Here is a 144,179-nt window from a genome sequence, read left to right on the forward strand (position 1 = left end):
GGAGAGTGGGGACTTCACCCAGAAGTCTTCCACATGTTTATAAAACTCGACAAGTATTGCGCCAGGTCAAGGGACCCTCAGGCAATAGCTGTAGACGCTCTGGTAACACAGTGGGTGTACCAGTCAGTGTATGTGTTCCCTCCTCTGCCTCTCATACCCAAGGTACTGAGAATTATAAGATGGAGAGGAGTAAGCACTATATTCGTGGCTCCGGATTGGCCAAGAAGGACTTGGTAACCGGAACTTCAAGAGATGCTCACGGAGGATCCGTGGCCTCTACCTCTAAGAAGGGACCTGCTCCAGCAAGGACCCTGTCTGTTCCAAGACTTACCGCGGCTGCGTTTGACGGCATGGCGGTTGAACGCCGGATCCTGAAGGAGAAAGGCATTCCGGATGAAGTCATTCCTATCCTGATCAAAGCCAGGAAAGATATAACCGCAAAACATTATCACCGCATTTGGCGAAAATGTGGTGCGAGGCCAGTAAGGCCCCGACGGAGGAATTTTCAACTAGGTCGATTCCTACATTTCCTGCAAACAGGAGTGTCTATGGGCCTGAAATGGGGGTCCATTAAGGTTCAAATTTCGGCCCTGTCAATTTTCTTCCAAAAAGAACTAGCTTCAGTCCCTGAAGTTCAGACGTTTGTGAAAGGGGTACTGTATATACAGCCTCCTTTTTGTGCCTCCAGTGGCACCTTGGGATCTAAATGTAGTTTTTGGGTTCCAAAAGTCACATTGGTTTGAACCACTTAAATATGTGGAGTTAAAATATCTCACATGGAAAGTGGTCATGCTGTTGGCCCTGGCCTGGGCCAGCTGCGTGTCAGAATTGGCGGCTTTATCCTGTAAAAGCCCTCATCTGATTTTCCATTCGGACAGGGCGGAATTGAGGACTTGTCCTCAGTTTCTCCCTAAGGTGGTTTTCAGCGTTTCACCTGAATCAACCTATTGTGGTGCCTGCGGCTACTAGGGACTTGGAGGACTCCAAGTTGCTAGACGTTGTCAGGGCCCTGGAAATATAGGTTTCCAGGACGGCTGGAGTCAGAAAATCTGACTCGTTGTTTATTCTGTATGCACCCAACAAGCTGGGTGCTCCTGCTTCTAAGCAGACTATTGCTCGTTGGATTTGTAGTACAATTCAGCTTGCACATTCTGTGGCAGGCCTGCCACAGCCAAAATCTGTAAAAGCCCATTCCACAAGGAAGGTGGGCTCATCTTGGGCGGCTGCCCGAGGGGTCTCGGCTTTACAACTTTGCCGAGCAGCTACTTGGTCAGGAGCAAATACGTTTGTAAAATTCTACAAATTTGATACCCTGGCTGAGGAGGACCTGGAGTTCTCTCAATTGGTGCTGCAGAGTCATCCGCACTCTCCCGCCCGTTTGGGAGCTTTGGTATAATCCCCATGGTCCTTACGGAGTCCCCAGCATCCACTAGGACGTCAGAGAAAATAAGAATTTACTTACCGATAATTCTATTTCTCGTAGTCCGTAGTGGATGCTGGGCGCCCATCCCAAGTGCGGATTGTCTGCAATACTGGTACATAGTTATTGTTACCAAAAAATCGGGTTATTGCTGTAGTGAGCCATCTTTTCTAGAGGCTCCTCTGTTATCATGCTGTTAACTGGGTTTAGATCACAAGTTATATGGTGTGATTGGTGTGGCTGGTATGAGTCTTACCCGGGATTCAAAATCCTTCCTTATTGTGTACGCTCGTCCGGGCACAGTATCCTAACTGAGGCTTGGAGGAGGGTCATAGGGGGAGGAGCCAGTGCACACCAGGTAGTTCTAAAGCTTTACTTTTGTGCCCAGTCTCCTGTGGAGCTGCTATTCCCCATGGTCCTTACGGAGTCCCCAGCATCCACTACGGACTACGAGAAATAGAATTATCGGTAAGTAAATTCTTATTTTTTTTAATCTTAAACTGAGTGCTTTTTATTTATTTATTTTTATTTATTTTTTCCAATGAAAAAGTAGTACTCACAGTGTCCATCAAAGCCACAGGAGCTAGGGGGCATATAACCAGGGATTTACAGTGGGGATTGAAAGTTTGGGCACCCCAGGCAAAAATTCATTTTAATGTGCAAAAAGAAGCCAAGGAAAGATGGAAAAATCTCCACAAGGCATCAAATTACAGATTAGACATTCTTATAACATGTCAAAAAAAGTTTGATTTCATTTCCATCATTTACACTTTCAAAAGTACAGAAAACAAAAAATGGCATCTGCAAAAGTTTGGGCACCCTGCAGAGTTAATACCTTGTACTGCCCCCTTTGGCAAGTATCACAGCTTGTAAACGCTTTTTGTAGCCAGCCAAGAGTCTTTCAATTCTTGTTTGAGGTATCTTCGCCCATTCTTCCTTACAAAAGTCTTCCAGTTCTTTGAGATTCCTGGGCTGTCTGTGACGCACTGCTCTTTTAAGGTCTATCCATAGATTTTCAATTATGTTGAGGTCAGGAGATTGTGAAGGCCATGGCAAAACCTTCAGTTTACGCCTCTTGATGTAATCCACCGTGAATTTTGAGGTGTGTTTAGGATCATTATCCATTTGTAGAAGCCAGCCTCTCTTTAACATCAGCTTTTTCACAGATGGCATCAAGTTAGCGTCCAAAATTTGCTGGAATCTTATTGAATCCATTTTTCCTTCTACTCGTGAAATGTTCCCTGTGCCACTGGCTGCAATACAACCCCAAAGCATGATTGATCCACCCCCATGCTTAGCAGTTGGACAGAGGTTCTTTTCATAAAATTCTGTGCCCTTCCTTCTCCAAACGTACCTTTGCTCATTCCGGCCAAAAAGTTTGATTTTAACCTCATCGGTCCACAGAGCTTTATTCCAAAATGCATCAGGCTTGTCTATATGTTCATTTGCAAACTTCAAACGCTGATTTTTGTGGTGAGGACGTAGAAGAGGTTTTCTTCTGATGACTCTTCCATGAAAACCATATTTGTACAAGTATCTCTTTTTAGTGAAATAGTGCACCACAACTCCAGTGTCTGCCAGATCTTCCTGGAGGGATTGTGCAGTCAAACGTGGATTTTGACTTGCTTTTCTCACAATCCTGCGAGCTGTTCTGTCTGATATTTTTCTTGGTCTTCCAGATCTTGCTTTAACTTCCACTGTTCCTGATGACTGCCATTTCTTAATTTCATTCCGAACAGAGGATATTGGCATCTGATAACGCTTTGCTATCTTCTTATAGCCTTCTCCTGCTTTGTGAGCGTCAACTATTCTCAGTTTCAGTGTTCTACACAACTGCTTAGAGGAACCCATGGTGCTGATTGTTGGAGCAAGGTCAGATGAGTCTGGGCTTTTAAAACCTTTGAGATTGACATCACCTGGTCTTTCCAGACGATGATTGAGAACAATCCATGACACTGCTGTTATGATTCCAGCACTCTGGTCCGAGGAGATCTTATGGCAAGGACCGGAGCACTGGAACGGAATGCTGGGGAAGGGAGCAGGACAGGAAAATAGCCCCTGGCGCCCTAACTCTGTTGTCTCACCCGTGTTATCAGAAATCCCCTGCGAGACTATGGTTTCTTGAGCCCTTGGCAGCCGCGTTTGAAGGGCGGATTATGTCTGCCCAACTTCGATGCCCCCCGGTCTTAATGAGAGACAAAGGGAAACCCGAGACAGGGTGATAACAAGAGGCCCTCTAACTAAACAACCAGGCCAGGGGCTAAGCAAACTCAAAACTATAATATGTGCGGAGAAACCGCCAGGGAAAAGGACAACCAAAATATCCACTTGTCCAATTCTCCTACCCGGCACCGCCGAGTACCAGAGAGGACTTGTGGAAGCGGAACCCTCCGCAAATGCTCCAAACACAAAATATAAAAGGAAAAGCGGCTGAGCCGCAACACACGGCAGAGCCGCAACTCACGAACACCACTGGATATAAAACGGTGATCAGTCAGGACTCCAGGGAACCAAATGACCTCTTGGGATGAGATGACAACTCCCGAATACCGGACTTCTGAGGACTGGAATGACCGGATACAGCAGGACTGGAAACAGACTCTCAGCAAACAAAGGCAGCATGCAGGAAGCTATTACCGGCGTCTGTGAGAAGCCCTGGGAGTGTATTTAACAAGGAGTCCTCCAATCAGCTGCTAAAGGCTGATTAGAATAAATGCCGTGCAGCTGCCTTGCTGCACGGCCAGAGAGCAGGTGAATATCTTAATTTCCTAAAGCCTAGCAACGGGGAACACGGTCCGCCAGTGGCGTCCCCGTTGCTAGGGTCCGTGCGGCTCAGCGCGCCCGGCGTCTAGCGTTGCTAGGGAGCCGGCGGCTGTACGCGCACGGCATCTCTAGTTGCTAGGCGCCGGGCCGCGCAGACAAGCGGACCCCGGCGCCTAACAGTACCCCCCCCCTTGAGGAGGGGTCAAGGAACCCCTAAAGCCAGGTTTCTGAGGAAATTCCCGAAAAAATGCCCTCTTGAGCCTCGGGGCATGAAGATCCTTATCCAGGACCCAAGACCTTTCCTCCGGACCATAGCCTTTCCAGTGAACTAGAAAATACAGCCGACCCCAGGACAATTTGGAATCGAGAACCTTCTCTACCAAGAACTCCTGTTGTCCCTGTACATCCACTGGAGATCTACCCTGAGAGATCTTCTGAGGAAATCTACTGGAAGAAACGTATTGTTTCAACAGGGAACAATGAAACGTATTTCCAATCCTGAGAGATCTTGGTAAACGTAACCGAAAGGCAACTGGGTTGACTCTTTTAATAATAAGAAATGGCCCAATAAATTTGGGTCCCAGTCTAGCCGAGGATTGTCGAAGCCTGATGTTGCGAGTCGACAACCACACCCTATCTCCCACCTTAAAAGTGCAAGGACGTCGGAGCCTGTCAGAAAATTTCTTCTCTCGAAAGGCCGCTTTTCTGAGAGCAAGGTGCACCTTTTTCCAAATGGCTCTGAGATGGGAGGTTAAGGTTAGCGAGGAGACTGAGGAATGATGAAAAAAAGATTAGCTCTGGGGTGAAAACCAAAAACTGAAAAGAATGGAGACTCTTTAGTGGAGGAATGACAAGAATTATTGTAAGCAAATTCAGCCAACGGAAGAAACTCGGACCAATCATTCTGGAGTTTGGCTGAATACAAGCGCAAATATTGTTTCAATGATTGGTTAACTCGTTCGGTTTGCCCGTTGGATTGTGGGTGCTAACCGGATGTTAACGACAATTTCATCTTCAATGAGGCACAAAAACATTTCCAGAATTGTGCGATGAATTGTGGACCCCGATCAGAAACAATATCAGTAGGCAACCCGTGAAGCCTGAATACATGGCGGAGAAACAAAACTGCCAACCCTTGGGCAGTAGGCAATCGGGGAAGAGCAATAAAATGAGCCATTTTACTAAAACGGTCCACTACCACCCATATGACTCGGAATCCGGCTGAAAGGGGAAGGTCAACCACAGAATCCATGGAAATATGAGACCACGGCCTGAGAGGAACATTTAAGGGCATAAGTTGCCCGATGGGCAAGGAACGGGGAACCTTATGCTGTGTACAAACCTGACATGAATAAACAAATTCCTTGACGTCTTTAGAAAGACCAGGCCACCATACTGAGCGAGAGACTAACTCCAATGTCTTAGAGACTCCTGGATGCCCTGAAACTTTGTTATCATGGAATTCCGTTAAAACAGTGGCTCTCAAAAACTCAGGGACGTAAAGACGACCAGCAGGAGTAATTCTAGGAGCTTGGTGTTGAAGCTGTTTTAACTGGGTAAATAAATCTTGTGTGAGGCCCGCCCAGATGACCGAAGATGGAAGTATGGGGGTAACAGGATTGTTATTGTGAACCGGAAGAAAGCTACGTGACAGGGCATCAGCCTTAGTATTCTTGGAACCAGGCCTGAAAGTGATTATAAATTTGAAACGCGTAAAAAATAATGCCCAACGTGCCTGCCGGGCATTAAGCCGCTTAGCCGATTCAATGTATTGCAGGTTCTTATGGTCAGTCAATACCGAAATAGTATGTTTTGCTCCCTCCAGCCAATGCCTCCACTCCACGAAAGCCCACTTTACCGCCAGTAACTCCCGATTACCAACGTCATAGTTGGATTCAGCGGAGGAGAATTTCCTGGACATAAAGGCACAAGGATGTAACTCCAGAGACTCCGAATCCTTTTGAGAAAGGATAGCCCCCACTCCAACCTCCGAGGCATCAACCTCCACCACAAAGGGCAATTCCGGATTAGGATGTCTGAGGACTGGAGCCGAGACAAAGGCTTGTTTCAAGGCCCGGAAGGACAACTCAGCTTCACGCGACCAGTTGGTAGGATCCGCTCCTTTCTTTGTCAGAGCTACAATGGGAGCAACCAGGTCAGAAAAAGAATGAATGAACCTCCTATAATAATTCGCAAACCCTAAAAAGCGCTGAATTGCTTTTAAATTGGTGGGTTGCGCCCAACTAAGGATGGCCTGGAGTTTCTTTGGTTCCATGGAAAATCCCTGAGGGGAAATTATGTACCCTAAAAAAGATACTTCCGTGACATGAAACTCACACTTCTCCAGCTTGGCATATAAATGATTCTCGCGTAACTTTTGAAGAACCAGACGCACGTGGGTAACATGTTGTTCCATTGATTCAGAAAAAATCAGGATGTCGTCTAAGTAAACGACCACGAATTTCCCTAGGAAGTCACGGAGCACATCGTTAATGAGGTCTTGAAAAACTGCCGGAGCATTGGACAGGCCGAACGGCATCACCAGGTATTCGTAGTGACCCGACTGAGTACTGAAGGCCGTTTTCCACTCATCTCCAGATTTAATTCGGATGAGGTTGTACGCTCCTCTAAGGTCAATTTTAGAAAAAATCACAGCAGAACGTAACTGATCAAAGAGTACAGAAATCAACGGCAAAGGATAGGTGTTTTTAACTGAGATCTTATTCAGGGCTCTAAAATCAATGCAAGGTCTAAGCGAGCCATCCTTTTTCTCCACAAAGAAGAAGCCTGCACTTAAAGGAGATTTTGATGGTCTAATAAATCCTTTCTCAAGGCTCTCCTTTACATAATCATTCATAGCCGCAGTTTCTGGCCCGGATAATGCATATAATCTTCCCTTTGGCAATGCGGCACCAGGAATTAACTCAATAGCACAATCATAAGGCCGATGGGGAGGCAGAATGTCCGCATTGCCTTTGGAGAAAACATCAGCAAACTCCTGGTATTCCACCGGAATGGGTTCTGGAATGATAGCTGCTACTCTGACTGGAAACGTGATACATTCCTTATCACAAAAAGTACCCCATTGTGAAATCTCCCCCGACCGCCAATCAATGGTGGGATTATGAAAGGCCAGCCAAGGGTGACCCAGAACAACTGGAACTGCTGGGCAATGTGTAAGAAAGAACTCGATTTTCTCGGAATGTAGAGCTCCTACTGTAAGTAGTACAGGGGGTGTATGGAGAGAAATAATCCCATTAGACAGCGGACTCCCATCTAAGCCATGCATGGTGACACACCTACCCAAAGGTAACTGAGGAATGCCTAAGGCCTTAGCCCAAGTTAAATCCATAAAGTTTCCTGCAGCTCCACTGTCAACAAAAGCCGACACCGAAGAACTGAGGCTGCCAAAGGAAACTTTAACTGGGACTAAAAGGGAGTTATTCGAGGAGATAAGCTGCAGACCTTGGTGAACCCCCTCACAATTCACCTGGTCAAAGCGTTTCCCGACTTGTTCGGACAATTACGAGCAAAATGTCCCTTACCCCCACAGTACAGACAAAGACCAGAATTTTGCCTTTTGGCTCTTTCTTCAGGAGACAGCCGGGAGAGACCCATCTGCATGGGCTCCTCTACGTCTTCAGGAATGGAATATACACACGGACTTGACCTTACAGGTGCTCCTTTTTCAGCCCTCCGCTCTCTGAGACGACGATCAATCTTAATAGAAAGCTCCATGAGTTTATCGAGAGTCTCAGGAGCGGGGTACTGAAGGAGACTGTCTTTTATAGACTCTGATAAGCCGAGGTGAAACTGACTGCGCAGGGCTGGGTCATTCCAGCCACAGTCGTTCGACCAACGGCGAAACTCCGTACAATAAACCTCCGCAGGATTTCTACCCTGTCTGAGAGCGCGCAACTGACTTCTCTATCAGGGTCATCATACAAGAGCCCTAAAGACTCAAAAAAAGCGTCAACTGACAACAATGCCGGATCCTCTGCTCTTAAACCAAATGCCCAGGTCTGAGGATCCCCCAGGAGCAAAGAAATAATAATCCCGACCCGCTGAGATTCAGTACCCGAGGAAGTCGGTCTTAAACGAAAATAAAGCTTACAGGATTCTTTAAAATTAAAAAACTCTTTTCTATCACCAGAAAAACGGTCAGGCAAATGCATCTTTGGTTCAGGGACTACCCTTGGGGAAGCTCGCAAAAGATCTTCCTGCGACTTCACCCGAAGAGAAAGATCCTGAACCATCTGAGTAAGTTCTTGAATCTGGCTGACTAAGAGCTGACCAGGATTTGGCCCTAAACCTGTTGGATTCATGAGGCCGATAAACTCTCACAAAACTGAATGAGAAAAAATTAAACCCCGTTTAATTTTAAGTTTTGGTATGGCCGGTAATAATGTTATGATTCCAGCACTCTGGTCCGAGGAGATCTTATGGCAAGGACCGGAGCACTGGAACGGAATGCTGGTGAAGGGAGCAGGACAGGAAAATAGCCCCTGGCGCCCTAACTCTGTTGTCTCACCCGTGTTGTCAGAAATCCCCTGCGAGACTATGGTTTCTTGAGCCCTTGGCAGCCGCGTTTGAAGGGCGGATTATGTCTGCCCAACTTCGATGCCCCCCGGTCTTAATGAGAGACAAAGGGAAACCCGAGACAGGGTGATAACAAGAGGCCCTCTAACTAAACAACCAGGCCAGGGGCTAAGCAAACTCAAAACTATAATATGTGCGGAGAAACTGTCAGGGAAAAGGACAACCAAAATATCCACTTGTCCAATTCTCCTACCCGGCACCGCTGAGTACCAGAGAGGACTTGTGGAAGCGGAACCCTCCGCAAATGCTCCAAACACAAAATATAAAAGGAAAAGCGGCTGAGCCGCAACACACGGCAGAGCCGCAACTCACGAACACCACTGGATATAAAACGGTGATCAGTCAGGACTCCAGGGAACCAAACGACCTCTTGGGATGAGATGACAACTCCCGAATACCGGACTTCTGAGGACTGGAATGACCGGATACAGCAGGACTGGAAACAGACTCTCAGCAAACAAAGGCAGCATGCAGGAAGCTATTACCGGCGTCTGTGAGAAGCCCTGGGAGTGTATTTAACAAGGAGTCCTCCAATCAGCTGCTAAAGGCTGATTAGAATAAATGCCGTGCAGCTGCCTTGCTGCACGGCCAGAGAGCAGGTGAATATCTTAATTTCCTAAAGCCTAGCAACGGGGAACGCGGTCCGCCAGTGGCGTCCCCGTTGCTAGGGTCCGTGCGGCTCAGCGCGCCCGGCGTCTAGCGTTGCTAGGAAGCCGGCGGCTGTACGCGCACGGCGTCTCTAGTTGCTAGGCGCCGGGCCGCGCAGACAAGCGGACCCCAGGGCCTAACAACTGCCAGGTCTCAGCTGTCCAAAGGGAGCAGTACAAGGTATTAACTCTGCAGGGTGCCCAAACTTTTGCAGACGCCATTTTTTGTTTTCTGTTCTTTTGAAAGTGTAAATGATGGAAATAAAATCAAACTTTTTTTTGACATGTTATAAGAATGTCTAATCTGTAATTTGATGCCTTTTGGAGATTTTTCCATCTTTCCTTGGCTTCTTTTTGCACATTAAAATAAATTTTTGCCTGGGGTGCCCAAACTTTCAATCCCCACTGTACCTGCTCCTGCCGGATCCCATACTTAGTCAATTTAAAATAAGGAACGTACTCACAAGTCTTGTTAACAGCAAGAGAATATTTATCAAACTTCACATCAGCAATAAGTACACGGTCAACGTTTCGGTCCCAAAATAGACTTTATCAATACCTGCTGTGCAGCAGTCAGGATCACAATTGACTGATTTCTGCCCAACTGGTCTCGAAAAAGTTCCATTTTGGGACCAAAACATTGACCGTGCACTTATTGCTGTTGTGAAGTTTTAATAAATATTCTCTTGCTATTAACAAGACTGGTGAGTATGTTCCTTATTCTAAATTGACTGTATATACAGCACCTCCATTATTGTATATCATGATTTCACATTTGGATTCCTATGCCCACAGACGTGTAGGATTGCTGCTGGAAAAGACAGAAAATCTGATAGCAGTCAAAAGCTACTTGACTTTAAGCTACGGTTTTAGAATCTCACAAATAGGGAATCCAGCTAAAATTGTTAGGCTGTGGAAACCAATTAAGACTACTTTAAATATGTTTCCAGTCAAATAATTTACCTTACTCATGATCTCATTTATTGAGTCACCATTTAAGAAGGAAAACCATTTAAAATTATTTTGGTCGGTACAATAAGAAAACTATTTTTGTCCAAATAATAAACACACCCCTGAAGAAGTCGCTGTAAGACAAAACGTGTTGGGTGAAACAAACATATTTTCATGTTTTTTCTCATACGTCCTAGAGGATGCTGGGGACTCCAAAAGGACCATGGGGTATAGACGGGATTCGCAGGAGACATGGGCACACTATAAGACTTTGAATGGGTGTGAACTGGCTCCTCCCTCTATGCCCCTCCTCCAGACCTCCGTTAGATTCTGTGCCCAGAGAGACTGGACACACACTAGGGGAGCTCTCCTGAGTTTCTCTGAAAAGACTTTATGTTAGGTTTATTATTTTCAGGGAGACCTGCTAGCTACAGGCTCCCTGCTTCGTGGGAGTGAGTGGAGAGAAGCAGACCTACTTCTTCTGAGTTCAAGGGCACTGCTTATTAGGCTACTGGACACCATTAGCTCCAGAGGGTTCGATCACCTGGTGCGCCTAGCTGCTTGTTCCCGGAGCCGCGCCGTCAACCCCCTCACAGAGCCAGAAGAAAGAAGCCGGGTGAGTAAAGGAAGAACAGAAGACTTCAGTGACGGCAGAAGACTTCAGAGTCTGAGGTACCGCGCAGCGGTCACGCTGCGCGCCATTGCTCCCACACACTAGCGGCACTACAAGGGTGCAGGGAGCAAGGGAGGCGCCCTGGGCAGCAATATACCTCATATGTATAGCCTGGCAAAGTGGTATACAGTGCATAGGCACTGTATACAGACCCCCGCCAGTATAATAATGTAAATAAATAGTGGGACTGAAGCGCGCCGATAAGGGGGCATGGCTTAGCCCTCAACACTGTATCCAACGCCATTTTCTCCTCAGATGCTGGCCCCGCCAAAACACTGTTGCACAGCTCACTGTGTAAAACGGGGGGGGGGGCACAGTTGTTTAGTGCAAAAATAAAGCACTATATATATATATATATATATATATATATAAAATGAGCGTGTGGTAGATGTGTTGGTTAACGTTTTATGTGTTTTCCCTGTCAGATACTGGGATCTACCCATTAGAGTCAGTGTAATGTCGGTGGGTGTTTAGTACACGTGTGTCGGCATGTGTGAGTGCTCTACCACAAACGGCTATGGGAATCCCTCTGTCAGCACCGCCGACTCCTGATGGTACTTGATTCATGAGATTAAGTGTTAGCATGTCAGTAGTTGTAAGCTTTTCCAAAGAAAAAACTATATGGGAGACACAGACGTATGTGGGTGACCCTGTCGGCACCAAACTAATATGACTGGGTATAAAATGTTTATGATAATGTGATGCAATTTGAGAGAAAAAGGCTATACCTGTATATACTGTATATGTATGGTACGGTTGCATTGATCTGTAGCTCGAGCACAGATGTGGTACGTGGGGGCGTAATATCAAAATTATGTATATATTTCCCTCAGACCCCTCAGGGTCGCAAAATATGTTATTTTGCCCAGTTACTACTCCCTGTTGTCGACATGACTACTAGGTCTTATGTCGACCATAATGTTTCCTGATTAGATCCACAACATCGGCATTAAGTACATGTTCATACACATTAAGAACGCATTAATATCACTAGGGACCCTGCTGTTCCTGACATATATATATATATATATATATATATATGAGATATGTATATATGTGTATTTAAATGTGTATATTTATACAAAAAATTTATAATGAATGCTGAAGTAAACTTTTCCTTCTCATGGGCTGGTCGCCCTGTTCGATAACTCTAGATCAGCCGTGACAAGATGGTTTCAAATCATCACAAGGATTCCGAGTGTTTATTCTTTTCCCGCCATGGATAGAATATAGTGAGAGTCAACCCCTGTTCTGCACGGGGCCCTGTCATAAAGGATCGTTTACAGGAAGCTAAGTGATATTTTCATTATATGCTTTGATTATACTTGCATTGCATGCGCAGGGGGGAGTGATTGTATTCAGGAATGGTCGGTTACTTGGTCATCCGATATAATTACCCTGAGGAGAGATGTGTTACTCCTTGTGTTGGGTCATGTCTAGAACATTGCAACATACTACCGTGCGACTACAAGGCATGGGACTCTTGGGTGCGCGGGCCACTTCCATGGCGGTCTCGGCTAGGAGGGCGTTGTGGATTCACCAAAGAGATGTAAATGCTGAATCCGAAAAGAAGTGGAGTCTCTTCCCCATGAAGGGAAGCCTGGTTGGTGATGGCCTTGTTAATATGCTCTCGGCAGGTGCCACGGGTAAGTTTACCTTTCTTGCCCTATGTTCCCTCACAACGGTTGGTGACGCATTGTTGTAGGATGCAGTCATTTCGACCGAATAGATAAGGATTCCCCTTTCTTTGCAGGTAAAGGAAGGTGAAAAAAGGTAAGAGGTCAGCTGCCTTTTCAGGTTCACAGGTGCAGAAATCATCAATTCTTTCTGCCACGTCCATAGTGGGACGTCGGGTCTGTCTTGCGGGGGCCCACACAGGTGGGACCTCGTCTAAGACACTTCAGTCAGTCCTGGAAAGGACATGGACCAGTGAGTTGAAGATAGAGTCCCTAGGGGGACATACGGGAGTGCCAGACGTTCCCCTCAATTATTTTTTCAAATCAACCTTACCGATCCTCCTCATGACAGGGAGGTAGTATGTGACGCAATACAAGAGTTGTGTCTGGATCAGATCATTGTCCTGTTGTTCCGGTCATAAAAGAAGAAGCTGTTGTTCAAGCTTTTTCGTGCTTCCGAGGCCGGACGACTCGGTCAGATAAATCCCAATTTCTCTAACGTCCTAGTGGATGCTGGGGACTCCGAAAGGACCATGGGGAATAGCGGCTCCGCAGGAGACTGGGCACAAAAGTAAAACGCTTTAGGACTACCTGGTGTGCACTGGCTCCTCCCCCTATGACCCTCCTCCAAGCCTCAGTTAGATTTTTGTGCCCGAACGAGACGAGTGCAGGCTAAGGGGCTATCCTGAGCTGCTTAGTGTAAAAGTTTAAAGTAGGTTTTTTATTTTCAGTGAGACCTGCTGGCAACAGGCTCACTGCACCGAGGGACTAAGGGGAGAAGAAGCGAACTCACCTGCGTGCAGAGTGGATTGGGCTTCTTAGGCTACTGGACATTAGCTCCAGAGGGACGATCACAGGCCCAGCCATGGATGGGTCCCAGAGCCGCGCCGCCGGCCCCCTTACAGAGCCAGAAGACTGAAGAGGTCCGGAAAATCGGCAGCAGAAGACGTCCTGTCTTCAATAAGGTAGCGCACAGCACTGCAGCTGTGCGCCATTGCTCTCAGCACACTTCACACTCCGGTCACTGAGGGTGCAGGGCGCTGGGGGGAAGCGCCCTGAGACGCAATAAAAACACCTTTTTTGGCAAAAAATACATCACATATAGCTCCTGGGCTATATGGATGCATTTAACCCCTGCCAATTTTTACATAAAAAAGCGGGAGAAAGGCAGCCGAAAAGGGGCGGAGCCTATCTCCTCAGCACACTGGCGCCATTTTTTCCTCACAGCTCCGTTGGAGGAAGGCTCCCTGACTCTCCCCTGCAGTCCTGCACTACAGAAACAGGGTAAAACAAGAGAGGGGGGGCACTAAATTGGCATATTAATATATACAGCAGCTACAGTATATTAGGGAAAAACACTTATATAAGGTTATCCCTGTATATATATAGCGCTCTGGTGTGTGCTGGCAAACTCTCCCTCTGTCTCCCCAAAGGGCTAGTGGGGTCCTGTCCTCTATCAGAGCATTCCCTGTGTGTGTGCTGTGTGTCGGTACGTTGTGTCGACATGTATGAGGAGGAAAATGGTGTGGAGGCGGAGCAATTGCCTGTGTTAGTGATGTCACCCCCTAGGGAGTCGACACCTGACTGGATGGTCTTATGGAAAGAATTACGTGATAGTGTCAGCACTTTACAAAATACTGTTGACGACATGAGACAGCCGGCAAATCAGTTAATACCTGTACAGGCGTCTCAAACACCGTCAGGGGCTCTAAAGCGCCCGTTACCTCAGGTCGATACAGACACAGACACGGACACTGACTCCAGTGTCGACGGTGAGGAAACAAACGTATTTTCCAGTAGGGCCACACGTTACATGATCACGGCAATGAAGGAGGTTTTGAACATTTCTGATACTGCAAGTACCACAAAAAAGGGTATTATGTGGGGTGTGAAAAAACTACCCGTAGTTTTTCCCGAATCAGATGAATTAAATGAGGTGTGTGATGAAGCGTGGGTTTCCCCCGATAAAAAACTGCTAATTTCTAAAAAGTTATTGGCATTATACCCTTTCCCGCCAGAGGTTAGGGCGCGTTGGGAAACACCCCCTAGGGTAGATAAGGCGCTCACACGCTTATCAAAACAAGTGGCGTTACCGTCTCCTGATACGGCCGCCCTCAAGGAACCAGCTGATAGGAAGCTGGAAAATATCCTTAAAAGTATATACACACATACTGGTATTATACTGCGACCAGCAATCGCCTCAGCCTGGATGTGCAGTGCTGGGGTGGCTTGGTCGGATTCCCTGACTGAAAATATTGATACCCTGGACAGGGACAATATATTATTGACTATAGAGCATTTAAAGGATGCATTTCTATATATGCGAGATGCACAGAGGGATATTTGCACTCTGGCATCAAGAGTAAGTGCGATGTCCATTTCTGCCAGAAGAGGATTATGGACGCGACAGTGGTCAGGGGATGCGGATTCCAAACGGCATATGGAAGTATTGCCGTATAAAGGGGAGGAGTTATTTGGGGTCGGTCTATCGGACCTGGTGGCCACGGCAACGGCTGGGAAATCCACCTTTTTACCCCAAGTCACCTCGCAGCAGAAAAAGGTACCGTCTTTTCAGGCTCAGTCCTTTCGTCCCCATAAGGGCAAGCGGGCAAAAGGCCACTCATATCTGCCCCGGGGCAGAGGAAGGGGAAAAAGACTGCAGCAGACAGCCTCTTCCCATGAACAGAAGCCCTCCCCCGCTTCTGCCAAGTCCTCAGCATGACGCTGGGGCCTTACAAGCGGACTCAGGCACGGTGGGGGCCCGTCTCAAGAATTTCAGCGCGCAGTGGGCTCACTCGCAAGTGGACCCCTGGATCCTGCAGGTAGTATCTCAGGGGTACAAATTGGAATTCGAGACGTCTCCCCCTCGCCGGTACCTGAAGTCTGCTTTACCAACGTCTCCCCCCGACAGGGAGGCGGTATTGGAAGCCATTCACAAGCTGTATTCCCAGCAGGTGATAATCAAGGTACCCCTCCTACAACAGGGAAAGGGGTATTATTCCACGCTGTTTGTGGTACCGAAGCCGGACGGCTCGGTGAGACCCATTTTAAATCTGAAATCCTTGAACACTTACATAAAAAGGTTCAAGTTCAAGATGGAGTCACTCAGAGCAGTGATAGCGAACCTGGAAGAAGGGGACTATATGGTGTCGTTGGACATCAAAGATGCTTACCTCCATGTCCCAATTTGCCCTTCTCACCAAGGGTACCTCAGGTTTGTGGTACAGAACTGTCACTATCAGTTTCAGACGCTGCCGTTTGGATTGTCCACGGCACCCCGGGTCTTTACCAAGGTAATGGCCGAAATGATGATTCTTCTTCGAAGAAAAGGCGTCTTAATTATCCCTTACTTGGACGATCTCCTGATAAGGGCAAGGTCCAGAGAACAGTTAGAGGTCGGAGTAGCACTATCTCAAGTAGTACTACGACAGCACGGATGGATTCTAAATATTCCAAAATCGCAGCTGATTCCGACGACACGTCTGCTGTTCCTAGGGATGATTCTGGACACAGTACAGAAAAAGGTGTTTCTCCCGGAAGAGAAAGCCAGGGAGTTATCCGACCTAGTCAGGAACCTCCTAAGACCAGGCCAAGTGTCAGTACATCAATGCACAAGGGTCCTGGGAAAGATGGTGGCTTCTTACGAAGCGATTCCATTCGGCAGATTCCACGCAAGAACCTTTCAGTGGGATCTGCTGGACAAATGGTCCGGATCGCATCTTCAAATGCATCAGCGGATAACCCTGTCTCCAAGGACAAGGGTGTCTCTCCTGTGGTGGTTACAGAGGGCTCATCTCCTAGAGGGCCGCAGATTCGGCATTCAGGATTGGGTCCTGGTGACCACGGATGCCAGCCTGAGAGGCTGGGGAGCAGTCACACAGGGAAGAAATTTCCAGGGCTTGTGGTCAAGCATGGAAACGTCACTTCACATAAATATCCTGGAACTAAGGGCCATTTACAATGCCCTAAGTCAGGCAAGACCTCTGCTTCAGGGTCAGCCGGTGTTGATCCAGTCGGACAACATCACGGCAGTCGCCCACGTAAACAGACAGGGCGGCACAAGAAGCAGGAGGGCAATGATGGAAGTGGCAAGGATTCTTCGCTGGGCGGAAAATCATGTGATAGCACTGTCAGCAGTGTTCATTCCGGGAGTGGACAACTGGGAAGCAGACTTCCTCAGCAGACACGATCTTCACCCGGGGGAGTGGGGACTTCACCCAGAAGTCTTCCACATGATTGTGAACCGTTGGGAAAAACCAAAGGTGGACATGATGGCGTCCCGCCTCAACAAAAAACTGGACAGATATTGCGCCAGGTCAAGGGACCCTCAGGCAATAGCTGTGGACGCTCTGGTAACACCGTGGGTGTACCAGTCAGTGTATGTGTTCCCTCCTCTTCCTCTCATACCAAAAGTACTGAGAATCATAAGAAGGAGAGGAGTAAAGACTATACTCGTGGCTCCGGATTGGCCAAGAAGGACTTGCTACCCGGAAATTCAAGAGATGCTCACGGAAGACCCGTGGCCTCTACCTCTAAGAAAGGACCTGCTCCAGCAGGGACCATGTCTGTTCCAAGACTTACCGCGGCTGCGTTTGACGGCATGGCGGTTGAACGCCGGATCCTGAAGGAAAAAGGCATTCCGGATGAAGTCATCCCTACCCTGATCAAAGCCAGGAAGGATGTAACCGTACAACATTATCACCGTATTTGGCGTAAATATGTTGCGTGGTGCGAGGCCAGGAAGGCCCCTACGGAGGAATTTCAACTGGGTCGATTCCTGCATTTCCTGCAAACAGGACTGTCTATGGGCCTCAAATTAGGGTCCATTAAGGTTCAAATTTCGGCCCTGTCAATATTCTTCCAAAAAGAACTAGCTTCTGTTCCTGAAGTTCAGACGTTTGTCAAGGGAGTACTGCATATACAGCCTCCTTTTGTGCCTCCAGTGGCACCTTGGGATCTAAATGTAGTTTTGGGATTCCTAAAATCACATTGGTTTGAACCACTCACCACTGTGGACTTAAAATATCTCACATGGAAAGTGGTAATGCTGTTAGCCCTGGCTTCAGCCAGGCGTGTCTCAGAATTGGCGGCTTTATCCTATAAAAGCCCTTACCTAATTTTTCATACGGACAGGGCAGAATTGAGGACTCGTCCTCAATTTCTCCCTAAGGTGGTTTCAGCATTTCACTTAAACCAGCCTATTGTGGTGCTTGCGGCTACTAGGGACTTGGAGGATTCCAAGTTACTGGACGTAGTCAGGGCCCTGAAAATATATGTTTCCAGGACAGCTGGAGTCAGAAAATCTGATTCGCTGTTTATCCTGTATGCACCCAACAAGCTGGGTGCTCCTGCTTCTAAGCAGACGATTGCTCGTTGGATTTGTAGTACAATTCAGCTTGCACATTCTGTGGCAGGCCTGCCACAGCCAAAATCTGTAAAAGCCCATTCCACACGGAAAGTGGGCTCATCTTGGGCGGCTGCCCGAGGGGTCTCGGCTTTACAACTTTGCCGAGCAGCTACTTGGTCAGGGGCAAACACGTTTGCTAAATTCTACAAATTTGATACCCTGGCTGAGGAGGACCTGGAGTTCTCTCATTCGGTGCTGCAGAGTCATCCGCACTCTCCCGCCCGTTTGGGAGCTTTGGTATAATCCCCATGGTCCTTTCGGACTCCCCAGCATCCACTAGGACGTTAGAGAAAATAAGAATTTACTTACCGATATTTCTATTTCTCATAGTCCGTAGTGGATGCTGGGCGCCCATCCCAAGTGCGGATTGTCTGCATTACTTGTACATAGTTATTGTTACAAAAATCGGGTTATTGTTGTTGTGAGCCATCTTTTCAGAGGCTGCTTCTGTTATCATGCTGTTAACTGGGTTCAGATCACAAGTTGTACGGTGTGATTGGTGTGGCTGGTATGAGTCTTACCCGGGATTCAAAATCCTTCCTTATTGTGTACGCTCGTCCGGGCACAGTATCCTAACTGAGGCTTGGAGGAGGGTCATAGGGGGAGGAGCCAGTGCACACCAGGTTGTCCTAAAGCTTTTTACTTTTGTGCCCAGTCTCCTGCGGAGCCGCTATTCCCCATGGTCCTTTCGGAGTCCCCAGCATCCACTACGGACTATGAGAAATAGAATTATCGGTAAGTAAATTCTTATTTTTTCCTACTTAAACTTCATGAGGAATTCTCTCATGGCAGGGTTCTCCACTCTGAAAGTGGAGTAAGGAGGTCTAATTACGGTTTCTTCCCTTTAGGCTTACCTGAGGTTTGCGATTCAGGATTGTTGTTACCATTTCACCAGGGTGATGGCGGTATGATGGTTTTACTTCGTTAGTAAGGAGTCATATTTATTCTGTACTGGATCGCTCTCCGAATTATGGAGAGATCGAGAAGCCAAATGGTGCGAAACGTTGTTTTCTCCTTGACAGTTCTTCAACAACAGGACTTGCCAGAATCCCTGTTGGTCCCAACGACGCGGTGATCGGCTTGGGCAATATTATTAGAAGCAGTACTGAGAAGAGTTTATTTGCTTCCCAAAAAAAAAAAAAAAAAAAAGGGGAAGCTCTGAGAATTCAGAGTCTGGCAGGCCTGCAATGGTGTCTATCCATTGATACAGTCAGTTGCTGAAAAAAGATGGTTGGGGCCTACGAGGCCATTCAGTGGGCAGGTTCCAGGCCTGAGTGTTTAGCGGGACCTGTTGGACAAGTGGTCTGGTTCCCACCTGGGATAATCATGGTTTCAAGACCAGTATGTTGCTCATGTGGTAGCGGCGCAATTCTCACTGAGGACAAGTGTCATGTTAGGATACTTGTCGCCCCATTAACGGTCTAGAGTTAAGGGCCATTTATAACGATTTTCTATAGACAAGAACAGGAGAAGAAATGGCAGAAGCCAGAAAGATTTTCCGCTGGGCGACGAAAACATTTACGCGCTCTATCAGCAATGTTCATTCCAAGAGTGGACAACTGGGAAGCAGACTTCCTCGGTGGCCACGTTCTCCGTTCAGGAGGATTGAGTCTTCTTCAAGCGGTTTTTCACAGAAGTGATAAGTCTTTGGAGAATTCCGGAAATAAACAAGATGACATCTCGCCTTGACAAGAAATTTCAGAAATTTTGTTATGGGTCGGCGGTCCCCTCAAGCATTAGCGTGGACACCCTAGTGACACCATGGGTGTTTCGGTCAGTCTATGTGTTCCCTCCACTTCCACTCTTTCCAAAAATGTTAAAAGAGTATAAGAGGAAGAAGAGTTCAGATGATCCTCCTTGTTCCAGACTGGTCAAGGAGGGCTGGTATCCGGATCTTCAGCAAATTACTCATACGAGATCCCTGTCCTCTTCCTCTGCGAGAGGATCTGTTATGGCAGGGGCCGTGTGGGTTCCTAGACTTAACGCGGTTTCCATTGACGACTTGGAGATTGAACGTCGGATTCCAGCCCGGAAGGGTATTTCCAGTGAGGTCTTCCCTACTCTTTTTCAGTCAGGAAAGAAGTAACGTCAAAACATTACCACCATATTGAGGAAAAAAAATTTGTGTCTTGGTGTGAATCCAAGTAGGTTCCTATGGAAGAATTCCAGTTGGATCGTTTTCTCCCTTCTTTTTTTACAAGATCGTGTGGAGGCGATCTTTGGTTGGGAACGATTAAAGTCAGTTTTCAGCATTATCGGTTGTATTCCAAGAAACAATTGGCCTCTTTTCCAGAGTTGATACTTTCGTAAAAGGAGTCTAACGCATCCATCCTCCCTTTGTGCCTCTGTGACACTATGGGATCTTTACGTGGTGTTGCAGTTCCTGCATTTTCTTTGGTTGAACTTTTCAGTTTGGTTAAGTTGAAATTCCTCACTTGGAAAGTGGTCATGCGTTTGACCTTAGCATCTGCAAGGCGGGTGTCTGAGTTGGCGGTTTGGTCTCAAAAGAGCCCTGTTTAATCTTCCATGAAGACAGAGCGGAGTTGAGAACTCGGCAACAGTTTCTGCCAAAAGTGGTTTCATTGTTTTCACATGAACCAACCTATTGTGGTGCCGGTGGCTACTGACGCCTGGGTGACATCGGAGTATCTCGATGTGGTCGGAATTTTGAAAATTTGTGTTGCCAGATTGGCTCGGATCAGGAAAACGGAGGATCTGTTATCCTATATGCTCCCAACAAGATTGGGGTTCCTGCTTCCAAGCAGACTATTGCACGCTGGATCTGAATTACAATTAAGCTTGCTTGTTTTACGGCTGGTTTGCCGTTACCGAAATCAGTGAAGGCCCATTCTACCACGAAGGTGGGCTCATCCCGGGCGGCTACCCGAGGGGTCTCGGTTTATAGCCTTGCAGAGCAGTTGCTTCGTCGGGTTCAAACAATTTAGCAAATATTCTACAAGTTTGATACCCTGGCTGTGGAGGCCCTCTTGTTTGGGCAATCGGTGCTGCAGAGTCACCCGCACTCTCCCGCCCATTCTAGAGCTTTGGTATAGACCCCATGGTCCTTTTGGAGTCCCCAGCATCCTCTAGGACGTATGAGAAAATAGTATTTTAATACCTACCGGTAAATCCTTTTCTCTTAGTCCATAGAGGATGCTGGGCGCCCGTCCCAGTGCGTACTGTATCTGCAGTTATTGGTTATGGTTACACGTGTTTCCTTTCAGTCAGTCTGTTGCTGACGTTATTCATGCCATGGCATGCGATATGCTATTATTGGTCGTGTTTACACACAGGTTGTGTTACAATTTCGGTCAGCATATTGCTGTATATTTTTTCATGCCGTTGGCTGGTGTTCTATTGAATGCCACGTTCTGCGGCATGTTTGAGGTGTGAGCTGGTATGACGCTCACCGTGTTTAAACAGTAAATTCTTTCCTCTAAATGTCCGTCTCCCTGGGCACAGTTCTATAACTGAGGTCTGGAGGAGGGGCATAGAGGGAGGAGCCAGTTCACATCCATTCCAAGTCTTATAGTGTGCCCATGTCTCCTGCGGATCCCGTCTATACCCCATGGTCCTTTTGGAGTCCCCAGCATCCTCTAACGATTAATTGAAAAGCATTTACCGGTAGGTATTAAAATCCTATTATTGTATGAACAAACATATTTTTATTTAGTAATCAATATTGTTTTGTAAAAAGACGATTACAGAAACGTATTTTTGATTATGTCATTTATATTTTACTAAAAAGATGCGTTTTTAACATTTGGATGTATATATATATATATATATATATATATATATATATATATATATATATATATGGCACTGATAAGGTAATCCTCAGTTTATATAAAAAAAAATAATTATATAATCCTTCAAATAAGAGCGCTCCACAAGGATATTTCTTTGTATCTATCTCTATACGACCCTTATCGGCAAGGGGTCTTTTCCTTTGTGGAAACTGCCTAAAGAGAACGGTATTTAACATGAAATTGGCTTCAAGGCTATTTAACCTTATAACCTAATAAAAGTGCATTAAGGAACATTTTATTATTTTAAATATATATATATATATATATATTTATACAAATATATGTGCAGGACAAGGCAAGCCGCGTGAGACGTGACCCGTGAGCGGGTGTCAGCGGGATGAGATTGCCTGGGTATTGTTTATAAAAACCATATGGTAGCCAGCCCACAGTGTCATTTTATTTGGAACGAGTCTTTCTTATTGAAAGCATGTTTGTTGAATAAAACGTTTATGCACTATGATGCACGCCCTTTCCTTTTGTCTCTAAACAGGAATCAATTTCTTGTGGATCCCGGAATTATATAGAAAGGGAAGCTGCGGTCCCTTATATTATACAGACACTAATGCAAAGACGTCACCAGGGTTTTACTGGTGTATAGCTGGACAGTGACTGCAGTGGTATAACAGCACCCCCATTATTGTAATTTGTGTAAGTATACATATATATATATATATTCTCTTACATCCTAGTGGATACTGGGTATCCATTTTGTACCATGGGGTATAGACGGGTCCACTAGGAGCCATGGGCACTATAGAAGTTTGATTGTGTGTGCTGGCTTCTCCCTCTATGAACCTTCTACCAGACTCAGTTTAGAAAATGTGCCCTGAGGAGCCGGTCACGTCTCTGGAAGCTACTGAAGAGTTTTCTACATTTATTTTTAAAGTTTGGTATTTTCAGGCAGGACCGGATGGCACCAGCCTGCCTGCTTTCGTGGACTTAGGAGAGGGAACGGCCCAACTCCACTAAGGGTTAATGGGTTCCCCGCTGACAGGACGCTAGCTAATGAAGGAACTATTCGCAAGCCCCACCACGATGAGCGTACATTCCCGCAGCAAGCCGCCACCCCTAACAGAGCCAGAAGAATGAAAAGTGGTGAGTACTAAGCCGGCATCCCGGTTAGCGGGTCGCCGGCCATTATGGTGAAATGAGGGTACTGAGACGCACGGCTTCTACATGGGGCCGACTGAGTCTCCTGACTAAGGTGGTCATTCCGAGTTGTTCGCTCGCTGCCGATTTTCGCAGTGCAGTGATTAAGTAAAAAAAACTGCAAAAATGCGCATGGTACGCAGCGCGCATGCACTATGTACTTTCACACAAAACTTTGTAGATTTACACAAGCTCGAGCGACATTTTTTCATCGCTCGAGTGATCGTAGTGTGATTGACGGGAAGTGGGTGTTTCTGGGCGGAAACTGGCCGTTTTCAGGGAGTGAAACCGCAGGCGTGCCAGGTAAAAACGCAGGAGTGGCTGGCCGAACGCAGGGCATGTTTGTGACGTCAAATCAGGAACTAAACGGATTGAGGTGATCGCAATCTAGGAGTAGGTCTGGAGCTACTCAGAAACTGCAGGGAATTATTTAGTAGCAGTTCTGCTAATCTTTCGTTCGCTATTCTGCTAAGCTAAGATACACTCCCAGAGGGCGGCGGCCTAGCATTAGCAATGCTGCTAAAAGCAGCTAGCGAGCGAACAACTCGGAATGACCACCTAAGTTCACTGTAGTGTACATAGTACCCAGACTGGCACTACTGCCATAAAAGGGGAATGTCTCCATTTTATGCACAGACACATAAGTCAGTATAAAGACGAGCGGGAAGACCGCGCGCCATTGGCACACTATCAGTGGATCCAGCAGCTCACAAGCGCCATTTTCCCTACTGCAGCTGACACAAGCGCTAACTGACAGGGACGCGCAGCTCCTCCGGAAAGCCTCCAGTTTACCTCAGCAGTACCAGGGGGTTATACAGGGGGTGCAGTTTACTAGTGTACTAAGTCCCTAATCTAGGTACTTAGCCTGCGACCCGGCTAAGCTTGGCATTAGCGATAAGGGCGCCGTGTGCTGGTTCCATACTCTCTCTGTGACTCTCTGGAAGGGCTCTTTGTGGGTGCTTTATACCTTTTCCTGTGTGTGTGCTGTCACTACTGCAGTATGTCAGGCAAAGAGTGTGTTTCATGTAAGGCACAGTGTTCGTCTTCTCCAGGGGGTTCATTAGTGTGTACTCAGTGTAGTATCCCTTCCCAGACTAGTGGGGCAGAACCAGCATGGCTGGACTCCATTAGGGGTATGTTTTCCACCATTTCTACAAAACTATCTCGTAATGAGAAAGAGATGCAATACTTGGGGCAGTCTATGGGTGAGTTTATAAAAAAGGACTCAGTACCCAGAGCAGTGTCTCAGTCCTCTACCATTTGTCCGCAAAAACGTACTTTGGCCCATACTGTATACTGCATTCTGACTCTGATAATGAAGGGTCAGAAATGGAGGAAGGTGAGGTGGACACAGAGGTAGGGGAGGGTACTCTCTCGCAGGGTGTAGAGTAGGGGTGGGCAACATGCGGCCCGCGGGCCGGATGCGGCCCGCGAACCGATTCTGCCTGGCCCGCTGTCCCATACCACTGTGCAATGACAAGCGGCCCGGCTGAGCCGCTTGTCATTGCGCTACGAAGCTCCGAGATGCGGCGCCGCTGAGGAAATACCCGGTCTGCTGACCGGGATTTCCTCTGTGACATCAGGCGCTGGGCGGCATAGGGGGCGGAGCCACGGCAAGAGAGTGCAGAGGGCAGCGGGTAGCAGCAGCGGCTCTGCGCAGCGCAGCGGGCAGCGGATCTGGCAGAGAAGGCGGTGGATAATCTGGGCAGCAGATCTTCCACAGTGAAATAAAAACATCAAAGGTAAAGCTGCTATATGGGTCCGGGGGTGGGGGTGGGGGGGGGGGGGGGGGTGTTCAGGGAAAGGGGGGTAGAGAGACTGCTGTACAGGTTCAGGGGAGGGGGTGAAGGGGGGTAGTGACTGCTATATGGGTTCAGGGGTGGGGGAAGGGGGGTAGAGACTACTATATGGGTTTAAGGGAGAGGGGAGGTTTGAGACTGCTATGTGGGTTCAGGGAAGCGGGTGGGGGGAGCTAGTAACCAGCTGTGAATACGATTGATAACAGCATTACACAGGATGCTGTTTGTTTGTTTGTTTGTTTTCAGCAGTTTTTTATTTTTATTTTTTTATTACTGGATGTGTTTTTTAAGCCCAGTACCCGCGGGCCGATTTGGGAGAGATGTGTGCTGAGCGAACCGCTCAGCACACATCTCTCCTGCCGCTCAGCACAGCGCAATCTGTGCTGAGCGTGCGGGGGGAGACGGGGGGGGGCGCTCACTTCACCCAGCGGGTGAAGTGAGCGACCCGCTAGATTGGCCTGCATGCAGGCCAATCTAGCAGCAGCGATAGCGATGTGCGGGGCCGCGCATCGCTATCGCTGAGGGGGCTACACACGGAGCGATCATGCCGATATTCTAAGCAATCTAGTCAGATTGCTTAGAATATCGCTCCGTGAGTACCCCCCTTTAGACATTTGTATTTTGCCTGTAAAAAACTACGTATGCGGTGTAATGTATATTGTGGTGTGTGTGTTTTTATAGATATATATATATATATATAATACTATGTTTTTATGGTTATAGTTATATATATATATATATATATGGAAAGTTGGTGGTGGTAAATGGCGCTAGACCCTTCTTAGGATGACTGTTCAACTCGAATGGACGACTTAAAGCACAGATAAGCTGTTTTTAATTTATTATATGGTACGGGCAATGTTTTTACTGTCGGACTAGTTCCAAATAAATGTGTATTGTTTGTGTAAAAGGTATTACACTATTGGTCCTTTTTACTCTTTTTCCTGACCAAATGAGTAACAAGATAAAGGAAGATTAACAGGAGATCACTGAGATCACTGATGACGCCGTTCAAATTGTGACTTCACGCTATTCTGAAGGTGGTTGGAATTCCACCACACACGGTACAGTTCCACTCTACAGGGTGATATCAAGGGTGATGGTCACACTATATATATAATATTACACTAGGAGGCGCCTATTCTCACCTTTTGTTTTCCATATATATATATATATATATTTGCAATTGTCGGATCGGCACTCTACTAGCGATGGATATGTTGCTCAGGTGCCATCTGGAGGAATTAATGCAGGTAGCAAACTGTGTAACAAACAGCGGCACTCAGAGACTGACACAGCGTGAATAAAGTGCTGGTGCTTTTAATTCATGGCTGGTAACTCCAACGTTTCGGGGCACGCAAGCCCCTTTTTCAAGGTGAGCCAAATACAAAGTGTGAAAACAGTGCAAAACATTTACCTTTATGGTGAGGAGGACCCACGTGTGGGAAGGTGTGCAGCGTCCTGGGGAGCCTGGAGCTTCCGCCCTGGATGTGGTGACGTGTCAATGCCCCGGTCACGTGACCTCCAGCGTGTCCCGGGCCGTCACGTTGCCTTGGCAACCAGACGCTCCTTGGTTGCCATGGATGCCTACGGCAAGTGCGGGTGCTGGGGTTGCGGAGGAAGCGTGACTTCAGGCTGAGGGTGATTGAGAGTGAAATGACAATTACATAAGATAGGAAGAAACTGTTACAGTGTGCTGTCGTAACATACAGCATACCAAAAACAGACATGATAAACTGGATTAAAAGATCACCTGGTAGTCTAGCACTAGCAATCTCATAATGGATCAAAGAGTCATTAATGATAAACACCTAAATTATACAATACTATACCAGTGAGAGAAATACATATTAAGCGGCACGCATAAGTCATAAAGTGTGAGGGCTGATGGGTCTGGTACATGATCAGAAATGTCAACAATACAACCGTCCCCATAGTCAAATGGTGGAGACAAGTGCTAATAGATATTACTCAGAAGACACTCCATTGGATTCTGTCGTTAAGACCTTTCGGCCTCACAGTGTCCAATCTATACATCCACGTTGCTTCCCGTCTAAGTAGGGTGGCTGCTCTGTCTCCGCCTCTTGGATTAATGGGGATATGGTCAATAATTTGGAACTGTAAATCTTTCAACGTATGTTGCTTCTCGACATAGTGTCTGGCCACGGGTTGTTCCGATTTCTTGGATAAAAGTGCTGCTTTTAATGCGGACCTGTGCAGGGCAAATCGCTCCCTGGCATTGCGTATGGTCTTGCCTACGTACTGCTGTTTACATGGACACGTAATTAGGTAGACTACATGAGTTGTAGTACAGGTGAGTACGTGCTTGATACTGTAGGAAGTCCCTGTGGAGGTGGATTTGAACCTTGTGCCAGTGATCATAGTTTTACAGGTTTCACAGCCTAAGCATTTATAGCAGCCTGATGTTTTAGTTAGAAAATTAGTGGTAGGCGTGGAATCAAATCCTGTGATGTCTGGATGTACCACAAAATCTTTAATGCTTCTGCCTCTTCTGTAGCACATCATGGGTCTTTTCCTCCTTAGCCCAGTTAGGTTCTTATCGGTGGAAACTATGGGCCACAGTGCATTAAGGGCCCGTGGAATTACAGCACTGGATGTATTATACTGACCAAATGAGTAACAAGATAAAGGAAGATTAACAGGAGATCACTGAGATCACTGATGACGCCGTTCAAATTGTGACTTCACGCTATTCTGAAGGTGGTTGGAATTCCACCACACACGGTACAGTTCCACTCTACAGGGTGATATCAAGGGTGATGGTCACACTATATATATAATATTACACTAGGAGGCGCCTATTCTCACCTTTTGTTTTCCATATATATATATATATATATATATATATATATATAAAACTATGGGCCTAATTCAGACCTGATCGCTAGGGTGTGATTTTTGCACTGCTACGATCAGGTAGTCGCCGCCTACAGGGGGAGGGGGTAATCGCTGTGCAGGGGAGCGATCGCATGTGCAGGAGAGCTGCAGAAACAGAAGTTTGTGCAGTCTCTGCACAGCCCAGGACTTACTCTTCCAGTGCGATGATCGGGGCCGGAGCTGACGTCAGAAACCCTCCCTCCAAACGCCTGGTCCCTCCTGCATTTTTCCGTGCACTCCTCTAAACCGGTCAGTTGCCACCCACAAACGGCCTCTTCCTGTCAATCACCTTGCGATCACCTGTGCGATCGCTTTGTTCGCACCATCCCATCACTGCCTGACGCTCCCCAGCGCGGCGGACCGATGTGCCTGCGCACTGCAATGCATGCGCAGTTCAGACCCAATCACCCGCTGTGCGAAAATACACAGCAGCGACCGGGTCTGAATTGGGCCCTATAACGGGTCTTATTTTGCAGCAACTGCTGACTAAGGGGCTGATTCAGACCTGATCACTGTGCTGCAAATTTTGCTGTCCTGCGTTCGGGTAGTCGCCGCCCCCAGGAGGAGTGTAAATTCACCCGTGCAAGTGTACGATCGTATGTGTACGCAGAGCTGCAAAAATCTACTTTGTGCAGTCTCTGCGCAGCCCAGGACTTACTCCTACAAATATTTGTTATTCATATTAGTCCCCACCCTTGTGTGTGGCCCTCGAACATTCACTGGAAGTGTTAAGCGGCCCTCCAGCTGAAATAATTGCCCACCCCTGGTGTAGAGGCTCTCATAGATGCTATCAGAAAAGTCCTAAATATCCCTGATAAGGTGACAGAGTGTGAGGAATCTTACTTTAATATTAAGAAAAAATCCTCAGACACTTTTCCTGTGTCAAAGGAACTAAATACCCTGTTTGAAGAACTGTGGGTTAATCCAGATAAGAAATTTCAAATTCCTAGGAGGTTGTAATCATCTTTTTCTTTTCCTCCTGAGGACAGGAAAAAATGGGCAAAAAATTGTACTACCTGTGCCTGGTGGAGCCTCCATAAAAGATGTGGCTGATCGCAAGATTGAGACTACACTCAAATCTTTTTATACTGCTGCCGGGGTGGCCCAGAGACCCACTATAACTTGTAGAAGATTACAAGAGCCATTGCTAAATGGTCAGGTAATTTAATTGAGGGGTTAGACACCTTACCTCAAGAGGAAATTATTTAGCTCCTGCAATATATACAAGACTCTGTGAACTTTATGGTGGAAGCCATAAAAGAAATAGGTTTACTTAATGCACGCACTACAGCTATGGCGGTGTTGGCATGCAGAGGATTATGGCTTCATCAGTGGACTGCTGATGCGGAGTGGAAGGCCTACCTTTCACAGGAGAGGCCTTATTTGGAGATGAACTCAACAAATGGCTCTCGCGAGCTACTGCAGGTTGTCACAACTGAGGGCTGGCACTGGTGGTGGGAAGCCTCAGTTGCAGGGGCTGACGGATAACTGAACTTAGGAGGTGAGATGAAACTCCTAGACATGCAGAGCAGCTGCAGCACCAAAGCCCGAAGGCGTGACCACGACAACTGGAAATAACTTTTAAGACTTTTATTAAACTTATACCACTGTGGTTATTTGTAAAAGGTATAAGACAGTTCTTGAGAGTAAAAGCATATAATATATAAAAATATATCACAAGGAAGCGCATGTATATATATTGTGTTTGATTAAAAATTATTATGTTTTTTATTTAATTATCAATTTTCTTAATAATGCACAGCATAATATATAAAACTTTAAAACACACCAAATACTGCAGTACAAAAGTCCAGTAAACTGTGACGTTATTTGTACCGTTATTTGTATTTATGTAACTCCCCGGTGAAGGACTGGTTGATTTGTAATCAATTACGTCCTTCACCGGGGAGTTACATAATTAGCACTATGTGTGCTTAAAGAATATCCTTATTGGAGCTCCAGCGGTATACGGTTACTTGGACGGTAATACAAATAACGTCACAGTTTACTGGACTTTTGTACTGCAGTATTTGGTGTGTTTTAAAGTTTTATATATTATGCTGTGCATTATTAAGAAAATTGATAATTAAATAAAAAACATAATAATTTTTAATCAACTTGTGATATATTTTTATATATTATATGCTTTTAGTGTTTATTTTTGAGTACGGTAGAATACTCTATTGGGAGCTGCAAATATTATATAAAATTGGTACCAATCTGAGGAAAGTTAGTTCTAGTGCGCTTGATTTCTACACAGGTTTGACAGTTGAAACCATTAGTGGCTAGACAGTCAAAACTGTGTGGTTCTGTTTTAGTTCTTGAGAGTCTCAGAGTGTTGCCGGATGAGACCGGTGCCCAAGGAACTTAGCTGGGAGTGCTTGTTGATGCTGGGAATCGCAGATGTAGCACTGAGATGATATATGTTGATATGAATTGTTTTAGTAACAAAGTCCTGATAGGAAATATAAACCAGGCACCGCTGGAAGCTGCTGGTGGGAGCTGGTAACAGAACGGAGTGCAAAGGCAGGGAAGTCAGGCTGTACCGCAAGGTGTTAAACTGGTGCTGGTCTCTGGAGAACTGAAGACTGGAACATTCACAGCAGAGGAGAGACTGGAATCACCGGAATGACAAACGAAGCACTGACAGCTTCCTGGTTGCTGGGACAGGATATTTATACCTGCTGGGAAGCAGGCATTGGTTGACAATTACCCCAGGCTCCAGCAGCACAGCAGATTGGTGGAAAGAGTAACATGTGATTACATCCAACATGGCTGTGCCCATGACAGAGTTTGAAGGGGAAAAGAACCATGTGCTAAACTACAATGGTGGCGAAGGCCGCGGTAACAGAAGGCTCCACACTCTTACACACACAGCGGCATAGGGATGGCGGCGGCAGCCGCAATGCAGAGAGAACGTCACCTTCAGCTCCAATGCCGTAAGATCGTGCGCGCGGCGGCGCTGGCCGCGGCGGGACTGAGAACACCATACTGATAGTAAGTGACATCACTGAGAAGGCCGCTAAGCCAGCGCTGTGGAATAACAAACAAGGTAATGTAACCAATACACCACCTAGCAAGCTCAACCCCCGGCCCTGGAACGCTGAGCCAATCTCAGGAGGCACGTAACTGGCAGAAAATTGTGTCTAGTTACCCAGATTGTGACACAGGTAAGTCCACATACCTACCTTCTGCAGCTCCGCCTGCTAGTAAGGCCTACTCAGGACCTAATCTACAGTCCTTTCGGACTGCCAAGTTTAACGGCAAGGCCAGAGGTTCTTCTACCGCCGCCACAGGTGCTAGAGGTAAACCACGCAAACCAGCGACTGCTGGTTCACAGGAACAGGGCTCAGGCTCTGCTTCCTCAAAACCTTCCATGACGGTGGACCGCAATGTCTGGAAGACATGAGGGTGGGAGCTTGGCTAAAATTCTTCAGTCACACCTGGACAGGATAGTGCCAGGATCCCTGGGTCACAGACCTTATATCCCAGGGCTACAGACTGGAGTTCCAGGAGCTCCCACCTCACAGATTCTTCAAATCAGGCTTACCAGTTTCACAAGAGGCGAGAGTAAACTTACACGACGCCATTCAAAAACTGTTACAGACCCAGGTCATTATTCCAGTTCCACCTCATCTACACAACAGGGGTTACTATTCCAGCTTGTTTCTAGTACCAAAGCCGGATGGTTCGGTAAGACCGATTCTGAACCTCAAGTCATTGAACCCGTATTTACGAGTGTTCAAATTCAAGATGGAGTCGTTGAGAGCGGTAATCTCAGATGTGGAGGAGGGGGAATTCAGGGGGAAGTCAGCGGTTGACCGAAAGTAACCTCACCGCTGACCGCAAAGTTCCCACCATTGGCTACAATGGAGCGCATAGGCGCTACATTGTATCTGTGCCGTGTGCTGCCTGACAGACACTACAGGAGCACACAGCCAATCAGGAGAGTGCCACGACGTGGCGCTCCCTGATTGGCTGAAGGGACCCTCTTTGACAGGAGTCAGGGGGGGTCCTGGCAGTCGGGGAAAGGGGTACCATGTGTAAACATGGGACCCCTTTCAGTGCGTGGTCGGGTTTCCGTTTTTTTATTTTGCCAAGTACGTGGATTATACAAAGGTCTGATTCTACACTGGATTATGTGAGTATAATTTTTTTCACAGGTACCCCAAGGATTCTACATGGAGAAGAGGACCGAGCCTCGTGGGAACATAGGTAAGTATGTGTGTATGGAGGAGTGCATGTATGTAATAAACTTATACTTTTACGGTGTGTGTGTCCTGTTTTTTGGGGGGTATTTTTTTAGTAGTAGTACTACAGGTACCAGCGGGCCCGGTTTTCCACCGCATGCTGGTACTTGTGGTTCTCCAAGTACCAGCTTGCGGGGGAGGCTTGCTGGGACTTGTAGTACTGCTACTAAAAACAATATTCAAATTTTTTTCAAAAGGCTATCAGCCCCCCATCCGCCGCCCTTGGATGGGGGGGACAGCCTCGGGCTTCACCCCTGGCCCTTGGGTGGCTGGAGGGGGGGACCCCTTGATTTAAGGGGTTCCCACTCCTCCAGGGTACCCCGGCCAGGGGTGACTAGTTTGGTATGTAATGCCAGGGCCGCAGGGACCAGTATAAAAGTGTCCCCCGGCTGTGGCATTATGTACCTGGCTAGTGGAGCCCGGTGCTGGTTTCAAAAATACGGGGGACCCCTACGCTTTTTGTCCCCCGTATTTTTGTAACCAGGACCAGGCGCAGAGCCTGGTGCTGGTTGATTAAATATGGGGGAACCCCTGTCATTTTCCCCCCCATATTTTTTCAACCAGGACCGGCTCAAAGAGCCCGAGGCTGGTTATGCTTAGGAGGGGGGACCCCACGCAATTTTTTTTCCAGTTTTTACACTAAACAGACCCTTTCCAATAGATAACCATGCACAGATCTCACTGATCCGTGCATGGTTATCCAAACTCGACTGGAAAAAGCAGGTCTATTTTTTTGCTGCTTTTTTTAACAAATCGAAAAAAAACAGACCCGCACTTGAGCACTCAGAAACTAACACCCAAATACGAATGAATAGTGAATGCCGTATTGTATGAAATAACAGCCGTGTTTGACCGATGGTCTATTCATTCGTATTTCGGAACTTTGCAAATCAAACCATTACGAATAGTCCAAACACTGCCGAGATTGGTGCTTAGTGAATTCCCGGATTGGGACTTAGAAAAAAAAACACAAATCGGACAAACTCGAATTCTTAGTAAATATTGGCCTATGTGTTAAGTATAGAACCTTTGGCAACTAAAATACGGGTAATCCAGACATTAAAGGCATCCCAGTTGCGAAGTCAGAATATAAATTATCGCGGCTGTTGACCCTATCCTCTCCTTTGACCTCTTTTTCTAATTGGGAGGCTGAAATAGCCTTATATGGCAAGTACTCTGGGTACAGGATCAACAGGACTAAATCAGAAGCGATGGCGTTCCACTTTGCTCCCTCCGATCTGACTCTTTTAGAATTCAAATCACAAAAGAATATGATCACATGTATAGCGCCAATTATGTTCCTCTCTTACAATCCATTCAATCTGACCTAGCTGTATCTTATGGACAGTATCCGAATGATAGATAGACAGTGTCTAGTTAGACAGTCAATAGATAGACATCATGGGTGATATGTAATAGGATGCGATTTAAAGTAAGATTCCGAAATCGCCCCCTATCACATGTTTTGAAATCGTTCATTTTTTGACAAAAACGCAAATGTAATAGGATGCGAATTTGGGACTGTAACATGCGATGTCATGTGATTTGACACGATTTTATGACCCGGTAATGTGCGCTTTTCTGACCAACCAGAATGCAATTTCCAACACCACCATTACACACAAGCAAAGAACCCCTCCTATTGGCCGAGCTAAGTCCCCTGGAATCTGCAACACACACCCCATATAAAGGGCTCCGGCGCCATTTTGCTCTTTATTAGGCTAGGAGGAGTGTAAGATGGAGAGGAGAGTGACCAAGAGAGGCTGAGAGAGCAGCATAGAGAGAGGCAGCATGGTGGCAAGGAGGGAAGTGGCTGGGAGGAGTCAGGAGGAGCAGGCTCAGCAGGAGGAGGCTTGTGATGGAAGCAGGAAAACACACAGAGGAGGAGGATTTTGAGAGGGAGCAGGAGGAAGAGCTGGAAGAGCCTCTCCTTAGTGACGTCGACTGGCAGGAGGAGGAGGGTGATGGGGGCCAGTTTGAGGAGGAGGAGGAGGCCGCAGAGAAGGGTGAGAAAGGCCCTATGCCATGTGCGTTTCTCCTATGAGAAAACTATGCGCTAGTCAGGGCAATGGTGCCAGTTTTTAATCGGCTTCTGGGGAAGGATAACCACCGCACTAATATGGTGCGTAAGTGCAAAATGTGGGAGGACATTACAGACGCAGTTAATGCGGTTAGCAATTTCAAGCGAAAAGTGGTGAACGTTAAAAAAAAAGATTTAACGACATAAAAAGACTGCTCAAAACGAAGATGGCTGCAGAGAGAAAGGAGACCAGACGTGCAGGGGGAGGTACCAGTGCATCCATACAGTTTACAGCCTACGAGGAACAACTTAAGCAAATAATACCGCCAGAGATACTTCCCGGGCTACACGTAGCTGATGCAACATTGCGGGTGGCAATGTGTGCATCGTTATATTGGTGCTGTGAAGGGCCTTGTGGATTACGCAGAGGTGTCATGAGACACGGTAGACACCCATACCCTGATTACCCTGCAAAACATAAGTTATTATTTATTTATTAACAGTTTCTTATATAGCGCAGCAAATTTCGTTTCGCTTTACAATTTGAAATAACAATAACAAACTGGGTGATAACAGTCATAGAGGTAGGAAGGCCCTGCTCGCAAGCTTACAATCTATAGGAAGTTGTGGTTGTGAATGAATAATTACAGTTGTTTTCAGGTATTTGTTACACACTAAGGTATAGTTAATTACCAGACCCTAACAGTCAGTTATTACTACACATAAGCACAATCATTAGAGGAATGTAAGTTGACTTTAGGGAACAAATAAGTGTATTACTGACCAAATAAGCACACCATTATGGGTCAGGGTCATGCTGCATTGTTAGGCAGTAAAACAGTACTTTTAAAAGGACATATTAGGAAACACATGAAAAGATAACTTGAATGTACCTACCAAGTAGCCATCCCTCAGGCATGGTGTGCTGCTGGAAGCGTTCCCAAAGGGATGAGTGATGCAGGATATAGGCATCATGGCAAGACCCTGGGTAACCTGCAACCACACTGAGAATGGTTAGCGTCACACACCACCTGCACATTGAGGGAGTGATGCCCATGTCTATTGACAAAGACATACCCCCTCACGTGTGGTGCTCGAATCCCAATGTGGGTGCAGTCTATGGCCCCCAGCACATTAGGGAATGCTGAGAGCCGATAGAATGCCACCTTCAGATCCTGCCACTCGGACTCAGAACTTGGGAATGGGATATATGTGCGCCACAGCTTCTTCAAGGCATATAACACTGAGTTAAATGCCTTGAGAAAGTGGCTTGTGTAACCCCCAGCGACCAAGGGCAAAAAAGTGAAGGCCACACATTAATTTTTGCAGCTCAGACACTGCATAGTTGGCAGAGCCATATGGCTCCAAATCATGTCTCACCTGCTCATATAAGCTCAAGAGGTTTGTGCAGTTCAGCCGAAACATCATCACCTCTTGATCTAAGAAGGTGTCCAGGTACACCCTCGCACGGTACCTACATGAAGCACAAAGTGGTCTGGGGACCTGAATCTGGTGCGCAGCCTGCGCCCTCTTCCTGCGCAGCTCCTCCACTAGGCCTTCCTATTTTTGAAAGATATTACCATGCCACTCAGCTGACTCATATCATGTCCTGGCATGTGGATATGGGTGATAAGAAGTGGGTAAATTTAGAAAGCGTTTTGATTGTTGATCATCGAGTGGGATTTCTTCCCTGGCTTCCCCCTCTTTTGAGACCAGCCTCAGTCTATGCAGTTCCTTGTGTTAGAGCAACTCTGAGGGTTTGGGATACCCTAAACAAACGGTTGGCCTTAGGTCCATAGGTTGGCCTTAGGTCCATAAAATTGTAGTACTTCGTGCCGCATTGTAATTTAATGTAATTCCAGTAATTATATGTACTACTCTCTCTTTCTCTGACGTCCTAGTGGATGCTGGGAACTCCGTAAGGACCATGGGGATTAGCGGCTCCGCAGGAGACTGGGCACAAAAGTAAAGCTTTAGGACTACCTGGTGTGCACTGGCTCCTCCCCCTATGACCCTCCTCCAAGCCTCAGTTAGATTTTTGTGCCCGAACGAGAAGGGTGCTCTCCTGAGCTGCTTAGTGAAAAGTTTAGTTTTAGGTTTTTTATTTTTTAGTGAGACCTGCTGGCAACAGGCTCACTGCATCGAGGGACTAAGGGGAGAAGAAGCGAACTCACCTGCGTACAGAGTGGATTGGGCTTCTTAGGCTACTGGACACCATTAGCTCCAGAGGGATCGAACACAGGCCCAGCCATGGAGTCCGGTCCCAGAGCCGCGCCGCCGGCCCCCTTACAGAGCCAGAAGCAAGAAGAGGTCCGGAAAATCGGCGGCAGAAGACATCCTGTCTTCACCAAGGTAGCGCACAGCACTGCAGCTGTGCGCCATTGCTCCTCAGCACACTTCACACTTCGGTCACTGAGGGTGCAGGGCGCTAGGGGGGGGTGCCCTGAGCAGCAATAAAAACACCTTGGCTGGCGAAAATACATCACATATAGCCCCCAGGGCTATATGGATGAATTTTAACCCCTGCCAGATTACACTGAAAAACGGGAGAAAAGGCCGCCGAGAAGGGGGCGGAGCCTATCTCCTCAGCACACTGGCGCCATTTTCCCTCACAGCTCCGTTGGAGGGAAGCTCCCTGGCTCTCCCCTGCAGTCACTACACTACAGAAAGGGTTAAAAAAGAGAGGGGGGCACTAATTAGGCGCAGTATAAACAATACAGCAGCTATAAGGGGAAAAACACTTATATAAGGTTATCCCTGTATATATATAGCGCCCTGGTGTGTGCTGGCAAACTCTCCCTCTGTCTCCCCAAAGGGCTAGTGGGGTCCTGTCCTCTATCAGAGCATTCCCTGTGTGTGTGCTGTGTGTCGGTACGTTTGTGTCGACATGTATGAGGAGGAAAATGATGTGGAGGCGGAGCAAATTGCCTGTAATAGGGATGTCACCCCCTAGGGGGTCGACACCTGAGTGGATGAACTGTTGGAAGGAATTACATGACAGTGTCAGCTCTTTACAAAAGACAGTGATTGACATGAGACAGCCGGCTACTCAGCTTGTGCCTGTCCAGACGTCTCATAGGCCGTCAGGGGCTCTAAAGCGCCCGTTACCTCAGATGGCAAATACAGACGCCGACACGGATACTGACTCCAGTGTCGACGGTGAAGAGACAAATATGACTTCCAGTAGGGCCACACGTTACATGATTGAGGCAATGAAAAATGTTTTACACATTTCTGATAATACGAGTACCACCAATAGGGGTATTATGTTCGGTGAGGAAAAACTACCTGTAGTTTTCCTGAATCTGAGAAATTAAATGAGGTGTGTGATGAAGCGTGGGTTTCCCCCGATAAAAAAACTGATAATTTCTAAACAGTTATTGGCATTATATCCTTTCCCGCCAGAGGTTAGGGTGCGTTGGGAAACACCCCCTAGGGTGGATAAAGCGCTCACACGCTTGTCAAAACAGGGGCTCTACCCTCACCTGAGATGGCCGCCCTTAAGGATCCTGCTGATAGAAAGCAGGAGGGTATCCTAAAATGTATTTACACAACATACTGGTGTTATACTGCGACCAGCAATCGCCTCAGCCTGGATGTGCAGTGCTGGGTTGGCGTGGTCGGATTCCCTGACTGAAAATATTGATACCCTAGATAGGGACAGTATATTATTGCCTATAGAGCATTTAAAAGATGCATTTCTATATATGTGTGATGCACAGCGGGATATTTGTCGACTGGCATCAAGAGTAAGTGCGCTGTCCATTTCTGCCAGAAGAGGGTTATGGACACGACAGTGGTCAGGTGATGCGGATTCCAAATGGCATATGGAAGTATTGCCTTATAAAGGGGAGGAGTTATTTGGGGTCGGTCTTTCAGACCTGGTGGCCACGGCAACAGCTGGGAAATCCACGTTTTTACCCCAGGTCGCCTCTCAACATAAGAAGACGCCGTATTATCAGGCGCAGTCCTTTCGTTCCCATAAGGGCAAGTGGGCAAAAGGTTCCTCATTTCTGCCCCGTGACAGAGGGAGAGGAAAAAGGCTGCAGAAATCAGCCAGTTCCCAAGAACAGAAGCCCTCTCCCGCCTCTGCCAAGCCCTCAGCATGACGCTGGGGCTTTACAAGCAGACAGGGAGGCAGTTTTGGAAGCCATTCACAAGCTGTATTCCCAGCAGGTGATAATCAAGGTACCCCTCCTGCAACAGGGAAAGGGGTATTATTCCACACTGTTGTGGTACCGAAGCCGGACGGCTCGGTGAGACCGATTTTAAATCTAAAATCTTTGAACACTTACATACAGAGGTTCAAATTCAAGAGAAGGGGACTACATGGTGTCTCTGGACATCAAGGATGCTTACCTTCATGTCCCAATTTACCCTTCTCACCAAGGGTACCTCAGGTTTGTGGTACAGAACTGTCACTATCAGTTTCAGACGCTGCCGTTGGATGGTCCACGGCACCCCGGGTCTTTACCAAGGTAATGGCCGAAATGATGATACTCCTTCGAAGGAAGGGAGTTTTAGTTATCCCTTACTTGGACGATCTCCTGATAAGGGTAAGATCCAGGGAACAGTTGGAGGTCGGTGTAGCACTATCTCAGGTAGTGTTGCAACAGCACGGTTGGATTCTCAATATTCCAAAATCGCAGCTGGTTCCGACGACTCGTTTTCTGTTCCTAGGGATGATTCTGGACACAGTCCAGAAAAAGGTGTTTCTCCCGGAGGAGAAAGCCAGGGAGTTATCCGAGCTAGTCAGGAACCTCCTAAAACCGAGCCAAGTCTCAGTGCATCAATGCACAAGGGTTCTGGGAAAAATGGTGGCTTCCTACAAAGCAAGCCCATTCGGCAGATTCCACGCAAGAACTTTCCAGTGGGACCTGCTGGACAAATGGTCGGGGTTGCATCTTCAGATGCATCAGCGGATAACCCGGTCACCAAGGACAAGGGTGTCCCTCCTGTGGTGGTTGCAGAGTGCTCATCTTCTAGAGGGCCGCAGATTCGGCATTCAGGACTGGGTCCTGGTGACCACGGATGCCAGCCTGCGAGGCTGGGGAGCAGTCACACAGGGAAGAAATTTCCAGGGCTTATGGTCAAGCCTGGAGACATCACTTCACATAAATATCCTGGTGCTAAGAGCCATTTACAATGCTCTAAGCTTAGCAAGACCTCTGCTTCAAGGTCAGCCGGGTTGATCCAGTCGGACAACATCACGGCAGTCACCCACGTAAACAGACAGGGTGGCACAAGAAGCAGTCAATGGCAGAAGCTGCAAGGATTCTTCGCTGGGCAGAAAATCATGTGATAGCACTGTCAGCAGTATTCATTCCGGGAGTGGACAACTGGGAAGCAGACTTCCTCAGCAGACACGACTTCCACCCGGGAGAATGGGGACTTCACCCAGAAGTCTTCCACATGATTATAAACCGTTGGGTAAAACCAAAGGTGGACATGATGGCGTCCCGCCTCAACAAAAAACTCGACAGGTATTGAGCCAGGTCAAGGGACCCTCAGGCAATAGCTGTAGACGCTCTGGTAACACCGTGGGTGTACCAGTCAGTGTATGTTTTCCCTCCTCTGCCTCTCATACCCAAGGTACTGAGAATTATAAGATGGAGAGGAGTAAGCACTATATTCGTGGCTCCGGATTGGCCAAGAAGGACTTGGTACCCGGAACTTCAAGAGAGGCTCATGGAGGATCCGTGGCCTCTACCTCTAAGAAGGGACCTGCTCCAGCAAGGACCCTGTCTGTTCCAAGACTTACCGCGGCTGCATTTGACGGCATGGCGGTTGAACGCCGGATCCTGAAGGAAAAAGGCATTCCGGATGAAGTCATCCCTATCCTGATCAAAGCCAGGAAGGATGTAACCGCAAAACATTATCACCGCATTTGGCGAAAATATGTTGCGTGGTGCGAGGCCGGTAAGGCCCGACGGAGGAATTTCAACTGGGTCGATTCCTACATTTCCTGCAAACAGGAGTGTCTATGGGCCTGAAATTGGGGTCCATTAAGGTTAAAATTTCGGCCCTGTCAATTTTCTTCCAGAAAGAACTAGCTTCAGTCCCTGAAGTGCAGACGTTTGTAAAAGGGGTACTGCATATACAGCCTCCTTTTGTGCCTCCAGTGGCACCTTGGGATCTCAATGTAGTTTTTGGGTTCCAAAAGTCACATTGGTTTGAACCACTTAAAGATGTTGGCCCTGGCCTGGGCCAGGCGCGTGTCAGAATGGGCGGCTTTATTCTGTAAAAGCCCTTATCTGATTTTCCATACGGACAGGGCGGAATTGAGGACTCGTCCTCGGTTTCTCCCTAAGGTGGTTTCAGCGTTTCACCTGAACCAACCTATTGTGGTGCCTGCGGCTACTAGGGACTTGGAGGACTCCAAGTTGCTAGACGTTGTCAGGGCCCTGAAAATATATGTTTCCAGGACGGCTGGAGTCAGAAAATCTGACTCGCTGTTTATCCTTTATGCACCCAACAAGCTGGGTGCTCCTGCTTCTAAGCAGACTATTGCTCGTTGGATTTGTAGTACAATTCAGCTTGCACATTCTGTGGCAGGCCTGCCACAGCCAAAATCTGTAAAAGCCCATTCCACACGGAAAGTGGGCTCATCTTGGGCGGCTGCCCGAGGGGTCTCGGCTTTACAACTTTGCCGAGCAGCTACTTGGTCAGGGGCACACGTTTTGCTAAATTCTACAAATTTGATACCCTGGCTGAGGAGGACCTGGAGTTCTCTCATTCGGTGCTGCAGAGTCATCCGCACTCTCCCGCCCGTTTGGGAGCTTTGGTATAACCCCCATGGTCCTTACTGAGTTCCCAGCATCCACTAGGACGTCAGAGAAAATAAGAATTTACTTACCGATAATTCTATTTCTCGTAGTCCGTAGTGGATGCTGGGAACTCCGTAAGGACCATGGGGAATAGCGGGCTCCGAAGGAGGCTGGGCACTCTAGAAAGATTTATGACTACCTGGTGTGCACTGGCTCCTCCCACTATGACCCTCCTCCAAGCCTCAGTTAGGACACCGTGCCCGGACGAGCAGACATAATAAGGAAGGATTTTGAATCCCGGGTAAGACTCTTACCAGCCACACCAATCACACCGTACAACTCGTGATACTATATCCAGTCCCATCCCAAGTGCGGATTGTCTGCAATACTTGTACATAGTTATTGTTAACTAAATCGGGTTATTGTTGTAGTGAGCCATCTTTTCTAGAGGCTCCTCTGTTATCATACTGTTAACTGGGTTTAGATCACAAGTTATATGGTGTGATTGGTGTGGCTGGTATGAGTCTTACCCGGGATTCAAAATCCTTCCTTATTGTGTACGCTCGTCCGGGCACAGTATCCTAACTGAGGCTTGGAGGAGGGTCATAGGGGGAGGAGCCAGTGCACACCAGGTAGTCCTAAAGCTTTACTTTTGTGCCCAGTCTCCCGCGGAGCCGCTAATCCCCATGGTCCTTACGGAGTTCCCAGCATCCACTACGGACTACGAGAAATAGAATTATCGGTAAGTAAATTCTTATTTTTTAAGATGCCTACTTGTGGTTAGTATGGCTATATGTTTTCACATGTTGTTGGACTTTTTGTAACAACTGTTTTTACGGTATGCACCTGTCTTTTCAATACCTACTACCTTTATATAAAAAAAAGGGTCAAAGTCTCACAGTCTGGCCTACCTCCCTGCTCGCTGCCACAGCTCAACAGATGCACTGTTAGAGTTTGGTGGTCTTTCCTGTCTACCATGGGTGCAGACACTGGCCTCTCCCCCCCCCCCCCCCCCCCCCCATCCCCCCCAATGGCCAAGCACACAGTAGTCTCTGACTGTAGTCACTATAACTGGAGGATTGTTCATTATAACTGGAGGACCGTTAAAATATGAATTGTGCTGTAGTAAAATACTCAGGCAAACAAAGAAACTAAACATTAAAATAATCAAATATTTTACAACTGTTAGATATCATTTGCATTTTAGTTTAAATAAATGAATCAGTAGATTTAAGGGGAACATGTGTGGAAGCCAGTTATTTCCACTAAACTTATATATACAGTTCTGTTATTTATTTCTAAATTGCTGAAGGCACTGGCTCCACACAGTGTGTACTGATAATAAGGTGATCAGTTCAAAATGCCAAATGCGCATGCTACAGTAACTGTTACCTAAGAAAAGCAAACACTCAAGTCATATCGCAGCTATCAAAAAATTAAGAGAAAGAGTTCCAAAATGCTAATAATTATTTTGACATATCTAAATAAACAATATTTTAAAAAACATATTCAGGTCATTATGATAATGAACAGATTTATTAAAAATAACAAGAGCATCTCACTCCTACGCAACATTCTGAGGCCAACCATTGCCAGCACAGGGAGGTTAAATGCTGTCATGACAGTAATGATAAACATTTCACATAAACGTTTCAGTGTGTTACCTGCTATGGATTAAAGGAACAATTAAAAAAATGCTTTCTATGATGGCCCACGTTCATTCTATTTAGAGCTGTGTTTTTGTTTTGTTGTTTTTTTTGTATTGTCAGGTCGATGCACTCATATTTCCAATATTAAAAGCCCAATTTATCAAGCCTTGGGGAGTGATAAATTACACTGTGATAAAGTACCAAACAAACAGCTGTCATTTTTCAAATACGGACTGTAACATGGCAGGTAGGAGCTGGTTGGCTGGTACTTTATCACCGTGCAATTTATCATTCTCCAAGGCTTGATAAATTGGGTTTTAACTATTTTCTACATTTTGCTTTATGTACTGTGCTATACAATGGCAACTGGGATGCATATTGCATTCTAAAACATACAATGGGCAAACTTTGGCCAAACTGGTGGTCTAGCGGTGACTTCCCTGTTACGGCGGGTCTAGTGCCTCCAGTGACGTCTTCCAGGCAGTATGAATCCAGGTCAGCTGATAATGACTTCTGTTGGTGAATGTGCCTAACCCCAACCCTCCCTCTAGTGCTTAACCCCAACCCTCCCTCTAGTGCCTAACCCTAACCCTCCCTCTAGTGCCTAACCCTAACCTCCCCTCCCGCATCTTAACTCTAACCTCCCCTCCAGCAGCCTAAGCCTAATCCTCCACTGCAGGTGTTGACATTACACATGCTGACATTGTAAACAAGTCGAAATTCTACACATGTTGACATGTTCAATATCGACATTTTTACAGTGGTTACACCATAACTGTAAACATTATGGGTAGAATTCAATTGTTTGAAAAGTCAGTTGGGAGTCTGTTTTTTCCTATATAATTGACAGGAAAAAACGAACACCCAACTGACTTTTCAAACAATTGAATATCCCACTATGAGTGTAAACGTTGAAATTTTGACTACATGCACATTAGTAGTCAATGGCATCTCTTAATAGAATCTTGTGATGCCTGGAGATGTTACAGTTGTTTGAAATTGTCTCATGACTAAATAATAGTAATTTTCATAAGTTTCTCTGACGTCCTAGTGGATGCTGGGAACTCCGTAAGGACCATGGGGAATAGCGGCTCCGCAGGAGACTGGGCACAAAAGTAAAGCTTTAGGACTACCTGGTGTGCACTGGCTCCTCCCCCTATGACCCTCCTCCAAGCCTCAGTTAGATTTTTGTGCCCGAACGAGAAGGGTGCACACTAGGGGCTCTCCTGAGCTGCTTAGTGAAAAGTTTAGTTTTAGGTTTTTTATTTTCAGTGAGACCTGCTGGCAACAGGCTCACTGCATCGAGGGACTAAGGGGAGAAGAAGCGAACTCACCTGCGTGCAGAGTGGATTGGGCTTCTTAGGCTACTGGACACCATTAGCTCCAGAGGGATCGAACACAGGCCCAGCCATGGAGTTCGGTCCCAGAGCCGCGCCGCCGGCCCCCTTACAGAGCCAGAAGCAAGAAGAGGTCCGGAAAATCGGCGGCAGAAGACATCCTGTCTTCACCAAGGTAGCGCACAGCACTGCAGCTGTGCGCCATTGCTCCTCAGCACACTTCACACTCCGGTCACTGAGGGTGCAGGGCGCTAGGGGGGGGCGCCCTGAGCAGCAATAAAAACACCTTGGCTGGCGAAAATACATCACATATAGCCCCCAGGGCTATATGGATGAATTTTAACCCCTGCCAGATTACACTGAAAAACGGGAGAAAAGGCCGCCGAGAAGGGGGCGGAGCCTATCTCCTCAGCACACTGGCGCCATTTTCCCTCACAGCTCTGTTGGAGGGAAGCTCCCTGGCTCTCCCCTGCAGTCACTACACTACAGAAAGGGTTAAAAAAGAGAGGGGGGCACTAATTAGGCGCAGTATAAACAATACAGCAGCTATAAGGGGAAAAACACTTATATAAGGTTATCCCTGTATATATATAGCGCTCTGGTGTGTGCTGGCAAACTCTCCCTCTGTCTCCCCAAAGGGCTAGTGGGGTCCTGTCCTCTATCAGAGCATTCCCTGTGTGTGTGCTGTGTGTCGGTACGTTTGTGTCGACATGTATGAGGAGGAAAATGATGTGGAGGCGGAGCAAATTGCCTGTAATAGGGATGTCACCCCCTAGGGGGTCGACACCTGAGTGGAAAACTGTTGGAAGGAATTACATGACAGTGTCAGCTCTTTACAAAAGACAGTGATTGACATGAGACAGCCGGCTACTCAGCTTGTGCCTGTCCAGACGTCTCATAGGCCGTCAGGGGCTCTAAAGCACCCGTTACCTCAGATGGCAAATACAGACGCCGGCACGGATACTGACTCCAGTGTCGACGGTGAAGAGACAAATATGACTTCCAGTAGGGCCACACGTTACATGATTGAGGCAATGAAAAATGTTTTACACATTTCTGATAATACGAGTACCACCAATAGGGGTATTATGTTCGGTGAGGAAAAACTACCTGTAGTTTTCCTGAATCTGAGAAATTAAATGAGGTGTGTGATGAAGCGTGGGTTTCCCCCGATAAAAAAACTGATAATTTCTAAACAGTTATTGGCATTATATCCTTTCCCGCCAGAGGTTAGGGTGCGTTGGGAAACACCCCCTAGGGTGGATAAAGCGCTCACACGCTTGTCAAAACAGGGGCTCTACCCTCTCCTGAGATGGCCGCCCTTAAGGATCCTGCTGATAGAAAGCAGGAGGGTATCCTAAAATGTATTTACACAACATACTGGTGTTATACTGCGACCAGCAATCGCCTCAGCCTGGATGTGCAGTGCTGGGTTGGCGTGGTCGGATTCCCTGACTGAAAATATTGCTACCCTAGATAGGGACAGTATATTATTGCCTATAGAGCATTTAAAAGATGCATTTCTATATATGTGTGATGCACAGCAGGATATTTGCCGACTGGCATCAAGAGTAAGTGCGCTGTCCATTTCTGCCAGAAGAGGGTTATGGACACGACAGTGGTCAGGTGATGCGGATTCCAAATGGCATATGGAAGTATTGCCTTATAAAGGGGAGGAGTTATTTGGGGTCGGTCTTTCAGACCTGGTGGCCACGGCAACAGCTGGGAAATCCACGTTTTTACCCCAGGTCGCCTCTCAACATAAGAAGACGCCGTATTATCAGGCGCAGTCCTTTCGTTCCCATAAGGGCAAGTGGGCAAAAGGTTCCTCATTTCTGCCCCGTGACAGAGGGAGAGGAAAAAGGCTGCAGAAATCAGCCAGTTCCCAGGAACAGAAGCCCTCTCCCGCCTCTGCCAAGCCCTCAGCATGACACTGGGGCTTTACAAGCAGACAGGGAGGCAGTTTTGGGAGCCATTCACAAGCTGTATTCCCAGCAGGTGATAATCAAGGTACCCCTCCTGCAACAGGGAAAGGGGTATTATTCCACACTGTTGTGGTACCGAAGCCGGACGGCTCGGTGAGACCGATTTTAAATCTAAAATCTTTGAACACTTACATACAGAGGTTCAAATTCAAGAGAAGGGGACTACATGGTGTCTCTGGACATCAAGGATGCTTACCTTCATGTCCCAATTTACCCTTCTCACCAAGGGTACCTCAGGTTTGTGGTACAGAACTGTCACTATCAGTTTCAGACGCTGCCGTTGGATGGTCCACGGCACCCCGGGTCTTTACCAAGGTAATGGCCGAAATGATGATACTCCTTCGAAGGAAGGGAGTTTTAGTTATCCCTTACTTGGACGATCTCCTGATAAGGGTAAGATCCAGGGAACAGTTGGAGGTCGGTGTAGCACTATCTCAGGTAGTGTTGCGACAGCACGGTTGGATTCTCAATATTCCAAAATCGCAGCTGGTTCCGACGACTCGTCTTCTGTTCCTAGGGATGATTCTGGACACAGTCCAGAAAAAGGTGTTTCTCCCGGAGGAGAAAGCCAGGGAGTTATCCGAGCTAGTCAGGAACCTCCTAAAACCGAGCCAAGTCTCAGTGCATCAATGCACAAGGGTTCTGGGAAAAATGGTGGCTTCCTACGAAGCAAGCCCATTCGGCAGATTCCACGCAAGAACTTTCCAGTGGGACCTGCTGGACAAATGGTCGGGGTTGCATCTTCAGATGCATCAGCGGATAACCCGGTCACCAAGGACAAGGGTGTCCCTCCTGTGGTGGTTGCAGAGTGCTCATCTTCTAGAGGGCCGCAGATTCGGCATTCAGGACTGGGTCCTGGTGACCACGGATGCCAGCCTGCGAGGCTGGGGAGCAGTCACACAGGGAAGAAATTTCCAGGGCTTATGGTCAAGCCTGGAGACATCACTTCACATAAATATCCTGGTGCTAAGAGCCATTTACAATGCTCTAAGCTTAGCAAGACCTCTGCTTCAAGGTCAGCCGGGTTGATCCAGTCGGACAACATCACGGCAGTCACCCACGTAAACAGACAGGGTGGCACAAGAAGCAGTCAATGGCAGAAGCTGCAAGGATTCTTCGCTGGGCGGAAAATCATGTGATAGCACTGTCAGCAGTATTCATTCCGGGAGTGGACAACTGGGAAGCAGACTTCCTCAGCAGACACGACCTCCACCTGGGAGAATGGGGACTTCACCCAGAAGTCTTCCACATGAACCAAAGGTGGACATGATGGCGTCCCGCCTCAACAAAAAACTCGACAGGTATGGCGCCAGGTCAAGGGACCCTCAGGCAATAGCTGTAGATGCTCTGGTAACACCGTGGGTGTACCAGTCAGTGTATGTGTTCCCTCCTCTGCCTCTCATACCCAAGGTACTGAGAATTATAAGATGGAGAGGAGTAAGCACTATATTCGTGGCTCCGGATTGGCCAAGAAGGACTTGGTACCCGGAACTTCAAGAGAGGCTCACGGAGGATCCGTGGCCTCTACCTCTAAGAAGGGACCTGCTTCAGCAAGGACCCTGTCTGTTCCAAGACTTACCGCGGCTGCGTTTGACGGCATGGCGGTTGAACGCCGGATCCTGAAGGAAAAAGGCATTCCGGATGAAGTCATCCCTATCCTGATCAAAGCCAGGAAGGATGTAACCGCAAAACATTATCACCGCATTTGGCGAAAATATGTTGCGTGGTGCGAGGCCAGTAAGGCCCGACGGAGGAATTTCAACTGGGTCGATTCCTACATTTCCTGCAAACAGGAGTGTCTATGGGCCTGAAATTGGGGTCCATTAAGGTTAAAATTTCGGCCCTGTCAATTTTCTTCCAGAAAGAACTAGCTTCAGTCCCTGAAGTGCAGACGTTTGTAAAAGGGGTACTGCATATACAGCCTCCTTTTGTGCCTCCACGGGCACCTTGGGATCTCAATGTAGTTTTTGGGTTCCAAAAGTCACATTGGTTTGAACCACTTAAAGATGTTGGCCCAGGCCTGGGCCAGGCGCGTGTCAGAATTGGCGGCTTTATTCTGTAAAAGCCCTTATCTGATTTTCCATACGGACAGGGCGGAATGGAGGACTCGTCCTCGGTTTCTCCCTAAGGTGGTTTCAGCGTTTCACCTGAACCAACCTATTGTGGTGCCTGCGGCTACTAGGGACTTGGAGGACTCCAAGTTGCTAGACGTTGTCAGGGCCCTGAAAATATATGTTTCCAGGACGGCTGGAGTCAGAAAATCTGACTCGCTGTTTATCCTGTATGCACCCAACAAGCTGGGTGCTCCTGCTTCTAAGCAGACTATTGCTCGTTGGATTTGTAGTACAATTCAGCTTGCACATTCTGTGGTAGGCCTGCCACAGCCAAAATCTGTCAATGCCCATTCCACACGGAAAGTGGGCTCATCTTGGGCGGCTGCCCGAGGGGTCTCGGCTTTACAACTTTGCCGAGCAGCTACTTGGTCAGGGGCAAACACGTTTGCTAAATTCTACAAATTTGATACCCTGGCTGAGGAGGACCTGGAGTTCTCTCATTCGGTGCTGCAGAGTCATCCGCACTCTCCCGCCCGTTTGGGAGCTTTGGTATAATCCCCATGGTCCTTACGGAGTTCCCAGCATCCACTAGGACGTCAGAGAAAATAAGAATTTACTTACCGATAATTCTATTTCTCGTAGTCCGTAGTGGATGCTGGGCGCCCATCCCAAGTGCGGATTGTCTGCAATACTTGTACATAGTTATTGTTAACTAAATCGGGTTATTGTTGTAGTGAGCCATCTTTTCTAGAGGCTCCTCTGTTATCATACTGTTAACTGGGTTCAGATCACAAGGTATACGGTGTGATTGGTGTGGCTGGTATGAGTCTTACCCGGGATTCAAAATCCTTCCTTATTGTGTACGCTCGTCCGGGCACAGTATCCTAACTGAGGCTTGGAGGAGGGTCATAGGGGGAGGAGCCAGTGCACACCAGATAGTCCTAAAGCTTTACTTTTGTGCCCAGTCTCCTGCGGAGCCGCTATTCCCCATGGTCCTTACGGAGTTCCCAGCATCCACTACGGACTACGAGAAATAGAATTATCGGTAAGTAAATTCTTATTTTTACCATGACAAAAAGAATATTTTGTTTTTCATGGCATAGCCTCGCACATTGATAGAGGATGTCCTATTCTTGAATTCGATCATAACTAAGGTATGATTATCCTTGTAATCTATGTCTCCCAACAGTCCTGTTTTGGACTGGACAGTCTTGGTTTTTAGGTACTGCCCCTCAGGTTCACGGTGTCCACAGGGGGAAGGGGGGGGGGGCATTGGGGGGAGCACTCTCACCGCTGCTTTGCACAACATATTTACAGTGCTGTGAGGAGTCTGAGGGCCCAGAGTTGTGCTGCAAGGCCACAAGACCTTCTCTCGCTCTGACATTATGGGACAATGATTATGACTGAAATTTCCCACTTTGACAGTTATCTAGCCGTCTTTACCTAGTAAGAACTATATTTGGAATTACAGTTCCTGGAATTTTTTCAAAAATAAAAATTTCATTTGTTACATATTTTTGGATTTTAATATGAATGCTATGTGATGTCACGTGTTATGCGGTGTATACCTGTATTAGGTCCCCATTTTTTGAGACTAAGATTTTGTTAATATGAACTGAGAACACTGTTTTATACATTTATTTTTTTTAACAATACATTATTGTAATTTCTTTGTACATTATACTGTGTTGCTAGAACCCCGATTTGTTGATCTAATATGTAATATAAGGATGCGGGGTTTGATTGTGCATCTACTGCACACAAGTGCCCAGGTACAGTCTCTGGATTAAGTTAACTGGTGAGACTACTGTAAGGCAAAGCAGACTTACCAGGGGGTGGGTTGTTGCTGGGATGAGAGCCTCTGGGAGGTCCCCAGCTGTGCTGAAGAAGTGAGACCGTCCGCACTGCTGCCTTAAGTAATGGGAACTTCTGGGCGAGGAGTGGATTTATCCCAGAGAGGAGTTTTCACCGTGAGCTGGAGAGAGAAGACTCCCGTGACAGCGCGGCTGAAGATTGAACAGCGGACTTCTGCGCAAGGGTGTATCCCCGCTGCGGTGCACAGCATCCCGGGTGGCGCCAAAGATGGGGAGCTGGTCGCCATGTCCCACACTCTTTCCCCATGTCCCTCTCTCTCTTTCCCCCATGTCCCCATCACGTGTCTCTCTCTTTCTCCCATGTCCATGTGTCTCTCTCTTTCTCACATGCCTTGCTTTCTCTCTCTTTCCTTGTGCCTCTCTCTTTCCCCCATGTCCCTCTCTTCCTTTCCCCCCATGTCCTCTCTTTCCCTCATGCCTCTCTCTCTCTCTCCCTCCCCATGTCACTCTTGGCTCTGACACCTACAGTACTTACACCCTGCCATTAGTGCAGAGGGCACCTCACCTGGACCCTGTAGCTGCTCTTGGCACCTGTCTATTGATTATCTCTGCATGAAGTGGGGGAAGGGGGGAGTGGGGTGGCAGGAGGGCTTGGTGGTTAACTGATAGAGAAAGGGCAATATTTTTTTATTTGCCCTGAGCACCATCAATCCTAGTTACACCTCTGCCAACAGTCTCTACCCCGTGCACGAGTGCATCTCCAAGGGCAACATCCGCATGCAGTCCTCCGGCTATCTATATTTATAGACAGATCTCTCCCTAGTCATAACCCCCTTCACTCAAACTTATAAACCAACCCTAATTTCCTATCCTTAATACCCTAACCCCATCCCCCAAACTAACCCTAATACCCTAACCCAAATCGCTAAAACAACCCTAATACTTTATCCCTAATATCCCAACCCAATCCAGTAAACTTACCCTTATACTCTCTAGTACAAAACCCTAAAGGGCAGACTGGATGGGCTATATGGTCCCTATCTGCCGTCAAATTGTATGTGAAAAAAAATGTATTTCGCGCAGCACTAACATTATCAGGAAGTGGCTGTGGAACTTATGAAATGCAGACTTCGCACTTTTCACCTGAGGTGCTGTGTATTTTTTTTTTTTTTTTTTGGGGGGGGGGGGGTATCTTCACTGAAGATTTGCCTAGGGTGCTGAGAAACCTTGCACCAGCCCTGCCTGTATGCTTCACAACTGTTAGTGCTGGTTGCCTGAAACTGAGCGTGTAAAGCTAAAGCCAACCTGCTTCATCATTTCACCTGTTTGCTTCTCCATGGCTAATGTTGGTTACCTGTGACTGAGTGTATAAAGCTAAAGCCAGCCTACTTCATCACTTCACCTGTTTGCTTCTCCATTGCTAATGCTGGTTACTTGTGACTGAGTGTATAAAGCTAAAGCCAGCCTGCTTCATCATTTCACCTGTTTGCTCCTCAATTGTTAATGCTGGTTACCTGTGACTAAGTATATGAAGCTAAATCCAGCCTGCTTCGTTATTTCACCTGTATGCTTTACAACAGTGACGTGCAGTGAGGTCATAGGCAGGGGAGGCACTGATATATATATATCAGTGCAATACCCAGCCTAGCGGCCCCCTGTCTCACCTGGGTGTCCGGCATTGTGCCGCCGCTGCTGGGAGGGAGAGGGAAGTGAGCTGTCCGCCGCCGCATGCATCACTGCCTTTAGGACCACTGCTTCCACCCACCAGTCACCGCCGGGTCCCGCCGCTTCTGCCCGCCAGTCACCGCCGGGTCCCGCGGCTTCTGCCCGCCAGTCACCACCGGGTCCTGCCGCTTCTACCCGCCAGTCACCGCCGGGTCCCGCGGCTTCTGCCCACCAGCCACCGCCGGGTCCCGCCGCTTCCAGCCACCGCCGGGTCCCGCCGCTTCCACCCACCAGTCACCGCCGGGTCCCGCCGCTACCGCCCACCAGTCACCGCCGGGTCCCGCCGCTTCCGCCCGCCGCATATAGGGGTCATTGGACAGTGGATCCAGCACTGGATCCGCTGTCCAATCACTGCTGCCTCACTGACATGGGCACAGTGTTCCTGTCCACGAGGCACTTATAGAAGTGCCGCTTACTTCATAGTTTCTCATACGTCCTAGAGGATGCTGGGGTCACATTAGAACCGTGGGGTATAGACGGGATCCGCAGGAGACATGGGCACTCCAAGACTTTGAAAGGGTGTGAACTGGCTCCTCCCTCTATGCCCCTCCTCCAGACTCCAGTTTTAGAATTGTGCCCAGGCAGACTGGATACACTCTAGGGGAGCTCTACTGAGTTTCTCTGAAAAGACTTATGTTAGGTTTTTTATTTTCAGGGAGGACTGCTGGCAACAGTCTCCCTGCTTCGTGGGACTTAGAGGGGAGAAGTATGACCAACTTCTGGTGAGTTCAATGGCTCTGCTTCTGGCTGACAGGACACCATTAGCTCCCGAGGGTGATGATCGCTGGGCGCTCCCGGATGCTCACTCCCGCAGCCTGCCATCACCCCCTTTCAGAGCCAGAAGACAGGTGAGTAGCAGAAGATTAGAAGACTTCTCCAGTGACGGCATTCTGAGGTACCGCGCAGCGAGCAGAACGCTGTGCGCCATGCTCCCACACATACACAGGCACTGCAGGGTGCGGGGGGGGGGGGGGGGGTTGGGGGGGTGCCCTGGGCAGCATAAATCCTCATTAAAAGTTAACTGGCAAGAGGGGACATTAGTGCCTGGGCACTGTCCTAACCCCCGCCAGTATAATTATTTGTTTAATTTGAGCGGGACAGAAGCGCTCCATTACGGGGGTGGAGCTCCTTCCTCACTCTCACAGCTCACTGCTCGACACCATTTCCTCTCCACAAGGCTGCAGAGACGCTGGTCCTTCCTTACACTGCTGACAAGTATCAGGGTGCAAAACGGGGGAGGGCGCAGTACATATTGGTGCAGTATATTGGCATTTAAAAGTGCTACAGGTCTGAGGCATTTTTTAGTGTTTTCAGAGTCCCCTATAAGCCCGGTGTGTCTGTGGGTGTTTGGTACACGTGTGTCGACATGTCTGAGGCTGAGTGCTCTTCCCAGGAGGTGACTGTATTAGGGACACAGACGACTGTGGGGGTGACCCTGTCGGCACCGCCGACTCCTGACTGGGTGAATGTCTTGAATGCGAATATAGCTCTTATCAGTAAGAGATTAGATAAGTCTGAGTCTCAGACCCAGGCGTGGAAAAAATCTGTGGAGGATATGTTATTGCAAGTCCAGGACCCCTCGGGGTCACAAAAACGTTCTTTTGCCCAGTTGATGCACACTGATACCGACACGGACACTGATTCCAGTGTCGACTATAGTGATTCCAGTTTAGATCCAAAATTGGCAAAGAGCATTCAGTACATGATTGTGGCTATTAAAGATGTATTACATATCACTGAGGACCCTGCTGTTCCTGATAAAAGGGTCTGTATGTATAAAGAAAAGAAACCGGAGGTGATGTTTCCTCCCTCTCATGAACTGAACGCTCTATTTGAAAAAGTCTGGGAAAACCCTGACAGAAAGTTTCAAATCCCCAAAAGGATTCTGGTTGCTTATCCTTTTCCCACTGAGGACAGGAAAAAGTGGGACTCACCCCCCATTTTGGACAAGGCCCTGTCACGTTTGTCTAAAAAGGTGGCTCTCCCAGCACCGGGCACGGCGGCCCTTAAGTACCCAGCAGATCGTAAGCAAGAAACTACATTAAAATCCATTTATGCGACCACGGGTACGCTGCTCAGACCTGCCATTGCATCTGCGTGGGTGAGTAGTGCTATTGAAAAGTGGGCAGATAACTTGTCATCTGATATAGATACACTGGATAGGGATACCATCCTCTTGATGCTGGGTTATATCAAGGACGCTGCAGCATACCTAAAGGAAACTGCGAGAGATATTGGCTTTTTGGGATCAAAAGCCAATGCCATGGCGGTCTCGGCTAGGTGAGCATTGTGGATTCACCAATGGAATGCTGATGCAGACTCCAAGAAAAATATGGAGTCTCTCCCATATAAAGGTGGGGTCTTGTTTGGGGATGGCCTCGATGATTTGGTATCTACGGCTACCGCGGGTAAGTCATCTTTTTTGCCTTATGTTCCTCAGCAACAAAAGAAAACTCACCACTATCAAATGCAGTCCTTTCGGCCCAATAAATACAGAAGAGGGCAAGGCTCTTCCTTCCTTGCTAGTAGAGGGATGGGAAGAGGTAAGGGATCAACAACCTTGTCGAGTTCGCGGGAGCAGAAGTCTTCCCCTGCTTCTGCAGAATCCACCGCATGACGCTGGGGCTCTCTTGCGGGAGTCCGCACGGGTGGGGGCACGTCTAAAACTGTTCAGTCAGTTCTGGATTTGTTCGGGCCTAGACCCGTGGGTTTTACAAATAGTGTCCCAAGGGTACAAACTGGAGTTTCAAGACGTTCCCCCTGGCTGATTTTTCAAATCGGCCTTACCAGTTTCTCCTCCGTACAGGGAGGTAGTAAGCGAGGCTATACAAAAGTTGTGTCAGAATCAACTCCTGGTTCAAGCCTTTTCGTTGTCCCGAAGCCGGACGGCTCGGTCAGGCCAATCCTAAACCTGAAATCCCTAAATTTCTACCTGAAGAAGTTCAAACTCAGAATGAAATCTCTCAGGGCGGTGATCTCCAGTCTGGAGGAAGGAGATTTCATGGTTTCAGTGGACATAAAGGATGCCTACTTACATGTTCCCATTTATTCTCCACATCAGGCTTACCTGAGATTTGCGATTCAGGATTGTCATTACCAATTTCAGACGTTGCCGTTTGGTCTATCCACGGCTCCGAAGATTTTCACCAAGGTGATGGCGGAAATGATGGTTCTCCTTCGCAAACAAGGAGTCACTATTATCCCGTACTTGGACGATCTCCTGATAAAGGCGAAATCCAGGGACCAGTTGGTGCGAAACATTGCACTCTCCCTGACAGTTCTTCAACAACATGGTTGGCTCCTAAACTTGCCAAAGTCGCAGTTGCTTCCAACAATGTGATTGTCGTTTTTCGAAATGATACTGGACATAGAACTTCAGAGAGTTTTTCTTCCAGTGGAAAAGGCTCTGGAGATCCAGAGTCTGGTCAAACAAGTTCTGAAACCAGCAAGAGTGTCAATCCATCAAAGCATTCGGTTGTTGGGGAAGATGGTTGCGGCCTACGAGGCCATTCAGTTTGGCAGGTTCCATGCCAGAGTGTTCCAGTGGGACCTGTTGGACAAGTGGTCGGGTCCCACCTACACATGCACCGGAGGATAATCCTGTCTTCCAAGACCAGGGTCTCACTCCTGTGGTGGCTGCACAGCTCTCACCTCCTAGAGGGGCGCAGGTTCGTGATCCAGGACTGGATCCTAGTAACGACGGATGCAAGCCTCCGAGGCTGGGGGGCAGTCACGCTGGGAGAAAACTTCCAAGGAAGATGGTCAAGTCAGGAAACTTGTCTTCACATAAATGTTCTGGAGTTAAGGGCAATTTACAACGGCCTTCTGCAAGCGGAACATCTTCTTCAAGATCTACCCATACTGATCCAGTCGGACAATGTAACAGCAGTAGCGTACATAAACCGTCAGGGCGGAACGAAAAGCAGAGCGGCGATGGCAGAAGCCACAAGGATTTTCCGCTGGGCGGAAAAGCATACAAGCGCTCTGTCAGCGATCTTCATTCAAGGAGTGGACAACTGGGAAGCAGACTTCCTCAGCAGACACGATCTCCATCCAGGAGAGTGGGGCCTTCACCAAGAAGTCTTCACAGAGGTGACAAGTCGTTGGGGAGTTCCTCAAGTAGACATGATGGCATTTCGTCTCAACAAGAAGCTTCAGAGATATTGTTCCAAGTCGAGAGACCCTCAAGCAATAGCAGTGGATGCACTGGTGACACCGCGGGTGTTTCAGTCGGTATATGTATTCCCTCCACTTCCTCTCATTCCAAAAGTTCTAAAGATCATAAGAAGAACAAAGATTCGGGCGATCCTCATTGTCCCAGACTGGCCAAGGAGGGCTTGGTATCCAGATCTTCAGGAATTACTCATAGGAGATCCCTGGACTCTTCCTCTGCGCGAGGACCTGTTACAACAGGGGCCGTGCGTGTATCAGGACTTACCGCGGCTACGTTTGACAGCATGGCGGTTGAGTGCAAAATCCTAGCCCGTAAGGGTATTCTCAGTGAAGTCATTCCCACACTTATTCAGGCCAGAAAAGGGGTAACGTCTAAACATTACCACCGTATTTGGAGAAAATATGTTTCTTGGTGTGAATCCAAGAAGGCTCCTACGGAAGAGTTTCAGCTGGGACGTTTTCTCCATTTTCTACAAGCAGGTGTGGATGCGGGCCTAAAATTGGGCTCAATTAAGGTACAGATTTCAGCCTTATCGGTTTTCTTTCAGAAACAATTGGCCTCTCTTCCAGAAGTTCAGACTTTCGTGAAAGGCGTGTTGCACATCCAACCTCCATTTGTGCCTCCAGTGGCACCATGGGATCTTAATGTGGTGTTGCAGTTCCTTCAATCACATTGGTTTGAACCATTACAGAAGGTGGAGTTGAAGTTCCTCACTTGGAAAGTGGTAATCCTGTTGGCCTTGGCATCTGCAAGGCGGGTGTCTGAGTTAGCGGCCTTGTCTCACATGAGCCCTTATTTGATCTTCCATGAAGATAGAGCTGAATTGAGAACACGTCAGCAATTTCTACCGAACGTGGTTTCCTCTTTCCACATGAACCAACCTATTGTGGTGCATGTGGTCAGAGCTTTGAAGATTTATGTCGCCAGAATGGCTCAGATTAGGAAAACAGAGGCTCTGTTTGTCCTGTATGCTCCCAACAAGATTGGGTGTCCTGCTTCCAAGCAGACCATTGCGCACTGGATCTGTGGTACGATTCAGCTTGCTCATTCCACGACAGGATTGCCATTACCGAAATCGGTGAAGGCCCATTCTACTAGAAAGGTGGGCTCGTCCTGGGCGGCTGCCCGGGAAGTCTCGTCATTACAGCTTTGCCGAGTAGCTACCTGGTCGGTATCAAACACTTTTGCTAAGTTTTACAAGTTTGATACCTTGGCCGATGATGACCTCAAGTTTGGTCAATCGGTGCTGCAGAGTCATCCGCACTCTCTCGCCCTTTCTAGAGCTTTAGTATAACCCCATGGTTCTAATGTGACCCCAGCATCCTCTAGGACGTATGAGAAAATAGGATTTTAATACCTACCGGTAAATCCTTTTCTCTTAGTCCGTAGAGGATGCTGGGCGCCCGTCCCTGTATCTGCAGTTATTAGTTGTGGTTACACACATGTTGTGTTACGTTTATTGTCAGCATGTTCCTGCAACTGTTCATGCCATTGGCTTGTGTTCTGTTGAATGCCACATTGTGCGGCATGCTTGAGGTGTGAGTTGGTATGAATCTCACCTTAGTTTCTCTGACGTCCTAGTGGATGCTGGGAACTCCGTAAGGACCATGGGGAATAGCGGGCTCCGAAGGAGGCTGGGCACTCTAGAAAGATTTATGACTACCTGGTGTGCACTGGCTCCTCCCACTATGACCCTCCTCCAAGCCTCAGTTAGATTTCGTGCCCGGCCGAGGTTGGATGCACACTAGGGGCTCTCCTGAGCCCTTAGAAAGAAAGTATAGTTTAGGTTTTTTATTTTCAGTGAGACCTGCTGGCAACAGGCTCACTGCAGCGAGGGACTAAGGGGAGAAGAAGCGAACTCGCCTGCTTGCAGCCGGATTGGGCTTCTTAGGCTACTGGACACCATTAGCTCCAGAGGGATCGACCGCAGGCCCAGTCCTTGGTGTTCGGTCCCGGAGCCGCGCCGCCGTCCCCCTTACAGAGCCAGAAGCAAGAAGAGGTCCGGAAAAACGGCGGCAGAAGACATCAGTCTTCACCAAGGTAGCGCACAGCACTGCAGCTGTGCGCCATTGCTCCTCATGCACACTTCACACTCCGGTCACTGAGGGTGCAGGGCGCTTGGGGGGGGGGGGCGCCCTGAGCAGCAATAAAAAACACCTTGGCTGGCAAAATACCACAATATATAGCCCCAGAGGCTATATATGTGGTAAATACCCCTGCCAGAATCCAGGAAAAAGCGGGAGAATAGGCCGCGGAAAAGGGGCGGAGCTATCTCCCTCAGACACACTGGCGCCATTTCTCCTTCACAGATCCGCTGGAAGGAAGCTCCCTGGCTCTCCCCTGCAGTCTACACTTCAGAACAGGGTAAAAACAGAGAGGGGGGGCACTAAATTTAGGCGCAATATATATATAATATAAAAAGCAGCTATAGGGGACATGGGCCCTCATTCCGAGTCGTTCGCTCTGTATTTTTCATCGCATCGCAGTGAAATTCCGCTTAGTACGCATGCGCAATATTCGCACTGCGACTGCGCCAAGTAATTTTACAATGGAGATAGTATTTTTACTCACTGCTTTTTCATCGCTCCGGCGATCGTAGTGTGATTGACAGGAAATGGGTGTTACTGGGCGGAAACAGGCCGTTTTATGGGCGTGCGGGAAAAAACGCTACCGTTTCCGGAAAAAACGCAGGAGTGGCCGGGGAAACAGGGGAGTGTCTGGGCGAACGCTGGGTGTGTTTGTGACGTCAAACCAGGAACGACAAGCACTGAACTGATCGCAGATGCCGAGTAAGTGTGGAGCTACTCTGAAACTGCTAAGTAGTTTGTAATCGCAATATTGCGAATACATCGTTCGCAATTTTAAGATGCTAAGATACACTCCCAGTAGGCGGCGGCTTAGCGTGAGCAACTCTGCTAAATTCGCCTTGCGAGCGATCAACTCGGAATGAGGGCCATAACTCAGTTAGTCCCTGCATTATATAGCGCTCTGGTGTGTGCTGGCATACTCTCACTCTGTCCCCCCAAAGGGCTTTTGTGGGTCCTGTCCTCATTCGGAGCATTCCTTGTGTGTGTGCGGTGTGTCGGTACGGCTGTGTCGACATGTTTGATGAGGATAATGATGTGGAGGCGGAGCAGATGCCTTAGAAGGGATGTCACCCCCTGCGGGGCAGACACCTGAGTGGATGGGCTTATGGAAAGTAATGAGTGCACGTATAGACTCCTTATATAAGAAAATCGACGACATGCCAAATGTGGGACAGCCGACTTCTCAGCTCGTGCCTACCCAGGCGTCGCATGGGTCGTCAGGGGCTCTAAAACGCCCGCTACCTCAAGCAGACCCAGATGTCGACACTGATACTGACACCAGTGTCGACGACGATGAGTCTAACCTGATGCCCACTAAGGCCATTCACTGCATGATTGAGGCAATGAAAGAGGTGTTACACATTTCTGATATAAATACAGGTACCACTAAAATGGGTATTATGTTTGGGGAGAAAAAAAAAAAAAAAACTACCCGTAGTCTTTCCCCCGTCAGAGGAATTAAATGAAGTGTGTGAAGAAGCGTGGGCTTTCCCTGATAAAAAATTGGTAATTCCTAAGAAGGTACTAATGGCGTTCCCTTTCCCGACAGAGGATAGGTCACGTTGGGAAACACCTCCTAGGGTGGATAAAGCGCTCACACGTTTGTCTAAAAAGGTGGCACTACCGTCTCCGGATACGGCCACCCTCAAGGAACCTGCTGATAGAAAGCAGGAGGCGATCCTGAAGTCTGTATATACACACACAGGCATTATACTTAGGCCAGCTATTGCGTCAGCTTGGATGTGCAGTGCTGCCGCTGCGTGGTCAGATAAACTGTCAGAAAATATTGACACATTAGACAGAGACACGATCCTGTTAACCATAGACCATATAAAAGACTCAGTCTTATATATGAGAGATGCACAGAGGGAAATCTGCCGACTGGCATCTAAAGTAAGTGCATTGTCCATTTCTGCTAGGAGAGGCTTATGGACTCGCCAGTGGACAGGAGATGCAGATTCAAAAAAGCACATGGAAGTGTTACCATATAAGGGTGAGGAATTATTTGGGGATGGTCTCTCGGACCTAGTTTCCACAGCAACGTCTGGGAAGTCAGCGTTTTTACCCCATGTCCCCTCACAGCCTAAGAAGGCGCCGTTTTATCAGGTTCAGTCCTTTCGGACCCAGAAAAACAGGCGTGGAAAAGGCGGGTCCTTTCTGTCCAGAGGCAGAGGTAGGGGAAAAAGGCTGCAACAAACAGCAGGTTCCCAGGAGCAAAAGTCCTCCCCCGCTTCTTCGTCCAAGTCCGCCGCATGACGGTGGGGCTCCACAGGCGGAGCCTGGTACGGTGGGGGGTCGCCTCAAAAATTTCAGCGATCAGTGGGTTCGCTCACAGGTGGATCCCTGGATCCTGCAAATAGTATCTCAGGGGTACAAGCTGGAATTCGAGGCGTCCCTACCCCACCGGTTCCTAAAATCTGCCTTGCCGATGGCTCCCTCAGACAGGGAGGCGGTGCTAGCGGCAATTCACAAGCTGTATTCCCAGCAGGTGATAATCAAGGTACCCCTACTTCAACAAGGCCGGGGTTATTATTCCACACTATTTGTGGTACCGAAACCGGACGGTTCGGTGAGACCCATTCTAAATTTTAAATCCTTGAACACGTACATAAAGAAATTCAAGTTCAAGATGGAATCGCTCAGGGCAGTTATTGCAAGCCTGGACGAGGGGGATTACATGGTATCCCTGGACATCAAGGATGCTTACCTACATGTCCCCATTTACCATCCTCACCAGGAGTACCTCAGATTTGTGGTACAGGATTGCCATTACCAATTCCAGACGCTGCCGTTTGGACTGTCCACGGCACCGAGGGTATTTACCAAGGTTATGGCGGAAATGATGATACTCCTTCGAAGAAAGGGAGTTTTAATTATCCCATACTTGGACGATCTCCTAATAAAAGCGAGGTCCAAGGAACAGTTGTTGGTGGGAGTAGCACTATCTCAGGAGGTGCTGCACCAGCACGGCTGGATTCTGAATATCCCAAAGTCACAGCTGGTTCCGACGACACGGCTACTGTTCCTGGGTATGATTCTGGATACAGTCCAGAAGAAAGTGTTTCTCCCGGAGGAGAAAGCCAGGGAGTTGTCATCTCTAGTCAGAGACCTCCTGAAACCAAAACAGGTATCAGTGCATCGCTGCACGCGGGTCCTGGGAAAGATGGTGGCTTCTTACGAAGCAATTCCTTTCGGCAGGTTCCATGCCAGAATCTTTCAGTGGGACCTGTTGGACCAGTGGTCCGGATCGCATCTTCAGATGCATCGCTTGATAACCCTGTCTCCAAGAACCAGGGTGTCTCTACTGTGGTGGCTGCAGAGTGCCCATCTTCTAGAGGGCCACAGATTCGGCATACAGGACTGGGTCCTGGTGACCACGGATGCCAGCCTTCGAGGCTGGGGGGCAGTCACACAGGGAAGAAACTTCCAAGGACTATGGTCGAGTCAGGAGACTTCCCTTCACATAAATATTCTGGAACTAAGGGCCATCTACAATGCCCTAAGTCAAGCAAAATCCCTGCTTCTACACCAGCCGGTACTGATCCAGTCAGACAACATCACGGCAGTCGCCCATGTAAATCGACAGGGCGGCACAAGAAGCAGGATGGCGATGGCAGAAGCCACAAAAATTCTCCGATGGGCAGAGAATCATGTACTAGCACTGTCAGCAGTGTTCATTCCGGGAGTGGACAACTGGGAAGCAGACTTCCTCAGCAGACACGACCTCCACCCGGGAGAGTGGGGACTTCATCCAGAAGTCTTTCAGATGCTGGTAAACCGTTGGGAAAAACCACAGGTGGACATGATGGCGTCCCGCCTAAACAAAAAGTTAAAAAGATATTGCGCCAGGTCAAGGGACCCTCAGGCGGTAGCTGTGGACGCTCTAGTGACACCGTGGGTGTACCAGTCGGTTTATGTGTTCCCTCCTCTGCCTCTCATACCAAAGGTATTGAGAATAATAAGAAAGAGAGGAGTAAACACCATTCTCGTGGTTCCGGATTGGCCAAGACGAGCGTGGTACCCGGAACTTCAAGAGATGCTCTCAGAGGACCCGTGGCCTCTACCGCTCAGACAGGACCTGCTACAGCAGGGGCCCTGTCTGTTCCAAGACTTACCGCGGCTGCGTTTGACGGCATGGCGGTTGAACACCGGATCCTAAAAGAAAAGGGTATTCCGGAGGAAGTCATTCCTACGCTTATTAAGGCCAGGAAAGATGTTACGGCAAAGCATTATCACCGCATATGGCGGAAATATGTTGCATGGTGCGAGGCCAAAAAGGCCCCAACAGAGGAATTTCAACTAGGTCGATTTCTGCATTTCTTGCAAGCAGGAGTGAATATGGGCCTAAAACTAGGCTCCATTAAAGTACAGATCTCGGCTCTGTCGATTTTCTTTCAAAAAGAACTAGCTTCAGTACCTGAAGTTCAGACATTTGTGAAAGGAGTGCTGCATATTCAGCCCCCATTTGTGCCTCCTGTGGCACCTTGGGATCTCAACGTGATGTTGAGCTTCTTAAAATCACATTGGTTTGAGCCACTAAAAACCGTGGATCTGAAATATCTCACGTGGAAAGTGGTCATGTTATTGGCCTTGGCTTCAGCCAGGTGAGTGTCAGAATTGGCGGCTTTGTCATGTAAAAGCCCTTATCTGATTTTCCATATGGATAGGGCGGAATTGAGGACTCGTCCCCAATTTCTCCCTAAGGTGGTGTCAGCGTTTCACCTGAACCAGCCTATTGTGGTACCTGCGGCTACTAAGGATTTGGAGGACTCCAAGTTGCTAGACGTTGTCAGGGCCCTGAAAATATATGTTTCCAGGACGGCTGGAGTCAGAAAATCTGACTCGCTGTTTATCCTGTATGCACCCAACAAGCTGGGTGCTCCTGCTTCTAAGCAGTCTATTGCTCGCTGGATTTGTAGTACAATTCAGCTTGCACATTCTGTGGCAGGCCTGCCACAGCCAAAATCTGTGAATGCCCATTCCACAAGGAAGGTGGGCTCATCTTGGGCGGCTGCCCGAGGGGTCTCGGCTTTACAACTTTGCCGAGCAGCTACTTGGTCAGGGGCAAACACGTTTGCTAAATTCTACAAATTTGATACCCTGGCTGAGGAGGACCTGGAGTTCTCTCATTCGGTGCTGCAGAGTCATCCGCACTCTCCTGCCCGTTTGGGAGCTTTGGTATAATCCCCATGGTCCTTACGGAGTTCCCAGCATCCACTAGGACGTCAGAGAAAATAAGAATTTACTCACTGGTTATTCTATTTCTCGTAGTCTGTAGTGGATGCTGGGCGCCCATCCCAAGTGCGGATTGTCTGCAATACTTGTAAATAGTTATTGTTAACTAAAGGGTTATTGTTGAGCCATCTGTTGAGAGGCTCAGTTGTTTTCATACTGTCAAACTGGATATAGTATCACGAGTTGTACGGTGTGATTGGTGTGGCTGGTAAGAGTCTTACCCGGGATTCAAAATCCTTCCTTATTATGTCTGCTCGTCCGGGCACGGTGTCCTAACTGAGGCTTGGAGGAGGGTCATAGTGGGAGGAGCCAGTGCACACCAGGTAGTCATAAATCTTTCTAGAGTGCCCAGCCTCCTTCGGAGCCCGCTATTCCCCATGGTCCTTACGGAGTTCCCAGCATCCACTACGGACTACGAGAAATAGAATTACCGGTGAGTAAATTCTTATTTTAACAATAAATCCTTTCCTCGAAATGTCCGTCTCCCTAGGCACAGTTCCTATATAACTGGAGTCTGGAGGAGGGGCATAGAGGGAGGAGCCAGTTCACACCCTTTCAAAGTCTTGGAGTGCCCATGTCTCCTGCGGATCCTGTCTATACCCCATGGTTCTAATGTGACCCCAGCATCCTCTATGGACTAAGCGAAAATGATTTACCGGTAGGTATTAAAATACTATTTTTTTAATTGGCTTTTACAGCCCAAGTGCTTGGCCCCTCCCCCGCGTAATCCCGTTCTAATTGCCAACGGGAGGCACTCCTATCGGTGCCTCCCAAACCAATTTTAAGTACTAAAATGATTACCATAATATAAAGATGATACTTATAACACAAAATGTGTCATAAGTATCTTCTTTGTATTATTTTAATCATTAATCATTGCCTCCACGTCCCTGCTTCACAACTGTTAGTGCTGGTTACCTGAGACTGAGCGTGTTAAGTTAAAGCCAACCTGCTTCATCATTTCACCTGTTTCTTCTCCATGGCTAATACTGGTTACCTGTGACTGAGTGTATAAAGCTAAAGCCAGCCTGCTTCATCATTTCACCTGTTTGCTTCTCCATGGCTAATGCTGGTTACCTGTGACTGAGTGTATAAAGCTAAAACCAGCCTGCTTCATCATTTCACCTGTTTGCTTCTCCATTGCAATACAGGTTACCTGTGACTGAGTGTATAAAACTAAAGCCAGCCTAGTTCATAATTTCACTTGTTTGCTTCTCTGTTGCTAATGGTTGTTACCTGTGGCTGAGTGTATAAAGCTAAAGCCAGTCTGCTTCGTTATTTCACCTGTCTGCTTCTCAACTGCTTGGACTGGTTACCGGTGACTTTGTTTTATGAGGAATAGGCAACTATTGCTAGTGAGTTCCATAAGTGGGGAGCTGCACATAAATCTTGGGAATGGGACAGAAATATGGAAACTAGAGAGGAGGAGAGGCATATTGCAGTGGGTGAGAGGAAGTGTGTAAAGGGGAGGACTTGGGAGTGCTTTGAAAGTAAAGTTGAGAATCTTGCATTGATTTTGAAATTCATTGGCATTATGACACCATGGATGAGAAGCAGTAAGAGAGTAAGATCAGTCTTGCTGCAGCATTTAGGATGGATATGAGAGGGAAAAGATGGCTGATGGAAGACCAGATAGCAATAGACTGCAGTGGTCAAGGTGACAGATAATGAGATAATGTATAAGGGTTTTGAGGGAGAAAGGTGCTATAAGCTAAGGGTGTCATCAAGTATTACGCAAAGACAGCAGTCTTTTGGAATAGAGGAGATAGTGATATTGTAAGGTGAATTGTGACATTAGGATAGGCAAAGGTGAGCTCTGTTTTGGACTTGTTGAGCTTTAAGAAGTGTTGGGACATCCAGGTGGAGATGGCAGAGAGGCAGTTAGACACATAAGAGAGGGAGGAAGATTTGTGTATAGGCAGCATAGAGATAATAGTCGAAACCCTAAGAAGAGCAATTTAAAAAAAAAAACAGAACATTAGAGCCTTTACGAATCCCAACATATCCAACATATAGAGGGAATGGAGTAGAGATTGTTTCAGTATTAGAGAGCCGTAAGGAGCATTTAAAAAGGTAGGATGTGAGCAAACTAAGAAAATTGCTGTAAAAAATTAAGGGAATAAAGGGTGTAGAGGAGAGAAGGATGGTTCACTGTATTGAAAGCAGCAGAGAAGTTAAGATGAATAGGGAAAAATAACCCTTTGATTTAGCCATGAACAGATCATTGGTCACTTTAGTGAGGGCAGTCTTGTTGCGTGTAGCAGACAGATGCCGGATTTCAGAGGATGGAGAAAAAAGCAGGTGGGAGATAGTGGACCAGGTAAATATATACAAGGTGAGGAAAATAGGGTGGTTGCTTGAGAGAGAAATAGGATTCAGATATTGTTGTCTGAGTATGTTAGAGATGAGTGTATGTTTAAAGATGGAAGGATGCTGTCGATTTTTTGAAGTATGCTGTTGATTTTGTCTTTGAAATAGGTGACAACGTAATGAGCAATAAAAGAGGAATTTGGATGGGACTGGTATATATGCAAATTGATTGAGGCAATGGAGTTGAATATTGCTTGATAGGAAATGTATCAGTATACAGTAGTAAGAAGACAGTCCGCATTCAAACAAAATCTTCTACATTGAAGCTTGGCTGTGTGGGAGCACTTTTGCAGGTAGCAGGTCTGTTTGTAGTACCAGGGTCCTTGTGTCAGTTGTGTAATGGATGGATACACCTTTTCAAGGGCTGCATTAAGTGTAATATTGTAGAAATAGACTGCAGCATTAACACAGGACATGATAGAAATAGGACAGATAAGTTGCTCAAGTGAGTATGAGGAAAAAAAATGGCTATTTAGATATAATGCTGTGATCATGGATTGGGTGCATGCAGGGATCAAACAGGCAATGTGTAGTACAGTAGAAGGAAAGTAGGTTATTGGCAAATACTAGGATGATAGAGTTTGAAAAGGGGGAGATAGCACAAGATGAGAGAGCACAAGGCTCACAATGTGTCCATCTTGATGGGTGGTAGATAGTGATGAGCGGGTTCGGTTCCTCGGAATCCGAACCCGCCCGAACTTCACCTTTTTTTTACACGGGTCCGAGCGACTCGGATCCTCCCGCCTTGCTCGGTTAACCCGAGCGCGCCCGAACGTCATCATCCCGCTGTCGGATTCTCGCGAGACTCGGATTCTATATAAGGAGCCGCGCGTCGCCGCCATTTTCACACGTGCATTGAGATTGATAGGGAGAGGACGTGGCTGGCGTCCTTTCCGAGTCCGTTGTATTATATTAGAACTTAGTTAGTTATAATTGTGGGGAGGATTGGGGACGGGGAGCAGCTGTTAGGGAGTACAGTGCAGGGTTTTGCGTTTAATCCGTTGTTTCTCTGCCTGAAAAAAAAACGCTCCACCATATCTGTGCTCACTCAGTGTGCTGCACTGCTGCATGATATATCTGTGCTGAGTGCACTGCTCACACTGCCTAATTGTGGGGACTGGGGAGCAGTTATAGCAGGAGTAAAGTGCACAGTTTTGCTGACAGTGACCACCAGTCCAGTATACGTTTGTCTGCCTGAAAAACACTGTGGTGTTTTTTTTTTTCTTTCTTCATGCTAGTTTGTTTAGCAGTCTGCTGACACTGCAGTGTCCACCAGGTCCGTTATACAGTATATTATATATATAATTAAGCACTAAGCAGCAGTACGGTAGGCCACGGCTGTACCTACCTCTGTGTCGACTCGTCACTCGTCGTCCATAAGTATAAGTAATACTATCCATCCATCCATCTACATTGTATACCTGTGGTGTTTTTTTTTTTTCTTTCTTCATACTAGTTTAGCAGTCTGCTGCTGACACTGTCCACCAGGTCCGTTATACAGTATATTATATTTATATATAAGCACTAAGCAGCAGTACGGTAGGCCACGGCTGTACCTACCTCTGTGTCGTCACTCGTCGTCCATAAGTATAAGTAATACTATACTATCCATCCATCTACATTGTATACCTGTGGTGTTTTTTTTTTCTTTCTTCATACTAGTTTAGCAGTCTGCTGACACTGTCCACCAGGTCCGTCATACACAGTATATTATATTTATATATAAGCACTAAGCAGCAGTACGGTAGGCCACGGCTGTACCTACCTCTGTGTCGTCAGTGCACTCGTCGTCCATAAGTATAAGTAATACTATACTATCCATCCATCTACATTGTATACCTGTGGTGTTTTTTTTTTCTTTCTTCATACTAGTTTAGCAGTCTGCTGACACTGTCCACCAGGTCCGTTATACAGTATATTATATTTATATATAAGCACTAAGCAGCAGTACGGTAGGCCACGGCTGTACCTACCTCTGTGTCGTCAGTGCACTCGTCGTCCATAAGTATAAGTAATACTATACTATCCATCCATCTACATTGTATACCTGTGGTGTTTTTTTTTTCTTTCTTCATACTAGTTTAGCAGTCTGCTGCTGACACTGTCCACCAGGTCCGTTATACAGTATATTATATTTATATATAAGCACTAAGCAGCAGTACGGTAGGCCACGGCTGTACCTACCTCTGTGTTGTCAGTGCACTCGTCGTCCATAAGTATAAGTAATGCTATACTATCCATCCATCTACATTGTATACCTGTGGTGTTTTTTTTTCTTTCTTCATACTAGTTTAGCAGTCTGCTGACACTGTCCACCAGGTCCGTTATACAGTATATTATATTTATATATAAGCACTAAGCAGCAGTACGGTAGGCCACGGCTGTACCTACCTCTGTGTCGTCACTCGTCGTCCATAAGTATAAGTAATACTATACTATCCATCCATCTACATTGTATACCTGTGGTAGTTTTTTTTTCTTTCTTCATACTAGTTTAGCAGTCTGCTGACACTGTCCACCAGGTCCGTTATACAGTATATTATATATATAATTAAGCACTAAGCAGCAGTACGGTAGGCCACGGCTGTACCTACCTCTGTGTCGACTCGTCACTCGTCGTCCATAAGTATAAGTAATACTATCCATCCATCTACATTGTATACCTGTGGTGTTTTTTTTTTCTTTCTTCATACTAGTTTAGCAGTCTGCTGCTGACACTGTCCACCAGGTCCGTTATACAGTATATTATATTTATATATAAGCACTAAGCAGCAGTACGGTAGGCCACGGCTGTACCTACCTCTGTGTCGTCACTCGTCGTCCATAAGTATAAGTAATACTATACTATCCATCCATCTACATTGTATACCTGTGGTGGCTTTTAGTTGTGCGCAAAATATGGAGAACAAAAATATGAAGGTTAAAAAAATAGGGAAAGATCAAGATCCACTTCCACCTCGTGCTGAAGCTGCTGCCACTAGTCATGGCCGAGACGATGAAATGCCATCAACGTCGTCTGCCAAGGCCGATGCCCAATGTCATAGTACAGAGCATGTAAAATCCAAAACACAAAAGATCAGTAAAAAAATGACCCAAAAATCAAAATTAAAAGCGTCTGAGGAGAAGCGTAAACTTGCCAATATGCCATTTACGACACGGAGTGGCAAGGAACGGATGAGGCCCTGGCCTATGTTCATGGCTAGTGGTTCAGCTTCACATGAGGATGGAAGCACTCATCCTCTCGCTAGAAAAAAGAAAAGACTTGCGGCAAAAGCACAGCAAAGAACTGTGCGTTCTTCGAAATCACAAATCCCAAAGGAGAGTCCAATTGTGTCGGTTGCGATGCCTGACCTTCCCAACACTGGACGGGAAGAGCTTGCGCCTTCCACCATTTGCACGCCCCCTGCAAGTGTTGAAAGGAGCACCCGCAGTCCAGTTCCTGATAGTGAAATTGAAGATGTCAGTGTTGAAGTACACCAGGATGAGGATATGGGTGTTGCTGGCGCTGGGGAGGAAATTGACAAGGAGGATTCTGATGGTGAGGTGGTTTGTTTAAGTCAGGCACCCGGGGAGACACCTGTTGTCCGTGGGAGGAATATGGCCATTGACATGCCTGGTGAAAATACCAAAAAAATCAGCTCTTCAGTGTGGAAGTATTTCAACAGAAATGCGGACAACAGGTGTCAAGCCGTGTGTTGCCTTTGTAAAGCTGTAATAAGTAGGGGTAAGGACGTTAACCACCTCGGAACATCCTCCCTTATACGTCACCTGCAGCGCATTCATAATAAGTCAGTGACAAGTTCAAAAACTTTGGGCGACAGCGGAAGCAGTCCACTGACCAGTAAATCCCTTTCTCTTGTAACCAAGCTCGCGCAAACCACACCACCAACTCCCTCAGTGTCAATTTCCTCCTTACCCAGGAAAGCCAATAGTCCTGCAGGCCATGTCACTGGCAAGTCTGACGAGTCCTCTCCTGCCTGGGATTCCTCCGATGCATCCTTGAGTGTAACGCCTACTGCTGCTGGCGCTGCTGTTGTTGCTGCTGGGAGTCGATTGTCATCCCAGAGGGGAAGTCGTAAGACCACTTGTACTACTTCCAGTAAGCAATTGACTGTCCAACAGTCCTTTGCGAGGAAGATGAAATATCACAGCAGTCATCCTGTTGCAAAGCGGATAACTGAGGCCTTGACAACTATGTTGGTGTTAGACGTGCGTCCGGTATCCGCCGTTAGTTCACAGGGAACTAGACAATTTCTTGAGGTAGTGTGCCCCCGTTACCAAATACCATCTAGGTTCCACTTCTCTAGGCAGGCGATACCGAGAATGTACACGGACGTCAGAAAAAGACTCCACAGTGTCCTAAAAAATGCAGTTGTACCCAATGTCCACTTAACCACGGACATGTGGACAAGTGGAGCAGGGCAGACTCAGGACTACATGACTGTGACAGCCCACTGGGTAGATGTATTGCCTCCCGCTGCAAGAACAGCAGCGGCAGCACCAGTAGCAGCATCTCGCAAACGCCAACTCGTTCCTAGGCAGGCTACGCTTTGTATCACCGCTTTCCAGAATACGCACACAGCTGAAAACCTCTTACGGCAACTGAGGAAGATCATCGCAGAATGGCTTACCCCAATTGGACTCTCCTGGGGATTTGTGGCATCGGACAACGCCAGCAATATTGTGCGTGCATTACATCTGGGCAAATTCCAGCACGTCCCATGTTTTGCACATACCTTGAATTTGGTGGTGCAGAATTATTTAAAATACGAAAGGGGCATGCAAGAGATGCTGTCGGTGGCCAGAAGAATTGCGGGCCACTTTCGGCGTGCAGGCACCGCGTACAGAAGACTGGAGCACCACCAAAAAAACCTGAACCTGCCCTGCCAACATCTGAAGCAAGAGGTGGTAACGAGGTGGAATTCAACCCTCTATATGCTTCAGAGGATGGAGGAGCAGCAAAAGGCCATTCAAGCCTATACATCTGCCCACGATATAGGCAAAGGAGGTGGAATGCACCTGTCTCAAGCGCAGTGGAGAATGATTTCAACGTTGTGCAAGGTTCTGCTGCCCTTTGAACTTGCCACACGTGAAGTCAGTTCAGACACTGCCAGCCTGAGTCAGGTCATTCCCCTCATCAGGCTTTTGCAGAAGAAGCTGGAGGCATTGAAGGAGGAGCTAAAACAGAGCGATTCCGCTAGGCATGTGGGACTTGTGGATGGAGCCCTTCATTCGCTTAACAAGGATTCACGTGTGGTCAATCTGTTGAAATCAGAGCACTACATTTTGGCCACCGTGGTCGATCCTAGATTTAAAACCTACGTTGGATCTCTCTTTCCGGCAGACACAAGTCTGCAGGGGTTCAAAGAACTGCTGGTGAGAAAATTGTCAAGTCAAGCGGAACGCGACCTGTCAACATCTCCTCCTTCACATTCTCCCGCAACTGGGGGTGCGAGGAAAAGGCTACGAATTCCGAGCCCACCCGCTGGCGGTGATGCAGGGCAGTCTGGAGCGACTGCTGATGCTGACATCTGGTCCGGACTGAAGGACCTGCCAACGATTACTGACATGTCGTCTACTGTCACTGCATATGATTCTCTCACCATTGAAAGAATGGTGGAGGATTATATGAGTGACCGCATCCAAGTAGGCACGTCAGACAGTCCGTACGTATACTGGCAGGGAAAAGAGGCAATTTGGAGGCCCTTGCACAAACTGGCTTTATTCTACCTAAGTTGCCCTCCCTCCAGTGTGTACTCCGAAAGAGTGTTTAGTGCCGCCGCTCACCTTGTCAGCAATCGGCGTACGAGGTTACTTCCAGAAAATGTGGAGAAGATGATGTTCATTAAAATGAATTATAATCAATTACTCCATGGAGACATTCACCAGCAGCAATTGCCTCCAGAAAGTACACGGGGATCTGAGATGGTGGATTCCAGTGGGGACGAATTAATAATCTGTGAGGAGGGGGATGTACACAGTGAAAGGGGTGATGAATCGGACGATGATGATGAGGTGGACATCTTGCCTCTGTAGAGCCAGTTTGTGCAAGGAGAGATTGATTGCTTCTTTTTAGGTGGGGGCCCAAACCAACCAGTCATTTCAGTCACAGTCGTGTGGCAGACCCTGTCGCTGAAATGATGGGTTCGTTAAAGTGTGCATGTCCTGTTTATACAACATAAGGGTGGGTGGGAGGGCCCAAGGACAATTCCATCTTACACCTCTTTTTTCTTTTTTTCTTCTTTGCGTCATGTGCTGTTTGGGGAGTATTTTTTGGAAGGGCCATCCTGCGTGACACTGCAGTGCCACTCCTAGATGGGCCAGGTGTTTGTGTCGGCCACTAGGGTCGCTTAGCTTACTCACACAGCTACCTCATTGCGCCTCTTTTTTTTCTTCTTTGCGTCATGTGCTGTTTGGGGAGTATTTTTTGGAAGGGCCATCCTGCCTGACACTGCAGTGCCACTCCTAGATGGGCCAGGTGTTTGTGTCGGCCACTTGGGTCGCTTAGCTTAGCCATCCAGCGACCTCAGTGCAAATTTTAGGACTAAAAATAATATTGTGAGGTGTGAGGTGTTCAGAATAGACTGAAAATGAGTGGAAATTATGGTTATTGAGGTTAATAATACTATGGGATCAAAATGACCCCCAAATTCTATGATTTAAGCTGTTTTTTAGGGTTTTTTGAAAAAAACACCCAAATCCAAAACACACCCGAATCTGACAAAAAAAATTCGGTGAGGTTTTGCCAAAGCGCGTTCGAACCCAAAACACGGCCACGGAACCGAACCCAAAACCAAAACACAAAACCCGAAAAATTTCAGGTGCACATCCGGTAGATGACTCCATTGGGAGATGCTTAGATAGAGGCAGCAATGTCATTAGGAATATTATTGGGTATTTTGAAATACCCTAGATCAGGAATTATCCACTCCAGTTCTCAAGTACCACTGGCAGATCATTGTTGTGGATTTCTTTAATCATGCACAGATTAATTTGTCTATTTTGCTGGCTCATTAAATATCCCCACCTAATTCCACAGAGAGATATCCTCAAAACATGACATTCTGGAAAAACGTGAGGGTTTAGGTTGAGAACCACTACCACAGAATAAGTGTCAATAGGTTAGTGGACAGTAAGAAAGAAAGCTAGGTGGCAAATAATTGTGAAACTGGATCTGGGAATGGCAGATGATTTTATTGAGACATTTGCAGAGATACAATGTATGGTGTGCACCTCAAAGGAGGAGAAGGAAGAACTTTTGATATATTTAGTTTTAACATTTTGTTGTCACACACTGAAGTCAGTGATCATGTTACCAAGTCCATCTCTGTCACTTTGTGGCCATCCATATCCCCACTGGCCACCTGAGACGCCCCCAAAGTGTTTACTCACTTATCTGTGGGGTTCCACTCCTGGTGTTTATCTTAGGTGTCGCCATCTTGAACTGAATTACATAATCTGTTCTGTCTAAACAGCTCCCACCAACTCCAGTCATGTGTTTCACCCAATGTACCAGTGCCTAGAGCACCCTATTTAAACCAGATCTGGATGTTATGTATGGGCTGCTGCGGTTGGTGGAGTACAGCTCCAGCGGTCGGCAGTGTGGTGCTGAACACACCAGTGACCATAGGCGTGCGCAGCAAATTTTATTAGGGGGTGCACTGCTGGAGGCACATGTCTAGCACCGCCTTTTGGGCGTGTCTCGCATCGCCCAGGGACATGTCTAACACTATTTTACATTCTCTCAGTAAAATCACATGGCGTAATCTAATTTATCTCTAGTTCCTAATAATACAAGTAGATACAATACACCCCAGAGAAATAAAATGAAACATAATGGTGCGACCAGTAGCCACTACTGACTGTCCGCTACGGCATAAGTCCTAGCTGCCGCTGCATCCTATCGCTACTTACACTTCCCCAACCTATCTCTGACCTAGTGGTGGAACTAGAGAGTGGTGAACCTTGGTGCAAAATTCACATTATGCCACATGGTATGAGCCGAAATTCACATTACGCCACATGGTATAAGCCAAAATTCACATTACGCCACATAGTATGAGCCAAATTCACATTATGCCACACAGTATGAGATATAATTCACATTACGCTGCACGATATGAGCCAAAATTTACATTACGCCACACAGTATGAGGCAAAATTCACATTACGCCACATTATGCCCCGGCCTTAATATACCCCATAGTACCCCCCAAACACATTCTATAATACACAGTGCACCCTAAACACATGCCACACAGTGCCCTCCCCCCACACACACATGTTATGTGACACATAGTGCCTCTCCAAATACATTATATAATATACATTATACATTACTTGTGGGTGCGCTCGCAGCTGAGTACTCCTCACCACCGACAACTACTGCCATCCTTTCTCTCTCCTTCACCCCCTCTTTCCCTGCAGTCCTGTTCACATGTGGGTTCCAGTAGCGGGTGCAGCTGATAAATGCACCCTCTACTGCCCCTGCAGCGGCGTGTCTCTTCCCCTATCGCCAAGCCTGCTGACCGGGCGTGGCCGGCAGGTGAAGAGAGGGAAGCGGCGGGTGGAGGGCGGGCGCGGGTGTAGAGAGCGAGGGTGGGTGGGTGTAGAGAGTGGGGGTGGGCGGGCATAGCGAGCAGGCGGACAGCCGTAGAGAGCAGGCGGTCTGTGTTGGCAGGCGTAGAGTGCGGGTGGGCATACACAGTCAGGGATAGAACTGCAAGCCTGGCAATGACTCAGTTACAGGCATGTGTAAGGGGGGTGCCGGACATTAGGGGGTGCCTGTGCGCACCAGGCACCCCCCCTGCGCACGCCTATGCCGGTGACACTGCTCTGGAGGTAGTTGTAGTTTGTTGAGCCAAGGATGTGAGCTCCATTAGCATGTGGCTATCTTTAGCCACCACTGGATATAGAGCTGTCCCCTTTTCAAATCATACCACAGACCCAGGATATTGCCAGGTAGTGCAGGGTTGTGTGCCCCAGGATTTTTAACACTGGTGTGATCAGGGTTAGTCCTGGCAACGAACTGGAAATAAGTAACCCGGATCCATCCTGCAGTGTGAAGCAGGTAAGTACATCTGAACACGACTTGAAATGCAACTTCAAACTGTGTTAAAAATCTTGGGTCGCTTCAAGGATTTTAGCCTGAAAGGGGTACTAGGAATTTGGGGCAGGGCTCCTTGTGAGTCAAATGATCTGCTCTGGTTACATTAAGCAATTCCTGTAACATATTTGGTGATTTTTCTTCAAAGTTGTGGCCAGATAAACTTGTGATTCAGATCTTTCCAGCAGTGCAGGGCAACACATTAATGTTAATTGTTAAATTGCCCTTAAGTACATACATGCCCTAATGCCAGATAAGTTACAGCTCAGAAGTGCAGTGAAGTCAATATTTTTCCCACCTGAATCTTAATTTCTCTTTAATGTGTGCCCTTGTTATGTCCACAGAATGGCTGCTGTTGTTCACAGTCAAATTAAATTGAAATATTATTTGAACATTTCACAAATTGAAACATACAGTATATGTTTTTTAAATGTCACCATTACTGTAAAAATGTAACAGACAATAGTATTTTTGGCCACCGCAGATTTCGCACTAAAATTATTTGTGTCACAATGTGTTTATCTTGAACCTAATTCAAGAAGATGATTTTTTGAATATCTTGCCAGGAGAAACTTTAGCTAGGCCATTAAAAAGGTGCATTGCTGAGATATTTTCTCATATATTTCCAGACTAATGGCTAGTTCATTATCTTCCTCCCATGCTGTTGAAAAGAAAGCTCATAAAATGCTGCCCTCAAGTGATTAAATAAACTGAATTTTAATAAGTGACCAGGTAGTTAGGAGTGTACGATAGTTGCTCATGTATGCAGCGTTGTAGCCAAATAAACGACTTCCTAATAGTGGAATTATCATAAATATACATCTAAATAGCTATAATTCATTGGATAAAATATTGATTTTCTCAATATTTGTAGCTTATTTCTATGCAAGTATAAAATTAATATGAATAATTTTACAGCACTAGCTGAAAAATAATTATGGCTTAAAACCAGAACCTATGCATTTCTAAAGTATGTATACTAAGTTTCCAGATATATTTAATATTTGTTTCTCTAATGTCCTAGTGGATGCTGGGGACTCCGTAAGGACCATGGGGAATAGACGGGCTCCGCAAGAGACAGGGCACTCCAAGAAAGAATTTGGATACTGGTGTGATCTGGCTCCTCCCTCTATGTCCCTCCTCCAGACCCCAGTTTGAATCTGTGCCCGGACGAGCTGGGTGCTACTTAGTGAGCTCTCCTGAGGTTGCTAAAAAGAAAGTATTTTGTTAGGTTTTTTTATTTTCAGAGAGATCTGCTGGCAACAGACTCTCTGCTACGTGGGACTGAGGGGAGAGAAGCTGCCCTACTCACTGAAGATAGGTCCTGCTTCTTAGGCTACTGGACACCATTAGCTCCAGAGGGATCGTACACAGGATCGCACCCTTGGTCGTCCGATCCCGGAGCCGCGCCGCCGTCTCCCTCGCAGAGCCGGAAGACAGAAGCCGGTGACAGAAGCAAGAAGACTTCGAAATCGATGGCAGAAGACTCCAGTCTTCATATGAGGTAGCGCACAGCACTGCAGCTGTGCGCCATTGCTCCCACACTACACCCACATACTCCGGTCACTGTAAGGGTGCAGGGCGCAGGGGGGGGGGGGGCGCCCTGGGCAGCAATTAGAGACCTCTTTGGCAAAAGTTTGCATAATATACAGTTGGGCACTGTATATATGTATGAGCCCCCGCCAAAATTGTACATGAAAGCGGGACAGAAGCCCGCCGTCGAGGGGGTGGGGCTTCTTCCTCAGCACTCACCAACGCCATGTTTTTTCTCCACAGCACCGCTGAAAGGAAGCTCCCCAGTCTCTCCCCTGCAGTTACACGGTAGAAGAGGGTAAAAAGAGAGGGGGGGCACATAATTAGGCGCAAAAATCAATATAAACAGCAGCTACTGGTTAACATTAAGTTACTGTGTTATTCCTGGGTTAATAGCGCTGGGGTGTGTGCTGGCATACTCTCTCTCTCTGTCTCTCCAAAGGGCCTTATGGGGGAATTGTCTTCAGATGAGCATTCCCTGAGTGTGTGGTGTGTCGGTACGTGTGTGTCGACATGTCTGAGGTAAAAGGCTCCCCTAAGGAGGAGATGGAGCAAATATGTGTGTGAGAGGGTGTCTCCGTCGACAACGCCGACACCTGTTTGGATATGTGTAATTAAGTGCTAAGGTGAATTTATTGCACAAAAGATTAGAGAACAGACAGGAAATCTACCCATGTCTGTCCCTATGTCGCAGAGACCTTTAGAGTCTCTCAATGCTCACTATCCAAAATAATAGACACTGATATCGACACGGAGTTTGACTCCAGTGTCGACTACGATAATGCAAAGTTACAGCCAAAATGGCAGAAAAGTATTCAATATATGATTATTGTAATAAAAGATGATTTGCATATCACCGATGACTCATCTGTCCCTGACACAAGGGTACACATGTTTAAGGGGAAGAAAGCTGAGGTAAACTTCCCTCCTCTCATGATGAAAAAGAGCGGGAATCTCCAGACAAGAAGCTGCCGCTTCCCACAAAGAATTCTCAGCCAGTATCCTTTCCCCACTAGGGAATCTTCCCCTAGGGTGTCACGTTTGCCCAAAAGGTAGCCCTGACGTAACAGCTATTCTCAGGGATCCTGCAGATAGCGTGCACATTCTGGTACACTGCTCAGACTGGCGATTGTGTCGGCATGGGTTTATAGCGCTGTGGCAGCGTGGACAGGTACCTTATCAGCAGAGATTGAGACCCTAGTATGTATATAGATATATATATAGATATATATGTATATATAGAGATATATATATATTAAAGATGCTGTCTTAAGAGATATGTATATATAAAACATGCCCAAAGAGACATGAGTATACTGGGTCCTAGAGTCAAAGCTATGTCGATTTCTGCTTGACGTGTCCTGTAGAATATGCAATGGACAGATGATGCCGACTTAAGAGGCATATGGAAGGCTGAGGATTGTGTGGAGAAGGGTTCTCGGACCTGGTCTCCACAGCTATATATGGTAATTCTGATATTTTGCCTTATATTCCTGCACAGCCTAGGAAAGCACAACATTATCAAATGCAGCCTTTCGAATAAAGAAACAAAGTCCGAGGTGCATCCTTTCTTGCCAGAGGCGGGGGCAGAGGAAAGAAGCTGCACAACACAGCTAGTTCCCAGGAACAGAAGTCCTCCCCGGCCTCTACAAAAATCCACTGCATGTCGCTGGGGCTCCACAGGCGGAGCTAGGCCCGGTGGGGGCACGCCTTCGTAAGTTCAGCCACAAGTGAGTTCACTCCCTGTTAGATCCCTGGGCAATAGATATGTGTCTCAGGGATACAAGCTGGACTTTGAGAAGATGCCCCCTCACCGACGGCCCTGCCGGCTTCCCCCCACGAGAGGGAAACAGTGTTAACTGCAATTCACAAATTGTATCTTCAACAGGTGGTGGTCAAGGTTCCCCTCCTTCAACAAGGAGGGGGGTATTATTCGACCATGTTGTAGTCCCGAAACCATACGGTTCGGTCAGACCCATATTGAATTTAAAATCCCTGAACATATACCTGAAAAGGTTCAAGTTCAAGATGGAATCGCTAAGAGCGGTCATTGCAAGCCTGAAAGGGGGAGATTTTATGGTGACTCGGGACATCAAGGATGCATACCTTCATGTCCCCATTTATCCACCTCATCAGGCGTACCTCAGAATTGCGGTACGGGATTGTCATTACCAATTTCAGACGTTGCCGTTTGGTCTCTCCACGGCCTTGAGAATATTCACCAAGGTAATGGCGGAAATGATGGTGCTCCTGCGGAAGCAAGGTGTCACTATTATCACGTACTTGGACGATCTCCTCATAAAAGCGAGATCAAGGGAGCAGTTGCTGAACAGCGTATCACTTTCTCTGGAAGTGTGACGACAACACGGCTGGATTCTATATATTCCAAAGTCGCAGTTGGTTCTTACAGCTCATCTGCCTCTCCTAGGCATGATCCTAGACACAGACCAGAAAAGGGTTTATCTCCCGATAGAGAGAGCTCAGGAGCTCGTGACACTGGTCAGGAATCTATTAAAACCAAAACAAGTGTCAGTGCATCACTGCACTCGAGTCCTGGGAAGGAGGGTGGCATCATACAAGGCCATTCCCTTCGGCAGGTTCCATGCGAGGACCTTCCAATGGGACTTACTGGACAAGTGGTCCGGATCACATCTTCAGATGCATCGGTTAATCACCCTATCCCCCAGGGCCAGGGTGTCTCTCCTGTGGTGGCTGCAGAGTGATCACCTTCTCGAAGGTCGCTGATTCGGCATTCTGGACTGGGTCCTGGTGACCACGGATGCAAGCCTCCGAGGGTGGGGGGCAGTCACACAGGGAAGAAATTTCCAAGGGCTGTGGTCAAGGCAGGAGACTTGCCTTCACATCAATATCCTGGAACTAAGGGCCATATACAACGCCCTAAGTCAAGCGGAGACCCTGCTTCGCGACCAACCGGTTCTGATTCAGTCAGACAATATCACCGCAGTGGCTCATGTAAACCGCCAAGGCGGCACAAGGAGCAGGGTGGCGATGGTAGAAGCCACCAGAATTCTTCGCTGGGCAGAGAATCACGTAAGCGCACTGTCAGCAGTGTTCATTCCGGGAGTGGACAACTGGGAAGCAGACTTCCTCAGCAGGCACGACCTCCACCCGGGAGAGTGGGGACTTCATCAAGAAGTCTTCATGCAGATTGCAAGTCGGTGGGAACTGCCACAGGTGGACATGATGGCATCCCGCCTCAACAAAAAGCTGCAGAGATATTGCGCCAGGTCAAGAGACCCTCAGGCGATAGCTGTGGACGCACTGGTGACACCGTGGGTGTTCCTGTCGGTCTATGTATTTCCTCCTCTTCCTCTCATACCCAAGGTGCTGAGAATCATAAGAAAAGAGGAGTGAGAACAATACTCTTTGTTCCGGATTGGCCAAGAAGGACTTGATATCCAGATCTGCAAGAAATGCTCACAGAGGACCCTTGGCCTCTGCCTCTAAGACAGGACTTGTGCAACAGGGGCCCTGTCTGTTCCAAGACTTACCGCGGCTGCGTTTGACGGCATGACGGTTGAACGCCGGATCCTAGCAGAAAAAGGCATTCCGGATGAGGTCATTCCTACGCTGATAGAGGCTAGGAAGGATGTGACGGCTCAACATTATCACCGTATATGGCGAAAATATGTTGCTTGGTGTGAGGCAAGGAATGCCCCTATGGAGGAATTCCAGCTGGGCCGTTTCATTCACTTCCTACAGTCGGGAGTGGCTTTCGGCCTGAAATTGGGTTACATTAAGGTCCAGATTTCGGTCCTATCCATTTTCTTTCAAAAAGAACTGGCTTCACTGCCTGAAGTTCAGACGTTTGTAAAGGGAGTGCTGCATATTCAGCTCCCTTTTGTGCCTCCAGTGGCACCTTGGGATCTTAACGTGGTGTTGAGTTTCCTGAAGTCACACTGGTTTGAGCCACTCAAAACCGTGGAGTTAAAATTTATCACGTGGAAGGTGGTCATGCTATTAGCCTTGGCTTCAGCTAGGCGTGTGTCAGAATTAGCGGCTTTGTCACATAAAAGCCCCTATCTGTTTTTCCATATGGACAGGGCAGAATTGCGGACCCGTCCACAATTTCTGCCAAAAGTGGTGTCATCTTTTCATATGAACCAACCTATGGTGGTGCCTGTGGCTACTCGTGACTTGGAGGATTCCGAGTTGCTGGATGTGGTCAGGGCTTTGAAGGTTTATGTAGCCAGAACGGCTAGAGTCAGGAAAACTGAGTCGCTGTTTATCCTGTATGCATCCAACAAGCTGGGTGCTCCTGCTTCAAAGCAAACTATTGCTCGCTGGATCTGTAACACGATTCAGCAGGCTCATTCTGCGGCTGGATGGCCGCTTCCAAAATCAGTAAAAGCCCACTCCACAAGGAAGGTGGGCTCTTCTTGGGCGGCTGCCCGAGGGGATACGGCATTACAGCTTTGCCGAGCAGCTACTTGGTCAGGTTCAAACACTTTTGCAAAGTTTTACAAGTTTGATACCCTGGCTGAGGAGGACTTTGTGTTGCTCATTCGGTGCTGCAGAGTCATCCGCACTCTCCCGCCCGTTTGGGAGCTTTGGTATAATCCCCATGGTCCTGACGGAGTCCCCAGCATCCACTAGGATGTTAGAGAAAATAAGATTTTACTTACCGGTAAATCTATTTCTCGTAGTCCGTAGTGGATGCTGGGCGCCCGTCCCAAGTGCGGACTTCTTCTGCAATACTTGTATATAGTTATTGTTTAAATAAGGGTTATGTTGTGGTTGCATCAGGGTTGTTTATACTGTTAACTGGGTAAGTTTATCATAAGTTATACGGTGTGATTGGTGTGACTGGTATGAGTCTTGCCCTGGATTCCAAAATCCTTTCCTTGTACTGTCAGCTCTTCCGGGCACAGTTTCTCTAACTGGGGTCTGGAGGAGGGACATAGAGGGAGGAGCCAGAGCACACAGTATCCAAATTCTTTCTTGGAGTACCCTGTCTCCTGCGGAGCCCGTCTATTCCCCATGGTCCTTACGGAGTCCCCAGCATCCACTACAGACTACGAGAAATTGATTTACCGGTAAGTAAAATCTTATTTTTCCAGTTACAAAAAAATAAAATAATAAACTATTGTAATTACAGTAAAATTACATTGGTATACACTAATTACATTTTTTATATCTAATTATACTACACATTAGTCACATTAGACTTGTCTGTAATGTGGAAGAAATTGGATGAGATCACCTTTTTGCAATGGTTCACTGGCTTAAAGATTATATATACATATTATTTTTATAATCAATAACATCATCATCATCATCATCAATCATCATCATCATCATCATCCAGCAGTTATAAAGTGCTAACAGTGGCATAACTCCCAGAGACATTGGAGGCACTGACTACCGGGCTCCCGCTGTCAGAGGGGCACCAAGATATAACATTGGCAAGCTGCTGGGACATCAGCACACATGCAAGCAGGAGCCACTGGCACTGGGAGGGTGCACCACCTTTTATTTTGCCTCCGTGCACCTGGCATGAATTTACTCCCCTGGGTGCTAACATATACTGTATACATGCTAAGGTGTTGATATGTGTGTACTTTCATTGTGGAATACACAAAGATGATTGATAGTCGACACCAGCAGAACTGAGAGAAACCAGGCAGTAAGACTTAACAGGAGCTTTGGATTTATTGTAGTGCAAAAGTTTGCTCTACCATAACTATGTAGCGGGCAGGATCTCCCAGTGCACAGTATAACACTTCTGTATGGGTTGGGTATGCGTGACCTGTGGTCACCATACCGATGATGGGATCCCGACATTGAGATGGCCGGCAGGGGGGAGGGGGGGGGGGGGAAAGCGCAATAAGCTCCTTGCGGGCTTGCTGCTCTCGCCACGATGCTATGCTCGCCACAGGTTCTATTCCCATTCTAAGGGTGTCCCGGACACCCATGTGTGGGAGTAGTCCCTGCTAGTTGGCATGCCGACTGTCGGGATTCTAAGAGGGCTGGATGTAGGGGGAGGTATTGTGATCGGCGGTCTCCTGCCCGCCAGTCACATAACTACATCCCCTTCTGTATAGTATGTGGTGTTGTATAGTATGTGGTGTTCAATAGGCTCTATGTATAGTATGTGGTGTTCAATAAGCTCCTTGCGGGCTTGCTGCTCTCGCCACGATGCTATGCTCGCCACAGGTTCTATTCCCATTCTAAGGGTGTCCCGGACACCCATGTGTGGGAATAGTCCCTGCTAGTTGGCATGCCGACTGTCGGGATTCTAAGAGGGCTGGATGTAGGGGGAGGTATTGTGATCGGCGGTCTCCTGCCCGCCAGTCACATAACTACATCCCCTTCTGTATAGTATGTGGTGTTCAAACACAGCGACTTGAGCAGAATACCTAACGGCAGTATTCTTGGTAGAGAACAGATGCTTTATGTTATGGTGCAACAAGGAGGCAGCACAGAAGCGTATTCCATATGTCTCCCTCACTGCAAGCTCTTTCCATGTTACAAAAACATTTTTGCAGTCAACACCTATAAATAAATAAGGGGTTAAAACAAGCAACAACATATCAACATTTTAAAGTGTATTCTAGTCCACATTTCTTAAAAAAGAAAACCCATACCTGTGACATAATTCTTTTTGTGAGTATATCAGCAGTATTCTTCTCACTTGCTATATGGACCACCTCAACAAATCCATTTCCAACAAACTCACAGATAACGTGATGTTTTATTTCAATGTGCTGTACTTAGATTGTCCATGGTGCTTGCTACTATAGGACAGACTAAGTACACCTTTATTATCACACTCCATGTTGATGATGTTGTCTTTGTTTAAAAGACTCAATTCATATGAAGTCTTTTTGATAAGAAACTTTTTTCATACTCTGATTTCTCTTCACTTATTGGTTTAGTTAGGTTAATGCCTTTGTCAATGGAAGTGCTTCTTGGGTTTTTCTAGATTGTTGGAGATACTCAGACCTACGTAGTAGTGTGCAGGACCTAGATCTTGCATCTTGAACTTTTGTCCTAAAAGCTGCTTGACATCTGTGGTTTTGTGTTCTTGGCCTGTTAGTAACACATCATCCACACATACAACAATAATGAAGAGTTTCTCTTCTATGTATTTGTGGTAGAGAAAAGGATCAGTTTTTAAATGTACAAAGTCCATTTCTTGGAGTACAGTATCTAGTTTGATGTGACAACGAACACTTTCTTTTAGACCATGCAAAGGTTTCTTTAAGAGAGACTTCCCCTTCTTGGAACATATTCTGCAGTAATGCTCTGGAGGTTCAATGTATATCTCTTCTGTAAATTCTTCATTCATGAAAGCTGAGTCAAAGTATAATAACACATTGTACAAGGAAGATATGACAATTTTCAAATGTAATGTACGGGATAGTAAGTTTTAATGTAGTCAACTGCAGATTTCTACATTTATCCCGTTGCGACAAGAACAGCTTTATAATGGGTGATAGCCCCATCTACTTTCATCTTTCTGCAAAATATCACTTGTTCTTGACTATTTTGTGATGACTTGGTCTTTCAGCTACAGTCCATGTATTGTTGACATTGGGGGTCATTCCGAGTTGTTCGCTCGCAAGCTGCTTTTAGCAGCTTTGCACACGCTAAGCCGCCGCCTACTGGGAGTGAATCTTAGCTTATCAAAATTGCGAACGAAAGATTCGCAATATTGCGAAAAGACTTCTCTGTGCAGTTTCTGAGTAGCTCGAGACTTACTCTGCCAGTGCGATCAGTTCAGTGCTTGTCGTTCCTGGTTTGACGTCACAAACACACCCAGCGTTCGCCCAGACACTCCTCCATTTCTCCAGCCACTCCCGCGTTTTTCCCAGAAACGGTAGCGTTTTTTCACACACTCCCATAAAACGGCCTGTTTACGCCCAGAAACACCCACTTCCTGTCAATCACATTACGATCACCAGAACGGAGAAAAAACCTCGTAATGCCGTGAGTAAAATACCTAACTGCATAGCAAATTTACTTGGCGCAGTCGCAATGCGGACATTGCGCATGCGCATTAGCGACTAATCGCTCCGTTGCGAGAAAAAAATAACGAGCGAACAACTCGGAATGACCCCCATTGAGCGATGTCATCTTGTCTATTATTGGTTACCACTCAAACCAGTTGTTCTTCACTTTGCTTCTTAGATATTTTGGGGTTCACAGAATGTGATATCTGCCAACTACTTATATCTTCTAAGTGGTTTTCTACTGTTTGATCTTGCAGAAGTTCTGTTCTCTGGTTGGATGTCCATGCTGGTACTTTCCGTTTCAAACATGTCTTCAGTTGCATGCATGTCACCACTTCCAACTCCAGCTGTGTTTTAAGTGGTGCTGTTTTTTGAATATAACATTTCTTGATTTTATAAGCTTTTTGTTCTTAGGATTCTAATCCATAATACCATGATTTCCAACCATGATACATTTCACTGATTTGGTATCCAGTTTATGTCTTTTCTCCTTGGGGATATGTACATAAGCAATGCTTCAGAGACTTTGAGATGATTAATGCTTGGCTTTCTTCCATAACATGCCTCTATTGGTGTATTTACTGGTGTATTACAGCAACTGTGGGAGCAAAAGTCTTGAAATATACCTCTATCTATACTGCTTCTGCCCAAAAGCACTTGTCGAGGCCAGCATCTTTTAACATGGATTGAGCTTCCTTCACTATAGTGCAGTTTGCAGACTATCTTACACTGTTCTGCTCTGGCGTATATGCAGTTGATGATCAGTACCATGCTTCTTTAGGAAGGTTTCAACATCTCTGTTCTCACCCAAGGTCAAGATTTTTAACTTGTGACCGGTTTGACTTTCTACTGCTCTCTTGTATTCTGCAATATTACTCATTACTGTACTTCATTCTTTTCTTTGATGAAATAAACTAGTCTCATTCAAGTGAAGTCATCGATGAATGTTATAAAATATGTGTATCCACTTATCTGTTTCACTTCCATTAGACCACAAAGATCTGTATGCACCATTTCCAGCTTTGCCTCAGCTCTGGTTGCTGATCTTGGGAAGGGACAACAGCTTTGTTTGCCTACCATACAGCTCTCACACACTTTCTGTGTTATGAATATTCCTGTAACCAAATCATAAAGAAGTTTCTGGATATTTTCATATCCAAGGTGGCCTAGCCTTCTGTGCTAGAGTTCCATAGTCTGTGAATCAGAAGTCACCTCTGTGTTAAGAACATACAGTTGTTCACATTGGGTACCTGTTGATAATACAGTCGCTCTTTTATTCCACACTACACATTTTCCTTCAGTGAACTGGCCTTTAAATCCTTTCTACTCAGGATACTTATGGCAATGAAGTTTGTACACATATCTGGCACCTATAATACATCTTGGATTTCTTTGACTTTGGTTTCACCTCCTATTCTTCTTGATTGCAACTGATATGTCTTGAGTCAATATATACTAGCATTCTCCTCTGTGACACTTAAAGGTGACGTCTTTTTTCTGTTACACTAATTTTTCTGTTTAGCATTCATATTCATCATTATGCATTTAAATGCTGTGGGGTATGAACACAATCATAATTGCAGGGTTTTAGCATAATCGTATTTCACCGACAGACGAAATCCCGCCAATATGCCAAGGAAAGAGCTTCCAGTTCACACATTTAATTGAATAAACACAGTAAAAATTGACAATGGGATAAAATGGCCTCTCACCAAGACTTTTTGTCTGCATAACAAACAGACAATGGAGCATGTGTACAATCTCACAGGGGTCCCCGGGTTGATGGTAAGTACCTAAGAGAGTATCCAGATGGTCCCCATGTCCTCCTCGCCAATGCATTTCTAAACCCTAAGGTTTCTTTTTCAAGGCATGAGGAGCTTATCCAGCTTGACAGGTATATATACCCCTGCCAATCATCCTATAATAATTCCTATTTCCAGACATGGATCCACTATCCGGCTAAATACCTATATAAATCACTTAGTATCATCCAGACCGTTCTCCATGTTTTGATCGGATTCATTATGTTTCCTAATCAAAGTTCCGGCTGCTTTCACTGGTTTGATACTTTGATGGAGCTGAACACGATCCTCCGTAGACCGGAAGTGTCTGCTCCAGTGTGCGTTCCACGGACCAGAAGGGCTCTTCCACAACGTCATATCCTTTGACATACTTCCGCTATGCAATGTTATTTTCAATTGGTGGTAAATTAAATGGATGCGGAAGTGTCCTTTATTTTACTCAGTGGCCATTTTGGGTTGGTTGAATCGTTCTTAATTCGACAAAAGCCATTTTATTGTAGACCATATTGACCAGTAAAGAATATGTGAATAAAAAAACACATATTAGACATAGTCTAATAGTCATTTGGATTCTCAATATATTGTATGTCACTGGGATGGGAAGCAGTTAGTTTCCTGGCTGTCAGGATACTGACACCTGAATTCCGACAGCCAAGGTGAACCGGGCAGCTGGAATCCTGACCAGGGCCCAGAATCCACACCCTTCTGATGCTTTTCGAAAAGAGGGGAGTTTTTTAATCTGTAGGCCTTTAGGAATGACAATGTTCAGTTTGGACTTTCTCTAACGCTCCAATATCCCACTAGTTTGTTTTATTTGATACAATTGCTCATTATTGACATGGCCATCTTAATGTTGTCATCGCTCACCTTATTATCATTAGATTCAAAGTAAAATGATGATTTTACAGTTTTTTATGTTAAAATGGGAAAACATGGTGCTGCTATTGATCCAAACTAAAATGGAATGTAAGAAAGTGGAATGGTGGTTAGGGTCAGGAGTGCAGTCTTCCTAAGCTGCCAGCGGTTCAAACACCTTGGGTCTCCCAATAAACATAGATTATAAATGTATAAAAAGTGATTGGTGAATGACCAAAAGGTGCTAAGTAGTTCTCCCAAAAAAAGGTAATTTCATGAAAGAAGAGTACAACAAAAGTTTAGGATAGAAATAAATTTCTACTGTATATAAAAAATGCAATCACTTTAAACAAATAAATAAAACACATGGCATCGATGTGTCTGTCCTACGTCACAACTGGGAGGGCATTTGAATTTGCCTGCCCAGTTGTGATGTCAGTCCCTGCAGCTAGTGTATGGATGGTCATTGGGTTGCCTTGCACACAGCTAGACATGCCAATATATCTGCAAGATATATTGGCATCAGCTGTGCTGTAGGGTTGATCTGATGATATATCTGGGAATGACATCATTCAAAGCCATATCGGGTGTACACACACTACAGATATATTTCCCGTACAAAATAATGGGTGATCTATCTGTTAGTATATACCCAGACTAAGTTTCCTGAGTAGTGCAAAGCAGTATATTTAGAAACTTGCATAACAAAGGGGTGTTTCTTGTTGGCATTAGAATTTTCATTTCAACATTTGTTTTGTGTTTTTTCCCCAGCATTGGTACACCTTGTTGTATCCTCTTATTAAGTGCAGGTTTGAACCACTATCTTATCAAGCAGTTTATCGCCGCTCTTCATTGCTTATCACTGCTCTTTGCTGCTTATCTCCGGAGCAGTTGATGAACAGATGTCATCCCTGTGCTAAGTGGCACAGTTATGGGCAGCAGCTTAGATCACAGCAGGGGCAGATGGTCCGATTACCCCCCAATGCGGTCTGACTCAAAATGCCAGCTGGCAGCCACGCTTCCAGAAGCAGCTCTGGCAGGGATACAGGATTTCAGCAGGGGCAGGGCTAAATGGGACCCAGGGGGGCAGAGCTACACAGAACTCAGGCTGCTGCTCACTCACATTGCTGCTGTAATGGTGCCCATACACTTGTGCGATGCCCCGCGACGTGACATCGCAGGGCATCGGACCGGCAGTTCAGGTGCGATGAAATTGCACCTGAAATGCCAAAGTGATTACCATGCGATCATGCGATAGATCACATGGTAATCACGTGATGGGCACGTCACCACCGAGTGCTCCCGTCTGGTGCCCATCGCAGTACGATATAATGCATGTGTTAAAAAAAAATATGCAATCTCACTGTGATGCGAGAAATATTATGTGCAGCACATACTATCATGAGATGCGACATTCGAGCGGCGTGCCCACGCATCGTGTCTCATGGTACCTTAAATGTGCATATACAATTCTTTGATTTCTCTCACAGATCCGGTCGAAATCGAAGGATAGCACCTAATATCTCACAAGTGTATGGGCACCATTAGAGGGAGAGGAGAAGCTGCTGCAGATCCAGGGCCGGCACAGCCAGTGAGACTGCACTCTACTGTAGTCTGTAAGACAAGAGTAAGTGGAGGTGTTTGTGTGTGACTTCTGTATGTGTGAGACTTCCATATGAACTTCTGTGTGTGGGTGTGTCTCTGTCTTCCATGTGAATTTCTGTATGTGTTTTGCATGTGAACTTTTGTGTGTCTGTGACTTCCATGTGAACTTCTATGAGTGTGTTTGTCTTTCATGTAAACTTCTGTTGTGTGTGTGTGTGTGTGTCTTGCATGTGAGCTTCTGCAGGGAGTAGAGTTTACTATAGCGCAAAGGTGAGGGACTGTGTGAGCCTGATAGAGCATAGGCTGCGGGCAGGGTGGGGATTGGGGGGAGTGTGTGAGTGTGATACAGCAAAGGCCACAGTGGCAGGGAGTGTGTCATTGTGATACAGCGTAAGTCGCAGAGGGAGTGAGTGTGTCAGTGTGATAGAGCGCAGACCGCAGGAGAAGAGAGTGTGATAGAGCAAAGGCCACAGGGGGAGCAAGCGTGTATGTATAATAGAGTTCAGGCCGCGTGAGGAGGGAGTGTGTCACTGTGACAGAGTGCAAGCTGCAGGGTGATGTAGTGTATCACTGTGATAGAGCGCAGGCCGTGGGGGAGGGAGTGTGTGAGTGTAATACAGTGTCCAGGGGTGCTGTCAGTCGTCAACTGCAGTGCCGGACAGTGGCCAATATACATGCTTCTGTTCTACCTTAGAGTACACTGTAGTGGAATGCATATAGTATACAGGACGCTGGGCAGCCATGGTACAGACTCAGCTGATTGCAGTAACGCCCAGTGGGAATCTTGGAAGTGCTCAGCTGATTACTCTATCCCACAGGTTCTCAAACTCGGTCCTCAGGTCTTTGCAGGTCTCCTCACAGAATCACAAGTGAAATAATTAGCTCCACTTGCGGACCTTTTAAAATGTCAGTGAGTAATTAATACACCTGTGCACCTGCTGGGATACCTGCAAAACATGCACTGTGTGGGGTCCTGAGGACCGAGTTTGAGAACCTATGCTCTATCCAATAGCTGACTGTCCCATGGTATATAAGTGGAATCCTGGGAACAGGAAGTCGCCTGAACAACTTCTTCCTTCAGTGCATGCTGCTGTGTGTTGCTGCTCCAGGTTCCAGGCTCCACTCTGTGTCTCCACGTGTTTGCCAGAGCGTTTCTATGTTGATTGTCACTTATGGGTGTATTCAATCAATTCGACAAGTTGGAAAAACTGCATTTTCTGACTTTTATAGGTGGAATCTGGATTCGACCTATTCAAGTCTGTTGCTGTTTTTCCGACTTGTTGGAAATTCTGACTTATCAGAGACCATGTGGATCGGCGGATTAACTGCGGATCCATGTTTTGTCGGATTTGCAGGCATTTCCGACAAGTTTTTAGCCTGTTTTCGACAATGCCGATTCGACTTAAATAAAAGTCAGATCGGCATTGTTGGAAACAGGCAGAAACCTGTCGGAAATGCCTACAAATTGAATAGTGAAGTGCCGAATCCTCTCCATCGGTTAAACATCGATTGCTTCTTCAAGTGTTTTCAAGTTCTTCAGTTTCTCAAGTACCAAGCGCCATCGGTTAAACATCAATTACTTCTTTGAGTTTTTCAAGTTCTTTAATTTCTAATGTACCGAGTGCCATCGGTTAAACATCGATTGCTTCTTCAAGTGCTTTCAAGTTCTTTAGTTTCTCAAGTACTGAGTGCCATCGGTCACCATCGATTATTTCTTCAAGTGTTTCCCAATTTCCTAGTAACTCAAGTACCAATTGTTATCGGTCGCCATCGATTGTCCCTTCAAGTTTCTTCTGATTCTTCATTATCTTCAGCACTGGATATCTTCAGTTATCCTTTATTTATTGTCTTCACCATTCTTCAGCCCTCATAATCAGCGGTTACTCTCAGTGTCTAACTTCATCAAAGACTCTTTCATTTACCACAGCCTGCCACTAGTTAGTTCCCCCCAGGATTCATCAAATATTGCCGGCTACCTGTCCGGGGGGCCGCAACCTGTCTATCGGGAGCAGCGAAACCCAAATCCCCATAGGAGGGTGTCACTGTTGAAAACCTTCCAGTGGGTTAGACTCCGCCAACACCCGGTACAAGCAGTACATGAGGAAATCCTATATTCGTTCCCCTCATTTGTTGTGGCATTCTAATCCAGTAACTCCATATCTCAAATCACCAGCTGAGTTCACAGGGACCCAGGACATGACCGTGTGTTCAGGACAAATGGATATGCAGGACTCTTAAGGTGCAGGGGCTATCCAGAATGTAGCCTCTCATGTTGAGAAACAAGAAGCCACCCAGCAACAGGTAGTTCAATACCTGCAAGACTTTTTAGCTCAGCTGTTAACCATTCAGAACACCTTAGCTTCCATGTCTCCCACTTTGCCAGCTCCTGTGACAGCTCCAGGGAATTTGTCTAGTGCACATTCATCTTCTAAGTCTCGCCTTCAAATGCCGACTCCAAGGCATTTTGACGGTAGCCCCAAACTCTTCTGAAGTTTTATTAACCAGTGTGAGATTCACTTTGAACTTCTCCCTCAGAATTTCCCTAATAAAAAGGGCTAAAGTCGCATAAATTATTTCTTTGCTCTCAGGTTCTGCCCTGGAATGGGATTTTCCTTTATGAGAACGATCAGATGTGTTAGTCTCCAATTATACAGACTTTATTAAATCCTTCAATAGGATTTTTGATGAGCCTAGTAGGCTTGTGTCGGCTTCTTCTGAGATTCTACGTGTACGCCAGGGGTCACGCACAGTTGGGCAATACGTAGTCCAGTTTCAAACTATTGCTTCTGAGTTGGAGTGGGATGACGAAGCCTTAAGAGCTGTTTTTATTAACGGCTTATCAGAGAAACTAAAGCATAAGCTTGCTGTTCGTTACCTTCCAGAAGCATTATCAGAATTAATCTCTCTATGTATTAAAATTGATCTTCATCATAGAGAAAGACAGTCTGCCAGGTGGCAAGAGGGTCGGAGCAAGAATCGTCCTGTATCTCCTTCTATCAGATTAATTTCTCCTTCTAAAGATGAGCCAATGCAGATAAATAGATATTGCTTAACTCCAGCAGAACGGTCTCGTCGCATTCTTGATAAACTGTGCATCTACTGTGCTAGCTCTGGTCATTAATATCTGCCCACAGCTCTCGGGAAACCCTAACTGAGATTGGGAGTGCTCGGTTGGGGGTTCTTTCTTCTGTCTCTCATTCTACAGATAGTTCTTTGCCTGCTGAAATGTTTTCTAGATCCATCTCAAAAGAAGAAGACGCTTTGATAGACTCCGGTGCAGCAGGGAATTTTATTTCTGAGAGTTTGGTTCAGGATCTAAAGATTCCAGTCAAGTCAATTTCTCCTCCCTTAGTTCTCTCTGCAGTCAACAGAAGTCGTATTCAGGTGCTCTTTCGTCTTCGTGCTCATCAGCTATGTGGGAAAATTTCCAAGTTTCATTTTGAGAAATCTTCTGTACCTCTTCTTGGTCATATAATTTCTGGAGATTCTTTGCAAATGGATCCAGAGAAACTGAGTGCTTTTCAAGATTGTCTCCAACCACATACCTTAAAGGCAGTTCAAAGATTTCTTGGATTCGCCAACTACTATAGGAGGTTTATTAATAATTTTTCCACTGTTGTGGCAGCTATCACCGCACTTACAAAAAAGGGTGCCAATCCTGCTTGTTGGTCTTCTTCTGCTATAATTGCATTTCAAGCTCTTAAACAAGATTCTCCCTCAGCGCCCATTCTGTGTCAACCAGATTTTGATAAACCATTTTCTGTTGACATGGACGCTTCTTCAGTGGGAGTAGGAGCAGTCTTGTCTTAAGTTGCTGAGGATGGATGGAATCTGGCTACTTTTCTCATAACTTCTTTTCGGCTGAAAGAAATGGCACCATTGGGTACCAAGAGCTTCTGGAAATTAAGCTGGCAGTTGAGGAATGGAGACATCTTCAGGAGGGAGCAAAGTTTCCAGTGACGGTGATTATAGATCATAAAAAAAATTTATATTTGAAAACAGCACAACGTCTTAACCCTAGACAAACCTGTGGGGCCCTCTTCTTCTCCAGATTTGATATTAAAATTCTATTTCTTTCTGGCATCCTCAACCAAAAAGCTGATGCTCTCTCATGGTCTTTTTTGCCTCAGGATGAAGAGGAAGATACACAGAAAGGAGATTCATTTCTGAGCCCACTAGTATTTGCACAAACTCAAATTAATCCTGATCCACCTCCTGGTAAAGTTTTTGTCGCTCCCAATCTGAGGGAAAAAATTATTGACCTGGTCACATACTGCTTTGTTTGCTGGACATTCCGGTATTTTCAAGACTTTCAACCTTCTTCAGCATTCTTACTAGTTGCATCCATGAGAGATGATGTCAAAAGTTTTATTAATTTTTGTTCATCATGCTCAACACAAATCTCATCGGCATCAAGTTGTTGGTCCTTTTCGTCCTCTGTCAATACCAACTTCTCCTTGGACCCACATATCCATGGATTTCATCTCTGAGTTACCTCCATCGAAATGATTCAATACTATCTGGGCCGTAGTTGATCGATTTTATAAGATGGCTCATTTCATACCCTTGGTTGGTTTACCTTCTGCTCCACAATTTGCCAAAGTATTTCTCTGTGAAGTTTCTCACTTGCATGGGTTACACAGAGAGATCGTTTGTAACCGTGGGGTACAGTTTGTTGCTAAGTTTTGGTGAAGTCCTTGTGCTACTAGTGGTATCAACTTAAAATTTTCCTCAGTCTTCCATCCTCAAACTAATGAGCAAATAGAAAGGGTTAATCAAGAACTAGAAACCTTCATCAGATTGATCTGTTACCTTGGGTGGCGTTTGCCCATAATTATAGATACCACACTTCCACTAATACTGCTTCATTCTTTGCTGTTTTTGAGAAATATCCTAGAGTTCCGGAGTTTCAAGCCTTGCCTCCTATCGAAGTACCTGAAGTGACTGATCTCTTTAAGTCATATTTCGACATCTGGGGAAAGATTAATCGATCTTTGAAAACCGCCTCCAGTAATTACAAGAAATTAGCTGATCGGAAACGTATGGCAGTACCCTCTCTTAAACCTGGTGATTGGGTTTGGCGCTCCACAAAGAATATTAGACTGAGGGTTTCAAGTATGAAACTTGCTCCATACTATTTTGGTCCTTCTCACATTCTCAAGGTAATAAATCCAGTAACTAATAAATTGGAGTTACCACCGCATCTGAGAGTTCCAAATACTTTTCATATCTGCATGCTTCGTCCATTAACTCTTAGTCGATTTCATCGTTTTCCACCGAAAACTCCTCAAGTTCATACTCAGCGTGAAGTTGAGTATGAGGTGGAATGAATTCTTGATTCTCGTATTCGTCTGGGATAATTACAGTATTTAATCGACTGGAAAGGTTATGGACCGGAGTACACTGTAGTGGAATGCATAGCAGGATGCTGGGCAGCCATGTTACAGAGTCAGCTGACCACAGTAATGCCCAATGGGAATCCTAGGAGTGCTCAGTTGATTATTCTATCCAATAGCTGACTGTCTCAGGGTATATAAGTGGAATCCTGGGAACAGAAAGTCGCCTGAACAGCTTCTTCCTTCAGTGCATGTTGCTATGTTGCTGCTCCAGGTTCCAGCCTCTACTCTGTGTCCCCACGTGTTTCCCAGAGCGTTTCTAAGTTGATTATCACTTAGTGTTATTCTACATTGAACCAACATCGATTCCACATTGATCCTCGCTCAGAGTGATTTTAACATCGATTGCTACTGCAAGTGTTTTCAAGTTCTTTAGGTTCTCAAGTACCGAGTGCCATTGGTTAAACATCGATTGCTTCTTCAAGTGCTTTCAAGTTCTTCAGTTTCTCAAGTACCGAGTGCCATCAGTCACCATCGATTATTTCTTCAAATGTTTCCCAATTTCCTAGTAACTCAAGTAGCTAGTGCTATTGGTCACCATCGATTGTACCTTCAAGTTTCTTCCGATTCTTCATTATCTTCAGAACTGGATATCATCAGTTATCCTTTGGATTGTCTTTACCATTCTTCAACCCTCATGATCAGAGGTTACTCTCAGTGTCTAGCTTCATCAAAGACTCTCTCATTTACCACAGCCTGCCACTAGTTAGTTCCCCCCAGGATTCATCAAATATTGCCGGGTACCTGTCCAGGGGGCTGCAAATTGCCTATCGGGAGCAGCGAAACCCAAATCCCCATAGGAGGGTGTCACTGGTGAAATCCTTCTAGTAGGTTAGACTCCATGACTCTGGGCAGGTTTTGTCAACACCCGGTACTAGCAGTACATGAGGAAATCCTATATTCATTCCCCTCGTTTGTTGTGTCATTCTAATCCAGTAACTCTATCACGAATCACCAGCTAAGTTCACAGGGACCCAGGACGTAACAGCTCCGACTCAGAATCAGGCTGTATGAGGAGGAAATATTCCACCCCCCTTGACAAACCCCACCCCCTCAACAGACCTTGCCATTAGGGCTGCTTCTAGAAATTTCCCAGGCTGGTTTTCCACCTCAAACCAGCAAAGAGATAATGATAGCTATCACTTTGCTTCTAGGCATCTGCCAGATTGGGACTTTATTTAGAAGCTAAATCCAGATTACTACAGCATTAATATATGCATGTAGTAAATTTCACTATCTCATTAAAAGTTGGGCATTCTGTAATTACCATATCTCAATAAAAAATGTGGTTGGTGATAAAAATGCTCCTTAAAAACTTACAAAGTTTCTATAATTCTACTGTCCATGTGCTGAAGATAGGTAGTTATTAATTTAAGAACTGTGGAAACTTCAGACGAGCCCTAGTTCTTGGGGAAGTGACCACTGGTGGGGACGTGGCTATGACCTGCTTGTGGTGCATGCTGCATCAAGGGTCATGATCAGAGCATCGTGGGAGGGGGGGGGGGGTGTTTACACTAACCCTGCACTCCTGGGCCCGGGTAAATTGTATTTTGAAAACCCTTGAATACTTTAGCCCTACTACCAATTATTCCCAATGAAGATTGATAAATACACCAGTGTCACAACTGAGGGCCTGAGCTGACGGGAGGCAGCCTCAGTTGTAGGGGCTGAGATGTACCGGAACCTGGGAGGTTGTATCAGACCCCTGGACATGTAAGTAACATGAATAATAACTGCCCGAAGGCGTGACCACGACAACTTGGATAAAAGTCAATGATGTTTATTATGACAACTCCGCAACACAGCAGCAGTAAAAGAAAACGTAAAAGTCAGCAAAGAATAAATACAGTTCCTGGGTACTACAGGATGGCAGGAGCCACAGGGCACTGGTAGTGTGAGATAGTTCTTATGATCTTCTAGATGGAAAGTCCTTACCAGGCCCGACTGTAGCAATGGAGATAACCCAGGATTGTGCCAGCTGGTGTTCCAGGAAAAGCTGGGTTGCTGAAGATAAAACAGCTGCTGTGGATACTGGCTGGAACCAGACTGTTGTTAGCACGGAGTGGATACTGGCTGGAACCAGTTAAATAATAAATGAACTTGGGAGCGATGAAATATGAACTGAAATGTAGAACTTGAGAGCGGAGAAATAATAATACCGGTGGAGAGTGGTAAAGTGTAGAAAGGACACCGGCCCTTTAAGGGAAGCTGTACTCTGCTGGAAGCTGAGCTGGAAGCAGGTAATGTTGTAGCTGGAAACAGATGAATCCACAATGGATTGGAGAGTCAGGCTACACCGCAGGTGGAATGCTGGTGCGGGTCTCTATGGTGGAAGTCTTGAGACAGGAGCTGGAACCTGGAAGACAATCACAGGAGAGAGACAAACAGGAACTAGGTTTGACAACCAAAGCACTGACGCCTTCCTTGCTCAGGCACAGTGTATTTATACCTGCAGCAAGGAAGGGATTGGCTAGGCAATTATGCAGATTATCAATACTGAGAACAGATTGGTGGAAATGATCAGCTGACAGAATCCAAGATGGCTGCGCCCATGCAGACACTTGGAGGGAAGTTTGGTTTGTAATCCATGTGGTAATGAAAACAGTAATGGCGGCGCCGGCCACCGGAGACAGGAGGCACCAGGCTGACAGATGCACATCCAACCACGCGGACACAGCGGAGGCCGCGGCTGACGTAATCGCCACTCAGACACTCTGCATGCAGAAGTTCAGGGACGGCGGCGGAGGCCGCGGGAGACGCCATGCCAGGTGTAATATGGCGTTTACTGTGACAGCGTCCCAGAGTGACAGGAGAGGATACAGGAATGTACACATCAGGATAACAGATGGGATCCGGTCCTGGAGCGCTGAGCCAGCCTTAGGAGGCATCTGATGGGTAAGAAATGGCGTCCAGATACCCGGATCGTGACAGCACCCCCCCCTTTAGGAGTGGCCCCAGGACACTTCTTTGGCTTTTGAGGAAACTTGGAATGGAATCTCCGGACCAAGGCAGGAGCATGGACATCAGAAGCATTGGTCCATGAACGTTCCTCAGGACGTCCCTTCCAGTCAATAAGATATTGTAGTTGACCGTAACGGTGACGTGAGTCCAGGATCTTGGCCACTTCATACTCAACGCCTCGTTGAGTTTGGACTTTCGGAGTTGGAGGAAGTGAGGAATGAAACCGATTCAAGATCAGCGGTTTCAACAGGGAAACATGGAATGTCCTGGGTATTTTTAAGAAGGGAGGCAACTGGAGTCTGTAAGCAACAGGATTGATGACTTGTTCAATCTTGAAAGGACCGATATAGCGAGGTGCAAACTTCATACTGGGAACTCTTAACCTCAAATTCTTCGTGGATAACCATACCCGATCACCCACCTTGAGAGCAGGAACTGCTCGACGCTTCTTATCCGCAAACTTCTTGTACCTGAACGATGCCTTGAGCAGAGCTGATCGTACGCTCTTCCAGATATTGGCAAACTGATGCAAGGTGATATCCACTGCGGGAACAGAAGTTGCTGGAAGCGGTTGGAACTCAGGGACTTTAGGGTGGAATCCAAAGTTAGTGAAGAATGGTGTTGAAGCAGATGAAGAATGATACTGGTTGTTATGACAGAACTCGGCCCAGGGAAGTAATTGAACCCAGTCATCTTGAGAGGAGGACACATAGATGCGGAGGAAGGCCTCCAAGTCCTGATTCACCCTCTCGGTTTGACCATTGGTCTGAGGATGGTAAGCCGTGGAAAACTTTAGCTTGACTTGGAGGACTTGACATAAACTTCGCCAGAATTTGGCTGTGAATTGAACTCCTCGATCTGAGATAATTTCTTCAGGAAGACCGTGGAGTCGGAAGATCTCTTGTATGAATACTTGAGCCAACTTGGAAGCTGACGGAAGACCGGTGAGAGGAATGAAGTGTGCCATCTTGGTGAACCGGTCAACTACCACCCAGATGGTATTGAACTTGTTGCACATGGGTAAGTCTGTAATGAAATCCATCGACAAGTGGGTCCATGGTCGACGGGGAACGGATAGTGGAACCAGTTGCCCCGCAGACGACTGGCGGGATACTTTATGTTGGGCACACTTTGGGCAAGATGCAATAAACTCCAAGACGTCCTTTTTCAGAGTTGGCCACCAATAGGACCTAGAGATAAACTCCAGGGTTTTTTGGATACCTGTATGTCCGGCAAAACGGGAAGCATGGGCCCAATGCATGAGCTTCTTCCTTAGCATCGGCTTCACAAAAATTTTCCCTGATGGGGGCGTAGAGTCCATCCCTACCGTGGAGAATGCCAACGGATTTATAATAGGATGCTTGTCTGAAGACTCTGACTCATTTTCTTGCTCCCATGAGCGGGAAAGGGCATCGGCCTTGCGATTCTGAGAGCCCGGACAGAACTGGAGTTTAAAGTCGAACCTGGAAAAGAAAAGTGCCCATCTGGCCTGACGAGGGTTGAGACATTGTGCGCCCTTCAGGTATAAAAGGTTCTTGTGGTCTGTAAGTATGGTGATTGAATGAGAAGCTCCCTCCAACAGATACCTCCACTCCTCTAGAGCGAGCTTGATGGCTAGCAACTCCTGGTCGCCAATGGCATAGTTGCGCTCAGCTGGGGAGAACTTCCGGGAGAAGAAACTGCAAGGGTGTAAATGGCCATCTTTAGCCCTCTGAGATAACACCGCTCCTACTCCAACGGAGGAGGCATCCACCTCTAAGATGAAAGGAGAGTCGATGTCAGGCTGTTTCAGAACAGGCGCAGAGATGAACCTTTGTTTTAAAAGATGAAATGCTTGCATGGCTTCTTCAGACCACTTGGACGGGTTAGCACCCTTCTTAGTGAAAGCAGTAATAGGCGCCACAATGGTGGAAAAGTCTCGTATAAACTTTCGGTAATAGTTGGCGAACCCTAAGAACCTCTGGACCCCTTTGAGGGTTAAGGGTACCGGCCAATTTTGGATTGCTTGTAGTTTCTCAGGATCCATCTCTAGTCCGGAACCGGACACAATGTACCCTAGAAACGGAATGGACTTGACTTCAAAGACGCATTTTTCTAATTTGCAATAGAGATGATTGACACGGAGACGAGACAGAACCTCTTTAACCCAAAAATGATGTTCCTCTAAATCGTTGGCAAAAATGAGGATATCGTCTAGATAGACCACGACATGACGGTATAGAATGTCTCTGAAGATCTCATTGACAAAATGCTGGAAGACAGCTGGAGCATTGCTCAATCCGAAGGGCATGACGAGGTACTCATAATGTCCGTCACGGGTGTTAAAGGCGGTCTTCCACTCGTCACCCTCACGGATCCGGATGAGATTGTATGCACCTCGCAAGTCCAGCTTTGTAAAGATGGTAGCTCCGCTAACTCTGTCAAAGAGCTCAGTAATCAGGGGTAAAGGATAACGGTTCTTGATGGTAATGTCGTTCAAACCTCTGTAGTCGATGCACGGCCGCAGACCACCATCTTTCTTTTTTACAAAAAAGAAGCCTGCGCCGGCTGGAGAAGAAGAAGGTCGAATGAACCCCTTTGCTAGGTTCTCTTTAATATATTCCTCCATAGAATGCGTCTCAGGCAGAGACAACGGATAAGTTCGGCCTCGAGGTGGAACCTTCCCTGGAACGAGATCAATCGGACAGTCCCATTCTCTATGAGGAGGAAGGATATCAGCAGAAGCTTTACTGAACACATCCGTGAAATCTTGATATGGAGGAGGTGGAACATCAGACGACCTGGGGGAGGAAGAACAGACAGGCAATACTTTAAACAAACATGTCTCAGCACAGGAGGAACCCCATGCCAGGATTTGCGTAGTCGTCCAATCAATTGTAGGATTGTGAAGACGGAGCCATGGAAGGCCCAGGACCACAGGATGTGTGGCTCTTGGAATCACTAAAAAAGAAATAAGTTCGGAATGAAGAACTCCCACTCTCAGACGAACTGGTAGAGTCCTTAAAGAAATAACTGCATCAAAAATTTTGCTGCCATCCACGGCAGTTAAAGAAATGGACGAAGGAAGTCTCTCGGTGGGTAGGGACCACCGTTTAACATAGGCTTCGGTAATAAAGTTCCCAGCTGCTCCGGAATCAAGGAGGGCAATGACGTTCCGATAACGTTGAGCAACTTGAAGCGAGACTGGGAGATTACAATCTTGAGGAGATGGAGAGGAGATCATTACTCCTAGCCGGCCCTCTCCTTGGCGAGCTAGGATTTGGAGTTTCCCGGACGTTTGGGACAGGCATTAATGGTGTGAGACGGAGCTGCACAATAGAGACAGAGAAACTCGGAGAGACGTCTTCGGCGCTCAGCAGGAGTTAAACGGGAACGGCCAAGTTGCATGGGCTCATCTTTAGATGGTGACAGTTGACGAGGAGGAGGAGCAGAAGATTTTGGAGCAGATGATCTTCCACGCTCAGTTGCTCTCTCTCTGAAACGTAAATCAACTTTCGTGCAGAGTGAGATTAGCTCATCTAACTTAGAAGGTAAGTCTCTGGTAGCTAACTCATCTTTAATACGCTCAGATAAGCCATGCCAGAATGCAGCATACAGGGCCTCGTCGTTCCATGCCAGTTCGGATGCCAGGATCTGGAACTGTATCAGATATTGTCCTACAGTACGTGACCCCTGGCGTAAACGGAGAATCTCGGATGAAGCTGAGGTTACCCGGCCTGGCTCGTCGAAGATGCGCCTGAATGTTGACACGAAGGCAGTGTAGGAAGATAGCAGGGTGTCGGACCTCTCCCATAACGGTGATGCCCAATCAAGGGCTGAGCCACTGAGAAGAGAAATAATGTAGGCAATTTTTGTACGGTCACTGGGAAAATTGCCAGGTTGTAGCTCAAACTGAATCTCACACTGGTTGAGAAATCCCCTGCAGAATCTTGGAGATCCGTCAAATTTTGCTGGCGTTGGAAGATGAAGACGTGGAGCAGAAATGGGTAAGGTGGGTGGGGTTATAGCTGGAGTCACTGTGGTTGACGCACCAGACGCGCCTGATCCACGGAGAGTTGTCTGAATCCCATCCAGCCGAGTAGAGAGATCCTGGAGACAGCGGATGATGTGGCCCTGTGCAGCCTCCTGATGTTCTAGTCGAGCTGCCAGTTCTTGCATCGGCCTGGCCGCTTGATCCTGGTCTCCGGCTGGATTCATTAGGTCAGTGCTTACTGTCACAACTGAGGGCCTGAGCTGACGGGAGGCAGCCTCAGTTGTAGGGGCTGAGATGTACCGGAACCTGGGAGGTTGTATCAGACCCCTGGACATGTAAGTAACATGAATAATAACTGCCCGAAGGCGTGACCACGACAACTTGGATAAAAGTCAATGATGTTTATTATGACAACTCCGCAACACAGCAGCAGTAAAAGAAAACGTAAAAGTCAGCAAAGAATAAATACAGTTCCTGGGTACTACAGGATGGCAGGAGCCACAGGGCACTGGTAGTGTGAGATAGTTCTTATGATCTTCTAGATGGAAAGTCCTTACCAGGCCCGACTGTAGCAATGGAGATAACCCAGGATTGTGCCAGCTGGTGTTCCAGGAAAAGCTGGGTTGCTGAAGATAAAACAGCTGCTGTGGATACTGGCTGGAACCAGACTGTTGTTAGCACGGAGTGGATACTGGCTGGAACCAGTTAAATAATAAATGAACTTGGGAGCGATGAAATATGAACTGAAATGTAGAACTTGAGAGCGGAGAAATAATAATACCGGTGGAGAGTGGTAAAGTGTAGAAAGGACACCGGCCCTTTAAGGGAAGCTGTACTCTGCTGGAAGCTGAGCTGGAAGCAGGTAATGTTGTAGCTGGAAACAGATGAATCCACAATGGATTGGAGAGTCAGGCTACACCGCAGGTGGAATGCTGGTGCGGGTCTCTATGGTGGAAGTCTTGAGACAGGAGCTGGAACCTGGAAGACAATCACAGGAGAGAGACAAACAGGAACTAGGTTTGACAACCAAAGCACTGACGCCTTCCTTGCTCAGGCACAGTGTATTTATACCTGCAGCAAGGAAGGGATTGGCTAGGCAATTATGCAGATTATCAATACTGAGAACAGATTGGTGGAAATGATCAGCTGACAGAATCCAAGATGGCTGCGCCCATGCAGACACTTGGAGGGAAGTTTGGTTTGTAATCCATGTGGTAATGAAAACCGTAATGGCGGCGCCGGCCACCGGAGACAGGAGGCGCCAGGCTGACAGATGCACATCCAACCACGCGGACACAGCGGAGGCCGCGGCTGACGTAATCGCCACTCAGACACTCTGCATGCAGAAGTTCAGGGACGGCGGCGGAGGCCGCGGGAGACGCCATGCCAGGTGTAATATGGCGTTTACTGTGACAGCGTCCCAGAGTGACAGGAGAGGATACAGGAATGTACACATCAGGATAACAGATGGGATCCGGTCCTGGAGCGCTGAGCCAGCCTTAGGAGGCATCTGATGGGTAAGAAATGGCGTCCAGATACCCGGATCGTGACAACCAGAAGTAGACTTGGGATCATCCTATTATTCCTATTACATGCAGATAGTTGGTGAATAAGGACACTGGACTTGGCTAGAATCTATTAATTTCCCCTTTACGCACACCACTGCATATTTGACCTGAAAAATATGAATGGGTTTCTTGACATTTTCTGACCCTATTGGCATGATGAGGTTATTTTATTAGGTCATGAGAGTGGCAATGAGCTTGGGTAATGAGGAGCATGGTCAAATATGGGTAGGCATGGTCACGCCTCCCTACATTTTTTTTTTTTTTTAGAGAAAATAGTAATAGCTGGCGTGGGACACAATTAACTGCACAGGGGGACATTTGTCCTCCTCAGCAAAGCTGTAAACTTAGACAATGCCTCCTTTAACAGTTGACCCAGGCCCTTCCAACAAGTCTGAGCTAGGGAAGAGGCAAGTGGATGAAGGTGTTATGTTACATGTAGAAGAAACAGAGATATTTAAGATACATTATTAGAATTTTAGAGATGGATATAGCTCTTTTATCCACAAAATATACCAGTAAATAGACTATCAATAACAATATTTAAATTAACTGTTACTATGATCCGTAGGTCATACATTTAGTATCCTTCAACACCTTGATGTCTCTCTCTGGTCCTACCCAATAACAAAATCTTTTCATCTTCCACCAGCTTAAGAGGTGAAGGCGTATTATCCAGTCCCTTACATTGCAAGTTAGGCAGCTTATTTCTGTTATATTATCTATTTATATTGCAATATTTTTCACCTGCTACTTGAAGATTTTTTAGGTCACTGTTATAGTGGTCCCAACATCCTCAGAGAAAATAATGTAGTTAATGATCAGTAAATTGATTGTGTTGTCGACAAATGTAGAGCAATAAATTCACATGCATTTTTGCTGATTTTGCATTTAAATAAATGGCAAAATAGGTGTAGATAGCAATATAGTGGTATCCCACTGCATTACAGTTTATTAAGAAACCACTATGGGATGGATGCAGAGTTTAATGGTTTTGTGGCTGTATCTTGCATATTTTCGCACCGCATCTTCTCTGGAGCCATGCACATACAACTACTGCATGGGTCTTCAACCTGCGGCCCTCCAGCTGCTGTGGAACTACACATCCCAGCATTCCCTGCCTCAGTTTTAGCATACATTAATTGCAAAACTGTGGCAATGTACTCAACTCAGTTACATCTTCCTTTGCAGGAGAGGTCAGTTTGTCCTCAGAATTGCAGGCCAAGCAGAGGTGTGTGGAACCTAAAATACTAAAGTCTTTAGATCAGGGATGGGGAACCTTTTTTCTACCAAGGGCCATTTGGATATTTATAAAATCCTTCGGGGGCCATACAAAAATTATCAACTTAAAAATTAGCCTGCCCCCAGTAGTTACGCCCCAGTAGATATGCCCCCAGTAGTTATGTCCCAAGTCAGTAGCTATGCCCCCAGTCAGTTGTTTTGCCCCACTAGATATGCCCCCTGTACATATGCCCCCAGTCAGTTGTTTTGCCCCACTAGATATGCCCCCAGTACATATGCCCCCAGTCCGTTGTTATGCCACATTAGATATGCCCCCAGTCAGTTGTTATGCCCCATTAGATATGCCCTCTAGTAGCGCCGCTTACACACACACATTAAAAGGAAAAAAAACAATATAGCCCCGCTCCTGCTTCCAGACTGTTGCCCTCCGCTTGGCCGTCCTCTCCTCAGAACTATGGGAGAGACTCAGGAGTTAGCTCCTGCCTCCGGCTGCTGCTGAGGTGAAGAAGCCGGGCGCCCGCTAGTAACAAAATCTCAGCGGGCGCCCGGCATCTCCACGGTTAGGTGAGCCTGGCCCGGGCCTGATCAAGTGGCTCTGCGGGCCTTAAACGGCCCACGGGCCTGAGGTTCCCCACCCCTGCTTTAGATGTATCTTTTGCACCAGGGATAGGACTCGTGCAAATGTGGCCTGATGACAATAGCTAAATTAGACATAAGCATAGGGCTGGTTTGGAAGCAGAGATCCATACAGTCTGCTTACAGATAAATATACACATTTATTTCTTTGCACACAATGTGGGAGGAATTGTGACTGGTGGTCAATTCTGCATAGGCCCACATACATCATCAGTCCATTAATTTAATCCTCCGAAACATTTTTGGTTTTTAGCATATTGAATCACAACACTGTTATGATTGAAATAAAGCATAAGTCTGTCATATTTTTGACCAAGTGTTCCTTCTGTACATGCTGAAAAATGTCAAAACAACTTTACCCTTGTTACTATGAAATTTTGCAGTTATCATGGTAACATAACCCTGGGATTATCAAATAATTTCTCAGAAGCATTTAATGTTGGATAAGCAAAGAGCGGTGCTGAACAGCATTTGGCTTTTTCACATTTATTTTAATTACTTATTCACATATGTTGATAACATAAGAACTATGTGTAATATTAATTAGTCTTAGTAGATTGAAAGAAAAAAAAATGTTGTCTTTTATCTAAGAAACGCACAGAAAAAAACTTATACGTGATTTGAACAAAAGCTGCAATTTTTTTTATCCCAAGTCAAGTATCAGTCGTATACATGTAACACCATTTTCATACATGTCTATACTAGGGTGGCCAATCCCGGGATCGAGATCGGCGGCATCCTGGGATTTAGGTCGAAAATCGTCCGGGATTCAGTCCCGGGATTGGAAGCTCCAATCCCGGGATTGAGGGATCATGCGGCCCTTTGTATTTTTAAAGCCGGCTAGCGTTGAGCGTCCTCAGGACGCTCAGATGCTGGTCAGCTCCCTCCTGGCTCACCCTGCGCAGCATGATGTGCAGTCATAGATCACGCTGTGCAGCCAGCCGTCACCCGTTGCCGACTGCTGCCGAGTCCGATGGATGTCTCCCACCCACCTGTCCCCATCGTATGGTGAGTTATATGTGTGGGGCGGGCGAGAGGGACGGACACATAGGTAAAAGCCAATCCTGGTTATTCCGGGATTGACCATTTTTCAATCCCGTTACCCGTGATTGAAAAAATGGCCAGGGATTGGCCACCCTAGTCTATATTGTAGTGCCGTGTTGTACTGGTTACTATGAGGAGGGGTATATTCATCATACATTCATTTATACAAAAGCAGGTGAAAATTAACATTTTGACCTTTTACATGAATTAAATGTCAGGAACCTGCCAAAAGAAGGAGCATGGCCTTGCAAAATGTGGGAGTCCTTTGGGGCACACCTCTGTTTCATCACTCCCAGAGATACTGGGCTGCCCCCAGGTTCTCCCCACACTGTGAACAGATGCCGTTCACATGCACATGTAATCTACTGTATTCAACCTTTGCTCTGCGCAGAAGTGAGAGTGCTAATCCCCCCCGCCCCACAACTTTTTCTCCCTATGGGACACTGTGGTCCGCAGATGGAACAATGGGACTGTATCTCTCAAAGCTGGAGAGTTGGGACTTATGCAAGTGTAGAAAAGGGTGACAAGGCTATATTTCTCTTAAGGTAACCCAGGCGCCCGCCTAGGGCGTGGTGGGTCCCAAGGGGTCCATGGCCGAGCCCACAAAATCTTTCCGTCCGTGATTCATTACAAAGGCTGTCTTCTACTTAAATGTTTTAAAGAGGCTCAGTAACAGGGCTCAGACCAGTATAATGTCACTAACAATGGCACTGTGCGGCCACTGTGTGACATCATGACGTCACGCAGATCCGCCCCGCACTCCTGCCACCCTGCCTGCCCCAGCACAGCGGCAGCTGCTTCTGCCAGCATGTAGTTACAGTGAGTAGCAGAGGGATGGAGATAGGCAGAGTCAGACTGACTGAGGATCACAGTACAGGCAGGTACTGTAAACAAACTATATATATATTATTACTTACTACATAATGATAATTGAATTATGTAGAAATCATTTTTTACAGTAAGTGGGGAGTAGACAGGACTGCCTTATATTAAAAGTACATTATAATATACACCATGACATTGCATGATTCATTTACCAATTATTAGTACATCAATTCAGGATGAGAGATCATTTACCAATTATTTATGTAATTGTGCCAAGGTACTTGTAATATGCTTGTAATATAAGGCAGTCCTGTCTACTTCTATCCTGCCACATAAAATAAATACTATAGTGTACTTTAAAAAATAAGGGTGGGGGCGGGGTTGGTGGCGGATGCAATCCAGTATCATGCTTCTCAGTGCGAGCAGGAATGCAGCGGTATTGTTGTGTATGCACATTGCGATCACAGCACATGCGCAGTTTGACGATCATTGTTCCATTGCGTGAACATGAGCCATTGCAAACAAACATGAATTAGGCCCTTGGTTTTGGATTTCACGAAAATTTATAAAAACAGCTAAAATCATGTATTTTGGACCTTTGTTGTTCCTACAGCATTACAGCATCTCAATAACATTCATTTCCAGTATTTCCAGTCAAATTTGATCACAGTATAGTTCACCAATATTTGCCAAATGCTGATTGACTAAACGAGGTGACACAAACACAGCAGTTACTTTAAATGAATAAAGTGCATCTATAAAACATTGCAGCACAGCACTGGTAGACAGGATGTCAGTTTAATAAACTATATGACTCCATAGAAAGAATGTTTTCAAATGAAGAGAGCCTAGGCAGTACAGTGAAATGGAGACAGAGTATGTAGTGGCAGGCAGGTAAAGCATTGATTGATTGATTGATTGATTGATTAATTGACTAATTAATTGATTGAAATTGATTCATTTAATTCAGTAATTTAGAAAATTAAATACATTTGATAATCTATTTTGAAGCAACTGAGAAGAGGCCAGAATAGTATAATGTTTATAGCCAAGCAGTCCTGACAAGTGTTCAAAAAGAAGCCAAGAAAATTAATAGTTGCACTGCAGAGCTGCAAATTCTAAATCACTGATAAATTTTAGGAGGCTAACCTGCTGGCCATACTACCCCCCTCCCTCTCCTTCCTAATTGTGTAACACACCCCTGTAGTACATTTCTGATGTGCACCAGAGATTCTAAGGGCTAATACCATGTTTTTTTTTACTGAATCTAATCTACAAGTGGTGCAAGACGGAATTGTCCTTGGGCCCTGCCGCCCACTATTATGTTGTATATTAAAAAGGGAATTCACAGTTTAACAAACCAAGCACTTCAACATCAGGAACTGTCACTTTTGTGGCTGAAGTGCTTAGCTTGTTTGGGACCCCTCACACCAAGCTACCAGTGGGCTTAAGGTGGCTGTGTTATTATTCTGTGTCACATTTGGAACATGTCAGACCCATCATCATCATCATCATCACACTCATCACTGTTGCTAATATCATCTTCATCATCACCACACAATATTAAAATATCCTCACTGGTATCCACAGTTACAGAAGACGTTATTGTTTGTTGTAATTTTTGGCACAGGTCTTCCTCATATATTTTGTAATTAATTTTAATGAACATCAGCCTTTCCACATTTTTGAGAAAGACTACCTCCGATCATTAATAAGGAGGATGATGATTAGGGTTTTGGAGGTGGAGATTGCATGTGCTGGTCCAAACTGCTGCTAGCTGATACTAGACTCCAGGATTTTTTTCAGATTTTGATAAATAACTTGCATGAACTCATTGCAAATGATGTAACAGGGAGGAGGTGCCTAGATGGTTAATGTTCACAAATAGGATCTGGGTAAACATGATTCCACATGAAAGAGGTGGATTTTTTGGTCCTTGCCCAGTCATGACAACAATGTCCTTCATCTTCTTATCATCACTGGCAAGAACTTCTGCCACTGGTGGCTGACTTACCTTGACACAAACAATATCCTCGTCCTGAATTTGATCAACTTCTTCTCCAACACATTCATCATTAACATCCTTATTAGCATCAGATACACAAATATTCCCCTCATCCTGTTGCACTTCCACAGTAGCATCCTAAATTTCCATGTCTAAACCATCACAATTCTTACTTTTACTACTACTCATCCTCACATTTACAGAGGCTTCAGAAATGGTGGAAGGAGGCTTCTCTACAATTACTGTAAGAATCAGAAATGTCAGACTCAGACATACTGTAGCTAACATGAACACCAGTAGACTCTCCTCAGGGTTTAATAAAGTTTCTGAACACACAGTTTGTTCTTCAACCCTAAGTGTTCTTTTGTTGGGGCACTAATTTTTCTGTTTTAAAGGTGACACATCTAGGTGTTGATGTGAGGTTACAGAAGATGTCTGACTGTGTTTGGCCCTGGCTTTAGAAATTGGCCCTTTACTGCGTGAAACAGCAGTATTAGGACCACCAATCGCAAAAAGACCTGAGCCTTTCCTTGCCACTGTGTCTGGTGTATGGCATGTTGGTAATTTTTAATTTTCTGGCAGTAAATTTTCCTCTAATATTTAGACTCAGAGGTATTGTTTTCTTAACCAATGTGAAATACTGTTTAGATTTGATGTGCCTTTTGTACACCTTCTTTCTCCTTGACCACCTTTAGTAGATGTTGAAGAAGTACTATACTATGACTGCCAACAACCGCAGAACTATAGACTGATCCATGACTGTGCCAATTATTATTTATCATTAACCATTTATTCATTGTTTTACATTATAAAGCCTGAAAAGATCACAGCCAGGTCTAAGATAGTAAATCTTTGGTTTCTATTACCGTCAATTGAAATTAATCAGAGTTTGCACAGATGATCTTGTTACAAACTGAGTGCCTGGAACTCGGGAGTATGAGTGGCAACTGGGGAGTTCCTGGTCCTGACTTGTGAGCTGCAGCTGGGAAAGGGAAATGGCTGCAACACCGACTCTACTCCTAACTCCATTATTTCTCCCAGTAGTCGGTTGGCACCTGCATAACTAGTCTTCTCCTTTAGCAGCCGCATTTGAATGGACGAATTAGTTCCGCCCAGACTCAGATGCCCCCAGGTCTTACGAGGTAACAAGGCACCAACCGAGACTGAGGGAGAATAAGGGGAAAACTAGCTAAGACTAACGAGACTACCAATGGGAGAGAATACAGATAGGACAATGAACAGATTATATGCAGCGTGTCCGTCGAAATCCCAACATAGGAACCAAGGCACAGAGTATTGAAAGCAAAGACACTGAATATATGAGTGATTGTGAATGCAACAATGCATGAAGATGTTATGACTGACTTAATAAACAGTGAAAGCAACAATGGTAGAAGATGTTATAATACAGAAATACAGGCAAGCAGTGTCTGTGTGGGAACACCACAAAATCCTGAGCACAAAGCTAGCTGGTTCTGGTCAGGTAATCTAAGTGGCAAAGTCTCCAGGTCACAGGTTCAACACAGGCAGACAGGTTCTAATACAAGTTGACAGGTTCTCACTGAATGCTCTAAGATGTAATAATACAGAGATATAAGCAAGACAGTGTCTGTATGGCGCTCCACACACTGCTTAGCAAAAACCTGAATTAAAAAATGGCTGGATCTGGTCAGGTTATCATTTGAACAGGGTCTCCTGGTCACGGGCACAACACAGATAGACAGGATCTCTCTCTCGAGCTGACAGGTTCAAGATTCCACCATAGAAGAGGGCCTGGACACAGGTACAGATAGGAACATGTATCTATCTCCGGCATTAGGTGAAAGGCAGGCTGGGTAATAAAGGAAGCATGCTCCAATCAGGATGGCTGAAAGCCAGATACAAGGTAATGGCCTAAATAACTGACAGGTGAGACAGCACAAGCCACACATACAGGAGACAGGCTGCAGTTATACAGACTCACCACATAATGGCCGAATTACCTGACAGGTGAGGCTACACAGGCCACACATACAGGAGACAGGCTGCAGTTACACAGACTCACCAAAGGTGGCCCGCAACAGTACTAAACAAGTACATGAGAAAACCTGGCATGCAAACAAATATAACATAAAATACATAAACAAAATGCAAACAGGAATGAGCCAAAGCAGTGGCTCATGACAGATTTACTGTTGTCCAGTTGTTTATATGTGATTTCCTGTTGGATTTGCCTTTAGTAAACCTCAAATTTGTAAAATCGATGGAAAATAGCAGAAAAACCCAACATTCCACATAGGGTGATATCCAATTAGCCATGGGAAGCCCCCTGCGCACCTGATAACCAGCCCTATCAGCCTGTTTTCTGTGTGAAAACACATAGGAGCTGGGATAAGTTTGTGTATCCATGTGTTTTTGCTTGAAAATAAAAAAAAATTCAGCCCCCCAAAAAAATGCCTGGATGGAGAAGGAAGTAGACAGCTTAAAGAAAAGGTGCTGAAAACTGTCAAGAAGCTGTGGCTACAGGTACTCATGCTTTAATATTTACGGATAAAAAAAAATTTGATATTCTGCTCCCCTGTGGGTCTATTAATTATTTATCATGTTTTAGACCCAATAATTAGATTTTATTATTGCCAATATTTGTGGCAAAAAAGAAATTCTGTAACTCAGGAGTGTATTCAAAATGACATCTAGGGACAGGAGCACTTTTTTGAAAGTACCACACATAGAGAAGTAGTGATTGTTAAGGCGATACACTCAGAGCCGTAACTAGGTGTGTGCCAGAGGGTCATTGCACACAGCGCAACTGCACTGTGGGCGCACCATCTGGCAGCACCACCCGCACGGCCGCTGCCCGCTGCCCACTCTCATTGCCTCCCGCCGGCCGCCGATGCAGTGCTGTCCTGCACGCGGGGGGGGGGGGGGGGGTGAGTATTCAGAAAACCCCCATGAGGGAGACGGAGACACCTCTGCCTCTGTTTCCTTGATTTCCGCAACGATGATCGGCGCTACCAGCAGCCCCTATAGATAGAGAGCTCTGCGCAGCTCAACAAAGCTCTCCTGCACTACGGCTGGCAGCTTCGGTCACCCGGCGTCAGGGGAAGCGGTAGGACCAGCAGCGGCGGCAGGCACTAAACAACAATGCACAAAGGTGATTTGTGCATTGCTGTTTAGTGCCTGCTGCCGCTGCCGGTCCTGCCGCTTCCCCTGACGCCGGGTGCCCAAAGCTGATTAGTGCATTGCTGTTTAGTGCCTGCCGCTGCTGCCTGAGGTCCCGGCAGCGCTGCGGCTGATTACTCTGCTGCCTGTGAAGTGGACAGGAGGAGTCAGGAGCCGGCAACAGCAAGTAAGTGCCTACACAGAAACTAAACTACACTATATTACACTACACTATATTACACTATACTTCACTACACTATATTACACTACACTTCACTACACTACACTTCACTACACTATATTACACTATAGTTCACTACACTATATTACACTACACTTCACTACACTATATTACACTTCACTACAGTACACTACACTACAGTACACTTCACTACACTACACTCTAAGGGTAGGGGGCGGGGGGAGGGAAAGTGTAAGGGGGACTCTGCCTGCCATAATGTGTAAAAGGGGGACCTATCCTGCCGTAACGTGTAAAAGGTGGACTCTGCCTGCCGTAATGTGTAAAAAGGGGACGCTGTCTGCCGTAATGTGTAAAAAGGAGGCGCTGTCTGCCGTAATGTGTAAAAAGGAGGCACTGCCTGCCGTAATGTGTAAAAAGGGGACACTGTCCGCCGTAATGTGTAAAAAGGGGCCGCTGTCTGCCGTAATGTGTAAAAAGGAGGCGCTGTCTGCTGTAATGTGTAAAAAGGGGACGCTGTCTGCCGTAATGTGTAAAAAGAGGAAGCTGTCTGCCGTAATGTGTAAAAAGGGGCTCTACCTGATGTAGTGGCGCTACTGTGCGGCGTAATTTGAATAATGGAGACTTCTGTGCACCATTAGGAATTGGTATTATTTTGTGGCCACACCCCTTTCCCCTGAAGCCACGCCCCTATATTTTTTGCACACAGCGCTAAAATGTCTAGTTACGGCACTGGAGCAGAGACGCAGTCCGGGGGCAGGGGAGGAGGGAGTCTCTGGAGCCGCAGCAGCAGAGCCGGCAGGGCAGGCTGGAGAGGCGGGTACTAGCCAAGACGTGGTTTTATTACAGGCAGCATCCAAACCAGTCTCCCGGAGGCTGCTGCCAGCGCCCCCTCTGTCTCTGCTTCTCCCCTCCACGCACACCGTCCCTGGCAGAACACCCTGCCTGCTTTACTCCTATGTGTTACATGAATAATCACCGGGCAACGCTCCAGCCGGAACCGCACAGATGATCATGCCCCCCCGCCTCCGTGCGCGCGCTAGCACCCGCAACAGACTACCTGCCTGTAGCAGAGAGACATCTGTCAGTGCAAGATCGCAGCAATGGAGGCAGAGCAGAGCGGGATGAGGATCATTAGGACCAGTGCTGCAGATCAGCCCAGCTGCTGTTAATGCTGGTAAAACAGTCTTTCTCTCATTCCAGTGCTGTCAATCTGTTCAGTAACAACCATCCTGCTTAATTACATTAGATGTCCCCCCCCCCCTCATCCCCACCCCCGCGATCGCATATAAATCCCTGTGTAGTGTCAGTGTACTGTATGTGTGTATACTATGGACCCCTGTATAGTGTCAGTGTACTGTATGTGTGTATACTATGGACCCCTGTATAGTGTCAGTGTACTGTATGTGTGTATACTATGGACCCCTGTATAGTGTCAGTGTACTGTATGTGTGTATACTATGGACCCCTGTATAGTGTCAGTGTACTGTATGTGTGTATACTATGGACCCCTGTATAGTGTCAGTGTACTGTATGTGTGTATACTATGGACCCCTGTATAGTGTCAGTGTACTGTATGTGTGTATACTATGGACCCCTGTATAGTGTCAGTGTACTGTATGTGTGTATACTATGGACCCCTGTATAGTGTCAGTGTACTGTATGTGTGTATACTATGGACCCCTGTATAGCGTCAGTGTACAGTATGTGTGTATACTATGGACCCCTGTATAGCGTCAGTGTACTGTATGTGTGTATACTATGGACCACTGTATGGCGTCAGTGTACTGTATGTGTGTATACTATGGACCCCTGTATAGTGTCAGTGTACTGTATGTGTGCATACTATGGACCCCTGTATAGTGTCAGTGTACTGTATGTGTGCATACTATGGACCCCTGTATAGTGTCAGTGTACTGTATGTGTGTATACTATGGACCCCTGTATAGTGTCAGTGTACTGTATGTGTGCGTATGGACCACTGTATAGCGTTAGTGTACTGTATGTGTGCGTATGGACCACTGTATAGTGTTAGTGTACTGTATGTGTGCGTATGGACCACTGTATAGTGTTAGTGTACTGTATGTGTGCGTATGGGCCACTGTATAGTGTTAGTGTACTGTATGTGTGCGTATGGACCACTGTATAGTGTTAGTGTACTGTATGTGTGCGTATGGACCACTGTATAGTGTTAGTGTACTGCATGTGTGCGTATGGACCACTGTATAGTGTTAGTGTACTGCATGTGTGCGTATGGACCACTGTATAGTGTTAGTGTACTGCATGTGTGCGTATGGACCACTGTATAGTGTTAGTGTACTGCATGTGTGCGTATGGACCACTGTATAGTGTTAGTGTACTGCATGTGTGCGTATGGACCACTGTATAGTGTTAGTGTACTGCATGTGTGCGTATGGACCACTGTATAGTGTTAGTGTACTGCATGTGTGCGTATGGACCACTGTATAGTGTTAGTGTACTGCATGTGTGCGTATGGACCACTGTATAGTGTTAGTGTACTGCATGTGTGCGTATGGACCACTGTATAGTGTTAGTGTACTGCATGTGTGCGTATGGACCACTGTATAGTGTTAGTGTACTGTATGTGTGCGTATGGACCACTGTATAGTGTTAGTGTACTGTATGTGTGCGTATGGACCACTGTATAGTGTTAGTGTACTGTATGTGTGCGTATGGACCACTGTATAGTGTTAGTGTACTGTATGTGTGCGTACGGACCACTGTATAGTGTTAGTGTACTGTATGTGTGCGTATGGACCACTGTATAGTGTTAGTGTACTGTATGTGTGCGTATGGACCACTGTATAGTGTTAGTGTACTGTATGTGTGCGTATGGACCACTGTATAGTGTACTGTATGTGTGCGTATGGACCACTGTATAGTGTTAGTGTACTGTATGTGTGCGTATGGACCACTGTATAGTGTTAGTGTACTGTATGTGTGCGTATGGACCACTGTATAGTGTTAGTGTACTGTATGTGTGCGTATGGACCACTGTATAGTGTTAGTGTACTGTATGTGTGCGTATGGACCACTGTATAGTGTTAGTGTACTGTATGTGTGCGTATGGACCACTGTATAGTGTTAGTGTACTGTATGTGTGCGTATGGACCACTGTATAGTGTTAGTGTACTGTATGTGTGCGTATGGACCACTGTATAGTGTTAGTGTACTGTATGTGTGCGTATGGACCACTGTATAGTGTTAGTGTACTGTATGTGTGCGTATGGACCACTGTATAGTGTTAGTGTACTGTATGTGTGCGCAGAGCCGTAACTAGGTGTGTGCCAGAGGGTCATTGCACACAGCGCAACTGCACTGTGGGCGCACCATCTGGCAGCACCACCCGCGCGGCCGCTGCCCACTCTCATTGCCTCCTGCCTCCCGCCGGCCGCCGCTGCAGTGCTGTCCTGCACGCAGGGGGGGGGGGGTTCTGAGTATTCAGAAAACCCCCATGAGGGAGACGGAGACACCTCTGCCTCTCTTTCCTTGATTCCCGCAATGATGATCGGCGCTGCCAGCAGCCCCTATAGATAGAGAGCTCTGCGCAGCTCAACAAAGCTCTCCTGCACTACGGCTGGCAGCTTCGGTCACCCGGCGTCAGGGGAAGCGGTAGGACCAGCAGCGGCGGCAGGCACTAAACAACAATGCACAAAGGATTTGTGCATTGCTGTTTAGTACCTGCCTCCGCTGCTGGTCCTGCCGCCTCCCCTGATGCCGGGTGCCCGAAGCTGATTTGTGCATTGCTGTTTAGTGCCTGCTGCCGCTGCCGGTCCTGCCGCTTCCCCTGACGCCGGGTGCCCAAAGCTGATTTGTGCATTGCTGTTTAGTGCCTGCCGCCGCTGCCTGAGGTCCCGGCAGCGCTGCGGCTGATTACTCTGCTGCCTGTGAAGTGGACAGGAGGAGTCAGGAGCCGGCAACAGCAAGTAAGTGCCTACACAGACACTAAACTACACTATATTACACTACACTTCACTAAATATATTACACTATACTTCACTACACTATATTACACTACACTTCACTACACTATATTACACTATACTTCACTACACTATATTACACTACACTTCACTACACTATATTACACTACACTTCACTACAGTACACTACACTACAGTACACTTCACTACACTACACTCTAAGGGTAGGGGGCGGGGGGAGGGAAAGTGTAAGGGGGACTCTGCCTGCCATAATGTGTAAAAGGGGGACCTATCCTGCCGTAACGTGTAAAAGGTGGACTCTGCCTGCCGTAACGTGTAAAAGGTGGACTCTGTCTGCCGTAATGTGTAAAAAGGGGACGCTGTCTGCCGTAATGTGTAAAAAGGAGGCGCTGTCTGCCGTAATGTGTAAAAAGGAGGCACTGCCTGCCGTAATGTGTAAAAAGGGGACGCTGTCCGCCGTAATGTGTAAAAAGGGGACGCTGTCTGCCGTAATGTGTAAAAAGGAGGCGCTGTCTGCTGTAATGTATAAAAAGGGGACGCTGTCTGCTGTAATGTGTAAAAAGAGGAAGCTGTCTGCCGTAATGTGTAAAAAGGGGCTCTACCTGATGTAGTGGCGCTACTGTGCGGCGTAATTTGAATAATGGAGACTTCTGTGCACCATTAGGAATTGGTATTATTTTGTGGCCACACCCCTTTCCCCTGAAGCCACGCCCCTATATTTTTTGCTCGCGACTACGGCGCGCACTACCGACAGTTTACGTTATGGGGGGGCGCCGATGCCGTCTCTTGCACACAGCGCTAAAATGTCTAGTTACGGCACTGGATATACTGGACACACTGGTTGTTAAGCTAGCAGTTTTCCACACTACCCTCACTTTCAGTCTTCACCCCCCCCATTCTCTCTGTTCCAAAGCAACCATTTCTCCCCCCCACCATTCTCTCCCTAAACCCACTCCAATTCTCTCTCTGACCCCACCCCCACTCTCTCTCTCACCCCATGTCTCTAACCCACCCCATTCTCTTGCTCTCTCTCCACCCTTTCCTCTCCACCAGTCCCTTATTCCCTTCTGTCTCTCCCTCTTCCACCGATACTCTTTCTCTTCCTCCCACCCTCGTTTTCCCATGCTCTAACCCATACTTTAGGATTGGTAATGTATTTCTCCCAAGTCCCACCATATGTGATGTTTGTCACACGCCATAGGCGGCGTTCACCGCGCTTACTCCTGCGTGCCTGCTGGTCTGTGTTGCGGCCTCCGCCTTCGGTGGTCCACGGGCTCTGGCGTCTGGCTGGCGCCGCTCCCGGCGGTTCCCCGGGGCAGGGGCGCCGCCATGACACCCGGCATCACGTGGGCGGGGAGCAGGTGACGTCATCAGACTGTTCCGCCAATCCAGCGGAGGCGGGAGATTCAAAGGCAGACGCCGGGCAGAGCCTTGGCGCCTGAGTATCGTCTTTTCCCCTGAAGTGGATGCCAGTGCTCTTGTTCCCGGCGAATCTCTCTGCAGTCGTACCCCAGTGTCTCCGGCACTTCCAGGTACTAGTTGCTGCACAGTTCCAGCGTATACAGCGGCTGGTGTGTTCCTCTGCAATCCAGTCACCAGTGCTTTTTGGAGTCAGCGTGGGCTGCGGGCTAAACGCCGCTCTCAAGTTCTACAAGTCCTCAGTGTCTTTAAACACCGCTCTCAAGTTCTACAAGTCATCAGTGTCTTTAAGCACCGTTCTCAAATTCTACAAGTCATCAGTGTCTTTAAACACCGTTCTCAAATTCTACAAGTCATCAGTGTCTTTAACCACCGCTCCCAAGTTTTGCAAGTTACCAGTGTCTCTAACCACCGCTCCCAAGTTTTGCAAGTTGCCAGTGTCTTTAAGCACCGCTCTCAAGTCATACAAATCATCAGTGTCTTTAACCACCGTTCTCAAGTTCTACAGTGTCTTTAATCACCGCTCTCAAGTCATACAAATCATCAGTGTCTTTAACCACCGCTCTCAAGTTCTATAAATCATCAGTATCTTTAGTCACCGCTCTCAAGTCATACAAATCATCAGTGTCTTTAACCACCGCTCACAAGTGTTTCAAATCATCAGAGTCTTTAACCACCGTTCACCAGTTCTTCAAATCATCAATATCTTTAAAAACATCACTCACAAGTTCTTCAGTCACTATTACCTTGTACCAACACTCACAAGTACTTCTTTTCCTGGAATCTTTAACATTGCTTACAAGTTCTCCTATAGGCCTGGACATTCCACCCATACGTTCCTTCTCTGCTATGTGACATTGTGTTGCTCCCTTCCTGCAATAAAGTTCTTTAATATTTTCACCAAGCTTTACTGTCAGAGTCCTGTATGAGGAAGACCTATATCAAGCCATCCCTGTTCCGACCCAACTGTGGTTCCTCTCCCCTACCATCGGGAGAATCCCCGAGTTCACAACACCCCCAACCTAGGTCAGTGACAGTATTCTCAGGCGCCATGGACCCGGGGGATCGGAGCCCAGAGGCAAGTACCATCCAGGACTTGATTTCTCGAGTACAAAGTCAGGAAGCAGCACAGGGCCAGGTGATGCATTATCTCCAGGAATTATCTGGCCGGCTGGATCAAATTCAGACTTCTCTGGCTTCAGTAGTACCGGCCCCAGCTCCAGTACCCGCTCCAGTGGTTGTCTCTAGTAATGTTCCATCCTCCTCTGGAACCAGGTCACGCCTTCAGCTCCCTACTCCTTCTCACTATAATGGGAATCCAAAGAATTGCCGTGGTTTTCTCAATCAGTGCATACAGAGGTACATTCTGAACTTCTTTCACATAACTTCCCTACTGATCGGTCCAAGGTGGCATACATTATTTCTTTGCTCGAGGGTTCAGCGTTGGATTGGGTGTCTCCGTTATGGGAGCGATCTGATCCATTGGTTTCTAGTTACACCAATTTCATTACGTCATTCCGGAGGATCTTTGATGAGCCCGGCAGGACGACCGCTGCCTCTGCAGACTTGCTTCGTGTCCAACAAGGCTCTCGTTCAGTGGGACAGTATGTGATTAATTTTCAGACCATTGCCTCAGAACTGCGCTGGAATAATGATGCCCTTCGGGCTACCTTTTGGAATGGGCTCTCCGATCGTCTAAAGGACGAGTTGGTCACTAGAGATTTGCCGTATTCTTTAGAACAGTTGATCTCGCTCTGTGTAAAGGTGGATCTTCGCATGCAGGAACGAGGTGGCGAACGTAGTCGGTCAGATCGATCAAGGGTCCGATCTCTTCCATCTAAGCAAACGGTTATTCCAAGTCCTGATGAACCCATGCAGATTAATCGATCTCGGCTGTCCCCAGAAGAACGTCAGCGTCGTCGTGAGGGTAGACTCTGCCTCTACTGTGGAGCCGCGGATCACTTTCTCAAGTTTTGCAAGTCTCGCCCGGGAAACGGGCAGTCCTAGCTTGTTCCGGAGGAGTCGAGCTAGGGGTTTCTTCTAAACCTTCTCCGCCAGTGGACTGTTTACTCTCCGTGTCTCTGTTCTCCGAGTCAATAGCCAAACCCGTTAAGGCACTGCTGGACTCAGGGGCTGCAGGGAATTTTATTTCCCTTTCCTGTGCCCAGGATCTGGGTTTTCAGCTACGGTCGGTCGAACGACCTATTACGTTGACTGCTATCAATGGTACCCAAATTTCTAACGGTCTGATTTCAAGTTGTACAGTACCAATCAAACTCCAAGTGGGAGCTCTGCATCTAGAACACCTGGAGTTCCTGGTGATTCGGGAGATGCCTCATGATCTGGTTCTTGGCCTTCCTTGGCTTAAACTTCACAACCCTCACGTCGACTGGAGTTCGACACAAATAATATCTTGGAGTTCTTTTTGTCATTCGAATTGTCTCACCCCTGTCTATCCGCTCCGTGTATCTTCCAAGTCAGATGAAGGGCTCATTCCGGAGGCCTATCGGGAGTTTTCTGACATGTTCTCGGAGCAAGCGGCCGATCAGCTACCACCGCATAGACCCTGGGACTGCCCCATTGAGCTCATTCCGGGGAAAATGCCACCTCGGGGTCGCACTTATCCCTTATCATTGCCCGAGAACCAAGCTATGTCGGACTATATCAAGTCTAATCTGCAGAAAGGATTCATCCGCCCCTCTACCTCCCCGGCGGGGGCGGGTTTCTTTTTTGTGAAGAAGAAGGACGGAGAATGTCTGTGCCAGCTAAATTTCGACCAAGGTTGTTGCAGTGGGCTCATATTTCCAAGTTTTCCGGTCATCCTGGAGTTCAAAAGATGTGGGAGTTTCTACGAAGGTCTTACTGGTGGGACACTATGAAGAAGGATATTCAAGATTATGTCAACTCATGTCCTCAGTGTGCTCAGCACAAAATTCTTCGTTTGCCTCCTGCGGGGTTGTTGCATCCACTGTCCATTCCTCAGAGGCCTTGGACCCATATCTCTATGGACTTTGTCACCGAATTGCCCCTCTCCAAGGGTCACAATACTGTCTGGGTAATTATCGACCGTTTCTCTAAGATGGCACATTTTGTACCTTTGACCGGGTTACCATCAGCTCCCAAGTTGGCTTTGTTATTTATCCGAGAACATTTCCGCCTGCACGGCTTACCTCAGGAAATCGTCTCTGACCGGGGGGTACAATTCACTGCAAGATTCTGGAGAGCTCTCTGTACGGCCTTACAAATAAAACTCAAGTTTTCATCCGCTTACCATCCACAAACCAATGGGCAAACTGAATGCGTCAATCAAGATTTAGAGACTTTTCTCCGTGTTTATCTTTCTCCCTCGCAAGATGATTGGGTGGAACTGTTGCCATGGGCCGAGTTTGCCCTTAATCATCTGTACCACTCTTCGACTGGTGAGTCCCCATTTTTCATTAATTATGGGTTCCATCCTCAAGTTCCTGAATTACCCATTTGTCCTCCGGAGGATGTTCCTGCTGCAGCCTCTACTCTTCGGCACTTCAGCCAAATTTGGAGTCGAGTTCATGCTAATCTCAAGAGAGTCTCCGGCCGCTATAAGTTCTTTGCGGACAGGAAGCGACGAGCAGCTCCCCAATACAAGGTTGGTGACAGGGTATGGCTTTCCACCCGCAACCTCCGGTTAAGGGTGCCCACTATGAAGTTCGCCCCAAAGTTTATTGGTCCTTACCCCGTGTTACAAGTCCTGAACCCGGTTGTCTGCAAATTGGGATTGCCTTCCCACCTCTGGATACCAAACTCCTTTCATGTCTCTCTCCTTTGCCCCCTTATTTTAAACCGGTTCCATTTAAAGTCCCCGAGGCCAACCTCTGCAGAGTCTGAAGCTGGAACGGACTTTGAAATCAAAGCTATTCTTGACTCTCGTTATCTTCACAAGAATCTACAGTATTTGGTGGAGTGGAAAGGTTTGGCCCCGAGGAGAGGAGCTGGGTCAAGGCTACTGAAGTTACGGCTCCCCGACTGGTGCGGATTTTCCATTCCAGACATCCAACAAAACCTGGAAAGTGTCCGGGGACCACTCCTGGAGGAGGGGCTACTGTCAAACGCCATAGGCAGCGTTCACCGCGCTTACCCCTGCGTGCCTGCTGGTCTGTGTTGCGGCCTCCGCCTTTGGTGGTCCACGGGCTACGGCGTCTGGCTGGCGCGGCTCCCGGCGGTTCCCTGGGGCAGGGGCGCCGCCATGACACCCGGCATCACGTGGGCGGGGAGCAGGTGACGTCATCAGACTGTTCCGCCAATCCAGCGGAGGCGGGAGATTCAAAGGCAGACGCCGGGCAGAGCCTTGGCGCCTGAGTATAGTCTTTTCCCCTGAAGTGGATGCCAGTGCTCTTGTTCCCGGCGAATCTCTCTGCAGTCGTACCTCAGTGTCTCCGGCACTTCCAGGTGCCAGTTGCTGCACAGTTCCAGCGTATACATCGGCTAGGGTGTTCCTCTGCAATCCAGTCACCAGTGCTTCTTGGAGTCAGCGTGGGCTGCGGGCTAAATGCCGCTCTCAAGTTCTACAAGACCTCAGTGTCTTTAAACACCGCTCTCAAGTTCTACAAGTCATCAGTGTCTTAAACACCGCTCTCAAGTTCTACAAGTCATCAGTGTCTTAAACACCGCTCTCAAGTTCTACAAGTCATCAGTGTCTTTAACCACCGCTCCCAAGTTTTGCAAGTTACCAGTGTCACTAACCACCGCTCCCAAGTTTTGCAAGTTGCCAGTGTCTTTAACCACCGCTCTCAAGTCATACAAATCATCAGTGTCTTTAACCACCGTTCTCAAGTTCTACAGTGTCTTTAATCACCGCTCTCAAGTCATACAAATCATCAGTGTCTTTAACCACCGCTCTCAAGTTCTATAAATCATCAGTATCTTTAGTCACCGCTCTCAAGTCATACAAATCATCAGTGTCTTTAACCACCGCTCACAAGTGTTTCAAATCATCAGAGTCTTTAACCACCGTTCACCAGTTCTTCAAATCATCAGTATCTTTAAAAACATCACTCACAAGTTCTTCAGTCACTATTACCTTGTCCCAACACTCACAAGTACTTCTTTTCCTGGAATCTTTAACATTGCTTACAAGTTCTCCTATAGGCCTGGACATTCCCCCCATACGTTCCTTCTCTGCTATGTGACATTGTGTTGCTCCCTTCCTGCAATAAAGTTCTTTAATATTTTCACCAAGCTTTACTGTCAGAGTCCTGTATGAGGAAGACCTATATCAAGCCATCCCTGTTCCGACCCAACTGTGGTTCCTCTCCCCGGGTCTGGGACTGAGGATAGACAGCAAAAAGGTCGACAAACCTTAGGTCGACGCCAATTGGTCGACACACCTTAGGTCGACATGGACAAAAGGTCGACAGGAACAAGGTCGACGTGGATTCTTGTGATTCTTGGACCTGGGTTTTCCTTTTAGAATGACAATCAATAGAGAGATTATGGAGACCAGGACATTTGCAAATGGTTGAGCCATTTCAACTAGCTGGTCACTTCGTAAGTGTCAGGACTGTGCGCGTGGCCTATGTTTGGGGTAGTTTGGTGTGTGTTCCATGTGACCAGCGTTCCTGTGTATCTGCATAATAGGCACAGTCATGTTGGAGACCATCAGGTGTAAAGGGATATTATAGCAATCCTAACCATGGTCCTACTATGTTATGGGTTAGATCTGGGAGTCAACAAGTAAGATCTTTCCTAAAGAGGAACATGCTGATCCTGGTGTTGTGACCCAGAGTAGTCACTGGGCAAGAGACCCTCCAGAAGTTAGTTTTAAAAGCTCCAAACATTTTCCAAATTTCACACTCCTGGTAGGTGGGGCAAAATGTATCTTTTTTTGATTAATTAAAATACCCAAAACTTCTCTCATATAAGCTTGGGAGTGACAAACTATATGAAATTGTAATTTTCACAAACCTATCGAAGAAATTGTAGCAGTCCAAGGTGTACCGTAATTATTCCTCACTCTTGAAGGGATCTTTTATATATATATATATATATATATATATATATATACATATATATATATACACATATATATATATATATATATATATATATATATATATATATATATATATATATATATATATATATATATATATAGGTTATCTATCTATTTTTCTGATGTTATCTCCAAATTTACAATAAGGAGAAGAGGAGACTGTAGAGATTCACCTACATCTTTCGGCACCATAAGTCGAATTGTGGGAAGTGTTGGAGAAACACATCATGCTGACTTTGTAATATTATGGACATTAAATGTGTTATTATGTTTTTATAATAAATTTTATGAAGGAACATGTTACTATTACGTTCTGATGTTTGATTATCTCAAATTGTGAAACTCTATAAGGGTTCCTTTTATTAATGAGGGTTTATACGACCCCCGGGCGCCAATTCCTCTATTGTTACACATCTCCTTATACATAGTTCCTCCTAACAGGGAACTTAGTGGAATCAGGCAGCCTGTTCTAAATCTTCTATATAACTTTTATATATCATTTGAATAGCGCAGAGGGAGAGTGTTTGATAGAGATATATATATATATATATATATATATATATATATATATATATTTATTTATTTATTTTTTAACACGGGTACTGTAAATAAGGACTCGCAGGCAGGTTTTCCGGTTACAACCACAGTGTCTTTACTGGCATCAGACACTTGTAGAACAACATACACAGGCTTGGGCCTGGTCACACAGGTACATACAAGAAATAAAGCAACAAACATAAAAGGTCTTAGCACATCCCGTGCTCAAAAGTCATTCTGCTGCAGTGACTTGCAGCGACACATGCCATGCTCTCCTGGCATGGCCAATGTCCACAGTCCCTGGCACTATATACTGAGACCTGCTCACTGGCCTCTAACTTGCATCAGTGCAATGCATTATGGGTAAATGGGATTTTTAAACCCCTTTCCTGCACCTGACTTCCTGCGGTCTCTAGGTGAGCTGGAAAACCCGGACATCTGCAGCTGTGCAGGACTTGTTTTCTTCTCCCTTGGAGGGAACTGATTCCACCAGCATGTGAACAAATCAGGTGAGAGACCACCCCTCTCACCACACATTTTCCCCTTTCACTTTTCCAAGCTTGGAAAGAGCACTTTCCGCTTTTTGTCAGCCGTGATTATTCAGGCTTTTCAAATTTTCAGAACAACGCGTCCGCATTTTTATGTTGAGCCCCAGGCCGATGCTGCACGACAAACTTGTATTGCTGTAGGGTCAAGAACCAACACGTAACCCTGGGGTTAAGGTGCATCCACCTCAAGGGTGCGTGATCTGTGACTAGGACAAAACTCTCTTCCCAGAAGATGTTACTTCAGTGCTTCGACTGCCCACTTGATCGCCAAGCACTCTAGCTCGACTATAGAAAACTTTGTTTCTCGTGGTAACAATTTTCTTCTTAAAGTAGAGGACCAGCTTTTCTTTTCCCATAACAGACTGTGACAAACAGCACCCAAGGCTGTTGTGGAGGCATCTGTCTGCAGGACAAAGGGTTTCTTGAAATCAGATGCCTGCAGAACGGGTTTGGTACACAGAGCCATCCTCATATCTTCTCAGGCTACTTCAATTGTTTTGGTCCAGATAATTTTCTCCGGTTGAGGTTTCTGACACAAAATTTTAAATGAACCGGCGGTAGTAGCCTACCAATCCAAGGAAAGTTCTCATCTATTTCTTGGTGGAGGGTGTTGGCCAAGATTGAATTGCCCCCTTTTTCTGCAGTTGAGGCTTCATTTGTCCATTACCCATCACATACCCCAAATAATTGGCCTCTGAAAGTCCAATGGCACACTTGGCTGGATTAGCTGTAAACCAATGCTGTCTTAAGCTGTTTAGTACTTCCTGGACTCTGGGCAAGTGTTCCTCCCAACTTTCTGTATAGATAACAATATTGTCTAAATAAGCTATAGCGTACCCCTGGTGTGGTCTCAACAGCTGATCCATGGCACGCTGAAATGTCGCTGGTGCCCCATTTAGGCCAAAAGGTAGCACCTTATATTGATATAGCCCATCAGGTGTCGAGAATGCAGTCTTCTCCTTGGCTGTCTCACATAGAAGAATTTGCAAATACCCCCTTATGAGGTCCAAAGTTGTAAGATAGCATCTGCTTGCCTAATTTTCCACTAATTCGTATATCCTTGGTAGTGGAAATGCATCAAACCTGAACACTTTGTTCAGCTGCCTTAAGTCATTGCAAAAATGTATGACTCCTGATGGTTGGGGACCAATACAATAGGACTTGACCTATTCATTTTTTGACTCCTCAATGACCTCAAGCTGGAGCATCTCTTTCAGCTACTGCTGGACTTGCTTGCCACCGTGCCTCAGGATTATGATACAGTCGCTGCTTCACAACCACTTCCTCAGGTGTATTTATCTCATGCTCTACTGAGGCAGTGCGCCCTGGCAGGGAGGAAAATACATTCTGATTATTGGTACTAATGCTTCTGTTTCTTTTTCGCTGTTCTGTAGACAAAGTTTCTGCCAGCGAAACTTCTGTAGGGCCAGGTGAACTAGAGCGGGCCCCATGTACCTGAGGGGAGGCGGTTGCCAACACATCCACGGCAACATATGTATTGGGTATATCATATCTGTAAATATTTTTGTCTGGCTGCAATTGGGTAAATCCTTGCAGATTTCTTTCCTCTGATTTTATTTGTGCAGAGGTACCCTTTCCAAAGAGGACTGCCCGTGCTTTTCTACTCAGATTCTCCCTTTTATGTTGTAGGGTCTTGGAGACTTTACAGTTGATTAGTCTCTGTGGTTCTTTTAAGAGCTCTCTAAATACTGGGAAATTATGTCCCAATATAAGAGGATAGGGTAGCTAAGGACCAACTGCGCCAACCATCTCATAAGTGCGCCCCTTTACGGTGAAGTTCACACGCACCAGGAGAAGTTTTCTGTGGACCCATGTATGCAGAGTACTTCAACTAACCCTGGGCACATTTTCCACTGGCCTGGGCAGGACAGCCTCTGAGATCAGGGTCAGCTCATTCAGAGTCTATAATAGCTGGGAGTTCTCGGCATTTAGCAACAAGGTTTCCCACATTAACGGGGGTCTGAAATCCAGGGGTACCATCTTGTAAAAATCAGGGTATGTAGCATCCACACTAGCAATCCCACACTCTTCAGGCTCTGTTTTTTTTCTGGGACAGTCCCATCTTATATGACCTGGCTCTCCACTTTCATAACAAACGACCCTGGCATCTCCAGCGGTGTTTACTTGTGGAGGGGTAACTGACGGGGCCACAGGCCACTGAGGTGCCATTCTAACTGGTCGCCAATTCCCTGGTTTCTTTTCTGATGTTTTTCACATATTTCCTGCGGTCTCATACCACTCCAATACTGTGATTAATTCCTCTAAATTCTGAGGATCAGCATGTATGACCCAGCGCTGCATATTTCACCCTAGCATTCTAATACACTGGTCAGTTACCACCGTCTCCACAATCTGAGCAGCAGTACAGTCTTTTCGCTGGAGCCAACTCCGCCCCTGTCTAGCGAGTTCTGCCACCTGCTTCCGAATTGGGATCCCTGGTAATAAAGCCCATTCGTGGAAGCGCTGCGCTTTACCAGAAGGAGTTAAACCTGAAAGGGCTAAAATAGCACGTTTAACCAAGTCATATTTCTCTGCATCAGCAGAAGATAGCTCAGCATATGTTTTCTGAGCCTCACTAGTAGGATAGGGGGCAAGTTTATCAGCCCAAGTTTCAACTGCCCACTTTAAGCACTGTGCCACCCTTTCAAATATTAATAAATATGCCTCTGGATCGTCTGAAGCAGACATTTTCTTCAGATGCCCTGCAATATATGTTGTGCCCATTGTTTGGGTCACCAATTGTAACATCTGCTCCTCTGTCTTTTGATGGGAGGCTAGCAGATTTACAACAGTATGGAAAAGTTCCTCCATGTTTATAGCAGATGGAGTATACACAAACTTTGGTGTTTTTAAATAAGAGGCCAGTTTGCACAAACAGACAGGTTTTTAGTACTGCACACAAAAACACTTTTTTCTCTTCCACGCAATGCATGGGTTAAACAGAACAGAAAAAAAAATGGGTTTTTCCCTTTCAGCAGTGCTGTGCTTAATTAGACCTCAACGTGTGTGCCCTGCTCTGTTCAGGTGTACATAATCACATAACAGCAGTCAAACCTGTCTTTTAAATAGCAGACAGCATTTGCACTTATGAAAAAAACAAAAATAGCAACTGTTTAAACTTCACAGTGGTAACTTATCATATTGCAACTCAGAATTAATAGAACTACGGTTATTTTGGTCTGCAAACCGATACTCACATAACCGGTATTTATGCCTTTATCCTCTAGCTTTTGCACTGTGACTCAGTAGCACAAATTCTTCCCCATATGGGCCAACAAATGTAACACGGGTACTGTAAATAAGGACTTGCAAGGCAGGTTTTCACTGTTACAACCACTGTGTCTTTACTGGCATCAGACAGAACAGCATACACAGGCTTGGGCCTGGTCACACAGGTACAGACAGAAAATAAAGCAACAAACATAAAAGGTCTTGGCACTTCCCATGCTCAAAAGTCATTCTGCTGCACTGGCTTGCAACTACATATGCCATGCTCTCCTGGCATGGCAAATGTTCACAGTCCCTGGCGCTATAAACTGAGCACTGCTCACTGGCCTCTAACAGGCATCAGCGCAATGCATTGTGGGTAAATGGGATTTTTAAACCCCTCTCCTACACCTGACTTCCTGCTGTCTCTGGGTGAGCTGGAAAACCCGGACATCTGCAGCTGTGCAGAATGTGCAGGACTTGTTTTCTTCTCCCTTGGAGGGAGCTGATTCCACCAGAATGTGAACAAATCAGGTGAGATACCACCCCTCTCACCACATTATGTAGTACAGACCAGCACTCCTGCTTAATATATATCACAATATGCCTTGGTGCCATCCTCAAATGTATGCATAAATTACATATACAGTATATCGTATATTATATATATACAGTTGTGCTCATAAGTTTACATACCCTAGCAGAATTTGTGATTTTCTTGCCATTTGTCAGAGATTATGAATGATAACTCACAAACTTTTCTTTCACTCATGGTTAGTGGTTGGGTGAAGCCATCTATTGTCAAACAACTGTGTTTACTCTTTTTAAATCATAATGACAACAGAAACTACCCAAATGACCCTGATCAAAAGTTTACATACCCTGGAGATTTTGGCCTGATAACATGCACACAAGTTGACTCAAACGGGTTTGAATGGCTACTAAAGGTAACCATCCTCACCTGTGATCTGTTTGCTTATTATCAGTGTGTGTGTATAAAAGGTCAGTGAGTTTCTGGACTCCTGAAAGACCCTTGCATCTTTCATCCAGTGCTGCACTGACGTGTCTGGATTCTGAGTCATGGGGAAAGCAAAAGAATTGTCAAAGGATCTGCGGGAAAAGGTATCCAAGCAATTGAGAATGCCAATCAGCAGTGTTCAAACTGTAATTAAGAAGTGGAAAATGAGGGATTTTGTGGAAACCAAATCACGGTCAGGTAGACCAACAAAAATTTCAGCCACAACTGCCAGGAAAATTGTTCAGGATGCAAAGAAAAATCCACAAATAACTTCAGCTGCAATACAGGACTCTCTGAAAAAAGTGGTGTGGTTGTTTCAAGATGCACAATAAGGAGGCATTTGAAGAAAAATGGGCTGCATGGTCGAGTCGCCAGAAGAAAGCCATTATTACGCAAATGCCACAAAGCATCCCGCTTACAATACTCCAAACAGCACAGAGACAAGCCTCAAAACTTCTGGAACAAAGTCATTTGGAGTGATGAGACCAAAATTGAACTTTTTGGCCACAACCATAAACGTTACATTTGGAGAGGAGTCAACAAGGCCTATGATGAAAGGTACACCATTCCTACTGTGAAACACGGAGGTAGATTGCTGATGTTTTGGGGATGTGTGAGCTACAAAGGCACTGGAAACTTGGTCAAAATTGATGGCAAGATGAATGCAGCATGTTATCAGAAAATACTGGAGGAAAATTTGCACTCATCAGTCCGGAAGCTGCGCATGGGACGTACTTGGACGTTCCAACATGACAATGATCCAAAACACAAGGCCAAGTCAACCTATCATTGGCTACAGCAGAATAAAGTGAAGGTTCTGGAGTGGCCATCTCAGTCTCCTGACCTCAATATCATTGAGCCACTCTGGGGAGATCTCAAACGTGCAGTTCATGCAAGACAGCCCAAGAATTTACAGGAACTGGAGGCTTTTTGCCAAGAAGAATGGGCAGCTTTACCATCTGAGAAAATAAAGAGCCTCATCCACAACAACTACAAAAGACTTCAAGCTGTCATTGATGTTAAAGGGGGCAATACACGGTATTAAGAACTGCGGTATGTAAACTTTTGATCAGGGTCATTTGGGTAGTTTATGTTGTCATTATGATTTAAAAAGAGTAAACACACTTGTTTGACAATAAATGGCTTCACCCAACCACTAACCATGAGTGAAAGAAAAGTTTTTGAGTTATCATTCATATTCTCTGACAAATGGCCAGAAAAACACAAATTCTGATAGGGTATGTAAACTTATGAGCACAACTGTATATATATATATATATATATATATATAGAAGCACTGCATGCAGTAAAAATACTTTAACAGGTTTCCAGAGTGCGACCTGTAACTTTCTTTCTCTCTCTCTCTCTATATATATATTTATTTATTAATTTATGTTATACACACAAACACACACACAAACATTTATAGATCTCTGCAAGAAAATGTATTTGTACACAAATCCTCTTTATACCACATTCATGCACTTAACTTGAGCGTTCATTGTTATTCAGTTACAATACCCCTTATAGCACATTTCCATATACTGTACAGGGGCAGTCAGGAAATGCTGTGCTTCAAAAACGGGGTAAGCCCATACTTGCCTACCTGAACCTCTCCATGAGGGAGTAAATGCTCTGTTCCTGGACTTTCCTGGTAATGTATGATTGCCATCACCTGTGGTGAGCTAGTTCATTGATAAGAAAGGTGTTTCACCACAGGTAATGGCAATCATACATTACCAGGAAAGTCCAGGAACAGAGCATTTTCTCCCTCATGGAGAGGGTCAGGTAGGCAAGTATGGGTAAGCCACAAGTGAAAGTAATTAAAACAGATAACTGACAAGTGCTGGCAACAGTACCCCCTTCTCTGCAGCTCTATGTGTGGTGGCACACTCCGAACATACCTAGTTATGGACCTGCAGGGGTTTAATAAGGACTTTGTGGGCCCCATAGCAACATTTTGAATGGGCCCCCCAATGACATTAATAGATCTTCCCACTGCAACATTGGCATTAATATATTCACCCCACCCTTGTCACACTTACATTATTAGATTCCATCCGCCCCCCCTCACCCCCACCTTCAATTACACTGACATTGACAGGGTTTCTGGGGTTTACAATGAGCTCCAAAACACTCACACAGCTCATTTTCTGCTCCTCTTCTAAAAGTACTGTTTACTACACTGGCTGGCCAGGAATGCTGGGAGCATCTGTATCCGACTCCCAGCAGGCTCCTCACTATTAGAATGCCATTGGGCACATCTCCTCCCGCCTGCTTATGTTCAAAATACTGTGCATGCTGTGGTAAGTGAGCCAGGCCTGCGCTACAGTATGAATGCAAAGCCGAGCAAAAATACAGAGAGCCACCCTTCATGGTGCACTGTGTTTCCCAGGATTTTATGACCCGGCTGCAACATCCCACCAGAGGCGCTAAAATACCATGCTGCGCAGGGAGGGCTTGTGTAGTCCTGTACCGGGCAGCCATTTATGTTTGACACCCGGGTTTGACTGGTCAGGTTGCCAATGGTGGTGTTTGTGGTGATGGTTTGGTGAGAGTTTAGTGAGCAGGGCTTCGACAGTCAATTGCTATGCTGCTGGAAACAGTAGAAGGTGGGGCTCTAAGGCAGTGGGTGGGGCCCCAATATGACAACGTCCATCCTGCCTCCTCTCATCTGATATGCCCCACCTCCTTATCTGGCCCACTTCCACTCTTCTTGCTCTGCCTGCATAATGGCACAGGCAAAGAAAGGGGAGCTCAGAACACGTGTCCCATTGCCGCCCCTTAATCTGACTGCTGTAGAGCTGCCTACTCTGCTTTAACATCCATGTGTCCTCCCACAGATGTCGCAGCAGTGCAGGCAGCACTGCAACAGCAAACCTTAGCATAAGGTTATGGAAAGTAATCCATTGATGTCAACTTGCAATTGGTATTTGGCTTTCTCTTTAGCACTATCTATATAATAAGAGAGAAAATATATGTGTGTGTGTGTCTGTCTGTTAGTCCTTTATGCACAACCAGAGCTTTGTTCCTAGCTTCAAGAAATTTGGCATAGTGTAGTATGACCAGGGTTAGGTTTTTGCTTAGGTTTGAACTTCATCATAGCTATTGAGGTCTACATGGGGGCCAACAACTAGACCGTGGACTCTCTAAATTGACATTTTAATTAAAGCAACTTCAATCAGGATGTCTCCCAGTGCCAGACACTGCATTAAACTGATGTCACCGGCTGGTATGTACCAGTGTGGGGGGGGAGGGGGGGGGGGGCAGGTAGGAGCTATGGTCTGCAATGTTGGTCTGCAGAGATTTCTGCTCTGCCTTAATTTCTGTTCTGTGGTGGTTTCTGAAACCGCAGTGATTTTGGAAGCTATACTGATTTACCCCATTCCAAACACTCAGAAAACACACCTGTCTGCACTGTCACTTACTCCTAATTTGCATGTATCAGGTGTGAATAACTTCTGTGTTCATTCTAAAAGCTTTCCTCCTTGTACAGGCATGTTCAAACTGCGGCCCTCCAGCTGATGTGAAGCTACATATCCCAGCATGTCCTGACACAGTTTTGCTGTCAGAAAATGCTAAAGCTGTGTCAGGGCATGCTGGGATGTGTAGTTCCTCAACAGCTGGAGGGCCGCAGTTTGGACATGCCTGGTATAGTACATTCAAAACAAGGTTTACTACTTTTCACATTTCAGCTTTCAAAAGTGTGGTCCTTTTCAGGACCATTCACTGTTAAAGCACAACCACAGACTAAGGGGGTAATTCCAAGTTGATCGCAGCAGGAAATTTTTTAGCAGTTGGGCAAAACCGTGTGCACTGCAGGGGAGGCAGATATAACATGTGCAGAAAGAGTTAGATTTGGGTGGGTTATTTTATTTCTGTGCAGGGTAAATACTGGCTGCTTTATTTTTACACTGCAAATTAGATTGCAGATTGAACACACCCCACCCAAATCTAACTCTCTCTGCACATGTTATATCTGCCCCCCCTGCAGTGCACATGGTTTTGCCCAATTGCTACAAAAATTCCTGCTGCGGTCAACTTGGAATTACCCCCATTGTGCACTACAATATCCATTGCATTTTTGGCACGGAGAAGATGGATACAATTTTCAGGTCATTGAGGGTCACAAGGTTACATCAATGCAATTTTACGCCAATAGCTTAATGACAAGATCAACACGTTTTTAATAATCTGCATTGATGTGGACTAGTTTTCCATCAGTTTGCAGTTGATACTGTATGTGGGCCAAGATTGAAAGAGAAAGACTTTCACCTGTAATCCAAACTGGGCATAGATAACAGCAAAATGATTACCTGCCCAGAAGAGTCACCGACCAGACTTGGAGACTAGATTCTTTCAGCAAAAACGTATTACACTCATGGATTTCTTCAAGCTTTCACATGGACTTATCTTTGGAGAAGTCCTTTCTTGAATGTATTCCATAGAGTTGCAGAAGAGGGTATTGTCTCATGCACATATATTCATTTGGATTAAAGAATAAAAACAGACCCAACCACATTGACACCTGCATCAGTGCAGAAATTCCAAATGCAGATGTTGATCCTGGTCTCTATAAAATAATCTCAACATGTATGTTGCATGGCCACTGCAGTGGGTCTTCCTACATGAATGCTCAATGTATGAAAAATGGAAAATGCTCTAAAAGATACCCAAGACCATTCCTAGAAGAAACACATACAGAAGATGATAGATACATACAAAGAGAAATTCCAGAGGGCTCGAATCAATTCAGGAGTTATAGCTCATTAATGAGTCCTTTTTAGTAGGTATAAAGTTCAGAGGAGATGTTAACTTGAAAAAGGAGATGATAGATATCCACTTTACAGAAGAAGAGAACCAGGTAAGGAAGTAGAAAACAGAGTGTCACAGGTGATACAAGATCTCATGTCATCTATTTTCACTTTTATGCAGTAAATGGTTGTATGCATACCTGCCAATTTTCCCGATTTAGATGGGACAGAGCTATTTCTGGGGGAGTATTACTCCATCCCGGCACCCAGAACATTTGTTCAAACTTGCTGGAAATGTTGGGAGACATATCCCATTCATGACCACTGGTACCTGCAGCAAAGGAGAGGTGTCTGTTGCAAAGGGTACAGGTTAGGAGTTTCCTAGTGTGTTATACCCTATCTATCTATTGTGAATGCCAAATTGTTTCCTCACAAATATTTAAAATGCCCACTCTAATATATACTGCAGACGCCAGGCGCATCTTATTACCATATACGATAAAAGTGCGCTGTACATCGCAAAACACTGCATCCCATAAGAGAAAAAAATACACCGACACATCTGAGTTCCAAAGCTCATTGATGTATATATTTGTTATTAAGAAGGATATGGATTCAATATATTACAATGTACAGTATACACATAATTACATGGTTACAACTCACACAGTAAGCAGTTAAAACATACAGTTACAGGCCCGCGATACAATTACCATATCTTTCAATGCATCCTCCTCTTAATATCTCTCTCTCTCAGCAAATAAATACAGGAACTGATCTGGCAATAACTCCATCATCGTCTAGTCCAAAACAGCAACTGACCTCCTGAGTGATCAGCAATGTGTTATCTAGTATGGGTGAGGGAACTTACTCATTCATGATGAGTCACTAGTCTCTTTGTATATGCTAAACAGGTTCAGCCTTGGGGACGTCCAAAGGGGCTGGCCTGAGCTTCCTGTCCACTACCTGTTTGGAATATCTATTGTTCTAATAAAAGTGATTTTAGCTTTTTTTTTTTCCAATAAACTTTTTATTGAGACATCACAGATATCACATTACATAATAAAATATACAGAAACTGTAAAGTACAATAATATGAAGAGTTTGTAACTGGAGTTGTACAACAAATTCACAAACATCAAACTGCAGAGACTTTTGCATTATAAGTGGGTAATCGTTTAACACAATGATTGTATTATACATCATTGACGGAACCATAAGGGGAGCCGTCACATCCGTCCACTCTTAAACTAAAGATATAGGTTGGTCCTGCATAGCCAATCTAGTCAGGTACCACGTAGTGTTCTTGAGGCTGTTGTGAATGTGTAGCCGTGTTGTGAGGGGCAAAGTGGAGATATAAGATTCCCAGAGAGTGAAAAACCTGTCTACTTGTCTACCTCTATCAACAATAGCCTCCACCCAGTCCATCCTGAATATATGGTGTAGTTTACTCAAAAATAATGGTATCTGTGGTGGTGTGCTATCTATCCACCCCTGTAGAATTGTTTTTTTGTCCCGCCGCACTAAGGGCTATCAGTAGTTTTTTACATTCCAATGGCATACGCAGAGTGGGATCAATGATACCCAAAACTGCCCATTCGGGGGTAAAGGGCACATAGGTTATTAAATTAGCTTCCGCATATCTCCTAATGAGGTGCCAAAAATATTGTACAATTGGGCATGCCCACAAACAGTGATATATGTCAGCCTCACTCTGGTGGCATCTGGGGCAAGAGTGTGTTTCCGATGTTCCCATATGGTAGCGATGTAGCGGGGATAGATAAGCGTTATGATACACATTAAGAAATAATTCAGTGTACATGCTTGCTGGGAAGACCTTCAGGGAGAATAGTAGTGCTTTTTCCATTGTTGGTATGGTCAGTCCAGGAAAGTGGGCCAACCATTTGGACATGCCACCTGTCACAGTAGCGTGGTCCAATATTGTCCTCAAAAAAGTATAATGTGTGGATATGGCCTTGTGACTCGGTACAGGGTGCATTAAGAGACTATCTAGAGGGTTAGTCCAGTCCCCCTCCGCAAAATGTGTAAGAACATGCCTAACGTAAAATTGTGTTTGCAAAAATGGAAGGGGAGATGAAACGACCACAGCATGTCCCGTTGAAACCTCTGAGAAGGTGAGCAAACGGTGGTCCTCCACAGATACCAATGACCGAATCGATGCTATACCAGCCTCCCTCCATCTTGTGAAGGGATGGGCAGCCATGCCGTCCAAGAACTCTGGGTTTTTAAGTAAGGGCAGGTGTAAGGAGTAGTGCTGATTCAATTTCGCATTGTGGCGCAGTATGTGCCACATTTTCCTAGTAGACCACAAAAGTGGGTTAGACCTAACATGGTCCGGTATCTCCCAATCATGTTGGTGAAAAAAACATGTCAGACCCACATCTGCTAAAAAGTTCTGTTCGAGGGATGTGTTCGTATATACAGGGCTATTTTGCAGCCAATCTTTCAAGTGTCTCAGAAGTGCAGCATGATTGTAAACTACTATATCTGGAAAGTTGATACCCCCATTGGACTTAGGTTGAGCTAGTTTACGCAAAGCGATACGCGCCTGGCCTTCCTTCCATATAAAGGTTCTGATGAGTTTGTTGATTGTTTGTACGTCCTGTTTAGTCAGCAGTATGGGAAGTGTTTGTAGTGGATATAATATGCGCGGTATGGCCACCATTTTCAGCAGGTTAGTCCTGCCCAGATATGACAATGGAAGACGTTCCCATCTCTTAACATCATCAGTTAGAGTGTGTATGGCTTTGTTTACGTTGATTTTGTATAGTTCAGACATATAGCATGGCACCATAATACCCAGATATATAATATATGTGGACACCCAGTGTAGGGGAAAATGTGAGGTCCAGCTCGGACACGTCACATTACCAAACAACAATAATGCTTTAGATTTATCCATATTGATACTAAAACCTGAAATGCGGCCAAATAATTGGATCTTGTCTAGGATCAAGTCAAGGGAATGTTCTTGGTCAGATATATACAGAAGGATATCATCAGCGAAAGCGGTCAGCTTAATTTCCTGTCCACCCACTTTTATACCCCGAAAAACCGACCAATCTTGTAATGTCCTAAGCAACGGGTCGAGGGCCAGATTAAACAGCAGCGGCGATAGAGGGCATCCCTGACGGGTACCCCTTTCCAAGAGGAACCGTTGGCCCCTGATCCCATTTATTAATAAAGAAGCAGATGGATTATCGTAGATGTATCGTACATAGTTAATAAAACCCATATCAAAGCCTCTTCTCTCCAATACAGTAAATAAATGTGGCCACAAGACCATGTCAAAGGCCTTATTGGCATCGAGGCTGAGAAGCATATTCGAGTCTGTACAAGGAGATTGGGATGCCGCCACCGCCGCCAGTGCTGTGCGGATTGCTTTAACCGCATGTCTACCAGTTACAAAACCCATTTGTGTTGTGGTGAGTATATCAGGGAGAATGGATTGAAGCCGTGTCGCCATTATCTTGGCCAATAGTTTGTAGTCAACATTTAATAGGCTAATTGGTCTGTATGAGGAAAGAAAATTGGAGTCCCTACCAGGTTTGGGGATAAGTGTAATAAATGCTTCATTAAAGAGAGGAGACGGGGTGCTCCTTTCATGTATAGCTTGGAACAATTCCAATAGGGTGGGGACAATGTGGGCCTGTAACATGCGGTAATAATCTCCCGACAGGCCATCTGGACCTGGAGATTTATCATGAGGTAAATTGGAGATAACAGTGTTGATTTCCTCCCCCGTTATTATTCCCACAAGGGCTTCTCTCTGGTCTCATGTCAGAGGGGGCAGTACCTCATCTATGAGCAGCTGTGATTGTATATCAGTATCTATTTGTGCCGAGCTAAACAAAGATTGAAAATAGGATTGAAACTGTTCCACTATTTCTTGAGATTTGGTGATAATACGACTGGACCTAGGGTGGTGTATAGTGGCGATAATGTGTCATTTTTTGGGAGGCCGGGAAATAACCGCCAGTAATCTACCAGCCTTATTGCCCCATCTATAGAATTTATTTTTGGTAAAGTCTAAGGAGTGCTTCGCCTGGGTGGCTAAATAAGTTTCAAGCAAGCGCCTAGCCTGTTTATACTCAGAAAGGACGACCTCTGTCAGAGTAGCAGTGAATGTTTGGAAGGCTAAGGACATTGCCGCTTTTAACTCAGTATATTCCAGTTTGGATTCCCTTTTTTTCCAGGTGACATAACCAATAATGTGTCCCCTCATCACTGCCTTGGAGGCGTTCCAAAAAATGTCAGGTCTATCCCAGTAATCTATATTTCTCTGACGTCCTAAGTGGATGCTGGGGACTCCATCAGGACCATGGGGAATAGCGGCTCCGCAGGAGACAGGGCACAAAAGTAAAAGCTTTAGGATCAGGTGGTGTGCACTGGCTCCTCCCCCTATGACCCTCCTCCAAGCCTCAGTTAGGTTTTTGTGCCCGGCCGAGAAGGGTGCAATCTAGGTGGCTCTCCTAAAGAGCTGCTTAGAGTAAAAGTTTTGTTAGGTTTTTTATTTTCAGTGAGTCCTGCTGGCAACAGGCTCACTGCAACGAGGGACTTAGGGGAGAAGAAGTGAACTCACCTGCGTGCAGGATGGATTGGCTTCTTAGGCTACTGGACACTAGCTCCAGAGGGACGATCACAGGTACAGCCTGGATGGATCACCGGAGCCGCGCCGCCGACCCCCTTGCAGATGCTGAAGAGAGAAGAGGTCCAGAAATCGGCGGCTGAAGACTTCTCAGTCTTCATGAGGTAGCGCACAGCACTGCAGCTGTGGGCCATTGCTCTCAGCACACTTCACACCAACGGTCACTGAGGGTGCAGGGCGCTGGGGGGGGTGCCCTGGGCAGCAATGAAAATACCTATGCTGGCTAAAAATACATCACATATAGCCTCTGGGGCTATATGGATGTATTTAACCCCTGCCAGGTTGTCAGAAAAACGGGAGAAGAAGCCCGCCGAAAAGGGGGCGGGGCCTATTCTCCTCAGCACACAGCGCCATTTTCCTACACAGCTCCGCTGCTAGGAAGGCTCCCAGGCTCTCCCCTGCACTGCACTACAGAAACAGGGTTAAAACAGAGAGGGGGGGCACTTATTTGGCGATATTATTATATATTAAGATGCTATAAGGGAAAACACTTATATAAGGTTGTCCCTGTATAATTATAGCGTTTTGGTGTGTGCTGGCAAACTCTCCCTCTGTCTCCCCAAAGGGCTAGTGGGGTCCTGTCCTCTATCAGAGCATTCCCTGTGTGTGTGCTGTGTGTCGGTACGTGTGTGTCGACATGTATGAGGACGATGTTGGTGAGGAGGCGGAGCAATTGCCTGTAATGGTGATGTCACTCTCTAGGGAGTCGACACCGGAATGGATGGCTTATTTAGGGAATTACGTGATAATGTCAACACGCTGCAAGGTCGGTTGACGACATGAGACGGCCGGCAAACCAATTAGTACCTGTCCAGGCGTCTCAAACACCGTCAGGGGCTTTAAAACGCCCATTTACCTCAGTCGGTCGACACAGACACGGACACTGACTCCAGTGTCGACGGTGAAGAAACAAACGTATTTTCCATTAGGGCCACACGTTACATGTTAAGGGCAATGAAGGAGGTGTTACATATTTCTGATACTACAAGTACCACAAAAAAGGGTATTATGTGGGGTGTGAAAAAACTACCTGTAGTTTTTCCTGAATCAGATAAATTAAATGAAGTGTGTGATGATGCGTGGGTTTCCCCCGATAGAAAATTATTGGCGTTATACCCTTTCCCGCCAGAAGTTAGGGCGCGTTGGGAAACACCCCTTAGGGTGGATAAGGCGCTCACACGCTTATCAAAACAAGTGGCGTTACCGTCTCCAGATACGGCCGCCCTCAAGGAGCCAGCTGATAGGAGGCTGGAAAATATCCTAAAAAGTATATACACACATACTGGTGTTATACTGCGACCAGCGATCGCCTCAGCCTGGATGTGCAGCGCTGGGGTGGCTTGGTCGGATTCCCTGACTGAAAATATTGATACCCTTGACAGGGACAGTATTTTATTGACTATAGAGCATTTAAAGGATGCATTTCTATATATGCGAGATGCACAGAGGGATATTTGCACTCTGGCATCAAGAGTAAGTGCGATGTCCATATCTGCCAGAAGATGTTTATGGACACGACAGTGGTCAGGTGATGCAGATTCCAAACGGCACATGGAAGTATTGCCGTATAAAGAAAAAGACACCGTCTTTTCAGCCTCAGTCCTTTCGTCCCCATAAGGGCAAGCGGGGAAAAGGCCAGTCATATCTGCCCAGGGATAGAGGAAAAGGAAGAAGACTGCAGCAGGCAGCCCCTTCCCAGGAACAGAAGCCCTCCACCGCTTCTGCCAAGTCCTCAGCATGACGCTGGGGCCGTACAAGCGGACTCAGGTGCGGTGGGGGCGTCGTCTCAAGAGTTTCAATGCGCAGTGGGCTCACTCGCAAGTGGACCCCTGGATCCTACAAGTAGTATCCCAGGGGTACAGATTGGAAATTCGAGACGTCTCCACCTCGCAGGTTCCTGAAGTCTGCTTTACCAACGTCTCCCTCCGACAGGGAGGCAGTATTGGAAACAATTCACAAGCTGTATTCCCAGCAGGTGATAATCAAAGTACCCCTCCTACAACAAGGAAAGGGGTATTATTCCACACTATTTGTGGTACTGAAGCCAGACGGCTCGGTGAGATCTATTCTAAATCTGAAATCTTTGAACACTTACATACAAAGGTTCAAATCAAGATGGAGTCACTCAGAGCAGTGATAGCGAACCAGGAAGAAGGGGACTATATGGTGTCCCTGGACATCAAGGATGCTTACCTCCATGTCCCAAATTGCCTTTCTCACCAAGGGTACCTCAGGTTCGTGGTACAGAACTGTCACTATCAGTTTCAGACGCTGCCGTTTGGATTGTCCACGGCACCCCGGGTCTTTACCAAGGTAATGGCCGAAATGATGATTCTTCTTCAAAGAAAAGGCGTCTTAATTATCCCTTACTTGGACGATCTCCTGATAAGGGCAAGGTCCAGAGAACAGTTGGAGGTCGGAGTAGCACTATCTCAAGTAGTTCTACGACAGCAAGGATGGATTCTAAATATTCCAAAATCGCAGCTGATTCCGACGACACGTCTGCTGTTCCTAGGGATGATTCTGGACACAGTCCAGAAAAAGGTGTTTCTCCCGGAGGAGAAAGCCAGGGAGTTATCTGAGCTAGTTAGGAACCTCCTAGAACCAGGCCAAGTGTCAGTCCATCAATGCACAAGAGTCCTGGGAAAAATGGTGGCTTCTTACGAAGCGATTCCATTCGGCAGATTTCACGCAAGAATTTTTCAGTGGGATCTGCTGGACGAATGGTCCGGATCACATCTTCAGATGCATCAGCGGATAATCCTGTCTCCAAGGACAAGGGTGTCTCTTCTGTGGTGGCTGCAGAGTGCTCATCTACTAGAGGGCAGCAGATTCGGCATTCAGGACTGGGTCCTGGTGACCACGGATGCCAGCCTGAGAGGCTGGGGAGCAGTCACACAGGGAAGAAATTTCCAAGGAGTGTGGTCAAGTCTGGAGACTTCTCTCCACATAAATATACTGGAGCTAAGGGCAAGTTACAATGCTCTGAGCCTAGGAAGACCTCTGCTTCAAAGTCAACTGGTGCTGATCCAGTCGGACAACATCACGGCAGTCGCCCACGTAAACAGACAGGGCGGCACAAGAAGCAGGAGGGCAATGGCAGCAAGGATTCTTCGCTGGGCGAAAAATCATGTGATAACACTGTCAGCGGTGTTCATTCCGGGAGTGGACAACTGGGAAGCAGACTTCCTCAGCAGGCAAGACCTCCACCCGGGAGAGTTGGGACTTCATCTGGAAGTCTTCCACATGATTGTGAACCGTTGGGAAAGACCAAAGGTGGACATGATGGCGTCCCGTCTGAACAAAAAACTGGACAGGTATTGCGCCAGGTCAAGAGACCCTCAGGCAATAGCTGGGACGCTCTGGTAACACCGTGGGTGTACCAGTCGGTGTATGTGTTCCCTCCTCTGCCTCTCATACCCAAGGTACTGAGAATTATAAGACGGAGAGGAGTAAGAACTATACTCGTGGCTCCGGATTGGCCAAGAAGGACTTGGTACCCGGAACTTCAAGAGATACTAAGAAGGGACTTGCTTCAGCAAGGATCATGTCTGTTCCAAGACTTACCGCGGCTGCGTTTGACGGCATGGCGGTTGAACGCCGGATCCTAAGGGAAAAAGGCATTCCGGAAGAGGTCATCCCTACCCTGGTCAGAGCCAGGAAGGAGGTGACCGCACAACATTATCACCGCATTTGGCGAAAATATGTTGCATGGTGTGAGGCCAGGAAGGCCCCCACGGAGGAATTTCAACTCGGTCGATTCCTGCATTTCCTGCAAACAGGACTGTCTATGGGCCTCAAATTGGGGTCCATTAAGGTTCAAATTTCGGCCCTGTCGATTTTCTTCCAGAAAGAATTGGCTTCAGTTCCTGAAGTCCAGAAGTTTGTCAAGGGAGTACTGCATATACAACCCCCTTTTGTGCCTCCAGTGGCACTGTGGGATCTCAACGTAGTTCTGGGATTCCTCAAATCACATTGGTTTAAACCGCTCAAATCTGTGGATTTGAAATATCTCACATGGAAAGTGACCATGCTGTTGGCCCTGGCCTCGGCCAGGCGAGTGTCAGAATTGGCGGCTTTGTCTCACAAAAGCCCATATCTGATTGTCCATTCGGACAGGGCAGAGCTGCGGACTCGTCCCCAGTTTCTCCCTAAGGTGGTGTCAGCGTTTCACCTGAACCAGCTTATTGTGGTACCTGCGGCTACTAGGGACTTGGAGGACTCCAAGTTGCTAGATGTTGTCAGGGCCCTGAAAATATATGTTTCCAGGACGGCTGGAGTCAGGAAAACTGACTTGCTGTTATCCTGTATGCACCCACCAAACGGGGTGCTCTTGCTTCTAAGCAGACGATTGCTAGTTGGATGTGTAGTACAATTCAGCTTGCACATTCTGTGGCAGGCCTGCCACAGCCAAAATATGTAAATGCCCATTCCACAAGGAAGGTGGGCTCATCTTGGGCGGCTGCCCGAGGGGTCTCGGCTTTACAACTTTGCCGAGCTGCTACTTGGTCAGGGGCAAACACGTTTGCAAAATTCTACAAATTTGATACTCTGGCTGAGGAGGACCTGGAGTTCTCTCATTCGGTGCTGCAGAGTCATCCGCACTCTCATACGTACGTACACGTTTCCCTGTGTGACTGCTCCCCAGCCTCTCAGGCTGGCATCCGTGGTCACCAGGACCCAGTCCTGAATGCCGAATCTGTGGCCCTTTAATAGATGAGCACTCTGCAGCCACCGCAGAAGAAACACCCTTGTCCTTGGAGACAGGGTTATCCGCTGATGCATCTGAAGATGCGATCCAGACCATTTTTCCAGCAGATCCCACTGAAAAGTTCTTGCGTGAAATCTGCCGAATGGAATCGCTTCGTAAGAAGCCACCATTTTTCCCAGGACCCTTGTGCAATGATGCACTGACACTTTTCCTGGTTTTAGGAGGTTCCTGACTAGCTCGGATAACTCCCTGGCTTTCTTCTCCGGGAGAAACACTCTTTTCTGGACTGTGTCCAGAATCATCCCTAGGAACAGCAGACGTGTCGTCGGAAACAGCTGCGATTTTGGAATATTTAGAATCCACCCGTGCTGTCGTAGAACTACTTGAGATAGTGCTACTCCGACCTCCAACTGTTCTCTGGACCTTGCCCTTATCAGGAGATCGTCCATTTTCTTTGAAGAAGAATCATCATTTCGGCCATTACCTTGGTAAAGACCCGGGGTGCCGTGGACAATCCAAACGGCAGCGTCTGAAACTGATAGTGACAGTTCTGTACCACGAACCTGAGGTACCCTTGGTGAGAAGGGCAAATTTGGACATGGAGGTAAGCATCCCTGATGTCCAGGGACACCATATAGTCCCCTTCTTCCTGGTTCGCTATCACTGCTCTGAGTGACTCCATCTTGATTTGAACCTTTGTATGTAAGTGTTCAAATATTTCAGATTTAGAATAGGTCTCACCGAGCCGTCTGGCTTCAGTACCACAATATAGTGTGGAATAATACCCCTTTCCTTGTTGTAGGAGGGGTACTTTGATTATCACCTGCTGGGAATACAGCTTGTGAATTGTTTCCAATACTGCCTCCCTGTCGGAGGGAGACGTTGGTAAAGCAGACTTCAGGAACCTGCGAGGGGGAGACGTCTCGAATTTCCAATCTGTACCCTGGGATACTACTTGTAGGCTCCAGGGGTCCACTTGCGAGTGAGCCCACTGCGTGCTGAAACTCTTGAGACGACCCCCCACCGCACCTGAGTCCGCTTGTACGGCCCCAGCGTCATGCTGAGGACTTGGTAGAAGCGGTGGAGGGATTCTGTTCCTGGGAATGGGCTGCCTGCTGCAGTCTTCTTCCCTTTCCTCTATCCCTGGGCAGATATGACTGGCCTTTTGCCCGCTTGCCCTTATGGGGACGAAAGGACTGAGGCTGAAAAGACGGTGTCTTTTTCTGCTGAGATGTGACTTGGGGTAAAAAAGGTGGATTTTCCAGCTGTTGTCGTGGCCACCAGGTCCGATGGACCGACCCCAAATAACTCCTCCCCTTTATACGGCAATACTTCCATGTGCCGTTTGGAATCTGCATCACCTGACCACTGTCGTGTCCATAAACATCTTCTGGCAGATATGGACATCGCACTTACTCTTGATGCCAGAGTGCAAATATCCCTCTGTGCATCTCGCATATATAGAAATGCATCCTTTAAATGCTCTATAGTCAATAAAATACTGTCCCTGTCAAGGGTATCAATATTTTCAGTCAGGGAATCCGACCAAGCCACCCCAGCGCTGCACATCCAGGTTGAGGCGATCGCTGGTCGCAGTATAACACCAGTATGTGTGTATATACTTTTTAGGATATTTTCCAGCCTCCTATCAGCTGGCTCCTTGAGGGCGGCCGTATCTGGAGACGGTAACGCCACTTGTGATAAGCGTGTGAGCGCCTTATCCACCCTAAGGGGTGTTTCCCAACGCGCCCTAACTTCTGGCGGGAAAAGGTATACCGCCAATAATTTTCTATCGGGGGAAACCCACGCATCATCACACACTTCATTTAATTTATCTGATTCAGGAAAAACTACAGGTAGTTTTTTCACACCCCACATAATACCCTTTTTTGTGGTACTTGTAGTATCAGAAATATGTAACACCTCCTTCATTGCCCTTAACATGTAACGTGTGGCGCTAAAGGAAAATACGTTTGTTTCTTCACCGTCGACACTGGAGTCAGTGTCCGTGTCTGTGTCTGTGTCGACCGACTGAGGTAAATGGGCATTTTAAAGCCTCTGACGGTGTTTGAGACGCCTGGACAGGTACTAATTTGTTTGCCGGCCGTCTCATGTCGTCAACCGACCTTGCAGCGTGTTGACATTATCACGTAATTCCCTAAATAAGCCATCCATTC

This window comes from Pseudophryne corroboree, chromosome 4, assembly GCF_028390025.1.
Source record: "Pseudophryne corroboree isolate aPseCor3 chromosome 4, aPseCor3.hap2, whole genome shotgun sequence".
Lineage (NCBI taxonomy): Eukaryota > Metazoa > Chordata > Amphibia > Anura > Myobatrachidae > Pseudophryne > Pseudophryne corroboree.